General features: G+C 35.2%; 6 protein-coding genes and 1 long non-coding RNA gene across 10 annotated transcripts; 3 read left to right on the forward strand and 4 right to left on the reverse strand.

Annotated features, from left to right (window-relative positions):
* The first annotated feature begins 25,841 nt into the window (after window positions 1-25,841).
* LOC121258206 (G-type lectin S-receptor-like serine/threonine-protein kinase B120) lies at window positions 25,842-28,067 on the forward strand. Its single transcript, XM_041159609.1, has 7 exons — window positions 25,842-26,300; window positions 26,416-26,523; window positions 26,668-26,882; window positions 26,994-27,204; window positions 27,335-27,572; window positions 27,676-27,823; window positions 27,931-28,067. Exons 1-7 carry the CDS (start codon window positions 26,144-26,146, stop codon window positions 28,039-28,041), a joined length of 1,188 nt encoding a protein of 395 aa, XP_041015543.1. The 5' UTR covers window positions 25,842-26,143; the 3' UTR covers window positions 28,042-28,067.
* Window positions 28,068-29,321: 1,254 nt separating this feature from the next.
* LOC121258272 (phytolongin Phyl2.2-like) lies at window positions 29,322-54,060 on the reverse strand. Its single transcript, XM_041159736.1, has 3 exons — window positions 53,257-54,060; window positions 48,770-48,779; window positions 29,322-29,338 (listed from the first exon to the last, which is right to left on the reverse strand). Exon 1 carries the CDS (start codon window positions 54,031-54,033, stop codon window positions 53,263-53,265), a length of 771 nt encoding a protein of 256 aa, XP_041015670.1. The 5' UTR covers window positions 54,034-54,060; the 3' UTR covers window positions 29,322-29,338; window positions 48,770-48,779; window positions 53,257-53,262.
* Window positions 33,445-35,082, reverse strand: LOC121258273 (uncharacterized protein At4g00950-like). Its single transcript, XM_041159738.1, has 2 exons — window positions 34,359-35,082; window positions 33,445-33,736 (listed from the first exon to the last, which is right to left on the reverse strand). The coding sequence occupies exons 1-2, from the start codon at window positions 34,938-34,940 to the stop codon at window positions 33,644-33,646; spliced, it is 675 nt and encodes a 224-aa protein (XP_041015672.1). The 5' UTR covers window positions 34,941-35,082; the 3' UTR covers window positions 33,445-33,643.
* On the forward strand, window positions 45,580-50,925 carry LOC121258271 (PP2A regulatory subunit TAP46-like). Of its 2 annotated transcripts, XM_041159734.1 has the most exons (9): window positions 45,580-45,793; window positions 45,904-46,026; window positions 46,968-47,054; window positions 47,146-47,250; window positions 47,515-47,676; window positions 49,404-49,439; window positions 49,541-49,612; window positions 49,973-50,253; window positions 50,472-50,925. In XM_041159734.1, exons 1-9 carry the CDS (start codon window positions 45,713-45,715, stop codon window positions 50,719-50,721), a joined length of 1,197 nt encoding a protein of 398 aa, XP_041015668.1. In that variant the 5' UTR covers window positions 45,580-45,712; the 3' UTR covers window positions 50,722-50,925. The 2 variants fall into 2 exon arrangements, with proteins under 2 accessions (XP_041015668.1, XP_041015669.1); XM_041159735.1 differs by lacking the exon at window positions 45,580-45,793 and having other exon boundaries at window positions 46,945-47,054.
* An 11,226-nt stretch (window positions 54,061-65,286) lies between the features above and the next one.
* Window positions 65,287-80,970, reverse strand: LOC121258268 (soluble starch synthase 1, chloroplastic/amyloplastic). Of its 2 annotated transcripts, XM_041159730.1 has the most exons (16): window positions 80,788-80,970; window positions 80,352-80,625; window positions 78,219-78,586; window positions 77,956-78,033; window positions 70,459-70,583; window positions 69,837-69,918; window positions 69,162-69,335; window positions 68,909-68,990; window positions 67,899-67,990; window positions 67,759-67,821; window positions 67,585-67,674; window positions 67,367-67,491; window positions 67,172-67,280; window positions 67,034-67,089; window positions 65,845-65,884; window positions 65,287-65,716 (listed from the first exon to the last, which is right to left on the reverse strand). In XM_041159730.1, exons 1-16 carry the CDS (start codon window positions 80,953-80,955, stop codon window positions 65,552-65,554), a joined length of 2,091 nt encoding a protein of 696 aa, XP_041015664.1. In that variant the 5' UTR covers window positions 80,956-80,970; the 3' UTR covers window positions 65,287-65,551. The 2 variants fall into 2 exon arrangements, with proteins under 2 accessions (XP_041015664.1, XP_041015665.1); XM_041159731.1 differs by lacking the exon at window positions 80,788-80,970 and having other exon boundaries at window positions 80,352-80,781.
* Window positions 66,258-66,453, forward strand: LOC121258274. Its single transcript, XR_005939375.1, has 2 exons — window positions 66,258-66,384; window positions 66,420-66,453. It is a non-coding gene; the product is annotated as an uncharacterized LOC121258274 (long non-coding RNA).
* Window positions 80,971-82,703: 1,733 nt separating the features above from the next.
* LOC121258269 (protein IQ-DOMAIN 1-like) lies at window positions 82,704-87,278 on the reverse strand. 2 transcript variants are annotated; one of them, XM_041159732.1, is made up of 5 exons: window positions 87,076-87,278; window positions 86,472-86,573; window positions 84,985-85,278; window positions 83,732-84,109; window positions 82,704-83,356 (listed from the first exon to the last, which is right to left on the reverse strand). In XM_041159732.1, exons 2-5 carry the CDS (start codon window positions 86,550-86,552, stop codon window positions 82,799-82,801), a joined length of 1,311 nt encoding a protein of 436 aa, XP_041015666.1. In that variant the 5' UTR covers window positions 86,553-86,573; window positions 87,076-87,278; the 3' UTR covers window positions 82,704-82,798. The 2 variants fall into 2 exon arrangements, with proteins under 2 accessions (XP_041015666.1, XP_041015667.1); XM_041159733.1 differs by lacking the exon at window positions 87,076-87,278 and adding an exon at window positions 86,781-87,063.
* Between the last annotated feature and the right edge of the window lie 24,183 nt (window positions 87,279-111,461).

The following is a 111,461-nucleotide window of genomic DNA, read 5'->3' on the forward strand; positions in this document are numbered from 1 at the left end:
TCGAGGGGGAGTGGGAATGTGCATGACCCCAGAGATAAAGGCAAAAAGAATGAAAACTCCTCAGCTGAAGGCTTTTCCCTTTCTTTTGTAATGTGTCATTTACTTACTTTAAATTCTTGGTATTTGATGAAAGGCGTGATTTTCCAGGATAATGCAACACATCTACTTCAAACTTTCGTGTTATCAACAAAACATAGACAAGATGATCTACAATTAACAAAATTTGCAACAAAAAAATCATCAACAAATCAATGCCTACCTTCGCTGCAATGTCAACGGGCGGGAGTGGGTCTTGTCCCAAACTACCTAAACAGCCTACCATCCGTAGGATCAAAGGGAGAACTAGGCCGAAGGCCGCTCTATCCCTCCCGTGATGGAAAGCGGCCCCAGCGGCCAGAACAACTTTCCGTAGCAAAGAGCAGACCAGCCACATCGTTATCATAATAAGTTACCTCCCTCGCAGGGCACCAAAAGGATGGGCATGCCAAAGGTTGCTTCACTCTTCCTGCAGTGGAGTGCGGGCTAGCCCTCGATGGCCCGAAGACAAAAAGACTTACCTTCCTTGCCAGTGTCAATAGGTGGGAGCGGGTCTAGTCTCAAACTGCTCGAACAATGTACCTCCCACGAGATCAAAGGGAGATCTAGGCCGAAGGTGACTCTATCTAGCCCATGATGGAGGGCAAGTCCTACCCCCTCGGTGACCCAAACAACATACCCCAACCTCTACCGCAACGAAGAGTGGGATCAGCACCAGCCTAACCTAACACTTACCTTTCATGCAATATCAACGAGAGAGATCGAGTCTAGTCTCAATCTGCCCGAACGTCGTCCATCCCGCGGGACCAGAGGGGAGAGCTAGGCCAAAGGCTGTTCTACCCATCCCACGATAGAGAGTGGGTCATGCCCCCCCCCCCCCCGACTGCCCGAACAACTTACCCCGACTCCTATTGTGGTGAATAACGGACCAGCTATATAGCTGTTCGAACTTACCCCCCTGCGGGTAACAGAGGAAAAGGTAGGTCAAAAGGTTGCCCTATCCATCCAGCAGCAAAGTGTGGGTCAATCCTCAGCTGCCCGAAAACAAAAGACTTACCTTCCTCGTAAGCGTCAACAAGCGAGAGTGGGTCCAGTTGAAAACTGCCCGAAACTTACCTCCCAGCAGAATTTAAAGGCTGTTTTACCTCCCAGCGGGATTTAAATGCTGTTTTACCCCTCCTGTAGAGGAGTGCGAATCCAACCTCCACTGTAGTCCGAATACTTACCCCGACTCGGGCTGTACAAAAAACCAGCCAACCGACCGGGACCGGGACCGACTCAGACTGGTCGCCGGAGTTCAAAACCGACCGAAACAGGCAGGGAACCGATCGGCCGTCGGTGGTAAATTATCAAAACCAGTGTCGGTCGGTTCGGTCCAGGTTTGAACCATCCAAAAACCAATAAACCGACCTCACCAATGTCCAGCAGTCCACCATCCAGCAGCGGTGCAGCCTCCATCGCTCCACGTCGGCACGTTCCTCCAGTAAACGAGGCAACCTCCAGTATATATTTTAGGTATGATTTTGTGAGATTTATGAGGATGAAAATTCTGAAATATAGTGTTAAATTTAGTGATGACTGTCGATTGATGAGTCTGATTACAGTGATTAGTGATTTTCTTGAAATTTATTTTTTGATTGTGCCGTGTGGTATTTTGGTCTAGGGTTAGGGATTGTGTTTTCTGGTTTGGGATGGTGAAATAGTGAATCGGTGATGAACGGAAAATGATTGAACACCATGTTAATTGAACACCATCTTGTGACTGTGCAATGTGCATTCACGGATTGAATATGTTTTATAGATTTTGTACAATGAACAATCGGTGATTTTTGTCATTTTGAAGATATAATTTGATGAATGTTCATAAATTTATTGACAAATGACAGTTGTGTTATAAATTTATTGACAGTTTTGTTGATTGAAAGTTTTGTTGAAAGTAAAACAATTTGCAATGTTTATTGAAAGTAAAATAATTTGTGATGTTTATTGAAAGTAAAATTTATGATGTGTTATAAATAATTTATGATGTTTATTGACAATAAATGTTCATAATTTATTGAAAGTAAAATAATTTGTGAGATTTATGAGCGATCTAAAATGTAGATTAGAATCTTAGATTTGTGATGTTTGCCACGTTGCAAACTAGCTGCTGTGTAATTGACAATTCAATTATGTTGATTTTTTTGTTCTTTATTGGTTTTACATGTTAGATGGATTCTTCATCAAGTGCAATTGATCTTGATCGAACTCTCAAATACCAAAACCCCCGGCTTCAAGTGCCCCTATTAGTAGTAATTGTCCACTTCCTAAGAAACGAAAGGGGAAGGATTCGTCAATTGTTTGGGACCATTTTACAAAAGTTGAGGGTTGTTCCATAGATGATTCTAAGGCCAAGTGAAATTATTGTGGCAAGATATACGCTTGCCACTCGAAAAGGAATGGAACTTCAACCATGCAAAACCATCTACCTTCATGTCTCAAAAATCCTCATAAACATGGACATTTAGATAAATACCAAATAACATGGTGAGGTATCCTCAGAGGGGTTTGGAGAGAGTGATAATTCTTTAAGAAATCTTGTAACACATACATATAGTGAGGAGGCTGTGAGGATGGCGCTTGCAGAGATGGTCCTCGATGAATTACCATTTAGAATTGTTGAAGGGTAAGGATTTAAGAAGATGGTTTGGTTGCTTGAACCTAGATTTAAAGTGCCATGTCGAGTGACTGTTGCAAGAGATTGTATGAAACTATTTGATCTGAAAAAGTCAAACTTAAAAAGTTATTTAAAGATGGGGGAATGAGGATTTCATTAACAACCGATACGTGGACATCGGTACAAAATCTTAATTATATGTGCCTAACTGCCCATTTCATTGATAGTGATTGGAAATTGTAAAAGAAAATTATTAATTTTTGTTTAATCCCTAATCATCGAGGGGATACCATTGGAAAATTTGTTGAATCGGGCCTCTTCATTGGGGCATTGATAAGATATTTACTATTACAGTTGATAATGTTAGCTCAAATGATACTGCAATTGCATATTTAAGACATTTTTTTACGGAGAATATGTTGGAGGGAAAGTATATGCACATGAGATGTTGTGCTCATATTCTGAATCTTGTCGTGAATGAGAGTCTTAAGGAGTGTGATGATGCCATTACAATGGTTAGAAATGCGGTTAGATATGTGCACTCCTCCCCTGCAATATTAGACAAGTTTCAGAAATGTGCAGAAAATGAGAAAACCCGATGGAATTCAACTTACATGATGTTGGAGGCTGCTGAGAAATTTGAGAAGGCTTTTAAGCGAATGGAGAGTGAGGACTACAATTTTCTTTCTTACTTTAAGGATGGAAACATTGGGCCTCCTAGAGTTTACGAGTGGGAGACAGTACGGGTTTTTGTCAAATTTTTGAAGATGTTTTATGATGCCTCTTATCGATTTTCTAGTTCTTTACATGTCACGGCAAACACAAGTTTTTTGGAGATTTGTATGCTCCAAAAAGAGTTAGTTAGACTGTGTGAGAGTGAGAATACTTGTTTGATGAGCATGACCATAAGCATGATAATGAAATTTGATAAGTATTGTGATTCATTGGATAGGATGAATTTGTTGTTGTTAATTGCAGTTGTCATTGATCCACTAGTAAGTTGGGGATTCTTACTTTTCACTTGAAAAAAATTTATGATCAGAATTGGGCTGAAGATTTGTTATCGAGGGTGAGACAATTATTATCAGACATATATGCGGAGTATAATGCTACGTTCGGTTCTTCCTCGAGTAGTAGAGAACATGTTTCCCCTCCGGCATCTGCACTTCCAAATTATGCTAAAGACAATCATGAGTCTGCACTTTTTTATGAGTGGTTGCTAGCATCGATTGCCTCTAGATTTACAGCTACCAAAACAGAGATTGACCGGTATTTATCAAATGGCTGTGAGGCATTCAGCCAATCTTTTGACTTGTTGAATTGGTGGAAAGTGAATAAGCCTAACTATCCTATACTTGCGAGGATTGCATGAGACTTGTTAATCATGCTTGTTTCCACGGTTGCATCAGAGTCAGCATTTAGTATGGGAGGTCGTGTACTCGATCCTTTTCGAAGTTCCTTGGCTCCGAGAATTGTTGAGGCACTTATTTATACTCAGAATTGGTTGCGACATCCGTCAACGGCAATTGATATTCGAGACTCCATGGATAATGTTGAGAGCTTTGTAGTAGAAACTGGTAATGTATTTTTCTCATTCAATTTCCATATTCATTTATTTGTATAATTTAATTTAATTTTTTTCATTATCCTAATTTATTAATATTGATTATTTGGTTTTTTTTTATAGAGTTAGGAGCATCATACATCACAACTATTGATGATTGAAGAGTAGAAGACTGCAGTTGAAGAATGAAGATTCTGAGTTTTATTCAAGAACAATTTTTATTTGTTGCTTACTTCTTTAAGACAATTTTGGTTTTGTTTGTAATGTGTATTAAACATCTAGTGGATTTTTTTTTATTTATCTAGTAATTAGTAATTTAGTATATAAGATAATAAGACTATAACATATAAGTAGCATATATGTAGTAGTTATTAGTTACTAATAATATATACATTGCATGATTAAAATTAAAAAGAAATTGAATAAATAAAATTAACTTTAAAAATTCTGCAAAAAAAAAGTCTAAGTGTAAATGATCTTGAATAACAAATTGAGCCCAAAAAGAGGTTGAATTGAGTCTTAAAATGGCTCAAACAGAGTGTCTCAAACCGGCCCAAAAACTGTGGCCCAAACTGGCCCAAACCAATAAACCGACCGTGAACCGGCTGGTAACCGAATAGGCCAGTTTTCGCCCCCAGATCGGTCGGTTTCGGCCAGTTTGGCCTCTCCCAAATAGCCGATCGGTCGGTTTCAGTTTGGGCCCAAAACCTAACCGATAGGGCAGTTTTTCAGCCCTAACCCCGACCTCCGCTGCGAACGAAGAGTAGGTTCAGCGCCAACTTGACCCAAATCTTACCTTTCCCTGCAATGTCAATGTGTGGGAGTGGGTTCAGTCTTAAATTGTCTGAACAAATTACCTCCTTGTGGAGTAACATGGATGAGTTAAGATAGAGGTCGCTTGGACCCTCCCGCGGAGGAGAGCAAGTCCAGCCTTTCGGCTGCCCGAACACTTACCCCAACTCCCATCGCAGTAGAAGAGCAGACCAGCCCCACGACCGTTAGAAGAAGTTACCAGCTTAGGGAATCAAACATGCGGGTTTGACTTGCGGCATCCCGACCTCTCCCTAATGGAGTGCGAGCCTAGTGTTTTGACTACCCGACGTGAAAAAAGTCTCCAAAGATGAAAGGCCGAGACAATGGGTGCACCACTTCGAAGGCCGGATAACAGGCCAACACGATGTCAACAAACGAGAATGGGTTCAGTCTCAAACTGCTCGAAAAAATTACCTCCGAGCGGGGTAGCAGGAGCGAGTCAAGCTGGAAGTCGCTTAGACCCTCTGCGGAGGAGAGCAGGTTCAGCCTTCTGGCTGCCGGAATACTTACCCCGACTCCCATCACAATAAACAACGAACCAGCCCCACGACCACAACGCTACTGACGCGGGTTAGCGAAACACTACTTGGCCTATCCCCTAAGGAGGCAACCAGAATTGCCCTGGCACGACTTAACTCTTAGGGGAGGATTTCCATCCCCTCAGGTCGGCAACAGTGGGCGAGGGCCAGCAAACACTGACAATAACTTCTATTCTTTCTTTCAGTTACATGCGAAAGTAAAGAACATCAACATAAATGGAAAAACTAAAGGACTAGATAGGGTGAAGCACATTCAGAAGATGGACAGAAAAAATAGGAAATCGGTGTAAGGGAAAGGCGGAGAGACATTGGCCTCTTCAAACAAAGGTTCTAAGGACCTCAAGAGAACGACTACCTAACAAAGGCAAACGAAAATAGTATGGGCAGGAGAGAGCTGTTGGCCTGCAGGGTCGTCAGGAATAGGTTGGTCACAGGTGGGGTGAACCATAAAGCTTTTGACGACAGCCATTTTCCCCCGCTTAACGCCAAACCCATAATTTCCTATGATGGAACCCTTAAGATCAGCCATTTAAAAAAAAAAAAGGGAAAAGAAAAAGAAGAAGGGAAGAGCGTAAAAGGAAGCATCAAAGAAGAGAAAAACAACAAAAGGGAAACATCGGTAATACAAGCAGCTTGTCACGACGAAATATGAAGCAATACTTTTAATGATAAAAAATTACATACAAGTCACATGGAGACGACACACAGGTACATAGATTTACCAAAAAGAAAAGAAAGGGAACGAAGAGCCAAAAAAAAAAAAAAAGAACCAGCAGCAACACCAAGAAGCTAGGGCATGGCAATGTCAGGAATCCTGACCGGAGACCTCGACATTGGTAGCACCAACTCCAGGAACATTGGGATCAAGATCACGGGGCTCAGGCACCGCTAGGAAGACAAGACCCGTAAAAGCGTCGGGTATCTCTTTCCTCCACAACTTGCGGCAAAACACAAAAGCCTTTTCCTCAACGACAATCTCTCCAAGGTTAAGGTCCTGCATATATTTCTCGAGAGTCCGCGAACATAGCTGCGGTCTCTCAAGGATATGGTCTCGCATCGACCTAAGACCCCCAGCACACTCGTGCCCCCATACGACATCGTGAATGCTTGGGATCGACTTCAACTGCCTGTCCAGAGGGGAGGCGACCTCTTGTACCCGAGACAGGTCGCCTCAAATATTTGTAGCAAGTCGCTCCGTCCACTGGTAGTCTTCCCTCGCTTTCTTCTTGAGCCTCTTCCAATGGCTGTTAAGCTTTACATTTTTTCGACGCTCCTCCTCCAAGGCAAGTCGTACCCTCCTCAGCTCTTGCTTTAGCTCATCCCTTTCTTCCCTCTCACCGCGTGCACATGGAAGGGTGGTCTGGGTCATCGCGTGAAGGTCCAGGTTTTCCTGCTCGATAGCCTCTTGGTAGTCCACAATAAAGGCCACTAGCTGAGAGGAACCCTTACAACAAGAAAGGCCGACATGCAACAGTCAATAAAGAGAATCTAGAAAATAGCAACAAAAAGGAAAGAGATGGGAAAAGAAATCGCCGAACCTCATGGAAAAAGCCAGACAAACACTTAGCGACCTGGCTGATAGCTTCTGCACCACACCCTCATGTTTCCAGTTGGGCCAAAGGGGGGGATAACTTTTACTAAATCCTCAACATTAGACGCTTGTGCAGCCTGCTCAGTCTGTTGAGCCCCGTCAACAACCTATTCGACATGCATTCCCGCCTGGGCGGGCATATCTACACCAGGACCCACGAACTTGAGCCGACTACAACATTCAGAAGCGGGTCACCATCAGCTGGGTGCTCCACCTACATAGGCAGATCTTCACACAGACCCCCCAAACCTGTGCCCACTACAATATCCTTAAAGAGATCACCTTTCGCTTGGTGCTTCACCTCCGCAACACGGATACTAGAAGTAGTGGCCGCCACCCTCTCAATGACGGCTTCCAAGCCACCAAGCAACTCAAGATCCTCCCCACCTACCACAGAGCTAGGATCCCCAACTCAAACCTCGACCTCACCTTCAAAAGAGCGACTGCCGAGAGCAAAACGTGCTGAAGAAGGGGAGGAGACCCCCAGAAAATGTTGTCCCATGATAGCCCTCCTGGGAATCTCGACAGCAAAAACTCCCTGGCCTAAGGCGTTAATTTCTCCCATTTTTGAGAGCACATCACAAGCATCAATTGATGGGGGGTAGCACTATAGGAACCTCAACCGAAGGGCCTCTCGACGATGTGTCCAAGGACTCTGCAGAAAAATGTCTTACCTGCACCTCCATGCCAACAGGACACTTCCATCAGTATAACCAGGTAGATGGGACGATGGACCTCAGGCGCTGCCGACGCCCTTCCTTCAAGAATAGGGACACCAGAAGGAGGTCTGCTGATGGCCCCAGTCCCCTCCAAGCGAGTTTTCTTCCCCTTGCCAAGTAGAGAAGGATCCATGGGGTGCTTTCAGACAAGAGTAACCTGAGGCCGAGCAACGGTCACCCTGTCATCAAAAGGAAAGTAACTGAGAGGAGGCAAAGAAACCCTTAGGCTCTCCTCAGAAACAAAGGCTTCCAAAAAGACATTGTCGGAGTTCTTCTTCACCCACTCCCTAACAATGGCGATACGCTACGACTCAGCAGGGCTAGCCGTTGGACGCACCACCTTATCCTTAAGAACCTTTCCCAGTCACTTGCAATGGTTCACCTGACCAAACACGTAAAAGAACTTCAGTGACCAGTCATTCACCTTACGGTATAGCGATTCCAAGTTGACAAGGGCATGCATCACCCTCAAGCTGCAAACGTTCCCCTACTGCCGCAACACCTTGTGAGAGAGGAGGAACTCACGTCCAATAAGGTTAGCATGCTCCGGGTCTGACTCTAGTAAGGCACGTCGCCAAATGATGTTGCAGCAAATTAGGAGCCTCCAAGCATTTGGGTGAAGCTTAGACGGGACTAGACCAAGAAAATCCAGCAAATCGCGAATGGGGCGAGGAAATGGAAGCCTCAAGCCACATGTAAACATGGAAGGAAAGGGGGCCACTAGAGAAGAGTGACCCTCAGCGTCAACGATACCGTCGTGTGGGCCGGGACCTCAAAGAGCACCGATTCCAGCACCTAGTAAGTAAGGGCCAGTGATGCCCCAGAAAGACGGCCCAACATCGCCAACCTTTGGAGCGTCTCCCCCACCGAAAGCCATGGGTTGAGCAGATTTCGTAAAGGCCATCAACAAAGAAGTAGAATATAGTAAAGAAAGGATAATAAGTGAAAAGGAGGGAGAGTTGGGAGAATAGGGATGACAGGAAAACTACAATGCAATGAAAGGAAAGAAAATGCTAATCCAAATCGCATTTATATAGAAGGAAGGCAACGATTAATCTCCCACATCCCGTGACAAAAGGGAGATTTATGAGATGCTTTAAGTCCCAGAAAATACGCACCATAAAGCAACGTGAAGACCAAGTGCCGCCTGTCGCCCTTGACATTGATACAACTGAAAGGACGACATAATATTTATCGAAAAACATGCCAACAAAAGTGGAAAGGAAACAATATCTGGGTAGCTAAGCTAGGGGGAACCACCTCAAACTTTGAAGCCATGTGCATGTCAGTAGAGGGACCCCGACCTCAATGACAAGGCAGGTTTAAGATTAATAATAATTTCCATCGTACGAGTCTGGTTAGAATTAGCGGGATAACTGTAAGGGACTTTTCCCCCCTCTGTCTTAGCGGGCCTGAGAAGGGCAACTAAAGAGATAAGAAGCAAAGGCCCAACCCAGAAAAAGTAAACTCTTTGGCCCGGCCCACGAGTAGGCTCCTCTAGACACTACTTCCATAAGAAAACTTGTTGCAGAAGGATGGGACTTGGTGACCTAGAAACTCCTCAAACAGTGTCCAGCTCTTGAGTGCTTGTCCGCATAATGGTAAGAAGTACGGGGGACCCTCGATCCTCTGACTTGGAAGGCAACGACAGACCAACAAGGACATCAGCGGGGTGAGGCAAATCAGGGAACCACGCCGTATTAATGGCACCACTACCCGAACTACACGCCACATTAATGACGACGTCATAAAGTCACTTCGCATTAAATGACTCTGACAAAAGGAATAGTACGAAGGACACGGACTCTACGGGGGCAGACACGATCTGTCCTCACAGACTCCTAGTATAAATAGCAACTCTAAGGATACGAGAAACTCTCTCTAATCCCTAAACTCTCTTACATATTTACAAACTTTCAAGAGACTTTACAGACTTTGGCATCGGAGACTCCCTAGACCCATGGCCACCCTCTCCTAGTTGCTTTCTTCTCTCATTTTGCAGGCCTAGTTTTGAAGACCTGAATTGCTAGAACTTGGCTCAAAAGCGTATGAAACACGATGTTAACACATACCGTAATAAATATTGTAAGATTTATGTTATTTGTCTATTTTTTTCTCACTCGAAAAATTCATATTCAAATAAGATTTGCAAAAGTCTTTTTTGAGTGGTCTCTCGCGTTCCAAGAAAAGATAATCCAAGTAAGAACATAAAAAAGAATATTCATAGTAGAAATTAAGAATATATGGACAATGAGAGCTAATCCTTTTCCGTCATATCAAGAGAAAAGAAAAAAGAATCCCATATATTAAAATCAGAAAGTCCATCATAAACCATAACGTAACAAGTATATGAAGAAAAAAGATCGAACTTGAATTAAGAAAGAAACCAATCTATAGAAAATTAATAATAATAAAGTAATATATTTCTTGGTCGTATCACGATTATGATACTATCTTCAATGCCGGAAATTTTCAGAGTTTAACGTCCTGGACGAGATTTTTGAGGTTTGTCCTAACAGTTGGTGCATTAACATACAAACAAACTTTTCGGAGTTTTCATAATCTCAAGTTTTTGTTCAATTGATCATCATTTGATTCTTATGGCCGGCGTGTTGTTATACATCTTCAGTGTACCAAACCCTGAAAATTGGGCTGATTTTCATAGCCATCGTCAGGATACCTAATTGGGCTGATTTCGTTGCGGTGTTGCTTGTTTTGTAAAGGACATGGCTATTGGTACAAACGAGGGTTTCCTCTTGATCTTGGTTCTACTTCTAGTCCTCAGACAATGCTCTCTGTTGCAGATGATACTCATTCGATGGGTGAGTATCTCTCAGCCACTACAACAAAAAGGCATTTTTCTCACAAGAATTTTTGTCCGAAATAGTCAGCATTATTGCCAGAAATGCCTTTTTCCCGTCATTTCAACTCGTAGGAGACTCACTGGAAATAACTGGCAATGATAATGATGTTTAAGAAACACTATCTCACGAGTTGAGATAGAGAGTGTGTCTTCATTCATAGAAATAGTAGCATGTACAACTGAAATCTATCCATGGAAAGTGTACAGGAAATGGAAAGAATTTTAACCAAATATACACGGCTAAATAGAAGCTATATACATCTAACACAAGAGATTTACTTTCTAAGAATATACACTAGTTGACTTAAGAAGATTGTTGAGATATCTTGGGAGGATGGCTGTGATCATGGGCTAATGTTCTTGATTTATGTACAGTTGAGTGATTCTTGATTTCATCCCTTTTAAATGGATGTTGCCAATAGCTGCAGATTTAATTGTTGTCCCAAATATTATTATTTCTGGCATATGATAGTCGTTAGAAATATAGAGTTTTTTTTTTTTGGGAAATGTCACACACGAGTGGAGCTTGCTCGAGAGAAAAGTTTATTGTGGCGAATGATGTTGCCAGAAATGCCTATTGCTGACAATTTAATATGGTAGGAAATTCATTTTTCCCGCATGACAAAAATATTTCTGGCAATTTATTCTCATCGGAAATAGTCTTTTACAAAATAAAAAAAAATACTAGCAAAATAGTATCATAGGCTCACAGCCTTATACCTAAAATACATAAAGAATGTGAATAATATATTACAAAAAAGAAAATATTGGAATACAAATAACAATTTCTAAGTAGTTTTAAAAGAAAGGAAAAAAACAAGCACAAGTGCTAAACATTCAAAAATGCAGTGAAGTCCAACACCACAACTTTAATCAAAAACTAATTCATTGTGAGTATTTGTGCAAAAGTGAGTATTTGTGAATCAATTACATTACTATTATTATTTTTGGCCATATTAGAAGATTCATGGACTGGTTGCTGCCCTGGTCGTAGCACATACTGAATCAAAGAACCCAAAAAAAAAAAAAAAAATGAAGATTAAGGTCTCATGAAATGATGCAATAACTATCATCACCTGACTACCCTTTTTTAGTTTACTTATCTCCTAGAAACAATTCAGTCACTCTGGACCCAATACAATTCAGAATAGTGTGTTCTAATGATCGATTCAGAGTATGATCAATTTAAACAACCAAGAAACACAAGACTACTAGCCAATCACTTCCATCTCAAAGTCAACAACCAGACTCCATCCAACAACACAAATCAGACTCAACAAAATCTGATTAATTTTCCAGTCACTCCACAATACAAGTCAGCCACTGTCTTAACAAATAAATGCATAAAGAAAGAAAGTAAGTATAACACTAAGTAGTGAACATACCATTATTATAAACATGATTCACAATTATATAATTTATAAAATCTAAAAGACCAAACATCATTTAAACTTCATACATTTAATCTAATCTGATATCTAGTTTTGATATCTAATTTGTTCTTCTTCTTCTTCTTCTTTTTTTTTTTTGTGTTGTTATTCATTTCCGTATTTATTTACTTGCCTTTAATTTGCTGTTAATGGAGTACAAATTTATAATTCTTTTTTTCTCAATTAGACTTTTTTCAGCAATTTCTCCAAAACTTAGGGTAAATGATTTGTATAGTTCTGCTATGTGTAAGTCTTGCACATTTTATTTTTTAATAGTAGTTCCACATTTTTTTAATAGACGTACTCCGCATAATTTATCCACCCTAAGCTTCAACACAATCGATCATTAACTCCACTACAATTGCAACATTTAATCCCAACACTTCAAGACAACATACAACAAACTCTACATATAACAAACTAACACAATCACATAGCTTTACAATCTCAACCATGGCCTCCCTTGATCCATGAAGTCCAACACCACAACACAACTACACACTTAATCCTCATCACTTCACAAATACTATTCACAATCAATAAGCCTATCAACAATGAATAGAACACATGTTCAATCCATCATCCAATTAAACTCAATGTACAACAAAGCCAAATAATCATATAGCTTCACAAATTAATAATCGATACTATAATCATGATTCACAATTTCAAAACCTCCACAATCCCAACCAAGCATACATACATACCATACCCTTTATCACTTGACATAAGCTAAACCAACGCAATCATATAGCTCCAAAAAATTCCAACATTCGCATCATTATTCTTAGTTCGTTGAAACTAATACATTCAATATATAAATATGCTCATATCAGTTAGACACCAATCTTAAATACAATCATAAAGACTTTTAAGCTTTAGTCATGGCTCAATACAATTCCAACCAAGCATAACACAACTTGCCTATGTCCAAGCATTAAAATACAACACAATTTAATCAAGTGTAATTATTAATCTAGGAGACAGGGAAACAGGAGTTATACCAAATTTTAGGGGTGGAACCAGAGGCTGCGTGAGCGAGGAGAGAAAACGGTGCTATTGAAACAAGAGGGCCTCTCATCCGTGGAAGAGAGGGGGTGAAATGGCATGGCACAAGGCGGCTGGTGGTGGCTTCCACTGGTGGGTCCGAGTTACAGAGGGAGGGGCTCTGCCTTGGGGCATCTCCGTGAGGGATCACGGCTTCGTGGTTTGTGGATGAAGGAGACGTTGGGGCTAGGCGCAGCTAGGTGGTCCTGTGCGACAGACAACGGCTGGGTACAAAGGAGATGGAAGCTTTGGTGAGGAAAGGTGCGTACGATGGTGGCTTGTGGGTGGTGTTCGACGCGAAAGGGCTTGGTTGTGGTGTTGTCTAGTGGTGTTTGGCCATGGCTACCGTACGATGGGTGGTCAGAGACTTACCAGCAAGATGAAACTACTACCTGCAACAGCAGGGACTGCAGCGACACAAAGGCAGAGAGAGAGAGAGAGAGAGAGAGAGAGAGACGTGGGGGGGGTTTCAGAACATATAGGTATTGGGGGAGAAGAAAGTAAAGAGGGAATATTATTTAGTGCGTTTTGAATTTTCCCACTTTTTTCATTTCAATGACCTTTTGCGGCGATTTAATCTCGCCGCTAATAACTCTATGGTCACTGCAAATAATTAGATATACTCAAAATACTTAGCGCAAAACTACTTGCAGTGATATCCTTTCACCGCAAAAAGTAAGAATTAGCTGCACTATCTTATTAGTCGAATATGAATCATAAAAACTAACTTTTTGCGACAAAATTTCTTCCGGTGCACATAATTCTTCACAAAAGGTCACTATTTGCTACCAAATAAAACTCGCGAGAAACAATTATGTCCTAAAAACCACTATAATTGATGAAACTATTTGCGGCAATATCATTTTCACGGCAAAAAGTAAGAATTAGCAGCACTTTCCTATTAGTCAGAAATGAGTCATAAAGATTGAGTTTTTGTGACAAAACTTCTTTCGTTGCAAACAGTTTGTCTCAAAAAGTCACTATTTACTACTAAATAAAACTCGAAAGAAAAAATTCTATCCCAAAAACTACTATTTGTTGTAGTGAGGGTATCCTACCAACAGTAAGGGTGATACCCGCATATGAGGGGGCTGGGTCACCCCTTCCCTGCAACCCGCCCCCGCATATGCGGGGGGGTGATGTTTGCACCCCATAGTAGGCAGGGGCAGGGGCGAACATCCCATCTGCCCCGCCCCCCTCCCACTTCAGTCCCATTCGATATAAAAATTATTTTACGATCCAAAAAAATATTGTTGGACCCAAACTCAAATTATTATATAATTTAAATATTAAATTAAAATATATAATAATAGTTTAAAAACTGATAACATAAAAACTAGTTATCAATTTTTAAATTTGTTAGACTTGTTCATAAGTGTATTAACTTGTTTACAATATTGCATTGGAATGGCTCCCTAGGCCAACCATTATATAGGATACCAAGGCAATACAAGAATCTTACTTGAGCAAGAGTTTTATATTGCTCAAGTAAGACTCTTGGATTGCCTTGGCCTCCTATATAATGGTTGCCCTAGGTGGCCAATGCAATACATGTACATCTTGTAAGCAAGTTTTACACTCTTGTGAACAAGTTTAATAAATTGTATTATATATTTTTATATATACAATCTGTAAAATATAAATATATACAAATATATAAATATATATTTCTATCTATAAATATTAAATATTTAAGTGGGGACAGAGCGGGGCCCCGCCCCACACCCTGCCCCCGCTAGTAGCTTTTATGCCGAGCGGGGAACCCCGCCCCTGCATGGGCGGTGTGGGGTAGCCAGCCCGCCCATGCGGGGCTGGGGCGGACGGGGGCGAGGTAGCGGGGGCAGACCCCCGCTGCCCACCCCCAAACGATAGCCTATCTTCTCTTAATAACAAATTTGAACTCGCGCAGATATTTCAAACGAGGTAATTCCTCAAAAATCTACCTGGGGATTTGGTACAAAGTGTTAAAAGACCAGATGATTGTTTGGGTAGCAAATAGAGAAAACTATTTGTCTGACCCATATACTTCAAGACTCGAATTCTCGAATGACGGGAATCGAGTCCTTCTGCAAGCTCCCTTTGAGATACCATTTTGGTCCACAAATTTGAGGCATCTCCCGTCAAATTCAACTGCAGCAACACTTCTTGATGATGGGAACTTTGTTTTAAGAGATAGGTCGAATCTTTCTACTATATTTTGGGAGAATTTCGATCATCCAACTTATACATGGCTGCCAGGTGCAAAGCTTGGAATCGATAAGGTAGGAAAAATACCAAAGCAACTTATTTCATGGAAAAATTCAGAAGATCCATCACCGGGTGTGTTCTCGTTCGGTCTAGACCCAAATGGAGTCATTCAATTTATCTTAGAGTGGAACAACTCCCATGTTTATTGGAGTAGTGGAGACTGGAACAATTCATCTTTGTTCTCTAGTATTTACATGAGTTTGGTGTCAAATGAAAATGAAACCTACTTAACTTATTCATTTCATTATAACGTTTTTCTTGATCCACATCTTTCGATTACTTCTACTGGACAGATTAAGGAAATTGGGCAGCATTAGGTGAACGAGCCGTTGATTGTACTTCCGGTATCACTATCAAATGTCTATGCATTGTGTGGTGCATTCGGTATTTATAACAATAATTCATCTAACCCTTGTGATTGTCCCAAATGGTTTGAAACATTTTCAGATACCAAGACCGGACTAAACGATTGGTCAGGTGGTTGTCTGAGGAAACACCCTTTGCAATGTGAAAACCGTAATGGCCAAAAAGATTGGTTTCTGAAAATATCAAACGCCATATTGCCTGTTAACTCGAAAGCATATTCGCCACAGAGTGCTAGGAGATCATGTGAATTAACTTGCATGAATAATTGTTCTTGCACGGCTTATGCTCTTTACAGCGGCGGGTGTATGGTATGGGAAGGAGCTCTTTCGAACTTACAGCGATCCTCAGATAATGGTGAGGCAGGACAAGATATATATCTCAGACTTGCTGCCGAAGAGCGAGAAAATACCAAAGGCAGGATCAATACGATGATGTCCACATAAGTTTATATTATCTTCTTACTAAATGAATACGTAATTAGGTTCTAGTTCTAGAGTTAATTTATAGTCATTCTTATCAGCATAACAAGGCAAAAATTTGGAAGTATGGGTGATTGTGGCGGTGCTGGTCCATGCAATGGCGTTAATCTTATACCTATCAGTTTGTTTGTCAAGCAAGGGAAAGCTCAAAAGCAAAGGTAAGTAATTTATCTGACCAAGTTTTCGGGAGAACTCCAGCAAGCCTCACCAGCATATTCCAAACTCCTTTAATTGATTTTGTTAGAGAAAATACAGGATTTTCTATTAAAATGACAAAAGTTGCTTCATTCTATATCAAACAGGGGATGTGGTTTCAAGCAATGATCTACTGTTATTTGGGAATCAATGATGAAACAAACATTAAAGACAATGTGACGAAAAGTGGAGAGAAAGATGTTGAGTTACCGCTATTTTGTTACGAGTGTATCAGCTGCATCCAATAATTGTTAAATATTTTAATATGAACATTAGTAATTGGATTTTTTATTTTCGATGATCCACAATAATAAAACAATGATAATTAAGCACGTACATTTCTCCATCTGTTTGATGAAGAATTTGATCTGAATATGAGAGAATGATCATCCTAGCAACTTAGCCTCCTAAGTGTCTCCTGATGGCTAGAAGTACTCTGATGTTGTAAGTGAGAATCATTTAAACCCTCAGTGCTATTTATAGACTTCTGACCATCAAGAAATCTAAGACTTTGTGTGACTTTAACTAAAGATATAGAATTAATCTTATCTCTTATGAGTTTTCTTATTCCATTATAACTCATCTATTAACTGATAAGTTTTGAATTATTCTAAACTTTATTAAGATGGACATGTGTGATATTGATTTTAAATAAAACTCTTACAATAATTTCTCAAATGCAAATAAGCATGGAGAAGGAGGTTTTAGACCTGTTTACAAGGCATGTATGTTTCATTCTCCTAAATGAATGCCCTGCTAAAAATAATGAGACAATCAATTGTTACAAACTCTGCAGAAGGTTAAAGACCTCGTGGTTCCGTTTCACAGGGGAAGGAGTTGTTCTACGTAGAGTCCTTAGAACCAGCTGGCCCCGCGTACTCCATTGTTTGTCCTATTCTTCATGTCAGCCTAGGTCAAATGACCAAAAAGCCCTGCTCCTACAATGCCCAAAATCCTTCCGGAAATTGTATGCAGACATTGAGATTTGATTTTGTTTTACAGCTGCCAAGCCCGCACGACATTTCTCTACGCCATTCGAAATCTGGCATCGTGCTCAGCTCCTCCACCACTGGCATTTTGTTAATAATAACCTCCCTATTATACTTTAGACAAGTAATCACTTTCCCAACAAGTGGCTTTCCGCAACCACCTGTTACCGAGGATCACGTTGTCAACTGCATAAAGGAGCTGCATTTCAGCAGCTTTTGAAATAACACTGGGTATTCCAGGATTACCCATCTTATCCAGCACTTCTTGAACCTGTTAATATGTTTTGTTTTTGGTAAGATGAGATTTTACTTGGACAACATCAAGATACACAGGGAGTATACAGCTTCCAATACACCTATTAATAGAGGGAAAAAAGCTCGAGAAACTCCTGAATCCTAAAGTTAGGAATACAAAGGTGGCTAGTATCCAATGGAAGTATATTAGAAGTGTAGCTGATTATTGTTCAACACTTTTTTTCTCTCTTTCCTTTTATATCTTTATTCATTCAGATGTTTAGCTCCTCTTCGTGCCTAGGGGTGGGTCATTTTTGTAAAGCATGTCAAAAGCATTCAAAACCCAAATACAAACTTATATACAATACTGAGGCTCGGTTTGGATAGTGAGATGAGATGAGATAGTTTTAGATAAAGTTAAAAATTGAATAAAATATTATTAAAATATTATTTTTAATATTATTATTATTTTGAAATTTTTAAAAATTAAATTCGAATTTAAAAAAATTGAATTGTTTATTATATTTTGTGTAAGAATCTGAGAAAGTGATAATCATCAGATGAGTTGACATGCATGATTTCTCAATTCAAACGGAATGATATTAAATATTGTGATGACTGCAAATAGTCGTGCCAGAAAGTTCCTGAACCAAAAAAGTAATAGAATGAACCCGGAATTTCTCGATCCAATCTTCCAATATGATATTACTACAGATTCTTGATGTCTGATGCTACTACAAATTATTTCATGAGTAAAACAAGTTCAAATTTAAAATCAGGCTAATAGATTTCATACCACGGGAGGCTCCCATAAGCTATCACCAATCTCTTCAATTACTTCTGCCCCCATGATGTTATCAATAACATCTCGTCAACGTTGCATATGCCGAATTTGAATTAAAGAATGGAAGTGTTGGTCAACAGATTCTTCAAGAATATTATCAAGGATGTTTTTTTCAAAGAAGTATGGATTATACCTGATGGAATAAACAGTAACAATATGAGTATCAGAGGACTACGCTTATACCCGTTGGCACAAAGGAAGGGGATGGCACATAAGGGGGTGAAGTTAGGACTCAGTACCAAGGACGAATGACGAAGCTCAAGAGGAAGGGGAAGGGGGAGTTCAGTCTCGAGAGGAAGGGGAGCAGTCTCTCATGAGGAAGCGGAAAGGGGGAGGAAGGTTTTCAGCTCTTCATAGTGAGACGGCGTCTTATTGAACCTAAATGAAACAGTTCGTTTTTGCCACATTGGGCTTGCACTTGCAATCTCCGACTGCATACCCGTCCTATAATTTGAACTTTATTAGCCACTCACAAAATCTAGCTCTTTCATTTCTTAACAATGTATACCAACCAATTGGCATGTAGATAGACAAACCACTTTGTTATAAGTGCATTTTTTGTCTCATTCTCATCTGTTCAGATCCTTCTGTGAGTTTAATATATCATTCATTTTGCCTTCAATTGACATCAACGGACTCGCATAAAGTTTTCTCAATAGACATAACATTGAGACTATGCCACAATTTTAACATCGACCAGTATAGAAGTTCGAAAAATATGCTATTATTTGTCCAATTCAGCTCATTCACAATTCGCTTTCTCTTTCGTTGTTTTTACCAAAATTATTACTACCGACATTTACCAATTACGCAAGTACATCTTGACCAAAAAAATATGGTGGAGGGTGCTCCTATTCAACAGTGCCGTCAAACATTCTAGAGTTTCCATGTCATCTATGGTCACAAGGTAAAAATCGACAAGGATCCATGAAGAATTGTTCTCTCATACTTAAGCCACTCAGATTAGGTGTGCTTGTTACAGGTCAGACATGCCATTTTCCCCTTAGTACTCTAACCTGAAAATTTTCCATAGACGAGAAAATCATTTATTGTTCATAACACAGCAACATGCATCTTGAACGAATTGTCTGTTAATGAGTCAACGCTACTGAGTGCGATCTAAAAACCGTTCGAACGATGGTTTATGTGTTTGAAAGAATGAAAGTCACGCCTTGAACGATGGAGAAACTGTTCGAACAGTTGTTAAACTTTGCTTTTGACCGCATATTCTTTCCGTTCAAACAATATGTGCCATTCTATACTGTTTGAATGCGTAATTATTTGATCGAATGGTATAACACAAAACAATTTCTCATTGTTTTAATCAACATATAATTTTGTGAAGGTTCATGCGCATAGTTTTTAAATTTCAGGTTGATAATGGCTTATAGGGGAAGAAAGCATGGTAGATCAGGGCAACCCTCTAGCGAAGAAGTTCGAGAGAGGACTATTTTATTGGAGCGTCAAGTGAAGATCTCCGACTTTCAGGATCTTTTTTGGGAGGCTTATTCCTTGGCAGTTGTCTTCCTCAAGCATGATTGGATAGCAATCTTCGACCAGAAGGACGAAGGCGGGGACAATATTTCCTATATCGACACCGTATCCAAATTTTATAGAGCACTCGATGGTGCCAGTCGAGATGACAAGGCATACACGATCTTGGTCTGGGGAGCCTCAGTTACATTTTCAGTGGACACACTCGCCGATTTTATTGGTATCCCTCGATTGCCAACTGCATATCTGAACGTGGTGTCTAGGGAGTCTACAGATGCAGGTGATGGGGAGACGGCTGAGGACGAGGGCACTGATGTAGATTGACTCGATGGCCTCGTTGATCATGAGGTTCGGGAGTTAGTTGTTGATCCAGATGCTACTCCCTAAGATGGGACAAAGAGCATCAAACATGCCGATTTATCTGGTTTCTTCTAGATTTTGAATATAATCATCCATAACAACATTGATCCTTGGTAGCACAAGATTGAGGTTAGCATTGATTGGGCAAGGTTTATGATACGCATCACTCATGGGGTGTCTATCGATCTAGTGAGTTATATATTCCCTAGGATTCATTCAGAGGCGCACTACATCATGACGAATATATTGTCATTTGGGATCCTGATCACACGATTTCTATTAGCTGCAGGGATCCTACCAAATATTCCTGAGAGTGTTTGGAAATCGATTGGATCGATCAACTCCTCGACGTTGTCACCCAGCACGGGACACTCTAGATTTTGTCTTTGTGCTCCCGTTACAAAGTCGGTTGAGACTCAAGGAGATGCACTCCCAAGAGATCATGGCGTATCGACTGATGAGACATCTACGCAGGAAGCATCATGCACTGCTATTCATGAGGAGATTTCATATATAGTGCATGCAAAGATCCGCACACAGACATTAGAGGTGATTAATGCAGTGCGTATGGAGATCTGAAGTTCCATCTCTGACTTACGTATAGAAATTGCTAGCATCTCTGCAATTCAGGTGACGATCAGTACTTGGCTAACACAACTAGAGGCACGCCTAGCTGGAGTCAAGGATGTGGTAAAAGACTTGGGCAGGTAGTAGTGTGTATCTTTTATTTGCATTTTTTTTATTTTTTCTATGGACAATATTTTATGTTTTGTAAAATTAAATTAATTCTGAATCTTCTTTTTTTTTTTCTAAGTTAATTATTGACTTCCATAATATATATATATATATTCTTTAACTACTAATTTTTATATAAATTAAATATTTGTCCATACTTAAATAAGGTATTGTGTTTCTATCAAAAGTTGTAAGAATTCTGTTACCATTCGAACGTAATGTATCAGCCTTCGAACATCTTTCCATTCCCACCAAATATTTCTGCATTTAATTTTCATTCAAACCCTTCATTTTGCATTTGAATAGAGATGAACCTTGACGTCCAAACATTTTTATAAGTTATTAGAACGGTAAGTCAATTTCCTGCTAAATTTAGTCACTTAACCCGCCAATTTCTCGTTCAATCCTATATAATATCCGTTAGAAAGTTTATTTTATTATATTCGAAAGGTTTAGTAAATGTTCAAATGGATATTTTATTAGGGACAAGATTTCTCGTCCCTACATATACTATTAGAACTAAAAATTGAATGTTCGAATAGTTGACGACTTTCGTCAGTTTTTAGAAATTCAAATTTTATCCCCAAAACTCATTTTTTTGAGATGATTTTATTTCGTCACAAAAAAAATCATCCCAAAATCAAATTTTTGTTGTAGTGATAGCATGAATATTTCTAAAATGGCAATGCCATAAAGAAGTGAGATATAGCACATTATGTGATATTGTGCATAAAATTGTACGTATAATAAAATGGGACTAACACTCAATATGCATAATATTATGCGTAAAATTGTACATATATGTAGAAATTTTTAATTAGATGCGAGATATAGACGTAATACTTTTCTCTTATTAAATTTTAATATTAAATATTATAGTGTTAATCTGTTGTCTTTTATATATTTTGTAAACATAAAATAAATGGACGCTCTATTCAAAGGAAAACTTTGATGCTAATCCCTTAACATGCACATTCGGCAATAATTTCTTAGGGGTCAAATCAACAGCCTATAACTTAGTCTCGAGATAAGACCGAACAACTCAACTGATGTATGCCACAACTTGAACCGGCTCTCTCTCTCGAAAAATCATCTTCCTTCTCTCTAAACTCTCTCAAACTTCAGATCAAACAAAAGGGGGTGGGAGCTTCGGCTCCTCCCCCCTCTTTCTCCCTCCCCTCCTTTTTCCTCTGTCCATTTTATTTCTTGTGTAGTGTTTTTTTATTTTGTTTTTGTATTTTTCAGGTCAAATAAGGGATGATCATCGTTTGGGTTTTTCCAGCTGTCGCCCTTCTACACGCGCCCCACTGGGGTGATGCCCAGCCGCAGATCTCATCGATGCGTGCCCATCACGCGCCATCGCGGAACCCTCTACTGACACCACGCTCGGCTTCTCTAGACTCCCTGTCTCCGGAGCTTCCAAGATTGATCGTCGACTTTCCTCCCTGAGTGACTAGTGTTGACGCATCGTGCACTTTCATCCGTTTTTGTTTTTCTGTATCTTTGTTGTTCTATTTTAGTGTTTTTGTTGCTGTTTGTTTTTTTGTTCTTCTGTTCTTTTGTTGACCCAAGTGAGGTCTTGAGCCTTTGGATCGGACACAATCTGGGGCGAGAGCTATTCGAGAGTGGTGGGCGATGTTACGGCTAGTGATACCGTATGGCCAGTGCTCGCGCGTAAGTGCTACCTGTGTAGTGGAGACTGTTTGTGTCCGTGCGTGAGCTAGGTACTCGTGCCGTCAGGGCTCGAGATGCCGATGCTTGCGGTAGGCGTGATGTCGAAGTCACACCGGTGCCTGTAGTTCTGTAGTTTAGTTGTTAGTTAGTAGTTGTAAGTTGTTAATGTGTTTTATTTGTATTTTTTTATTATTTTAGTGTTTAATAAAATAGAAATTGGTTATTGGATTTATTGTCCATAGCAAGGTCCCGTACTTTTCCTTCCTAGGAGGACAGAGAGGCCTTCAAGTTCTGTTTACAGAGCGCTTTCTCTATTAGGAGAGAGTTTGTTAAAAAGTTATGACAATGTCCACCACAAAGGAATTTGTGTGTGGGGAAGCCCCAGAGCTGATGCGTAGTTTGGCTTATAGTCTGGATTTTTCAATGTATTGATAAGTCACAGTTGTAACTTCGGTTCATTAATGAAATGAGTCTGTTTCCATTATAAAAAAAAAAAAAAAAGATAAGACCGAAAATCAAGTTAGGAGATAAAATAATAAGAGATAGGACAAGTTGATTCAAACTCTTAAAAGAAAGTGGACATAGACTCCTAAGAGAAAAGACACACAGACTCCTAAAAGGAAAGGGATGTAGACACCTAAAAGGAAAGTGACTCAAACTTAGGAAAATACTTCACAAAGCAAGTTGAACCTCTATATATATGAGGGGATCCTCCACAAATCACATGAACTCTACACAAGCTCTCTACAGAAGCTCCTCACACGAAACTCCACTACACGGCCAAATGATCTTCACTAAATTTTTCGATTGTATTGTGAGAGATATGAGGCCATAAGAGATTGTGAAAACACCCATTATAGTGAATTTCGCCTCCAAACAACCCGTGGACGTAGACATCATGCCGAACCACTTAAATCCATGTGTTTCTCTTTATTTACTTTTATTCGATTATTTGCTATTTACTTTATGGATGAACGCGAAAAGTATCGTATTAAAGCTCGAATTGTCTCATGCATGGACCGGGATAATTTTTTTCTCCTTTCCAGTCTATTGTGTAATTTTTGGCATTAACAATTGCAATTGAAATAAAGAATTTATATGCACTTAATGTATACATATGAACGTATGTGTATTTGCACGCGCACTTGTAATTTGAACCTAATAGATTTAAAAGGGATCGAACGGGTGAATCTCATTTGGTTGCAAATGTTCTCGAGCTGATCTACCCCCAACTTGTCTTTGACTAAGGAACTTGGTCAGATCTGAAAATAAGGTTAAATGTTTTTTTTTTATCAAAAAAAAAAAATTAATATCCTCCAGTCTTATTAGAAAAAACCTCACTTTTAACGGAAGAATACCTTATACATAAACCATGCTCATTACAAACTTACTCCATAAAAATGAAATAAAGACCATAATAAACAAAACAAGACCAAGGCTTAGCCGTGTAAAAATAACAGGAAACCGAAGCCATGACCAACACTCAGACAATTCTCAAATACGGCAACCCACTACGATTAGTGCACAATATGCCCCTAAGTGGATCAGGAATATTTCCTTGCGAAAACTCCTTGTTGCAGCCCCTACGTCCCAATCCCGCTAGCCAATCTGCTGCAGAATTTGCGAAGTTCTTTTCTTTCTTTTTTTGTTGGTCTCTCGTGTTCCGAGAAAAGATAATCCAAGGAAGAACATAAAAAAGAATATTCATAGCAAAAATTAAGAATATATGGACGATGACAGCTAATCTTTTCCCGTCTTATATATCAAGAAAAAAGAAAAAAGAATCCCATATATTAAAATCAGAAAGTTCATAAACCATAGCGTAACAACTATATGAAGAAAAAAGAACTTGAATTAAGAAAGAAACCAATCTATAGAAAATTAATAATAATAAAGTAATATATTTCTTGGTTGTATCACGATGATGATACTATCTGTGATGCCAGAAACTTTTCAGAGTTTAACCTCATCGACGAGGTTTTTGAGGTTTGTCCTAACAGTTGGTGCATGTTAATACAAAAAAAACTTCTCGGGGTTTCATAATCTCAAGTTTCATGATCAATCGATCATCATTTGATTCTTATGGCCGGCGTGTTGTTGTACCTACAACTTGCGGTGCTGCTGGTTTTGTGAAGGACATGGCTATTGATACAAACGAGGCATTCCTCTTGATCTTGGTTCTGCTTCTACTCCAAAGAGAATGCTTCTCCGTTGCGGATGATACCCTTTCGATGGGTGAGTCACTCTCAGCGTATAATTACGACAGCCTATTATCTCATAATAACAAATTTGAACTCGGATATTTCAAAGGAGGCACTTCTTCAAAAATCTACCTGGGATTTGGTACAAAATGTTAGAAGACCAGAAGATTGTTTGGGTAGCAAATAGAGAAAACCATATGTCTAACCCATATACTGCGAGACTCGAAATCTCGAATGACGGCAATCTAGTCCTTCTGCAAGCTTCCTCCGAGATACCACTGTGGTCCACAAATTTGAGGCATCTCCCGTCAAATTCAACTGAAGCAGCACTTCTTGGTGATGGGAATTTTGTTTTAAGAGATAGGTCGAACCTTTCTACTATATTTTGGGAGAGTTTCGATCATCCAACTGATACATGGCTGCCAGGTGCAAAGCTTGGAATCGATAAGGTAGGAAAAGTACCGAAGCAGCTTATTTCATGGAGAAATTCAGAAGATCCATCACCGGGTGTGTTCTCGTTCGGTCTAGACCCAAATGGAGTCATTCAATTTATTTTAGAGTCGAACAACTCCAATGTTTATTGGACTAGTGGAGTCTGGAACAATTCATCTTCGTTCTCCAGCATTAACATGAGTTTGGTGTCAAATGAAAATGAAACCTACTTTACTTATTCTGATCATTCGTACTCTTTTCTTGCTACACATCTTTCGATTACTTCTACCGGACAGATCATGGAAATTGGGTCTAATTCGCTGAGCCTCCCATGGACTGTACTATGGGCTCGACCGAGATCACTATCAAATGTCTATGCATTGTGTGGTGTATTCGGTATTTATAACAATAATTCATCTACCCCTTGTGGTTGTCCAAAAGGGTTTGAACCATTTTCAGATACCGAGACCAGACTAAACGATTGGTCAAATGGTTGTCTGAGGAAACACCCTTTGCAATGTGAAAACCGTAATGGCCAAAAAGATTGGTTCCTGAAAATATCAAACGCGATATTGCCTGTTAACTCGAAAACATATTCGCCACAGAGTGCTAGGAGATCATGTGAATTAACTTGCATGAATAATTGTTCTTGCACGGCTTATGCTCTTAACAGCAGCGGGTGTATGATATGGGAAGGAGCTCTTTCGAACTTACAGCGATCCTCATATAATGGTGAGGCAGGACAGGATATATATCTCAGACTCTCTGCCGAAGAGCCTCAAAATACCAAAGGTAGGATCAATATGATGATGTCCACATAAGTTTATATTATCTTCTTACTTAATGGATACGTAATTCGGTTCTAGTTCTAGAGCTAATTTATAGTCATTCTAATCATCATAACCAGGCAAGAAATGGGAAGTATGGGTGATTGTGGCCTTGCCGATCCTTGTAATGGTGCTAATCTTATGCCTCTCAGTTGGTTTCTCAAGCAAGGGAAAGCTCAAATGCAAAGGTAAGTAATTTATCTGACCAAGTTTTCGGGAGAACTCCAACAAGCCTCACCATTATATTCCAAACTCCTTTAATTGATTTTGTTAGAGAAAGTACAGGATTTTCTATTAAAATGACAAAAGTTGCTTTATTCTATATCAAACAGGAGAAGTGGTTTCAAGCTATGATCTACTGTTATTTGATTTTAGTACTGAACTTCTTGCAATCAATGATAAAACAAACACAAAAGATAATGCGACGAAAAGTGGTAAGAAAGATGTTGGGTTACCGCAATTTAGTTATGAGAGTGTATCAGCTGCAACCAATAATTTCTCAAATGTGAATAAGCTTGGAGAAGGAGGGTTTGGACCTGTTTACAAGGTATGTATATCTGTTTCATTCTCCTAAATGAATGCGCTTCTAAAAATATTGAGACAATCAACTATTATAAACTTTGCAGAAAGTTAAAGGCCTTGTGGTTCCCTTTCACAGGGGAAGTCACTTAATGGGCAAGAAATTGCAGTTAAAATTCTTTCAAAAAGATCTACACAAGGGCTTGACGAATTCATGAATGAGACAACACTAATCGCAAAGCTCCAGCACAGAAACCTTGTCAGACTCTTGGGTTCCTGTATGGAAGGAGAGGAAAAAATTCTAATATACGAGTACATGCCGAACAAAAGTTTGGATTTCTACCTTTTTGGTGTGTCATTTGTTTCGTCATCTTGATGCTCATGTATCTCATTACATATACACGTATATACACAAACATATGTGCCTACGTAATATCATGTTCTTGAGAGCTAATTTGCTTTGTTGCACCATATAAACAGATCCAACCAAGAAAACGATGCTAGATTGGAAGACACGCATACACATTATTAATGGGATTGCTCAAGGACTGCTTTATCTTCATCAGTATTCAAGGTTAAGAATCATACATAGAGATATGAAGCCCAATAACATTCTCTTGGATGGTGAAATGAACCCGAAAATATCAGATTTTGGCATGGCTCGACTAGTTGGGGATAACGATGCACAAGCAAATACAAACAGGATTGTTGGAACTTAGTGAGTATGCTATCTACTTGTTATATATATGATACGTGGAATTGCTTGCGGAATTCATTGACAAAGATACTTAAAAAGTTATGTACTAAATTTTGAAATGCAGTGGCTACATGTCGCCCGAATATGTTATGGAGGGTCTATACTCGATAAAGTCTGATGTGTTTAGCTTTGGAGTATTGCTACTAGAGATTGTGAGTGGCGAGAAGAATACAGGCTTCTATAACAGAGAGTCACTCAACCTTCTAAGCCATGTGTGTGGCTTTTGTAACCTCTCAAGTTCTTCTTGTCTTTTATTTCAGTATAGACTAAAGTGCACTAACATTTTAACAAAAATTACCTTGATTTGAAATGAAAATAGGCTTGGGAGTTGTGGAAAGATGAACGAAGTTTGGAGTTGATGGATTCAATGATAGGACGTCCTTCTTCCGAGTCTACCATAGTGAGATTAATTAACATCGGGCTACTTTGAGTTGAAGAATCCCCATCTGATCGACCTACCATGTTTGATGTGGTTTCAATGATGAGCAATGAACATGCACCTCTACCTATACCCAAGCAACCTGCCTTTACCACAAGTCAGAATTCAATGCACTCGAATCCAAAAATTAATTATGCAGAAAATTGCTCAATAAATAGTGTAACTATTTCAGTGCTGGAAGCTAGATCATGAGTCTACTCTTTTGCTTAACGGAGTTTTTTTGTCTGTTTTTTTCCAAGAGCTATTGTTTTTATTTAAAATTTATGAACTGATTAACGACCCTTATCCTAATAAATCCCAACGTGTGTTTTCTGTCATCGATGGCAAAATTTAAGTAAAAGGACTGGATGCTAAGCCAATGAGGATATTGCTTTAGAAAAAAGATGGAGGATTGAGAAGGCAAATGTAGCCATTGTTGAAATTTCGAGAATTCCAATGAATCAAGATGACATGTCAAATTATTGTAGAAAATTGATAGAGAGGGGCACCATTGAGGAAGACAGTTCCTTTTTTCAGTGTTCCAAATCATTCTTAAACTTGAAGGATTCAGCCTATTCCCTAAGGATCAGGAGATCTAGCTTGGAGCCATGCTGGGCATGCAGTTTGGAAATGGAGAGATGTTTGTGGGCGTCTTTTGAGTTGCCCGGCCATGAGTCAAATCTGCAATTTCAAAAGCAGCCTTTTTCGAATCGGAATCTAAGGTGGCGTTCAAACAAACTTTCTTCGTAAGATTTACTTTTCCTCGTGCGCTTAGTCAAGCTCCCGCCAGCATTCAAGGTGCAGAGAGCTTAATATCAAGCTAGCGGTGGCCTCATGATCAAGACCTTGAAGTCCCTCTACGGTTTTTTTCTTTTTTTTTTTTTTTTGCTGCATATGTGACTGAATTAGATGTAAATTGATCGATGAAGTCCAAGGCATAGGGATGAAAAAAAACCAATGAGCGGAAAACCGGACCGACAAACCAAACCGAACTAGTGAGTTCAGTCCAGTTTAAAACCGGTTCAGTCTGGCACCAATTTTATTTTTTTCAAAACCGGTTGAAACCAGTCTAGTTCTAGTTTTTATTTTTCTAATACCAGATCGAACCAGTTCATATATATATATATTATATTATATATTATATTTTTTATTTAATTTTGTATATATAATATATATGATTATATATAAAATAACTTTATATTATATGCTAAATTGCTAATTAATATATCATTAAATTCTAAAATCCTATTATTCATGTATAATAATAATCTAATAATATAAAATTAATCATTACAAGAAAAACGAGCTTTTGTGGCTATTTAATTGCGGCAAAAAGATTATTTGTAACAAAAAAAAACTCATTTTAGCTGTAAATAGTCATTTCGCTAGAATTAACTGGCCACAAATAAGCAGTTTTCTTGTAGTGAATATAACATTTTATATAATATTATCATTAAAAAATTTAATTTTATAACATAAAATTTTAATCTTAAACATCATTATTTGATCATATGTTATTAATATAAACTATATATATATATATATTAAGGATAAATACATTTTATGGCATGATAAATTATAATATATATTCTTTTTGATAAATATATTTCTATACATTTGATCATATACACTCATATAAAAGGTGTATGTAACTATCATATTATCACTAATATATATGTAACTAAGCATATTATCACTAACATGTATAATCAAATATATAAATAAGTTAGATATTAGCATATTATCACTAAAATACATAATCAAATCAGAAAAGCTACTTACAACCGGCCTTGCGCAACCTTATGCAACCGGCGCTTCTTTTGATGAGAAATTACCTCAAACAGACTTCACGTGAATTATTCTAAGATTCGAACCGTGCGAAAAAGTCCCCAAGTCAACTCCTTCACGACTTCTAGATTTCGTATATTAAGTAATCACTGCGAAAAATCAAAGCCCATCGCACCTCTCTTGGTGCATGGTAGCTCTTGTTTAAGTCGCTCGCTGCATTCTTACTCGACCCAGCGCCATGGATCCTACCCGAGCTTTTGTCGAGGATGTGAAGCGTCTGATAGTCAAGGTTACGCGTAACAAGATACAGTCTTCCGATTCACTGCAGAACTTCGACTGCTTTTCGTTTCTTTTTTGTTCGTTTGTTTCTTTTCGCTTATTTGGGGTCGTGCTGCAACAAACATAACGTTTGCTTTGCAAACCCTAGCGCGCGTCTGTTTATGCTCTTTCATTCTTCTTTTATTCTGTAAATACTAATGATAATGAATGAAGATGCAAGGCTTTCATGTGGATATTACGTATACTGTGGGCTGCTTCTGTGACTTAGAGATGAAGTGCACTTATACATAATGCAACTAAAATGAAAAAATAAACCACAGGAGGTTCTAATTGTGATTGCCAGCGCAAGTTTCATGCACCAGACTCGCACTTAGAACATATTTGAAGCGCTTTTATGTCTTATACGTATTATATAAAAAACAAATTAAGCCCATGAAATAATTCAAGTGTTTTGTGCGAAGATGGAATGCGTTTGCTGAATTTGGCTGGGTACCTCCTTGCTCGATTGGTTCATGATTGGATGTATATGAATAGTTTCATGCATTTGCTGAATTTGGCTGGGTACCTCATGCTCGTTTTAATGGGCTCCCCCTCAGTAAGTATACTTATTGTGTCATTGTGCTGATAAAAATTATTCCTTGATCACTACTACTGAGAATATAGAGTTTGGAAAGAACAAAATAAAACAGAGGGTGATAGAGTGGTGGTGTTGCCGTGTGTGGAGTAGTGTAGCATTTGGCAGTGGCTTGGGCTGCGCAAATTCAAACGGTGGTGGTGTTGGTTAACACCGAGAGGACGTGCGGTGCTTTGAGTGGTTCTCGGCTTCGTGTGGATGCAGGTGCACGATTGTGGAGTTGGGTGCACTGCATGGGGCTGCTCACGGCTTTGGCGGCAGCGTGGAGTTGCGCTGTGCAGAGGTGAACGGGTGGAAGTGTTGGGCTTACAGAGGAGTTGACTTGGGAACTTTTTTGCACGGTTCGAATCTTAGAATAATTCACGTGAAGTCTATTTGGGGTAATTTCTCATCAAAAGGAGCGCCGGTTGCATAAGGTTGCGCAAGGCCGGTTGTAAGTAACTTTTCTGTAATCAAATACTATATCACCAGAAAAATCGAAAAAATTAGACTGAATTAGATTGAAACCGGAAGTATCTGTTTAGGAATGTAAACAGTGCGGTATCGGTTTTTCAAATCTCAAAATTAATATATATTGATTTAATTTTAAAATATATGTCTAAAATCAAAAGGAACCAAATCAATTACATCTTTACTGAGACATGCAAAAACAAAATATTATTTTGTTGGCAACTCAACCGATATGTCGTGCACTTCATTCAACATTTATTGTACAATTACGAGCTTAATTATTTGACTGCCATAACGCGTGCATGCATGGAGATTCTGACTTTTGTGATGGTTTTGGCAACGAAATTAATGCCACTTGGTCAATTGTAAAATTAGTTAACTCCCAAGTTTTGCTTGTTCTCAAATTCCTGAGGGAAGAAAAAAAAAACATAATAAAAGTATATTCTATGTTGCAGTTGTGGTTATTATAATAAAATTATAATAAATTATATTATTGTCGATCAATCTTATTCATTGCCGAATTATCTGGAGATGGTTGGCGTAGTGTCGGCATTGAGTTTGACAAAAGAGGTAGAGACGTTGGACGAGTACAAGAGAATTCTAGAGAAACTGCCAGATGTGGAGCTGACAGAGAGGCCAAGAAGAGCTAGGAGGCCGTCTGTTAGTATTTCGGCTTGACTACTTTTCATACATGTCACATTGCTACGTTACGAGGTGTTTGTGAATATTTATGAATAGTAATAAAAAAATAATAATAGAATATTAAATAAAAATAAAAAGTAAGTGAAAAATAATTAATAGTAATAAAAAATAAGTGAAAAATAATAATAAATTAAAAAATAGTAATGAGAGTGTTTGAGAATACTTGAGGTACTCTCATTTTGTGTAAGATTCAGCTGAGTTCAGTTTAATTTTATACTGAGTCTAATATCTAAACACTCAACTCTTAAATTACTAATCATATCAACTCAAAATCTCATTATACATGGGACTCACAATATTTTTTCAACTTAACACATTTTTATACGTGGGACCCACAACTTTTTTCAACTCTCCATAAAAAAGTATTAAACTTATCTTAACATCCAAATATACTTTAAACTTAATTTAGATGGATTTCACATAACTCCATCTACTACTCAACTCACTATTAATATGCATAAAGAATTAAGCTCAGTTAGGATCGATCCCACTTGTTTGATTGAATTAATTTTGTGAAGAAATTGAATTGGGTATTATGAATTTGTTTGGAGGTTTAAACCATTAAAGGATGGACACAAGGTTGTATTTGGTTATTGAATCAAACTTAACTCATTTCAAACAAATCATTGATAGCCCACTACTTTTTCAACTTCTCATAAAAATACTAAACTTATATTAACTTACTTCATACATTTTAACCTAATAAGTTATACCATCTCAACATAAAAAAGTTAAATTTATCTCAATGGAAGCAACAAATATTACTATTCACAACTCAACTCACCTCAATATCTAAACGTAGCAGTCTCTACAGCTACATATTTCAAATTCTTAGAAAAAAGATGGACCATAATATATATAGAGAGTCTATATATTATTAATGTTTTTTCTTGAATTAAGTCTTAAACATTGTTTGGTTAACATGCCACTACCATAATTCTAAAAGAGAGATAAACGCATAATACTTCTTGTGTTAAATGTTAATATTAAATGTATACAGCATTTATCTCTTTACTAACTAAAAAAAAAAGGAAGTAATGATATATACCCGCAATTTTTTTTATAACTTTTTATACAATTATATTTTAAAATGTAGGTATTTATATGAAGTGATTTATATGTTATTTTATAAAAATAATTCTCATTTAAAGCATAATTGGGTAAAGGTTGTACATATATTATTTTCCCAAAAAAATATTTGAGATAATTATGCTCAAAGTCAAAGCAAAACTCCAATGCTAAAGAACAATTACTTCTCAAATTCTGTAATATATATACAAATAGAATTTAGAAATGAGATGTTGACTAGTCAATTCAAAGCCAAATTTAAACAGAAGAGTCAATAATAACACTAGTTTTCAAGGTTTCCACACCCCTATAAGGAGCCGTCCTAACCCACGACAACCAAAACCTAGTTGAAATAATCGTAGCCGCTCTTGATGAATTTTTGCAACCACTTCCAGGAAAAAATAAAAGAAATAATTAATAACTTGGTCGCATGGAATTTCCACATTTTTACGTTAAACATCACAATAAACGTATATAGACTCCTACTACACGTCTAAAGTAAACATGCTATTGATTTTACTTTCTGAGCTATACATGATCGCATGATTTTCGAAAGTAAGCAGAAATTATTACAGCACTGTGCAGGTTTGAAAAACTGAAATTATTAGAGCATGAGCATGAGCATGAGCATGATGATGAGGAGGTAGATCATCATGAGAGATCAGGGGCTGCAATAAATCAGGCTGGAGCTAACTAGCTAGTTAGCCCATCATCTTTCTGAGTATTCTTTCTTGCTGATGAACGCCTCCATGGGACCACCTGCTTAAAGCTTTCATAAACGCTTGCCTGCAATTGGATCATCACACACACATCAATTGTTACAGAAATTAATCAAACCACCATTTACAGATCATAAGATTTCAATTTTCCTTTTCTTGTGGAGCCAGAAGGTTTCCTCAGCTAAGCTAATGCTCCAAAATCAATTTCAAGGAATATGAAAAACACAATGATCTGTTGATGTTTAGGGGGGTGGGGTTCAAACTTCAATCTCTGTTTATGTGAATTGAAAACAAGAAGCACGACGGAAAAAAGTTGCCAACAAATAATTCCCAATCTCTGTTCTGGTTCAAATGATTGAAAAGTTTGAGCCTTAAAGGAAAAAGTAAAAAGAAAAATGGATGTTCCAAGAGACTTGGATAGCCCATGATCATCACTTGGTTGCAACATTAACAAAGAGTTCAAAGTGGATTTTTTAGTTAAAAACTCGTGATTTTGTATAAATTTAATTCAATACCTTCACACAATATCTAAATATTGGTTCCTGATCTTCGTTAAAGTCATGATAATCAAAATGACTCCAAATCATGCATAATCTTTCTTTGTTAAAGATGAACTTAATAAAAAGGAGATCAATATTAATGGAATAGAATGGGTCTTTCAAACATTTTTTGTGAATTTTGGAACTTACCAACAAATGAGAGCTTGTGTTTGCAAGACTCAGAAAGCTCCCTTTCCTGCTAACTCTCGTGATCTTCCCCTTAGTATTATTGCCACCGCCATGATCACCGTCGATCACCGAAGAAGAGGAGAAGTCAAAACTACCCTGGAAAACCTGCTTATTCTTCCTGAAACTACCCCACCTCATTGACCGGAAATGGCCTCCCCTCTCCTTTGACGTTAATCTCCTGCCCACATCCTGATCTGGGCTTCTGAAAGAAAACCTGTGGCTGTGAGACACAGTCCGCCCCAGTACGTAAGGCCCGTCCAAGACCGTGGTAGGGGACGGCATGTTGATGGATTTACTCTCACTTAGCAGCAATCTCGGAGGCAGTTCCAAGATTCTTGCGGCAGTCTCTGGTTTGGAATTGGCGGCGCATGGCTGCCTAGGCTTCCCTGGTGCTTCCTCCCAGTGAAATGGAACAGACGCTGTGGCTCGGAGCGGTGGTGTTAGCATTCCTGTTGACTCCTGATCCGACAGCTTGTTTGGAAGTGAGAACAACGAGAGCTTTGGTGTGGAGCTTGCTTCATAGTCTGGCTCAGACGACCCCATCTCTCTGATCTCTACCTCTCTCTGAAGGCGTTCTTCTTTTTCTTAAAAACTCACCAACCCAATTCTCACTGTTGAAAAACATGCATACCCATCAGACTTCTTGGTCACTTTTTGAGGTTGGATTGTGAATTTTTTATAGAGAGAGAACCATATATGGGTCAGTGAGTCCTTTTAGAGAGAGAAAGGGTGGTGGTGAATGTGAACTGTGAGGGTCGGTCACAGAAAACGCTCCCGGCGCTTCTTCTTCACGAGAAATTGCCATTTTTCTTTCTTTTATCCTAGCACGCCTTTGTTAGGAAAGAAACCCTGGGTCCCACCTTAGAAATCCTGCCTTTTTATTGGTGGGTAACGACCAGCAACGGTCATTTACCATTACCATTTTGTTCATTTGAAAAGTCATATCTGGGGAGAGCTTTCTGCATTAAGGTGAATTACATCTAAACAATTTAAGAGCAAGTGTGAGCAGAGAATGTGTAACGGTTTGGTCTTATAATGGATAGAACTGATCATGCTATATTTATGGGCAATGAGTGTACGAAATGCCAATTGCCAACTACAAGTCTACATATATATATATATATATATATATATAAATCAAACCATAAATCTATAACCATTCACTTGATTTGTAAGATATTTAATTTTAAACTTTTACTTATAAATCAAATCATATTTGGTGATAAAAATAAAATAAATGCTTTAATTACAAAGAAATTTTATAAAATAAACTCACAAACTGATGTGTTTTGGTGTGGTACGTTAAATAACAAAACTACTTTTATTATAAAGTAGATATATCGTATCATATAAAAACATGTTAGTTTGTGAATTTATTTTTATAAAATTTCTTTATTATTGTAATACCTTACTAAAAATAATTGTAAAAAAGATTATACGCGTGTTGCTGCTCTAATAGAATATTAGTTTATAGAAGATAAACTTTGATATTGATAGATTTGTAAAAGGGTACAAGAGTAATGACCAACCACATTTTCTTGTTCTGTTCCTTTCTTTGGGTCAAATTGTTGCATTAATAATAATGAAGAAATCTATACAATAATAATATGTATAGGGACTCAAAAGGCCACTAATAAAAGGCTTGGATGCCATCCATGTCATCTAGTTAGGTGCCATTTTTTTATTGTCATAAGATACCCTAAATTTCTAAAAAGTCCTTTAATTTATTTTGAATTTGGTGAAACGATGTTAATTTAATATGTTTAAGGTCATGTCAGATTAAGGACACATCGCTATCTTGATTGACATAAACTTTCAACTTCCAAAACAGAGGTCTTAAGTTCGGAACCCTCCAGATGTATCCAAAAAAAAAAAAAAATTAAGGACACGTCATGACCAATCTAACATAAGCTATGTTTGCCGTTTGGTGTGTTTTGATTATTTAAGTACAATTAGCTCAGAAAAATATGCAGAAAGTATGTGTGTATAGAGGGAAAAGGCCTGTAAATTGAAATACCATATTGCTACATGGGCTGTAAAGTTGAAAGTGAAGGATATTTGGTGACCATGATGATCTTCCCATTCAGTTTCCATTCTTTGCTAGGTTTTCTTTTTAGTATTTTAAGGACTTTTGGGATATATTAATCTATCTACTAATTAAATCAAAGAGCAATGAATAGGCATGCAGTAGTGTCTTTCCCTAGCTGGGAAAGAGGTCATAATTTCATATAAGATTTTCCAGCTCAAACAAGCCTAGACAACATATATGTTTATGTACCCTAAAGGGTCTCTTTTCACAAAGTCAAACTAGAACTTCTGTGCAATATTATATATGCATTAGTGTATCTGTGTGTATATAAAGTATAGAAAATGCTACTTGAACCGATAAAACTTATTGATAAAAGTGACCGATTAAATTTTTTATTTTTTTATTTTTTTACTTAACGATTAAAGAAGTGACTATTAGTGAATTGATATTTTTTTTTAAAAATGTTTACAAATATATAAAAAATAATTGAAATAAAAAGGTAAAAAAAATGCATATACACTTATCGGTCAAATTTAATCCGTTCATCATCTGTATGTAGCATTACAGTATATATAGTTATATAGAAGGATGATTTCCCTTGAGGATCCGACCTTTTGAGGTCAAACAGAAACCAGACAAGTCTTGTACATGAGTTAGTGGTTCAATCATTCACACCCACTTGAATCATTGGGCCCATGAAAAACACAGCAATAACATGGTCAAACCATCTGTTTTTCCTTAGAATTACCAAGAAAAAAAAAAAGCTGTTTTTCTTAAGAAAAACAAGATTTTCTGCAGAAGGCCTTAGCTATACAAAAGATAGAAAATATTTTTTTGAAACATTAAAAGACACAAGTAGAATCCACCAAAAGTTTTATTCACTTTGCGACGATCTTAAATGCCAAAACCTAACACAAGCACGTCCAATTGAAACATGTAGTGGAAAGAGGGAGCACCTGCAGAATTGCAGATGTTGAGCATCGAAACATCGAAACATTATTGGAAGTAGATAGAGACCTATGAACTACCTCTCCCACTCATGATTTGCTACAAGAAAAGACAAAGACAAGTGAGAGGGGTAAAATACACCAAATCCAAAATGATTCTCAAAGGCCTAACTCATCAAAGAGTCATCACTAAAAGATAAAATAAAAGAGAAGGAGAAAAAACAAGAAGGGGCTATGGGGTGAGAGTGTCAGGAGGCAGGGAGGTGTCAGGAAAGAGTAAGAAATGGAGAGAATGTCAGACATGCAAGATAGATATTCCTCACTACTACCAAGGAACACGCATGAAAAATATCAAATAAAAGGGACGAACACATACAACTCCAAGGACTTTTTAAAGGGGGTTTCTTCAATTTCTTCTTCAACTTCTAGACAGAGAGCTCCAAAGAGAACATCTTCTCCAGCAAGTAAATCTCCAGTTCTCATTGTACAGTGAGAAATGAGAGGCAATGAGAGAATATAAACAAACATATTATAGTAATCTCCCCTCCCCAAATCCTGTAGACATAAGTCTAGTGCTGAACCACATAAATTTGTGTGTTCATATTTTCTTATTTTCTCTATATTTAAATATTGTTCACCGTCATGGACGTACGCATGGACACCGTACAACCACACCAGATCACCATCGGGGGCTCTGCACCTCACCGATCAAGGCACACAGGTCACCTTAGCGCGTCCAAGAATTGATCTTTCTCCATTTCCGGGTTGCACCATTTTTAGGAGTTAACAACAAGCATAGCTTATTTAGCAAATTATTGCACAATTTGGATCCATATTCCTTTGTGCCTTTTTCCTCTTTAATTGAAAATCAAAGGGCCACGGTAGGCATTGCATTTCAAGAATGCAAATCACTTTTGGTGTCGGGCGGAATTCTAAAGTTTAATTTAGAGGTTAAAATTAAGGGGCAAAAAAAAAAAAAGGAAAAAGTTTTTATTTATTTATAAATATACCTTATAAAAATGATTTTAAAATTAATTTTAAATGATTTGTTCTATTCAATCGCTTAGGGGAGTGAAATCAAATATGAAACAGAGTAGGTTGGATTTTACGTGGCCTCTGATGTTAGAGAATTATCCAAAATCGATCCATCCCTAAGAGTGGCGTGGTCATGTGAATGTTCTGAACATGCAAGATTCGAAAAACCAAGATGCAGGTACAACAGGCTTTAGGGTTAAATAGAATGTGTGAAATGGATGGCCAATATTATTTATGAGACGATAGTACTGTTGCTATTTATGCAAGAGTACGTACTTTCAATATCAAGTTTTCTGAAATCATCAAGTTAGTCCAGTTAGTACGAATTGGTATTTCATGACTTCGAGGTTAGAAGTTCAAGTCAGGACATAAGTTAAAACAACTTGTAGTAGTAAAGTCGGGCCTTTGGACTATGAAATGGGCTTTAGACTAGCTGGATACTTTGAGAGTAGTATGGTGACGAGCTCACCCTTAGAGCAGTAGCTATGGCTAGGGAGTTTAACAGGTCCGGTTTTGGACAAATTTTGAGACCGAACCGGTATACACTGATTTTGTATTTTCAATAATTAATACCGTACCCGTTGCCCTCCTAAACCGATACTTTTGATTTTACCTGTTCCGGTCCGATTTTCAATTTTAATCAAGTGCCAATTTATCATTAAAAAAAATATGTTAAAAAAAATTGCTATAAAAAAATTTGTTGTATGAAAAAATCTGTTGTAAATAAAATCTGTTGTATAAAAAAAAAAAAATCTGTTGTATAAAAAATCTGCTATAAAAAAACTACTATAGAAACAGAAAATGAAAATTTGCTATTAAAAGAAATCTGCTATAAATAAAACTGTTATAGAAACAGAAATGAAAATCTGCAATATGTTAATGAAGATTTATACATACATATATATATATATATACACACACACAATATACATACTAAAATTTATAGAATATTATAATATATATTTATATATATTTATATATATATATTAGTAATACACTAATACTACTAGTATTAGTAATAATACCATATTGGTAACATATATGCTACTAATAATATATTAAATGATGGTTAGACACAGTTTTTTACATGAGTGTATATGATCAAATGTATAGAAATGTATTTATCAAAATTTATATATATATATATATATATATATATTATAATACTCAATAACTATTTCAATACTAATTGTAATGGTAATACTTTTTTCTATTTTTATACATTTGGGCATGGGGGTTTTGAACCCAATACCTCCATTTTGGTAGCTGAGAGTTTATGTCAATCAGGTAATAGTAATATTAATACTAAATACTATATTATAGTGATATTAATATTCTATATAGTTATAATGATAATAATACTAACATATTAAGTTAACTATACTATTATACATATATTATATTATAACTCTTGTAATATATTAATATATACTAGTACTATATATTATACTATAAATTATTATAGTGTTACTACTACATATATATATATATATTATAGTGATATTAATACTATATATAGTTATAGTGATTTAGTATAAGTATAACTATATTAGACTATTAGTATTAGTATAAATAATAATATTAGTTATAATGATTTAGTTACGGTGATTAGCATAACTATATATTAGTATTTGTTATAGTGATTTTAATTTAGTATAATTATATAATAGTATTAGTATAAATATTAGTATAACTATATCAATGATAATATTAGTATACTAATACTAATAGTATTAGTATAGTATATCACTATAGTTAACAATAACTAATACTATAGTGATTTATATAGTAATTTCTATATAGACTTAAAGTGGATTACTAATAGTATTAGTATTAAGCCATAAAATTTAATTAATATACTAATGTATATTAGTATTACTAATGTATTTATCAAAATGAACATGTTGAGAATTTATTAGGCCAAAAAGTATAATTAATATATTTTATATTTAAAACACATGATCAAATAAATTTTCATGCTTAAGATTAAAATTTTATATTATAAATTATAATATAACATTATTTCATATATAATTATTTAGTATAACTAATACTATAGTGATTTATATAATAATTTTTATATAGACTTAAAGTGTATTACTAATAGTAATATGATATTAGTATTAGGCCATAAAATGTAATTAATATACTAATGGGTAATGTTAAACATCACACTATCATCCTATTTTTATCCCATTATGTAAGATGTGTCATATTTATCACCATTGGATGATAAAGAATAATCTAATAAATGATCATTTAATGATGATAAATGTGTCACATCATGTATAGTGAGATGAAAGTAGAATCGTGGTATGGTGTATAGAATTTTCTTATACTAATGTATATTAGTATTATTAATGTATTTATCAAAATGAATATGTTGAGAATTTAGTAAGTCATAAAACATAATTAATATATATTTTATATTTAAAATATATGATCAAATAAATGTTCGTGTTTAAGATTAAGATTTTATGTTATAAATTATAATATAACATTATTTTATATATAATTATAATTTATATATATTATATATAAAAATTATATATAATATAAAAAATATTACATATATTATTAACAATTAATTAAAAATATATAAATATGCAAACTGGTCCAATCCAAACCGATTCTCCAATTTTCTAGTTATTTTTACAATCCTAGCTACAGCTTAAATCGGACATTCCGTAGCAAAGAGGGGCTCCAATAGTCATGTTCAGAGAGGGTTGTTACCCTGGTTGCCCCCGCCTCCCTTTTTGAAAGAAAAAAAAATATCAAGTTTTCTGAAGATGGAAGTTTTATCATTGTAAAGTTATGTTATTGTTGTGTATGGGTTAATTTCTTAGTGAGTTTGATAATTCACCTCCTCTCCTGCTCACTTGAGGGGATAAATCATACTGTTAATCAGGAGTTTATCTTTAAGTAGATGGATTGCTATGTTTACCATAATCGTATTCTTGAGAAATGTTAGATCTATAAAGAGATCTTACAAAACGATATTTACAAATTGATGTATTTTTAATGTTATATTTTAGATCTACTTTATATAAAAAAAAAAAAAATTACAATTTAACATATCATATATCCAATACTCACGTCATTTTGTAAACTTATTTTTGTAAAATATTTTTATGGATCGAGCATTAATTCTCTTATTGAAAAATCTATTAACAAAGATTAAAAACAACCCACTATGGATCAACAGTATAAGGATCTACGAACGCATATAGGGTGAATTATAATCTGACCTCAATCTCATAAAAAGAAGAAAAATAATAGAAAACTCGTACCTAAATGGGTTGATGACTCGATCTTTAATAATAATAATTGCATATTGATGATCCCTAATTAAGTAATAACAATCTACATAGAGATATGAGTTTTGGTAATAATAAAAGCATATCAATTTCTTATGAGTTTGCTTTTGCAAAAGCATAGATGAACTCAAAGCAATTAAGCTCATGACGACTCACATGTTATTCAAGAACAAAGTGTTCAAAAGATCAATCGAATGATAGTTTGTTGTATGGGGAGAGAGAACTATTTGACTTTATGACTCGACATCTCAACACAAATTTTCTCTCACAAGGATCAAATAATTAGGATTTTTGAACTAGCCAAGTTTGTCCTAGTAAATGAAGTTATGTGAACTAATTAATTGAAAAGTGCTAAAAAAATAAAAATATTTCACAAAAATAAACTTAAAAACTTATGTGCTTTCATTTGATAAGTTACATTTATTTTAGAATAAAGTAACATTACAATTTGATGTCCAACATCAAATAATTCTCTAATTTTATTAATTTAGCTTCTATGCTAATCATATAAATTATATAAGAAAGGACAATGCTAGGGTCAGCTAGAAACGGTGACCCTTGTATTGTATCGATAGTACAAATTACATTTTTTTCAAATATTTTTTAAAGTGTTTTAAATATTTTGAAAAAGAAATCATAAACTCATTAAAAAATATTTTCTTAATCATTAAGTAAAAAATAAATCTGTATTTTCCAATGAGAAATATACTAACCTAACAGTACAATCATGTTGGACAAGATTATCTTAGGCATAGTTTGGATAGAGATATGATTCTATCTCATCTCACCACATCTCATCTTAATAACAAACATTATAAACATAAATATTTTCAATTTCAAATCTTCAACTTCTTTATCTAATTATTACAAATTTCTCAAACTTTCAAATAAAATACAAAAAATAATTCAACTTTTTCAAATTCCAGAACAAAAATTATATTAAAAAATTATATTATAATAATATTTTAATTTTATAATATTTTTATTCAACTTTTTTTCTCTTATTTTTCAAAACCCCATAAAACATTTTTAACTCAAACAATTTCTAACTCATCTCATATCAACTCAAGCATCTCACTATTATTTACAAACCATCATAACTCTTCTCATCTCAACTCACTATCCAAACCAGATCTTAATCATACTACAATATAAGTTGGTCTATAGTTTATATTATATTTTTAGAAAATTTTACATAAAATTTTTACACTACACACCTCCACTTAATCAATATGTGAATTGTCATTTTTTCATTCTATCTAATAAGTGATTTGGATTTAGAGATGAGTTGAGATGGGTTGAGATGGTTTGTGAATAGTAGAATAAAAGTTGAATTATTTATTATATTTTGTGTGGAAATTTGAAAAAGTTGTTTTGAGATTTGAAAAAGTTGAATTTTTTATTATATTTTGTATGAAAATTTGATAAAGTTGTAATAATGAGATGAGATGAGTTGAGGTGAGTTTTGAATGCAAACATTATATTTAATGTTTAAAGGGTGTTGCTACTCGGTCTCATATATTTGCCCTCTCAAAGTTACCACTAGTGCAAATTACACTTTTTTTTTTCTTTCAAACATTTTTTAAGTATCCTTAACCATTAAGAAAAAAAATCTCAATTTCACTGATATTCACTTATTTAACCGTTAAGAAAAAAATTAAAAGATTTGAGCAGTAACTTTGAGAGGGCAAAAACATGGGGCTAAGTATTATTTTCCTTGCTTAAATATGTGTGTGTCTAAATATAGAAGAATAAAAAGGACAAATCACATATTGATTAGATAGAAAGTGTGTGACGTAAGACTTCCTTATAACATTTCTCATATTTTGACTCTACTCGTGTTATTAACTGTCTTTAATTTTCAATGTTATAATATTTCGCTGATTTTGATAAGACAATATCATATTGGAATGCTAATAGATTAATGAAGTATTTATATGATATAAAGTCTCTTGTATTACTATTATTGTTGTTATTATTATTTTCTATTCTTTTATCCGAGTGTAAAGACTTAAAAGTTAGAATAATGTATTAATTAGTTACTAAATTTGAGAAAACAACTAGATTATAAAACAATGTTAGGATTTTCTATAAATCCTATCCCAACTTTAGACATAGAGTGATAAAAATATAAACATATCATTTACTACAATTTTAGTGTGAGTTAGACAATAAGCCCGTACGTATTTTTTGAGTTAATTATAAAATTAGTACTTACACTTCATTCATTTTTATAAAATTTTTTTATCTCATCTCATCTCATCTAATCATTATAATTTTTTTAAATTTCTACACAAAATAAAATAAATAATTTAACTTTTTCAATCTCAAAATAAAAATAATATTAAAAAATATATTCTAACAATAGTTTATTTAATTTTTAACTTTTATCTTAACTCATCTCATCTCATCTGTAAAAATAAAAGAGATCTTGAGTGTTCATATTTTGCAATTCGAAATCTTAATTTTCAACTTTTGCAAAATTGATACATAAATTTTAAAAAATTTACAATTCAATACCTACATTAATTTGACTGTTGGAAAATTAATGTCCCGATTGAAGCACACATCCATATGATACATACTAGTAATTTCTGATTGGCTAACTTGGATATGGACGCCACGTGCCAGCCAATAAACATGGTCTATCGTTATTTTTCTAACGAAAATTTGACCGAGCTGTGTATTCAAGTTTCTTAAAAGAGAAATTTTATGACCATTGATGAATAAAAATAGAAAGAAAAAAAAAATTATTTAAAAAAAATTATTATAATTTTAAAATTTTTTAAACATAACTATATAAATTTACATGAGCCGTTTTTATTTAGAGATTGTATGTAGACTAACTCTTTCTTAAAAGTAAAATGATTTACACAAATTTTAAATATATAAATTTTACACAAGTCTTTATAAAAAAAGTAAAATTTATCTTGAAAAAGTATAAAAAAAAATTATTTTTTAGTGGTATGACCTACTTTTTCACAAATGAATTCTACAAAATTTATCTATTTAAAATTTCTACCTATGATTACTATTCTTAAAATTTAGTTATCAGTATTGCATAGATTAAAAAACTAAGGACTTGAATAGTAAAAACAATGAAAATTCTGAAACCTTGGATTTCAAATAAGAGTAATGTTATTCTAGGATTTGTATGTCACACATCATTCACGTGACATAATTTAATTTATAAATTTAAATTTTAAAATTTTATTATTCAAATCAAATTATATCGTGTGAATTATTTACAATATAAAAGCCTTAGAATAGAGTTATTCTTCCAGATAAAACTTAATCACGGAAGCTTTAATAAATTCTAATGTGAATATTATATAATTCATTTTTCTGATATTTTCGTGGCACGACCAGAAATACTAAAATAAAGATTTACACCATACATCTCTCAATCTAATAAATATATGATTTGTTATTTTTGTTAATTAATTTAAATAAATATACATTTAAGTATTAAAATAAAATGATAAAAATAATAAATTACATATTAATTAAATGAATATAAAGCCGAGAAAAAATAAATTAAATGAATGTAAATGGAGTAAAATTTTTATGTAAAACTTCTGGTGGTATAAATCATCATCTTTTTCATTTCCGATCTCATGGATCAAAAGACATTGTAGTACGATTTCACTTGTGACTTATGTTTATTTGTTACGTGGCCATATTTTATCGGGAGAGAGTTAAAATAAAAATTGAATAAAATATTAATTTTTAATATTATTATTGGTTTAAAATTAAAAAAAAATAAATTATTTTTTCTATTTTATATAAAAATCTTAACAAATTATAATAATAAAATGAAAGAAAACGAAACATTTTGACTATCTTCTTCAACTCTTCCACTATAAATAACCCGCTCTCTCGTAATTCCTCCCCACGATTTCCTGTAATTCTAATTTCACCCCGCCACCCTCTTGATTCATCGCTTTTGTAGGGTTTCGATAAGCTGACCGGTGTGTGATTTTCAAAATGGAGGACGTCCCTCTCCCGGTCCTCTTCGAACAAGCCCGTAAGATCCATTCAACTGCGACAGAGTCCGGCGTCGACCAAGTATGTTTGTCCACGCTTTTAATTCCATTCGTTCTTTCCTCTGGGATTTTAAATTTAGGGTTCTTTTTATTTGATTTTTTGGGGGGACGGGAAAATTAAAAACAAAATAGGAGCTGGTGCGGAAAGGTTGCGAGGCTCTGAAGATATGCGAGGACATGGTAAGCAAGCTGGGGCTTTTCTCAGCGAATGAGACAAAGGACGATATCAGCACCACCAATCTTAAGTATCTCTTGGTAAGTTTTGGTTTCCGTTTTATAATTTTTTTTTTTAATTTATTCGTCCGATGAACTGGGTTGCCACCAGTGGTATGTTTGGTTACTAGGAAAGAAAAGGGGAGGAGAAGAAAGAAGAGGGAAAAATCTGTCTGCCTGCCAATAAAAGAGAATAAATGTGTGTTCTTTTAGGAAGGTTAGTATTAGGGCTCTGTATGGAGAAATATGTTTTACTTAAATGTAGAATTATACTGCTACTGCCGTCTCATGGAAAGGTTGGGTAGCTCTGTGTTCATAACGCTGAATTCAGAGGAAGAAGTATATTGCATCATCAGGTGGTCATTTAGTAAATGGTGGCTTAATTCCAATCATGGTCACCCTTAAGGAACCTGCACGCGTTCCTGTACGACTGCTTGAAATTATTGCTCTGGGCTTCACTATGAATTTATCTTTCTGTCTGAAATCAAACATAAAAGCACAAAGGGCTCATGCTTATTTTAAGGATTTACCTAAGTGTGCCCTTTGTCCATAGCTATTTGAAGCATTTTGAATGGACGAGACCTTTGCTCGAGAACTTTAGATGTGATGAACTAAGGCGTCTTAGATTTTTGAGGTTTAATAATACATTCGAAGAGAGTCTGGGAGACAAGCTGAATGATAATGGATTGGAATAGCTTTGCATCTTGGTGCATTATAGCAATCATATATCGTTTGCAATTGGATTAAGATTATGAATTTCGTTTTACAAATGTTGTAACTACCTATAAAAAAAAAATTGTAACTGTGGAGGATGGAAATTAATTTTTTTGGGGTTTAGTTGGACTGTAAATAATCTTTGAATGCTCTTCATCACATTGTTCATGGTGGTTAGAATTACTGCTGATATCATTGCAAACTCAATAGTTCTTAATGAATTTTGTTCCATTCTATTATTGGCAGATTTAATGAACTCTTGCCTACAGGTTCCTTTTTACATTGCTGAGTTGACTGAAAAGATTGCACAAAGTGACAGGATACTGATTCTTAAGGCTTCCCAGGCAAAATTAAAGGTGAGTGCTCTTAATTACCTAGAGAATGGTTCGAATCTCTGTTAAGTTGAGGTTTACTGTTGAAACTTATTCAAAGAGTGTACGTTTCTAGGAATTTATATCATTTTGTGAGGCAATGGAACTTGTACCGGAGGAGGAACTGGAAACATCTATACAAGGAGGTTCAAATTCTCTTGTTGATCGCAGGGCCCAGAAGGTAGTATTATTTTTCATTTAATACTGTTTAATCTATGAGAAACATGAATTCCAATGCTCAACCCCCTAAAGGTTCAAACCCGATATGATTGTGCTGTTAAAACTTTTATATTTTCTCTAACATCAAACTTGCATGCACAATTCAAGGTGGAGATTAAAATGTGAAATGAAAGCTTCTCTTTGTGACATAGTGCTTAATCTTCTTCCTTATAAAATAATAAATAAATAAAGATATGGTGCTTAATCTCATTGTGCCTGTATCTAGATTGCTCGATTCAAACGCCAAAGAGCTGCAGAATCGAAGTTGCTGGAAATAAAGGAGCGAAAGGAGCGACGTGGGCGTTCTAGTAAAGCAGCTGCCTTATCAACTCCTGTCGAGGCAGGAGAGGAAGATGTGCTGGATGATGATGTAGAGGAAGAACGAGAGGTTAGCTGATTGGTGATTTCAGTTGTATAGGGTTGTGTTACTTGCACTCCGTGTTATATGTTTCTTCATATCGTGAGTGCGTGGACATCCCTAGCATAAATGGAACTAATGAAATCTTCAATTTGATGACATTTTTTTTTCCTTTATTGGCTCTGGATGTCTAGAAAGTCCCAACTAATCCTGAGGGTGCACAGGCTCTCAACAAGGAGTTTCCACAAGTGCGCCTTGGGTAATTCAAGAGGAAAATTTTTAATCCAATGGGCCCTAGAAATTATTTGCACCTAAGAGTTCAAACCTTAGATCTAGAGGGAGCATACCACCAACACCAAGGCTGCCACCACTTGAGCAAACTCCTAGGGGTTAATTTGACGACACTTACTTTTAGTTGACCTTTTACTAAGTCATAATCTCCCCTGCCACAAGATAACAAAAATGGTGAAAAACACATTTCACCCTGAAACCTGCACTTTGCACCACAAATTACTAAAACCGACACATTGTGCCCATCAACTACTGCAGATTTGATGGAGTGTTTTACATTTTATACTCTAAACGACCAAAACTAAAACATGCACTCACTAACTATTGTCAACTGTTCAATAGCACCTCCATCAAATCTGACCATTAAGATGGCGAAAAGTAGGCGTGGTTTTGAGGGAAGGAAATGTGTAGCTGCTAGATGGAAAATGATTCCTTTGTGTTTAATGTGGTGTCTTTGGCTGGAAAGGAATGGGAGATGTTTTGAAGACATAGCGTTCTTTCGGAGATCTTCAGAATTTTTTCTTTTCTACTTTGTGTTTGTGGGCTAATATTTTTGTAAGGAATGATGATAATGTACTGAATCTGTATGTCTTTTTCCCTGCTTTCTAGAGTGTAGTAGGTATTTCATTTGTATACATCCTGTGTACTTGGGCTGTGCCTATTCTTGGTAATAAGATTTCTTATTAATTATAAAAAAAAAAAAAAAAAAGATGGTGAAAAGTAGGCGACATGGCATAATATCGACCATCGTACCTCCTTAATGGAGGGCGCTATTCGACTGTTGAGAGCAGAAATAACTGGTAGGTAAAGAGTGAAAAGTGTGTTTTAACAAAAAAAAAAACCTTCATTTTTGTTGTATTGGTTCTAATTTTTGGCAAAAAAGCCCCCACCCGATGTTCCCCAAGTGGGTGAACTACCAATAGCAAATGAAACTCGTTATGCGCAGTTCCCTTTTTCCCTAAAAGCAAAAACAATTTAGCTGCTAGTCCTGAAAAAAAGGTTCTAATTGTTAGCTCAAATTCTGAATTGTTTTAGTGTGCTTTGTAATTCTGCCTGATTGGATCTTGTCCCATAATTGTCACATCATGCCTTGTTGGTTATTTTTCTAGATTCTTGTGCTATCTGATGTACATATTTTATCTGAACATATTCCTGGTGCAGTCAATAAGATTGCAAGGTTTTTTTCTTGAATGATTGTATTTTAATTTTTCGATTAAGTCGAGATGGTTTAAGAAATTGCTTTTTCTCCCAGAGTACAGAAAGTCACTTTGTTTTCTCTACCTAGCAGTTCCACAAGTAGCCTGATTTGCATGTTAAGTAATCAAATGCTGTAAACATTAAAAACTTTATTGGACATATGATACAATATGCCTGGGACATTTTGTAAATGCCGATGACGTAGTTTTCTTGATTTAGGTTTCAAAGCTATTATATTTCACTGAATTGATCTTATTCTCCTTGTGCAGGCCTGGTTTACTGCCATCTCTTTGGCAATCTGTAAGGTTGGTTTTTTTCTTGGATTTTTTGTCCTCTATAATCTGCCCAGTTCAAGGCTTTGCTTTTTTGGTTCTTATTAGTCTCTATTTCATGTGGCAATTTTCAGGCTTTTGATCTGCTGGAAATGCTCAAGAAGGAGGAAGAGATTCTCTCTGCTATAAAGGAAAAACAATCAAAGGTATTCATGTGGTTGATGATAGTTAGCTACTCTGCGATTACTCATAATCTAATGAGTTCTGCTTTTCATTCAAATACCGGAAATTGTTTAGTGTGTTTGTTATCCGTGATGGAGACAGAATTGTGGTCTGATTATATGGATATCTAGATAGATATGTATCTGTTCATATAGTCTTTTTTTCTTTTCTCTTTCCTCCTTTATTATTAATTCTTTTTTTGGTGGGGGGAATTTTGCAGTGTAGTTGGTCAAATTAATAGATTATCAGCTTTATGCAGTTTACAGTTACACATAGGACCCCCGTTTTGTATGTTGTTTGTTGGTTTCTGCACATATTTCTCACATGAACTTCATGGAATTCAGGATGGTGACAAGGAGTTCTCTCAAGATGTTCTTGACGATCGCACCAAGAGAGCAGAAGCTTGGCATCGTGATGCTGCAGTTCGAGCTCGGTATACCAAACCTGCAGAACCTATCACATGCGCTACATTTGCACAAGATGTTCTAGAAGGGAGAGTAAAGGTGTCACAGGCACATGACCACAAACACCAGCCAATGATATTTGGACCAGCAAGTCTTGTGGGTAGAAGCCTGACGAGTGAGAGGGAAAGGATGGCAGCTCAGGTTTTCCAACCTTCTTTTAGGTATGTTTTTATTACCTGATGAAAATTCATTTGCAAGGAAAGATAGCCTGGGTGTACTCTCTGCTTATGTTTTGTTTGGGAGGGAGGAATGATTGCTGAGATTTCCTCATCTCACTATTATAATTTATGGAAATACTCGACCTCTGCTTAGCAATGATTTTTTTTTTTTCATTTCAAAGATGTCATATTCGAATGCTAAATTAAATGTTTTGTTGTAGGTTGCCAACCATGAGCATAGAGGAAGCGGGTCTGAAAGAGATGGAGATGATGAACAAATGGCAAGAGCGGAATGCAAAAATGATGGAGGAATCCAATTCCTCGTGGTACAAGGACAATTCGAAGCAGAGGCCAAGTGAGGAGGATGATGAAGATGATGATGCTGCCCAAGATAAGGCAAGAGCTTGGGATGACTGGAAAGACGATAATCCTCGTGGTGCTGGCAATAAGAAGCTAACCCCTTGTGGGTAAATGTGGCCGGCTGTCACCTGTAATGTAATTTTTGTTCACAGCTAATAACTTTAATACTGTTTTACAAAACATTTCTCAAATTTTGGCTGATTGCTAGTACGAGTTTTGTAGTTGTTGTGGTACTGTTTGGTCATTGGTGAATAGATTTATTGATGTATAAAAATCTAGATGATCATGAGAATATAAAGTGACCACTTTCTGCAAGTTTTCGTTGTTGGATAACACCTGGTTAGCATTTCTCAAAGACGGACATGGGTCTAACAGGATCGCAAGTATCGTTGCTTCAGTTCATCTCTCTTGTTTGGCAATTTTTTTGACATGTTGTAGCGAGAACTGTTACAAACACAAAGAGATTCCATAAAGTAAACTTACAAACTGATATGGTTTTATAGAATCCTTTAGATTTACTTTATAGTAAAAGTAAATTTACAATCTGACGTACTACATCAAGCCATAACAATTTGTAGATTTATTTTTGTATAATCACTTTATGGTTAAAACATTTTCCTGTGCAAAAATACATTAACCATAGAAAAATATCAATTAAATAGTTTTTTAAGCGGATGAACATACATAATGATTGTGCCAAAACACATGAATTATATAAACCATTTGAAGTTTATCTTCTTTTTGTTGAAGTCCTCTCGCCTTAAGTTCAATTTCCCTTCATTTGAAGTTTATCCTCTTTTTTGTGAAGTTCTCTCTCCTTCAGCAATTGGTTCGCCTTCTCTTGCAGTAGTACTAAATCCTCAGCCTCCATCTTGCGCTTCGCATGGTTTTTGTCGATGTAAAGGTTTGAAATGAACATGTACATGTGCATTTTTCATGAACACTTTTACTACTATTGAGTTGTACTTTGGACATGCATAGAATTATTTTCTGGGATTTTTTGGGGTTTGAGAGAATTTGAGCGGTGCTTTAGACCACACCAGAGCATTGTTTGGAGTCTTTCGCGCAACACATAGATTATGAATGTGTTGATGCCATTACAGAGCTACAAAGCACAACATTACATTTACTGTATTGCTCTGAGAATATAGAACAATGCCACCAATTAACAAGAACAACAACACGAGGGCTTAAATAACAACTTCATCAAGAGGATTATAAAAGTCACATCAACATCCAGTATCAAAAGAAGGAAAATGATAGACATTAAACCTTTTTCACAACTTTTTATACAACTATATTTTAAATGAGTGGTATTTTTATAAAATAACTTATAAAAGTAATATCACTTTACATAAATATCCTCATTTTAATGAATATTTTTTCTCATTAGTCACTATTCACTACACACGCCTCACATCCTATGAAAAAAAAAATTGTCAGGCGTGGAGTGTGGGAGTAAATAGTGACTGATGTATAACAAATTTCCATTTTAAAACATGATTGTAGAAATAATTGTAAAAAAGTAGGAAGGGAAAAAAACAAAGGGTGAAAGTAGAGGGACAAGGGAAGAATATAAAGGTTTAGTATGAACCAAAAGAGTTTTTATTTATTTATTTATTTATTTATTTATTATTTGAGGGAGGGGGTTTCGAACTTCAAACCTCCATTTTGGAAGTTAGGGGTATGTCAACCAGAAAGAAGAGTTGCTAAAAAGGGAAACGAACAAAAAAAAACATAAGCCAGATAAATGAGTTGCTTGGCTTTGTGACAATTTAAAAAGTAAAGAAACCTCTCCTGCACAAGAGAATGCACCTACAATCTTGAAGTTAGCTTGTTTGCCATTTTCTGTGTCGTAAATATGCATTCAAGTTTCATGGCAAGAGGGTTTATACATCCAATTAGTGGATGAGAGGTCATGGGTTTTAATCTCCATAGACACAATGTTGAGGAAATGAGACTCATATTCATTGTCCCTGTCCATCTACTTAAACAAGTCTGTTACAGATTAGGGAATGCTTGTGATTCTCCGTCGTCTAGTTCCTCTCGAGGGACTCTCAAATGATTATAATCACCTCCATGCAAAGCATACCAACTAATGTTCATCCCCTCCTAGCCCATTTTTTTGCCAAAGGAAAACAATGTCCTAATTCTTATCATCCTTAAAGGAAAGTGCTACAAACACAAAGGAATTACATAAAAGTAAACTCACAAATTGATGTGACTTCATGTGATCTGTTAGATCTACTTTACGATAAAAGTAACTTTACAATCTGATTTATCATGTCAAGCCACATCATTTTGAGATATTACAGTTGTGTAATCTCTTTGTGATTAAAGTATTTCTCATCCTTTAAATCAAAAGGCATATTTTCTACTCATATTGCCGGAAGGCAAGACTTCAAATGAAATCCATCATAAACAAAAGCATGCAATAGAAAGAGACACCCGTATAAATGCAATTCCTGCACAAGTAATATCTACAGCTATACACACAGTTGACACATTACAAGAGAGCAGCTAACATTAATGAGCAGTATAACGAGTCCTATATAACGTGCCTTGAAATTCATCAAAGATTTCATGAAGAAAACCAAAGCAAAATTAATAGATGCAATCAACAACACTTGCTTATACGTCCCCCACCCTAGTTCAACCTTCAATGCACTTGAACCCTTGGCATACCCACAACCATATCACGAACAAAACCGAGCACACAAACAAGTCCAGCAACAACACAAACCAAACATGTTTTCTCCAAAGTTGTTTTGCCTTTTGCCGATCATTTGCGAAGCCCTTTTGAACTGGCAACGAAAAATCCTTGTACACACCATTAATATCATGAGCGACATACACCATATTCTGCAATACATCGTCACCTTTAGCATCTCCATTCATCTTCTTCTTCTTCTTCTTTTTCTTCAAGCTTTTGCATGGATTTGAGCCAAGCAGCGTTGTAATGACCATCTTCATCTCTTTGACAGAGTCCAAGCTCGTATTCCGACTAACCTTGGGTTCAGTCCCGGGAGAAACATTCACCATGCTCAAATTCAACGTCGTTGTTCCGCGAAATATGGAATCGCATTGCCTTTGAAGGCAAAGAGAGTTAATATTATCCAATCCTTTTAAAGCCCCGCCTTCGACAATCTCCTCGAAAGAGCCTTTTAGGTGCTTTAGGAACCAGAGACCATCTGATTGTGCCAAATCCTCATCGAATACAGCAAAATACACAAAAGGGTCTTGGATCAAGAACGTGTAGGTTCGGCTTCTAATGGTATGAAAGAACATGGAGTGGTGAGGTGGAGATTTCTCAATGCATTTTATAGCTAAAGGTTCGAGATCGGGTTCTCTGGTGAATCTGGCGAGTATCGTGGTCCCTCTGGCAATGCAGGTGTAGAGGATGAGGTTCGGATCGCAAACCATTTTTATGGGTACTCAAGGAATTAACTCAACGATTATTATCTGGTGAAATCGAAAGAAAGAATGGAATTTGGGAAATGGGATTGAATTAAATTCGGGTAAATTTGCATTGCAAATCTGAGCTTCTTCTAATTGGGATTTCCCTGATCAATCAAAATTGAATTTGTTTCAGTGGACTCCAATTCTAGCGCAAAAGGAAAAATCTTGAATCTTCCCGTCTCAAAAAGAAGAGTACGTAGTCCTCTCTTTCTCTGTCTCGGTCAATTCTAGGGGGAGTCGTTGAAAAGAGGAGTTGGATCCATTGAAGAACACTGCTGAGGAAGGAAAAAAGAAACAGAATAACTAACTGCCTAGGTGGAATTGACCCCTTCTAAGTATCTGAACCTCAACCTATAATTCTAGGTTTAGTCCAATCCAACATTTATTCCTTTACGTATATATATTCTGGAATAGTAATATAATATATATATGTATTTTATTATAATAAGCGGCTATCTAACTGTAAATAATAACTTTTGTTATTTTTCTATTAACTTTTCTTATTTTTTCGTTAAGTCCGTTAAGTTCTGTTTTACTAAAAGACCCTTAAAACCCTTAACCATTTGACGTGTAGTTCCCTTATAGAATTTAATGAAGAATCTTGTTTTACCAAAATGTCCTTAAGACCCTTTACTATTTGACGTGTAGTTTCATTGTAGAATTTGTAGAATTTAATGAATGATCATGTTTTACCAAAAAGCTCTTAATAGTCTCGTGGCGCATATAAATTGATGTCTCTTTTTCATGTCCTTTTTATTCTAATAGTGTATTCATTTTCCTTTCTTTTTGTTTCAATTTTTTTAAAATAAAAAATTAATAATATTTTATTATTATATAGAGAGTAAATAGATAATCCAATATGGATACAAATTATTGCTCATACTTTGTTGAAGTTTAGATTTTTTTTTTTAATCTTGATTTTTTGTTTTTCTTTAACCTTTTATTTTCTTTTCCCAGACAAATAAGCTACTGATTTTTTTACTTTTTTTTTTATTTAAATCATTATATTAGATGCACCACAAGGTTAACGCACCCGGAGCCGTTCTCTAATGTATGTATATATATATATATATATATATATATCAATATCTCATTTTTTTTAAAACAAGCAATTGTTTTGTTAGACAGAATTGGAAGCAAAGATACATGAGGAGTGTGTGGGAGTCTCCAACAACCACCCCATTACAATTAGAGTAATGCTACATACAGTCGTGAAGTGTGCAAGGGTTGTGCAGTCGTTTTGAAAAATAGTGAGGTCCACTATTAAAAAATTATTATTTTTTACGTGGGTTCCATATTTATTCATTTTTTTCAAAGCGATTGCGTGGCACTTGCACACTCATGAGTGTAACTATCATTTCTCTTACAATTAATACAACACTTAAGCAACAAAAAAAAAAGTAAAGAAAGAAGGGTCTTGAGATTTGATCTCTACTTGTCCTCGTGTTTCTTGAAAAACCTAATAGAGGAGCTATTTTTTTTTTTTTTTTTTTTTTTTTTACAATCTGACTGACCAATTGTGATAAGTTGTGCAGTATTGATCAGGTGATGGAGAATCTCGCATCATCTTCCCCAAGGTCTTCGGTAAGGGAAAATAATAAGAACAGTCGACCCAAATTGACGGTGGCCAAAATAGCTCTTTTACAATTGCGCTAGCATGTGGAACGCAAGCACAGTAGGTGTTAGGGTGGGGTGAGTTAGCTTCGGAGATGTTGAATTTGCCAGTACTGTGCATGTTGTCTTTAGAGGAGTGGTAGCGCAACAAGCACACTGCAGACTATGTTCAACGCGAGCCGTATGTGTTAAGGCAGTAGATCAAACTGATGTCGAGCTATGTAGAAAGAAAACCAGAGGTTTGAATTCCATTCTGTTTCGATCGAAATGGCAAAAATGTTCCATTTCGGTATAATACCCGATATAATATACATCCTCATTAGGGGTAAACAACAAGACACCACACTTCGTTTGCCCTTCGTCCAACACTAAGCCTTGTCTGGGCGGCGCGAGCTACCCCACCCGTCAAATGTAAGGGCGAGGGTGCCCTGCCTTCATCCCACACAAGCTACAGGGTCCTGAGCCCAACCCAATATATATAACTATTTATATATATATATATAATCGTTAATAAAATGACGTCGTTTTGAGGTTAGGTTTAAATTAAACCTAATCTCTCATCCCCCCGTAGTCTCTCTTTCCCCCTCTCTCTTTCCTCTCTGGTTCTTCTCTCAAAGCCTCTCTCTTTCTCGCCACGTCCTCTCCTCCCGCCACATCCTCTCCTCCTCCTCTTGCATCCGGGTGGTTATCCACCCGGATTACACCCAAGCAGTTGAGAGAAATCCCAATCCGGTTATGGATCTAGTTTTATGGCCCGGTTATCCGTAATCGGGTAAAAAAAAGTGCTATAAAAGTATTTTTTTGAGTTTAAATAGTTTTTCTTTTAAAAAAAAATATTAAAAAATCCGGATTAAATCCGGTTACAATCCAGATATCCGGATTTGGATTCTGGTTACAATCCAGATATCCAGATTTATAGCCAAAAAATGAAAAAAAATCTGGATATCCGAATTGAATATGATTATCTGCCGGGATTATTTCTGGATTAATCCAGATCTGGTTACGGCCAGATATATGGATCCGGTTGCATATCCCTATTCTTTTTTAATTTTTTATGGAATATAAAAATTCTTTATTTTTATCTACAGATAGTTAGCCTCATTTGGAAAATGAGATGAGATTAGGGCTGTGCAAAAAAACCAAGAAACCGAAAGACCCGATTAAAATCACCCGACCCGACCCGACCCGACTTTATCAGGTTGTTATATGGTCGTGTCTCAACCGGACCAGAAATGGGTTTTTATCTTCGGTGTCGACCCGTCCGTATAAATACAAACTTCTCCTCAAGCTCAAACCCTAGCCGCCCAAATATTTTGTAAATTTCTCAATTTGTGATACTCTGCAAATTTCTCACCTCCACTTGCTTTCATCAATGCAGAATAAAGCAAATTTCATTTCACTACAACCATCAATGTAGCAAATTTCTCACCGCCAATGCAGCCATTTCCTCGGGCTGGAGTGGTTGCTTCAACTTCCTCAATGGCAAAGCAAAATAAAACAGAGCAGGTTGAACTTTGAAGCTGTTCGTCTTCGTTCACCATGGATATGACGTCGTCGAAGTCCATCTCTTCGAGTAAACTTGGGGTTCTTTTGCAGAACATAAGAAACCTTAGCAATTGAAGCAGACTGTCTTGTAATTAGATGAGCTTGGTCGTGGTGACATTCGTCAAACAAGACGAACTACAAATAACCATTTGTGTTGTGCCAACTGCCAACCGGATCCGATTCCAACGAGTCAGGAAAAAAAAAACTAGACGATTGAAGTGGGCGATGAAGGAGATTGAGGATGTAGTTTGGGAAAGGAGAAATTATGGAGATCGAATGTTGTGTAACACTTCAGTACTACAGGTTGGGATTTAAAAGGGGGTTTCTCACTTCAAACCAGACTTCTTCGTCTTGTTCCTTCCTGAGACCTCCAAGATTCTGCCTTTCTTACCTCTCAAACCGCTGACTGTAACATGTTGGAACCCTAGATTTGGGAACAGAAGACTCGAGTTGAAGATGAAGTCGAGAAGGCAACTGGGCTGAGGTCGTGGGCTTTGTTGCAGCGTCTGTTGAAGGCTTGGGCTGGGAACTGTGGGTTTTTTCAGTAAATGTCAGGTCATACGCGTTCGACCCGATTCCATTTTTATCGGGTCAGATCGGATCGGTTTGGCGCCTTAAATAATTGCTTTCGGGTCGGATCGGGTACAACCTCGGCTATTTCATGTCGGGTTGCAGGCCTAGATGAGATGATAAATCTGTGAATAGTTGTGAAATAGTTTATGAATGGTAGTGAAATTGTTTGAATTAAGATGTTTTATTAGGTTTTTGAAAATGATAGAGAAAAAGTTTAATAAAAATACTATAAAATTAAAATATTATTAGAATATTATTTTTTAATATTATTTTTGTTTTGAAATTTAAAAAGGTTGAATTATTTTTTATATTTTGTTTAGAAGTTTAAGAAAATTTTTATGATTAGATGAAAAATTTTAAAAATTAAAATTGAAAAATGTTTGTGTTTAAATATATTTGAGAAATAAATTTTGAGATGAGATAAGATGTTTTGTGTTTCCAAATGAAGCCTTAAACAAAAAGTAGCATTAATAAAAATCCAACAGCCTGATTATTCTTGTATAACTTTAACAATATCATATTAAAAAAATAAAATACTTTTTTTTATAAGTAAGATAAATATTATATATATGAATGAAATAGGCATAGCCCATATAAATATTTTTTTATTTTTAAAAAATAAAATACTAGCATCAAAAGGTTAAAAATTGAATAAATGATAAGTACTGACATTTTTGTTAATTTAGTAAAAAAAAAAAAAAAGTTTCCACCTCCCTGAAAGTAAATTCATATGAATTATTCTATTCTCAAGTCGGTGTGTAGAACACACCATCCACATTACTTAAATGGTAAAATTTGATTTGTAAGATTCAAATTTTAAAATTTATCTTTCAAATCAAATTATGCTATATAAGAACTTTACTAGGTGTGCTCTACATTCCGGCTTGATAATAAAAATTTTCAATCCACATTCCTAACTGTTAGAATTGTATTAATCAATTATGTATATAAATTGTGCTACACAAGATGGCCTATATATAGAAGGCCAAAGGCTATACAAGAGCCTTACTTAACCAATGTGAGACTCATATAACACATATACACTAACACTAACTTATACACTAACAGCCCCCTCAAACTCAAGGTGGATGAGAAACCACCTTGAGGTTGTCAACTAAGTAACGAAATCGAGCCATAGGATTTGAGACTTTGTAAAGATGATGGCAAGCTAATCTTGAGAAGAGACAGAGAGCAACTGAAGAGAACCCTGAAGCAAATGATGATGAACGATATGACAATCAATCTTGATGTGCTTGGTCCGCTCATGGAAAACATCATTATGAGCAATCTGAATGGCAGTGCGATTATCACAATAAAGAGGAGTGGCAAAGGTGAGAGGTACACCTAAATCCTATAATAACCATCGAAGAAGTCAAAGGAGTTCAGCGGTGGTGTCTGCTAGGGCACGATATTCAGCCTCAGTGTTGGATCGAGAGACAACAGTCTGTTTCTTGCTACGCTAAGAGATCAATGAGGAACCGAGAAGGAAGCAGTAACTTATGGTGGAACAGCGATTAGTGGGATCACCTGCCCAGTTAGCATCAGAGTATGCTCGAAGAAATAGTGGAGACTGAGCAAAGAAGTATAGACCATGGACGAGAGTGCCCTTAAGATACCAAAGGATGTGTAGGACAACAGAGTCATGAACTAGGGCACCTGATGAACAACATAAGAAATGTCTAGACGAGTGACTGTAAGGTAAACCAGGCTGCCAACCAACTGTCGATAAAGTGTGAAGTCAAACATTTATTCCCCACACGAGGGGGTCAGATGTGTATGAAGCTCAATGGGTGTATCAACAACCTTACTGTTAGTAAGGTCAACTCGAGATAGAAGATTAGAGACATACTTGGCTTGGGTGAGGTAGAATCCATCTGTTGAGGAAGTGATCTCCAAGCCGAGAAAATAACTAAGTTGACCAAGACCTTTCATCTCAAATTTCCTAATGGGTAAGTCCTTAAGTTCCTAAACGTCATTAAGATCATCACCAATAATAATCATGTCATCCACATATGGTAGTAGCAAAATGAGACCTTTGTCAGAATGGCGAATGAAAAGGGCTGAGTCATAGGAACTAAAGGAGTAGCCTAAGCGGGAAATCGTAGAGGTGAATTTTGCAAACCAGGCGCGAGGGGCTTGCTTAAAGCCATATAGAGCACGACGAAGGCGATAGACCTTGGCTGGTGGATGAAAGAGACCAGGCGAATGTTGCATATAGACCTCTTCACACAAATTGCCATCCAATAAGACATTTTTGACATCCATCTGAAAAAGCTTCCACTGGCAAGAGGCCTCAAAAACCAAGAGAGTGCGAACAAATGAGAGACGGGCAACTGGGGCAAGAGTCTCCTCATAGTCAATGCCATATTCCTATGTGAAACATTTGGCAACAAGTCGAGCTTTATACCTCTCAATAGAACCATCTGAGCGAGTCTTGATCTTATAGATCCACTTACAACCAATCGCAAACTTTTCATAAGGCAAATCAACTAGACCCCATCTATGGTTCTTAGATAATTCATCAAGTTCCTTAGTAATTGCATCCTGTCATAAAGGATTAGTGGAGGCCTGACGATAAGAGTGAGGCTCGTGCAAAATATCAAGGACAGTATAACAATGGAAATCATACAGATGAGTAGGAAGAGATCTTAACTGAGAAGAACGGTGAAGGGAAAGGTTGGTTATGTGATCTGCAGGCAAGGCAGGAACAAGGACTGCAGCTGGAGAGGGAGCCAGCTCAAGAGACACAGATCCTAGCCTAGGAGTGTCAAAAGAGTGAGTAGGTGGAATGCATGGAACATCGAATATGGACACATGTAAAGAATGAATGGATTGCTCATCTAGAAAAATCTCGGTAGATGATTGAGAAATAGAGGGACTAAAAGTTGATACCTCAGTAAACAGGCAATGTTCCTAGAACAAAACATAATAGGAAATGCGGAGGCAATGAGCAATAGGATCATAACATCGATAGCCCTTCTGAGTCTCACCGTAGCCAAAAAAGCAACAAATGAAAGAACGTGACTCCAACTTTGTATGTTCATGAGACAGAAGAACGACAAAACAAGCAGAACCAAATGAACGAATGTGTTAATAGTTAGGGGGAGATCCAAACAGGCACTCATATGAAGATTGATTTGAGATGACTGAACTTGGAAGGTGGTTAATGGTATGAACTACAGTAAGGGTAGCTTCACCCCAGAATGGGGCTGAGACTTTAGCAGAGAGGAGAAGAGTCCGAACTATTTCAAGCATATTATGAAGTTTTTGTTCGGCTCGTCCATTCTGCTAAGAGGTGCCTGGACAAGAATTTTGATGGATAGTGCCATATGTTTGCCAGATACTTTGAAAAGCAGATTGTTTGTATTCAAGTGTATTGTCAGATTGAAAAATTTTGATACATTTAGAAAATTGAGTTTCAATCATTTTTGCAAAGTTATAGTAAACATGCAATAGTTCAAAATGAGAGTGTATAAGATAAATCTAACTATAATCTAACCGACAAAAAACACAATCAAATGTATCTTGGGACACAGAACCTAAAAGATCTCGAGAAACTAATTGTTGTATCTGGGGAGATGATGCATGACCAAGTATAGAGTGCCAGAGGGCGAATGAAGGAGAAACATATGTGACAGCAGAAACACTAGTGGGTGGACCAGAGGGAAGATGAAAAGTACTCATTGGAAACATACGCTCCACTCTAGGGCCTATCCCAAGTGCCTGTCCCTTCCGTGAATCCTGCACAGTCTAACCAGAGTAGTCAAAAATAACATAGTAGCCAAGTTGAGCCAATTGCCCCACAGACACCAAGTTATAAGAGAGTTTAAGAACATGAAACACTTCAAAAATGGAAATGTTGGATATAGAGATAAGAGTTTATATTAGGAGCAAGCATAATGGATCCATTGGTAGTGTGTATAGCAAGTGATGGATGTGCAGATTGCATTTTAGAGAACAAGGATGAGGAGGGTGTCATACGATTGTGACAAGCAGAATATATAAGCCAAGAGAGTGACTTATAGGGCAGAATAAAAAGAGTAGAGGAAGATGATGCATTACCAAACCGACCAAGACCTGATTCAAGAGGTTCTTTAAGTCAGCTGTAGAGAGAGTAAAGGTGGATCCAGAAGACTTATATGCATCTCTAATGGTTTTAGAGACCTGAGGAGTGTCTGAACTAGCAACAACAACAATAGGAGCTCCTTTCTTGTTATAACAGTAACAGGTCTAGATGACATGGGCAGAATGTTTACAATAATGACAAAACAACCTATTGGAGTGGAGTTTGCCAAGATCATGCTTTCCAGAACCAAACTGTTGAGGTTAGTTAGAGGAGGAAACTAATGGATTGGTAGCCAAGACACTAAGCTTGTTTTGAGTTTGTAATGTCTATAGACGAATTTCCTTACATATCATCTCATTGACAGCAATATCTAGGGAAGGAGTCAAAGTGCGATTAAGCAGTTGACCACGGATTCGCTCAAAGTCATCTTGTAGGGCCATGAGAAACTAATAGAGACGATGTTGTTCACAACGAATGGCATACATGTTAGCACTGGTGGGATCCTTCCAGAGTAGGTTGGAGAGATCAATCTGATTCCAAATGTGACAAAGACGATCAAAGAAGTCATTAATGAATTGGTTAGGCTCTTGTCTAAGCTGATACAACTTGACCATAAGTTGGTACTCTCTGGACCCATAAGGAGTAGCATAACGCCTGACTAACATGTCCAAGCAGATAGAGCATCATCATAGCTACCAAGTAGGTTAGAGATAGTCGAAATGGAGGTGTTGCGTATCCAAGTAAAGATCCGGTGATTATGGCTATCCCATTTGAAAAGGCGCTATTAAAATTTTTCTGCTTTTTCATTTCCTTTTGCACTGCCTTTGTCCAATCACCGGTGCAATAGAACCAAAGTTCACGACTTTTAACAAAGTTGTGAAAAGACTGAGACCACACCAAATAGTTTCTACCATCTAATATCACATGAATAAGATGAAGAATCTCATTTTTTTGAGCCATTATGAGATCAGATATACAAAAATAGACTACAAAAACGAGATCAACACGTAAAAATATGCATAAAACACATGGATCGAAAAAGTCAACGTACAAAGTCAACAATAAAAAATGCTGATGTGGTAGTGTGGTGAGATGGCTGGATGACATGGCTACTGACAAGACTAAGGCTGACGTCAGCGATGAGTCGTGCGCATGTGGCACGTGGATGTGAAGCTTTAAAGCATGTAAGGTGCATGGGCGACACGATGGAAACTTTGATGGCAAGTGGAGGCGTATGTGAGCTCTGATCTGACTATTTTGACGACATTAAGTCGATTTCAATGAGATTTCTCAATGGTATGCCGCGTGATCAAAACAAAGCTTCAACCACAATGATTCCGAAATTTTGTAGTAGTCTTTATAGCAATTACAACTATTTGACGACACTGAGCAACACTTGCATGCCTCAATCGTAGAAGACAAAGACAACAGAAGAATGATGAGAAGGATGAAAACTACTAGTACTTAAAAGGATCATAGTAGTGACTTTGATGCTATGTTAGAATTATATTAATCAATTCTGTGTGTCAATTGTGCTATACAAGGTGGCCTATATATAGGAGGTCAAAGGCTAAACAAGAGCCTTACTCAACCAATGTAGGACTCACATAACAACATATACACTAACACTAACAAAAATAGGATGGCGAGAAATCAAGATACTCATCACATGTAAATGAATCTCTTTACTTTTCGTCTCAAAATTCTCCCAAATAAGATAATCTTGCGATTGAACTCCAAGTAAAGGTAATTTTGGAGGAAAATTAGTAAGAGAATGGATGGTTTATTTTTATCAATAGCAAAATGGAATTGTTTGGGTTTTTTCTTTACCTTCATTCTGGGCAATAGGAGTTGTGGTTTTGAGCAGAGTGTACAATAAACCCATATGGCTGACCAGACCCAAAATAATGACATGATAGGAAACGGTTACGAAATTGAAAATTTTTACTATATTTCAAGTTATTGGGCTGACCCAAAATAACCGGACCAATAAGAAACGAGTTAAAAAGTTTCAATTATATTTCAAAAAGATATTATCTGAAAAATGTGTTGAACGACGTCGTTAAATTTTGATTAAGATAAAAACAAATACAAAAATAAAATCAGAAGGTCGAGTCAGAGAATGCCGATTTTTTTTAAACAATAGTCGGACTGGAGATTCGGCCGGACCTTTTCGATTCGGAAAATAAAAAGAATTTGAGTCGGATGAACAGTCCGAATTTCGAGGGTAGTATACTCGTATCGATATCCCACTCATGAGAGAGACAATGTCATTATTAGGCTGAAAGGTTTCTTTGTGCTAAATTTCTTTAGTCAAAGAATCATATCAACGGATCCTCACATAAACAATGAAATCACTTCTCACAAAGGAGTTATATCCCATGCAATTTAGCTCGTTAAAGAGTAATGATTTGTACGTGGACAAGTTTCATGCAACTCTTTGTAAAAAACAAAATAATAATAATAATAATAATAATTGTGCCGCCTAATGAGCGTGCCCACTAGTAAAAATTTCACTTTTTATTTTTTTCTTCTTTTTTTCTTTACATTTTTTAACATATTTAAATATTTTTAAAAAATAAAAAAATATATACTAATATACTAATAGTCACTTCCTTAATCAGTAAATAAAAATAAAAAAATAAAAAAAGTAAATACATCAACCGTTAAAATGAGGTGACATAATAACATTATTTAAAAAAAATAAAAAAAGAGACCTCATCATAAAAAAGTGAAAAAAAAAATACAAATTTTGTCCAAGTGAAATCCATTTTTTTTTTTTTTTACAAAAGACTTACGCAAGGCTTGCATACTTTAAACTCGTGCCTAACATTACTCGTTAAAATGATTCAATCTGGGAGCGCAGCAATGCTGCCTACAGCCTCTCTCTCTCTCTCTCTCTCTCTCTCTATATATATATATATATATCAAACTTGAACGTTGGATGCCTCTGTGAAATGCCTTTGAGACGTTATCACTGATCGCCACAGTATCCCTACGAGCTGCAGATGATCCGCCCTGCGCAACCTATATTCGCAAGTCGACCCATCACAAATGGCGTCAAGAGGGCACAACAGTATTTATTGAAATTTTGAAATTGTCTAAACAATTGCTTAGGACAACATAAAGATTATAGGCATTAGGCACTACCCTTTTCCAAATATACTCTTTTACCAAATCCCTTTTCTTTTCCGAATAGAAAACCACAATAAATGTCTTTCACAGATAGAAATGAATAACCTTTCAAAAAGAGAGAAATGAATAACCTATCTTCCAAAGAAACGCACTTCCATAACCAAAAAAAGAAACCTTACTTGCCTCACCTTAGATAATAGATTCTCTGGAAAGAAGGAAACCGGTTCGATCTTCTACAACTTCTGGACAGAAACCAAGCTAAAACTCTCAAGAACACAAAAGCCTTCAACATAAAACATCCATCCATCTTATACTATCTAGAAGAATAAAGTGCACTTTTAATACAAGTACCACCTTCTCAACCAAAAGAATGACCAAAATTATTGTAGATATATATACCACCTTGAAGTGGGAATGGAAAAAGAACGTGTAGTTTCCAAGCTGGTATGACAATGAATAGCTCTCATGTAAGACTGGAACCAAGGAAAAAGCTGGAGGTTTGTTTGTTTCTTCTTTTTTCTGGCACCCTTCTTAGTTCTATCTGCTCTTTTAATCTGAGCTGACATAAGGTGGATCAATGAATGCCCATTCAAACACCTGTTCATATTGAATGGCCGCATTTTCCCATGTGCAGTCCCTCTGCATCCCTCTTCTCATCAATCCCTCCCAAGAAGACTTGTGCTCTCTATAAGTCCGAACGGCAATTTTTAAAGCCTGCAGATAATCATCCAGTGGAAGTAAAAAAGCTGGTGAGTAAACACCACCCCCACCTGCACTGTCCACACACAACCACATACTAACTATAAAGGAAGTAAGAAAACATAAACAATCAATTTGCTTACCGCCAACATGCTCTCTTTTGTCAGAGGAGAGAAAGTCCATCTGCAACACATTCCATAACGGTGTCATAATTTAGCTTTAGCTCCTTTAAAAGAAAATCATTATTCATGCAAAACTCATTATAAGCATTTTTTTTATTGGCACCAGGTGTTCAGGAACAGCTTCCCGACTAATTCCAGTGGTGCACAGGCCCTCGGCAAGGAGTTTCCCGCAAGTGCACCTCGGGTAATTCAAGGGAAAAATCTTCCAATCCAATGGCCCCTAGAGATTGTTTGCACCCGAGGAGATTTAAACCTTAGACTTGGGGGGAGCATACCCCCAAGCCCAAGGCCTTTACCACTTGAGCCAACCCCTACGGGTTAAAAGTTAAAACTCCTAATGAGCATTATTGATAACAAAATCATAATGAGATCCAGAGGAGCTGATCATTATCCAGAAAATGTTGTAGAAATACAAGTAAGGTAGTGAAATAATTACCACAAAAAGTGGTGAAAAGTAAGGCTACCAAAATGAAAAGCTAACCAACATAATCGATAAAGAAGGTTATCATAAAAGTCACTTATAAAAAAAAAAGAAGGTTATCATAAAAGTCAGGATGCTACGTCATAAGGCACAATCACAGCATCATTGATAGTGTAAATCGGCATATATGAGTCACGGGTGAATTGTTCAATCTTTTTATACACATCGCCCTTGGAATTTGGAATGAATTACCACCTTCCTGGTCGTTTGTTTGATTCTTTTCTGTCCATGTTAGAAGTGAACTAGAAATGCATGACTTGATTATTCTGTGCAATAGTTTCAGCCATCTGCAAGATTTATATATGTTCCAATTGCCCAGTTTTTTTATGAACAAAACAGTACCATCTTTAAACAACCAATCCTCAGCTTATTGAATATAACCAAGAAAAGGAAAAATATTTGAACAAGTGGCTTGCTTCAAGGATGCAGACCTCATGGTTAGACTTATATTACAGGATAAAGTGCCCAAGACCCATCAGCGTGCTGGTGTCACGTGATATATCTCATGAAGTCTGAGTGTGAAGTTGAGATAGTCTACATTTCCTTTTTCTCTCATTGTCAAAAAAAATCATTTAGCCAAGAGCTCAAAAGAGGCATAGTCTACATTTCCTTTCTCTCTCATTGTCAAAAAAAATCATTTAGCCAAGAGCTCAAAAGAGGCATACATACCCTGTACCTTCACCTTTGCCTTCTTGAGCATATGGATTGAAATTTTTTACAGTATCCTGAGAGAAATAGAAGAGGATTGAGTAGAAATAATCCATATAAAAAACAACTGCAATCAATTTCTTGGTTGTTTAGACTTACTCTGAGTCCCCCAGTGTCATGAACCACGGGCACAGTTCCATATCTCATTGCATACAATTGATTTAGCCCACAGGGCTCAAACCTTGAGGGCATCAACAGTATGTCACAGCTGATATTCCAAAACCACAGTGAGTGAGTTGGTGCCATCATTTCTTGAAGGAACATATAAACCATGAAAAAGAAATTCTGAAATACCCTGCAGTTATCTTATGAGAAATTGGGACATTAAATCCAACCCAACCCCGGAATTTTTCTTTATAAGCGAACTCTGTTGCTCTCATCCAATCTTCAAACATCGGATCCCCAGAGCCAAGCATAATCTGAAGAATATAGAAAGCAGGAGCAATGTAAAGGGAGCATGACTTCAATGTGGAGCCAAATTATTTGAAAATCTTCATCAAAGATTCACTTACAAATTGTACATCGTCTTCCATTATCTCTGGAATTGCCGACCGGATCAAGTCGATGCCTTTCTGGTAGTCCAGTCTCCCGATAAACCCAATCTACACAGTTCAATTCAAACAAATAAGAGGGATAATAGAAGTTATGCTATGAAGACTGAGTCTAAGCAGACATTAACATATTACCAATGGGCAATCAGGCCTAATGGGAAGACCCAGTTCTTTCTGTAAAGCAGTCTTGCATTGAACCTGCACCTTAAATATAGTTGAGGCAAGAGAACTATGCTTTTATGCACTGCCTAATATAAAACAAAATACTTGGATACCTTCTCAGAAATATTTTCAACAGAATAATGGTAAGGGATATACTCGTCTGAAGATGGGTCCCATTCAGCAACATCAATCCCATTTGTGATCCCTGGTTTGTATGTAACATTAATTAGTTTGAAAAGTTAACAATTGAATTAAATAATTTAAATGGAACGTTACATTCTTCTAATCATCAATTTTTATCTATTAGCTGACACATTCATGTATATAAGAGAGAAATGATGAAATCGGAACATCCCTTAAACAAAGATTGAGGCGAGAGTAACGACATTCACATTTTTTCAGGGTTATGTGATAGACTGATTAGAAAATAGTTAAAAAGTAAATAAGGGAACTCAATATTATGAGAAAGGTGATTAGTCGCAACTGGTTTCAACCATGTTGCTTAACCTACATATATACTCATTTCCATGTATCAAAGTACACCACTCTTTCAATATGAATGTTACATATCAAATACATTATTTACTTGCTATATCTCAATAAATGGAATAAAATGTTGACTTGTCCAACTAAATGGTTACTTCCTAGATGAAGCAGACTCAAAAGTTAGTTTGATAACTATTTACCTATATTCAAAGCTTTCAAACGGGAAAAGAAATCTATTATAAAGATGATTTATATAATATGATTCAATCTGCTGAAGAATTAATGTTTTAGTATTATTGATTGCTTAAGAAGGAAGATCTTGGTTATCTATGAGAACGTAATGTATTAGAATTAAAAATTACCGTCAACTGTAAACATACATGACCTTGAAACAATAGCACATATTAAGTTGTAATTAGACCCTTCACTAGAGCAATATTAACTACCATTCCAGAGGATAAAGATAAGTTAAGTTGATAACTATTAGAATTGATCGAAAGGAAAAAGATGCCCAAAGATTTGCAATGTCATTCTAGATTCTAAAACTGAGTGTCTAAGAAAAAAACTACTCCCCACGTTTACAAAAATAGCCCAGAATTTACAAAGGATGACATGAAGATAACTAGCCCACACATACCATTAATAATACTCTTTCGATCACTTAGCAACTCATGTAGACCATATCCGCCTTCAGCTGTTGTTATTTCCCAGGAATAGCCCTGCAATTAGAAGGCATTGTTTAACAGGAAAAGTACCATAACATGATGAGATATGATGTATTCGGTCTTCCTTTTTGGATTAAATTCTCTCCAACATAGGGTCCAATAAAATATAGTTTTTAACCCTAAATCCCCAAATAACTATTAAGTATGCTGTGTAGCATTTATAACCTGGCTAACAGTCAATATACGATCAGCTGTCACAACTGCACCCTTCAGAAGATTGACTGCTTGACCTGGGTCAAGAGCATGTGTCCTTGCCCATGTTGGAAAAACCCATTCCAGGGCTCCATACCACTCCGAAGGAAGTCCCAAATTCTTGTATGTTGCTGCTGATTCCACTCCCTTGTATATGAAACACAATTAGTTTATAATAGTGTTGATTGTAAGATCCAAAGGACATATTAACAAGAAATAAGACATTCCTCATCAATATTAATCTATAAGTAATGATTGAATTGCTTATCACCTCTTCAAGGTGCATGCCCTTCTAGAAGGAACACTCAAATGTGGAAAGATGTATTAATATTCCTTACAGATTCAAAAGCAACAATATTACACCCATCAAGAGTGAACTAGCCAACATATAGGAATCTCTGGGATATATCCTAAGGGTGTTCCAGAATGTAAATATGATAAAGCTTCCATGTGCTCAGAGCAAGCACTTTCATCCCAATAACAAAGTTTAATTTCAGAAGTTCATTTTCATCCCAACACAAGGACTAGAAATTTTCCTACAAAAAAATACGAGAATTATTATTATTATTATTATTTGGCACACTTGTGCCCATTACGGTAAGAAGTAACATACAATCCCATGAATGAATCCAGGAAAAAAGTATCTACCTGATGTGAAAGGTTGTGGATTACAAGAATACTTCGAGCATCTTTATAGACTCCATATGGACGATACTTGGCTGCCAATAGTCTGCATTAGTATATTTCAAGAGATCAATCAATCCCATAGCAATTTACACCTCAATAAAGCATAACCTGTGAAAAGGAAATGAAAAAATAATAACCTACCCAAGTCATATCAGCATACGTCAGGTGCAAATTGCTAACATATGGTCCAAATAGGATGCATATGTCTGCATTAAACCTGTTTCTCTTTCACACTATCCCATACATTATAATTACTTGTCCTCTACCAACTACCTCCCACACAGCAAGGTATCAGGTTCTCCTATTTCTCAAAAGAATTTGTCGGCTTTTCTACTTAAAAAGGCTTAAAAAAGGGTAGACTAATCTATAAAGCTACAACGGAAAGGGCAAAAAACAGAGAGATAAAATAAAGCTGCAAATAAATAAACAGAAGAATATAAATCCTAGAAGACAAAAAATTATATAAGGTAAGTATAAGAACATCATTAGTCCTATTCCTACTAGTCAGTAAATAGGAAAATGGGGCAAATAAAAAAGTAAACAATCAGCAAAACATATTCAGCAATTAGCAAAGACCCCTTACACTGGCACAAGGCTTGCATGCCAATCATTGGCAAGGAACACACATTTCTCGCCATAAGTGAACCCTCCCAATGGAAGCACTAGTGGAGCTTCACATGCTGCATGGCAAAGTAAAGTGAACCGAAACTGTAAACCAAATAAAAAAATATTTTGTCATTATTTGTAGGCAAAGCATATAACTCTATCAATCCAACCTTATAACTAGAGTAAGGGTAAAATCTACTAACACCTCCTGTCCTTTGATGGTGTTTTATTGATATCCCTTAGGTTCCTAATTTTGAAATCATACTCTTTACAGTACTTTTATTCTATTCAACTCCTTCCCACATGCATGCAAGTGATTTATTCAGCAATTGCACCATGCCATATGGACAATAAATTTCAGATTTTCTTTCACATCATTTTAGAAAAATTACTGCCATTAAAAAAAAAAAAAAAAATGCTTATAATATAAAGGGGGAAAATAAGAAGAAAAACAAATTCAGATTTCCTTTTGCATCATTAGACTTATTAATACTGTAGCCGAACATAGAGAGAGAATACTACGTGTTATTCATTGATGTTCAACAGCATATACATACTACACACAAATGACAATTATACCCTCATAAGTTATACTAATTACAACTATGTACTCTTAACACTCCCCTCAAGCTGGGACATATATATCATATAAACCTAGCTTGGAACAAATAAGCTTAGACTAACTATAACACTGTGGTTTGGTAAACATATTTGCAAATTGACTAGCAGACTTCACAAAGGGTCTAGAAATGTCACCACTTAATATCTTATCCCGAATGAAGTGACAATCAATCTCAATGTGTTTAGTCCTCTCATGGGACACAGGATTAGATGCAATATGCACTACAGTTTGATTATCACAAAATAACTGGAGGGATAGGAGCTGGAAACCCAATCTCTTTAAGAAAGTGTTGCAACCATGTCAGCACACTAGTAGTGTGAGCCATTGCTCTATATTCAGCTTTTGCACTAGACTAAGCAACTACTGTTTGCTTCTCTCTTCCATGTAACCAAGTTACCTCCCACAAAGGTACAACATCCAGTAGTCGATCTTCTATCTGAAGGAGATCTTACCCAATCAGCATTTGAAAAAGCTTCAGTTCTAAGATGTCCATTGGGTCTATACAACAATCCAAGGCCAAGAACTCGTTTAAGATAACAAAGAATATGGATTACAACATCCCAATGTGAGACCCTAGACATTTGTAGAAATTGGCTCACTACACTCATTGCATAAGAGATCAGATCTAGTGATAGTAAGATAATTCAATTTCCCAACAAGTCTTTGATACCGACCTGGTTCTCCAAACAACTTCCCTTCCTCTTTCAAGACTTTACGATTTGGGTCCATAGGAGTGTCAATAGGCCGTGCACCCAACATACCAGTTTCTTCCAAAAGGTCAAGTACATATTTTCTCTGAGATAGGTTAATACCTTTTTTAGATCTACCGACTTCAATTCCTAGAAAGTATCCAAGTCTGTCCAAGTCTTTTGTCTGAAACTGATCATGTAAAAATTATCTCAGCCTAGTAATTTCAGTTGAGTCACTCCTAGTAATTACAATGTCATCCACATATACAACCAATAAAATATGACCTGCATCACTATGTAGGTGAAATACCGAACGGTCTGTTTGGCATCTATAAAGACCAAATGCCAATACAGTATTAGAGAACCTCCCAAACCATGCTCGAGGAGATTGTTTCAAATCATATAGTGTCTTTTTTAACTTGCACACAATACCTCAACACTCCCCCTGAGCAACAAACCCAAGTGGTTGCTCCATATGAACTTCCTCATTTAAGTCACCATGTAGGAATGCATTTTTTAACATCCAACTAAAATAGGGGTCAATCCAAATTAGCAGCAAGAGAGATCAATACTTGAACACAAGAAATTTTGGCAATTGGGGAGAAAGTCTCGTCATAATCAATGTCATAAGTTTGAGTGAAACCCTTTGCAACCAAGAGGGCTTTCAGACGTTCATCAGAACCACTATGATGGAATTTGATTGTATATACCCATCTGCAGCCAACAGGTTGTTTACCAGGTGGTAGAGGAACAAGATCTCATGTCCCATTATGGTGAAAAGTGTCCATTTCATTTTTCATAGATGTCATTCATCCCAAATCAGATAAAGCATCATGAAGTATCTTAGGAACATAAAGTTTTGAAAGTTTAGAAGTAAAATATGAAAATGATGGAGATAAGGCATGACAAGAGACATATTGGCAAATCGGATGTTGAGTAACACAAGAACGAGTACCTTCTCGAAGAGCAATATGTGGAGAGTCTGGAGCACTAGGTAGCTCAAGATCTAAAAATGGAGATAAAGTTGGTAGAGACATGGGAGCGGGGGGTCACAAGCGATGCGAGTACTACCTGTAAAGGAACAAGGGAAGGCACTGAGGAGGGTTGGGTAAAAGTGGGTGAGTGTGCAGGAGAAAGGGCAAGAGTAGGTAATAGTAGAGGATCACACTCAACAACCGAAGATGTGTCCGAGAAATAGGGTATGAATTCAAATAGGGCTAAGAAAAAATCCGAAAATCCGACTCTTTCTCCAGCTCCACTCCGGCTCTGCTCCAACTCCGACTTAACTCCGATAAGTCGGAGTCGGAGTTGGAGGTGGCAATGTACCGACTCCAAATCCAATATTGTACATATTTTATAAAAGTATATGTATTATTTATATATTACTCATATATATTTTATATAACTATAACTTATATTGTTAATTAAATTCAATAATATACTAGTATGAGCAAATTCTTATAATATAATATAAATAGAATAAATTGACTAATAATAGTTTAGTATATGTAAACACCATACTATTAACTATTAATATCATGCAATACTAATCAATAATAACAACTAATGTATAAACACTAATGTATAATAATATGTAATACTAATTATATAATAACTAATGTATAGTAACATTTAATACTAATGTATTATGCATAAACACAAATATATAAATTAATAATAACATGTAATACTAATATATAACTAAATTATAATAACATATACTAGTAATGTATAATAATCAATGTATAATAACATGTAATACTAATGTATAAACATAAACATATAATACTAATGTATAATAACATTAATTTGTACAATGATTTATTTTTTCAGTTTTGGTTATGTTTTAATAAAATTGAAATTGAAAAAATATTTTAAAAAAAAATGAAATCTAGAAGCCCAAATCCGATTAGTGAGAGCCCAAGATTGTCAAATTGAAATTTCAAATAGGCTAAGAAAAAAAGCCCAATATAAAAGTCCAAATCCGACTCCACTCTGACAAGTCAGAGTCGGAGGTAGGGCACTCATTGTCAGTGCTCAACCCTAGACTCAAAGAAGGTGACATCAGCACTCGTGAAGTAATGTCTAAGAGCAAGACTACAGCAGCAATATCCTTTTTGAGTACGGGAATAACCAACAAAGAAATACTTGGTAGCACGTGGATCAAGCTTATCAAGGTCTAGGCCAAGGTTATGAACATAGCAAACACACCCAAAGATTTTTTGAGGGAGAGAAAAAGATGGAGAGGAAGGAAACAAGATGGAGAAGGGAGAGAATCCATCGAGAACTGGTGAAGGCATACAGTTAATAAGGTGACACGCAGTATGAACACCATCACTCCAAAAATGTTTAGGAGCATGCATGTGCAGTAAAAGTGCTTGAGTTACATCTAACAAATGACGATTTTTGCGTTCAGCCACCCCATTCTGTTGGAGTGTATAAGAGCATGAAGTTTGATGAACAATTCCTTTATTACTTAAGTAGCAAAGGCATTAGATTGATATTCTTTAGCATTGTCAGAACACAAAACTTGAACTTTTTGTCTAAATTAAGTTTTAATTTTTTCTCGAAAGACATTGAATATGGAAAGAAGTTCAGATCGTGCCTTCATCAAAAACAACCATGTCATATGAGAATATTCATCAACAAACGTAACAAAATATTGAAACTTGTTTGATATAATGTTGATTGGTCCCCATATAACAGAGTGAACCAATTCAAAAGGACTAGATGCTCGATCATCAACTCGAGGTACAAAAGACACACGATGGTGTTTACTAAGCTGACATGATTCACGAGGAAAGGAAGACACATTTCCAAGATTCCTAACTTGACATTTCAAAAGAGAGAGATGGATGTCTAAGGCGGCAATGTCATTCAAAAGCAAATGATGATGAGGATGTGAGGGCTCGAGTGGGTGACTGTTTGACATCAAGGTAATGCAGACCACCAGCTTCATGCCCCGTACCAATCTTCTTCCCCGTATTAAGATCTTGAAAGATACATACAGAGGGATAAAAGGTCACAAAACATTGAAGAGTTTGAGTAATTTTACTAATGGACAGCAAACTAAAGAGAAAACTAGAGCGTATAAAACAAATGACAAGGATATAGAATCAGTGAGCTTAGTGGATCCAATGCCTGTAACTTTAGTAAGAGAACCATTGGCAAGAGTAACACTCTTTGGAAATTTCATAGCATCTAGTTTAGATAAGGAATAAGAAGGTCTCATTAGCTCTTTGAATCGATGATACATGGATCTTGAGTAGATGAGACAAGACATGCGGACCTTGTACCTAAATGGGCAAGAGTAGCTATGGAAGATGAAGCCACCCATGTGCGACCAAAACTGATCATACTCATCCTTCAATATGTTAATCATCTTTGGAGTCAGGTTGGAGCTCGTTGACGGTGATGTAGCATCTTAGCAAATGGCCTAATTAGCAGACCTAGATGGTCTACCATGTAGATCCCAACAATAATCCACCGAGTGGTTAGCGGGACCACAATGGGTGCACTTACAAGATTCACGACCTCGAGTGCGATTACCTCTGGCATCACACCCCCTACGTGCACCTCTACCACCCCAGACTCCAGCCTACCAAGAGCAACATAGGAGGCAACTAAAGTAGATCTCTCATTACTCTGATCATGATCAAAAGACAACTGAGATCTTTGTCCAGATAATATGGCTCGCTGAAGTCGGGAGAACACATCAGGAAATGAGGGAAGCTGTGGACTTGCCAAAATCTGAGAATGCACCGACTCATACTCAAGTTTTAAGCCAACAAGAAACCGAACAACATTAAACTCTTCACGTTGTTGTAGCATACTTAAAACATCAGAAGTGATAAATTGATACATTTTGAGTTCTTCACATATGCTCATCACTGGATAATAATACTCTTCCAAGCCCAAAGCACCTTGTTTCAACCCAAAGAATTGCTTACACAACTCATAAATATGGGTTATGTTCCTAGCACCTGAATACATCTATTTGAGATGCCCCCGTATACCACTTGAGCGGTGTCAAAATGTATTAAGCTAGTGCAAAAATTAGGCTCAATACTGGTCAACATCAGTGACAAGATTTGAGCACCTTCTTGCTCCCATTGAGCAAATGTAGAACTAGTTGACTCGGGCATTAGATCAACCAAGTGGGTACAAAGAAGACCCTTGTCTTTCAAAAACATTTCAACAGATTTTGACCACAATATATAGTTTTTTCCAATCAACTTCACAAAGTCATAGGCATATTAAAATTTGGTGCAAGAGACACTGACTCAAATTTAGTTTCCATGGAGAAAAGAATCATAACAATTCAACTTGGAGACAGAATCCACACAGAATATGAGATATGGATGAAAAGCTAAGAAAGACAATCTGGAAATGTAGAAACCCATCTTAAGAACCCAAATTTCAGATCTGTATCGGGTGGAATCAGCCTGTATCGGGATTGAACCAGCCTGTATCGGATTATATTGGGTATGTTTCGGGTATTGCTAGTACGGCTTTAAAACGGAATAAGTTATCCTAAAAGAGGATAAGTGAAGCTGGGTTTATCATATTCTTGTTAGCAAACGGGTATTATTCCGGATAGGAATAAGCTCTTACTCCAGGTTGGGGGCATACGCAGCAAGGATTGGATAGTTGAGACTTGCAACCAAACACCCCAAGACTTCAACATCTTGAGACTTGCAACCAAACACCCCGAGACTTCAACGTCGCCGGCGATAAACAGACCTTCCAACAGCCAATGACGACAGAAAACTCACCAGAGTGCACAAACAATGTTGGTGAGCTCAATTCTGGTGCCCAGTACCGGAGACAACATCTGAGGTCACCGGAAACACCTTAAAAAAAGTTGTTGGCCACCAACGACGAAGAGGACAAACAAAAAACCACACTAACCACTACAGACAACGGCGGTGATACCACACTAACCACCCCTAACCACTCTGCGCCACTAACCACCACTAGCTCTGTCGCACAACCACCACCAACCGACTACTCAACTCTCTAATACCATGTAGCCGAACATAGAGAGAGAATACTACGTGTTATTCATTGATGTTAAACAGCATATACATACTACATACAAATGACAATTATACCCTCATAAGTTACACTAATTACAAGTATGTACTCTTAACAAATACCATAAAAAAAAAAGGGGTCACCCTTATCATATAGAGAGAGAGAGGGGGGGGGGGGGGGAAGAAGAAGAGAAAAGAAAACTAAGGCACTAGATCATCCTCCACATCCAATTGGAGTGAGTGTCAGCAAGTTGGGGCAAGATATCACTGAGTTGATGATATAGGGTATTGTTAATTTGTCAGTGCACATGATGTGGGGCTTGAAGCGAAAGGACAACTGCAGGAGGTGGACAAGGTGGAGACAATAAATTTCCTAGTGGGACGGCTTCTTCAGGTTAAAGAGAAACCCAACATGGGATCCAACAAAAAAGATACAAATCTGCTTATTGGCTAATCTACTACAAGGGGTGCATATACCCATCTTAGAACATCTTGTTCCCTAGTTGCAGAATCACAAGACAAAGAAACTGACATCAGAAACCTTCTCAGTACCTTCAACAAACCAAAGTTCATGATCAAATATTGATTTTATCATGAAACTCACTAAACTGTCCCTTAGCTTCTAATAAGAAGCGACTAGTCAAAATAAGCCAAAAGTCTCATGTTCTCCATAAAGAACCAGGAGTGTTGTCCTTCTTCAACCTCTACACTCAGTCCCACCCAAACTCTCTCCAAATTACCTACCTCCTCTAGTCCTCCCCACACCCCGAGTCACCATCATCTCTTCCAACCCCGTCCTCTACCAACTCGATGATATCTGGCCTCTACTTGTCAACTCCACTCACTCCTCTTGGATAGGAAGGATGTCCTAAAACCTCAATTTTTCTTCTTTTTTAAATCTATTTTGCATATTACCATAAGCTTTTTAATGATGATGATGATGATGATAAAAATAACAATGACTATGATAATAGAATGATCTAAAGGAAAGTTTAAAATTTATTACCCACATGGCATTATATAATTAGTCAAGAAATCACATGCAAGAGAGAAGGAATTGATCTTTGATAAAACACCATCAAAACCATTCAGGGTTCTAATGCATTTTATCCTAATAGAAAACATACCTGATTATCACCGAAAGCACCACGAGTATCCCCATATAGAGTTCCAGGTCTATGGTATGAGGGGTGGTCAACAAATACCTAAAAGGACAAGGGAAAGAGCTCTTTAATATCATAAACATGGTCCCAGGATCAAGTAATAGTGACAAATGAATGGGAGTTAATAGTTTTGCATAACAAATGAGGCACTTCTTTAGTTCACGCATGTAGATGATTCAAACACCTTAGAGCTTAATATATAAACCAGAAGCCTATAGAATTCATACCCAATCAACACCGTCCCTATACTCATGGAAGAAGTCAACTTCTTGCACCCCTCCAAAGCAATATACTTTAATGCGGCTATCCAAATCAACAGCACTAGCAAAGTTCTTATCTGCAGTAGAACCATTCAAATATCTAGGAGAGACAACCATAACACGGTGTCCACGAGCTGCTAATGCTATAGGCAAAGAACCACAAACATCTCCCAAGCCCCCTGTCTTTGAATATGGGGCCACTTCAGCAGTAACGAAAACAATATTGTAGGTTACTCCTGTCTGGGCCTTCCCTTCTCCTTCTATCTCCTCAGCTTCTTCCAAGTTATTAATATTTATGTCTTTGACAGAGTTGACTTCATTGACTTCAACTTCACCTGCAGTTCAAGAATATAAGATTTGCAGTAAGCTCTTATCCATCTTGATAATCAGATTGATTAAAAGTTGATGAATATGGGATAGGGAGTTATCTAAAATTCACACTTCAATATATAGCATTAAAAATTAAATTAATATTATAATTCTTGAAAGGCCCATGAAAATGGCCAAATAAGCACAACAATCACCAAGGACAATCAAAATGGGTTCGTATGAAGTATGCATTACTTTAATAATAAAAAATGAAAGAATGAATGAATTAATTTAATCTAGGATTGCTTATCACTATCATTACATCTTCCAAGATTAACCGTCAAAATGGATTCGTATAAAGTATCCTTACACTTCTCAGAAGCATAAACCATTTAACACCCTCACACTCTTAAATTTTCAATTTACCAAGTATAATATTTTCCTTTGACTCGTACTATTTCCCCACAAAACAAATGAAAATCAACTCTTTCAGCCGAAAGAAACAAAGCCTTATGGGAACATTTTTAATTGTGCAATAATTAATTAAAGATTTTGGTATGATAAGTGATAACGTGAAGGTAGGTAGTAAATACAATTAAAGGTGGAGTTTTCCATAAATATACTAGGTCCTATATTAGTCAACACAATAGTCCTGCATGTACTTTTGAACCAGATTCGGAGCCAGATTTAGATGGTGGTGTTACTAAGGTGGATACCACATTGATTTGCAAGTACATTAATCAAGGGTTCATATGGACCTGGAAAGGCCAAAAGTAGAGCTACCCCGAGGAAAATTCAGTAGTAAATGAACAATCTGAGCTTCAGACGACATGTAGCCCGAGCGTTGAATCAAGCACATTATCGTCTAAATTTTTTTCAAGACCCATCAATTAAATACCAGTCTCTTGTAAACATTCTAGCCCTCAGAATTAGTTTGAAATTTTCTCCTAATAGATCTCGCCACCTCAATATGTCTTTCCCATATGGCTAGGATCTTCTCAAAGGGCCAAACGTTGACATGCAACAAAAATCTACAAGTACAAGGAGTTTAGAAGAGATTCCGATCAGGGGATCAACATCTCTTATCATGTTATAGGTTAGAGTTTTGCTATATACAAGCAAGTTTGCGTACCAATCTGTATACTAATGTTGTTGTCTTCATATTTTAAATTTAAATTAGCATTGTTTTCAATAAAATCTACTTTTTCACTAATCATATTAAATAGGTACGCGTATTAGTGCGCAGAATCGCTTGCAATTAAATTTTTCCTATAGGTTAAGAGAGAGAGAGAGATGGTCCCTTTAATTATAAAGGTCTCCTATTAATTAAACACCATCTGTTAATTAATTAATTAGAATTGTCCTTTGGGTAAATGTTAAAAAAAAAAAATGGTTAAACGCATCTTAAAAAAAATTATATTCTCTCTGTTAGGGTCTCGTATGATTTTTTAAATAAGATGAATTGATATAAAAATTGAATAAAATATTATTAAAATATATTTTTTAATATTATTTTTATTTTAAAATTTGAAAAAGTTAAATTGTTTATTATATTTTATGTAAAAATTTGAAAAAATTATAATAATTAGATTAGATGAATTGAGATTGAAAACAAACTAGGCATTAGTATAAAGTTTCATTGATAATCATCAAACAATCGATGAAAAAATTTAAAAATCATAGAAGTTGAAAACTGACCGACAATTGAAAATAAACACGGATTCCAAAATGAAAAACTATAACAGCTGTAAATATGGTATTCCACAAGATATAATGATATATGCGGTATACCAGATTGAGGAATCAAGTGAAACCCAATAACAGCGCCAGAGCCATCCCTCTCTGTGCCCAGAAAGAGACCCTTTTCCTGTTTTTCCTCTTCGACAGCATCTTGCGAACCACCAACCCCACCAGCAGAAATTGATGCTCTAAGCCTCAAATACCCACTTCTACTTCTGCTGCTCCACAAAGGAGCAAAACCAACTTGCCCAATCACTCTGAAGTTATTAAATTTAGCTTGTAATGGATTTGAGAAGGATTTGCATGAAGAAACTTTGGTTGTCATCAGAACAGACTCCATGAAGGAGTGAGAGTGACAAGTAGTCCAATGGAGTACGAAAGGAATCGTCTATGGCATTAGAAAAAACAAAGAAAATCTAGCAAACGCAGAGAGAGAGAGAGAGACACATGAGACAAAAGTAGACAAAAGAACAAAGTACACATACACCTGTTGAGATGGTGCAGACTGCAGAGAGAGAGAGAGAGTGTGTGGGGTTTGCGAAATCAGATCCAGAAACCACGAAAACGGAAAATAAATCCTCGGTGAAGAATTCCTCGGTCCGTAAGTAGCGCAATCTCTAAACAAATATCGCCACGTCACCGTTATCATCGACATATGGCGGTTTTGTGTGACGTGGCAAAATCAGGACCGTGTTCATATGATGTAAAAGCTTCGTTGTTTGATAGTTAAAGCTTGTGGACCAACTTTCATTTTAGTACCGTCGGCACTCTGTCAACGCGCCACGTTTAAAGTTTTAGATACCGTTTGATATAGACACGGTTATCTCATTTTATTATTATAATTTTTAAAAATTTTTATATAAAATATAATAAATAATTTAATTTTTTTAATTTTAAAATAAAAATAATATTAAAAAATAATATTTTATTTAATTTTTATCTAAAATCAATCTTCTTTTATCTCATTATCTAAACATAATCTTATAGAACTCCAATGAATTAGCCAAAATTAAAGGATATTTTTTATAAATATAAAAAAATTTTAATTTTTAATTATTTTATTCACATAAATCTCTACATTAAAATAGTTACTTTTTCATTATATAATAATAAAATAATATAAGATAAATTTAGTTTTAGTTATAAATTTAATTTTAATTATTCACATCAAATCTTCACATTAGATTATTCATTTATTCATTATATAGTAATGAATAATTAATAATTTCTAACATATTTAATTTTTTAATTATTAATTTATTTTATTTTATCATATTTTATTATTCTACCTATTAAATATTAATTAATAATCATATTCTTATTAAATTAATATATCACTAACTCAAATTAAATACTAATTGTGATAAAATATGTGATAGAAAGAAATAGAAAAAGAAATAATTAATAAAATATATATTTGATGTATGTATAATAAGCTTTAAATTTAAAAAAAAATTGAAAGTCACTATATATTTAGAATTTAGCTAATATATTGTGAATATATTTTACTCTCTATTAATTAAATACTCAATAAATTTAAGTTTTAATTAATTCATTATGGACGCTCGGAACATTTTGCCTTCCCAAGGAGAAATCACACTCACATGAAGCCCGCGGTGTCTTGACTTTCTTTTTTTCTTTTTTTCTGACTTCAAAACTTTTTCATTTATGAAGTTAACGAATTTGACAAAATTAAATTATTTTCTGTTCTTGGTACTTTCTACTTGATTTTAAGAAAACTTTTCTTGTTTCCTCGTTGATCCTTCGCATAATGTCATATACTTCATATTTAGGGATGTAATCGATCCGATTCGATGAGTCTTAAAGAAAAATTTTAGATTGAATTGATTTTTTTCGTCCACCAAAAATACAAACAAGACCGCTTTGATTCGGTTCATCAGTTTTACCAGGATATTTCAAGTGAAAAATATAATCTCAATTGTTTAATTAAATATATACTTAACTAATTAATTATTTTAATTAGTTAGAAGAAAATTAAATAATTACTTGCTTTAAATTTATATAAATACTTAAAAAAAATTACAAATATCATATAAAAAATTATTTAAAATTTTATATATTAAATTCGATTCAATCTGGGGTGAAATACCCTATCCTAAGACTGGATTGAAAACGTAATTTCTTTAGGTTCTTGGACCAGACCGATTAAGAGATTAGTCAGTCGTGTCATTAAGGGACTAGAATCAGTCTGGTCCAACTCGAAACCAGTCGGTCCGGTCAATTTTCTAGATTTGAAAGGAAAACTTTTATGCCTCTATTCATAACATGAATTAAATTACATAAAACAATACTAAATACATTGAATTCAAATATATATATATATATAATCACAAGTCTCCCAGGAATATTGTTTATAACATCAATAAGATAAGTAAGTAATAAAAAAAAACAATGACAATTTATTCACAAAATTAAAGATCTTATCCCACACCATAGGTAATAAATAAATATTCGATCACCAATAGACCAAAATCATGTCACCAAAGATTACCAACCCCCCCGGTAGAATTAGGGTAGTAGCCCATGGACCGTCTAGCATGTGGGTGCATTGTATTATTGTTTGGGCTTGGGCTTCTTGGAGTCTGATAGGTTGCTGTACCTCCAACTGAGCTGGCGTCGCAGCCCGACTCGACAACCAAGCTTCGCCTCGTTGATGGGTTCCATTGTGGCAAACTTGGGCCATTCTGTTTGATCGAGCCTTGACTCCGTGCCTTGGCCTTTGCAGACTGGGTTTGGGCCATGTAGCTGGGGATATTGTTCGATCGATATTGTCGTTGCTTAATCGAGTCTGCAAAAATGTCCATTTCTACCGTTTTCTCTGACATGTCGTCGGGGACGGTGGAGGTAGCGGCAGTGGTGGTGGTGGTGGGAAGTTCCATATAAGAGGCTTCATAGTGCCCCGTGTCAAGGGTACCGTGCGGCTGCGATGACATCCATCTCTCGAGCCAATTCCATCCCCATTGGGCCTTTTCATGCTCGTTAGAACATGGTCCAACATCTTTGTTGTTGAGATCGGATTGAAAGAGTTGTGGTTGCTGTTGCCATCGCAATTAGGTAAGAGTGAGTCAGGACAATGTAAGTGGGACCTTCATAGGAAGAACATGTTTTAGGCCCTTCTGGCAAACAAAACTACTGTCCATTGCTTTAATTAGTTTAGTGGACGTCAAAATTCAGTTGTTCCTTCAAGAGTGATAAAAGAGTAATGTTGCATGTAGTTATAGAGTGTACAAGTACAATCACTTTGAAAAAGAGTAGAGATCCACTATTAAAAAATTATTTTTTTTTCATGTAGGTACCGTATATATTCATTTTTTTTCAAATTGATTGCGAGGCGCTTGCACACTCTGCAACTATCATTTCTCATCATAAAAACTCCTTTAAAATGTCAATCAAAATGGCCATGCACCAACCTGGTAGGTAATAGGAGAAGACAGAGCTCTCTCCCTTTTCTTGGCAGCGTCATGTTTCCTCGAGGCATTTTCCTTAATTTTCTCTGGACTTGGACGCCTACCATGCCTAGCTTCCATTCCATAACTTCTAAAGGGGCTCTTTGGCTTTTGTTCTTCTTCCTCTAGTCTCCTTTGTTCTTCTTCTTCTTCTTCTTCTTCTACTTTATTCTGAAGTTTCTCATGTGCCAATTGGAGTCTACGAGCACGTACTCTTGCCTGGACTCGTACCAGTGCTTGCATGCAACGCATTGTCATTTGTGATTGCTTGCGTACATTATGCCCTCTCACCAGTGCTTGCAGCCTCACTAAGCCCTTCAAAGCTCGCAAAGCCCGCCGAGCCTACATTATTGCACCCATTTTCCAGGTTTTAAATGGCAGCATATAAACATCAAAAGTATAATATCCAATACCTTGTGATAAGCCGATTGGCCTCCCACTTCAATGAAATTGATAGTGTCTAACTCTAAGTAGTGTAAAAAATGAGGTATTTTGGTCATTTCCAATTATGTTGGCAAGTGAAATTACAAAAATTCTTCGTATTTTATACTAAATGGATGCTATCGATAATCCATTTCACTCGATATGGAGTATCAGACAATGCCAATGACCACTGGACTTGGTACAAGTTGCTTATCCTTTAATGGGAATAAGAACCTGAAATAAATGTGTGGTAGACATGTACCTGGAACTTGGAGAAAGGTATCAGGGCCAAACAATGAATGTTCCAACACATGCGACAATTTTATATTCACCCTCGTGCACAAAAAAAGACAAAAAATTATTTTAGGAAAAGTCTTCTTGCAAGCAAGTTCGCGCACCAAACCGCACATCGATATTGACATGTAAGACATCAGTTTAATGAAACGGTACAAATTGAGACGGAAATGATTTTCGTGAGACAGAAGACCTTCTTCTTCTCTCAAAATTTTCCTTCTTCTATTTTTTTTCAATAAAAAAAATCATGTCAGCATCGGTACGCGGTTTGATGCGCAAAATCGTTTTTACCTAGCAAAGCTCCTGCAAATACTTTATATGTATATCTTACAATGCCTAGGTGTTCCAGAGCCATTGAGAGTTTCTTAAGTTGAAATAAACTCTTGAGTCTTATACGACTTAAAAAACCATATCAACCGTATCTCATTGTTTTTAATCAGTTTTAATTAGACCAACTCAAAAACTCTTGAGTGTGTAATAAAGAAGGATAAGGAGATTACTAGGTAGCCTCTATAGCAAGATTGTATAAAAGTTGCAGCCCTTTCTTCCTTAGAGTGGCGTCCATAACCAGCCAGCCGAACAACTTTGGCTGCTGCTTGAGCTGCTGCAACTGCAGCTTCTGCCGCTGCAGCGGTTGCCACAGCAACAGCAATGGCATGGTTTCTATCTTCGGTCACAGGACTCGATGCAGTACTCTCATCATTTGTTACATCTGCTGAACTCTCAGCGGGAAAATGTTCAAATGACACAACCTCTGGAGCATCTGCATGATGCCATTTCTCCACATTGTTCTTCTGAAAATCATCAGAATTTCTTAGAAGTAGCACCTAACACTTGTATGATATGCATCATAAATGCTAGAAATTATCATTAATCTAAATAAAAAAAAATAAAAAAAACAAAAAAGATATCACTTTTTCATTAAAATCAAGCTTATATTTTGGGGATGATGGAGATCTAACTTAGCAAGCACATCTTGATCAAGATGGGTGATGTATAGCTTAGGCTGCAAGATAACTAATATCATGAGCCGTACATTATCTGGTCATGTTGTTAGGGGACCATATGCACCTCTTTAACATTGCATGGTCTCACGGTAAAACGGAGATAGACAACCTCTTTAACATGTGGCTCAACCACCTCTACATTGATGAATTTCTACAACGTCGTTAGGGGACCATATGCACTTCTTATTAATTTCTACGATCTCAAGGAAAAAAATCTATACTTGCCCTATCTGTGAAGCAGATATACATACAGTTTACTGGTCAACTCCAATTTATGAATCAAACCAAACCCCTTGGATGGTTTGGTTCTTAGAATCTTAACTTCTTATATATATGTCTCTTTCTCATTTATACACAAAAAAAAAAAAATTGTTTGTACAGAACCAATATTTCAATTAGCATGATCAGATATTTGGAAAGAGAGACCGTTTTAGGTATTATATCATTAACATAACTCTGCCGAAATAACAATATTTTAAGTGAAAAACAAAAAGATTGTGACAACGGTTTAGCTGCCTGATATAACAACTCCTTCGACTCATATCATTAATCATTACAACTTTTTTAAATTTTCATATAAAATAAAATAAATAATTCAATTTTTTTAAATCTCAAAACAAAAATAATATTAAAAAAATATATTCTTACAATATGTTCTTTAACTTTTAACTTTAATCCTATCTCTTTTTATCTCATTGAGAAAACAAATAAGTCCTATACTCTCTCACGAGGATTGTCCAAAATCTGAGTTTCATACTCTAACCCTTGTAAATAAATGATGGTAAAATCCAAGTTTTGGATTATGCGAATGAAGAAAATATCAAAATAAAAATTTTTTTGATCGGAAAATAAAAATAAAAATTGAAAAAGTAATATTAAAGGTCTCTAATTTTATCCCACTAAAATCAATTATTAGTTTTTTTTTTCTTTTTCTTTTATGGGTCACTCAAATAAATTATTTACAAATTATAGAAAGTGACCTTTTTCTCTGGCGAGTCCTTAGGTGATAGCTTGAAAGCTTTTTTCACCAACGAGATCCAGCTGCGTCCTTTCTTCCCCATCTCTGGCTAATTGAACGGATTCTGATCGCCGGCGTCATATTGACAAAATACCCATGTCAGAACTTGGAAACTAAAGTTTCAGTCAACCAAAAACAAAAACAAGAAGATCATCAACACAGCGTTAGAACATTGAAGACCCATGTACAAAAATCACAGAGATCTAAAACAAATTTGGGAGAAAAAAAAAAAAAAAAACACGCATTTAGCCATGAAAAGTACGACACGTACAATCTCATTCATCTTAACCTCTAGTCAACACAAAAGGGAGGAAAGGAACTTCAACCCAGAAATGTCAGTTCATCGAGTAATCAAAAAGATCAGAAGTCCATAAAATCCTTGAGTTATGAACAGAAGAAGAAAAAGGATATAACTTTACAAAACAAATAAAACAGGAAATATTGAGCCTCGGCTGTCTAAAAAGAAACATTTGGAGTGATCATTTATGGTAACTGATATCGATCACAAAACACAAAACAGTCCTCGAGCACAAAAGCAGACGATGGATTGAAAATGGAAACCAAACCTGAGGTGTTCGATAATAAAACTAAAGGATTTTGGGGTCACTTGTCTTGGGCTTTCACATCTTCTTACATTACACGCATCTCACAGAAAGGTTTGGTGATCGACACTCTTGGAAAGAAAGGTAAACAAAGCTCTTTATCACACACACAGTAGAGAGAGGTAGGAGAGAGAGACAGAAAGACAGAGACAGAGTAGTAACTACGGCCCAGCCCGCGCGATCGCGGTTGGTATTTATCAAATTCACGGGGGTGTACTACCTCGAAATACAACTTTGTTATACGGATGGGGACTGGGCCCAATTGTGTTATGACACGTAACTCCTATCCTCTCTTGGTGCAATTTGAGCTCCACTTTTTCAATAAATAATTATAATCATCGTATAGGAATGATAATTAAAATAATTCAATTAATTTAATAACAATAAAATATAAAAATAATAAAAATAAAAATAAAACAAGTGTGATATAGATGGCGGGATAGCAAAGCTCTTTTAAATAACCTTGAAAATAAAATTGTGAGTTAATCGCATAATTTTTAAAAAATTGAGACCTAGATTTTAATAAATTGGCAACTACGTAATCGCCAATATTTCCTTATAAATTTAATTGAAGGTCACGTATCAGCATTTGATTGGCTAATGTGGATATTAATGTCGCGTATTAGTCAATTAAAAAGTGACATGTGTTCTCCGATTAAGTTTAAAATAAAAGATTTGTGAGATACTTAATTGTAAATTTTTTGAAGTTCAGATATCATTACATAAAAATTAAAAATTAAGGACTCGAATGGTAAAAATGTGAAACTTTGATTTTGTAAAAACGTGAAACTTTGATTTTATAATTAATTCTAATTATAATAGAAGACTGATGGGATACCTAATGCAAATGTTTTGAAGTTCATGTATCAATTTTATAAAAATTAAAAATTGAGGACTCAATTATAAAAACGTGAAACTTTGATTTTGTAATTAATTCTAATTTAAAAAAACACAAAATTTATATATTTCTTTTATTATACACCACACCCTCATCTTATTTTTATCATATTAAATAGTATATGGTATATTTATAATCATTAAATGATAAAAAAGTATGTAATAAATAATTATTTAATAGTAATAAATATATTATATTATATTTAATAGAATAAAAGTGAGATAATAATACGGTGATTAAAATTTTTTTTAGGTTTAAAATTCATTATTATTGCATGAACCTTTGTCTTTTGGAGTCTTCTTTTTTATCCCACACTACACTACACTAACCTATGATCGTGAGACTCACTACAACTACTTCCAACTAGTACCATAGCAATAATTGTTGCAACTGTACCACTAAATGCAAATCACACTCGTGTCACTCTATCCTTAAAGCCGTTTTAGCAAAAACATTTAATCCATTTAGCCCATAAAAAGTTGCGACTTGTGGGATTGGGGCTATGATCTGAGAGAGCTAGCATTTTCGTTCTAACATTCCACTACAGCAGGAGAAAATAAGTAAATCCCGTTTGGAGAGTCAGATTAAATGCGATAAATTTAGATACAAATTAAATAAAATATTATTATTATTATTTAAAAATTTTAAAAAATTAAATTATTTATTATATTTTGTATAAAATTTTAAAAAAATTATAATGATGATATGAGATAAAATGAAATCGTTTATGTATCCAAAAAGACCTTAAGGCTTCGTTCACTTTCATAAAAACTTCCATCACATCTCATCTAATCATTACATTTTTCTCAAATTTTCATACAAAATAAAATAAATAATTTAATTTTTTCAAATTCTAAAACAAAAATAATATAAAAAATATATATTCTAAACAATATTTTATTTAACTTTCAATTTTTATCTCAACTCATCTTATCTCATCTCATCTGTAAAAACAAACGAAGACTAAGAAGTGGTTTGGATTCAGAGATGAGTTGAGATGATTTGTGAATAGTAAAATAAAAGTTAAATTATTTATTATATTTTGTATAAGAATTTGGAAAAGTTGTTTTGGTATTTGAAAAAGTTGAATTGCTTATTATATTTTATATGAAAATTTAAAAAAATTGTAATGATAAAATTAAATGAATTGAGATAGATTTTGAATTTAAACAAAACCTAAATCTCGTGCAGTTCCTTTGTGAAAATGTGACCGATTCCACCATAAAAAGTGTAAACAGTATTTTTTTTTTCCTTCTAATTTGACCCACTTTTTATAAAAGGCTTGCTCTAAAGTACTTAGCAATATTACTCTTATATAAATAATCTTAGTTTTACTAGATTTTAAATGGGTTAAACTGGTTGGTGGTACAATGTATCCTAGACTTCTTGTATTTTACTATTCAGGTTCCCATCCCCGCCCCGTGGGGCGAAAGAAACGGAACTTAAAAAGACAACATAAGCAAATGATTCCAAAAATGCGACTTTTGTATGTTTAGAAAGACAAACTCTCCCTTTCCTATAGAAAACTTATCTCTTCGAATGTCTTCGGCAGAGAGGGTGAGTGTGTGGCTCTCACCTTCATCTCTTCTCCTTTTTCATTACCACATTGTATATACACCTTTATGGTAGTATTTTTTTTCCCCTCCACTGGTTCGATTTTTGGTCAGATTTATTGCACTTTGACCACCATCAGTCGACACGCACCCCACCATACCATTCTACAGCAGCTGATCTACTGGGATGAAGCAAAAGCGTGCTAAAAAGCTCGGCGTGCCACGACGCCTCCATCGGTTACACGTGTTGTATCAACAGATTCCCCACGTCAATATCTTCCAAATCTACCCAGCCTCGCCTCCATACCACTAGCCCATGGTTGCCACGCACCATCATAGATGCACGGGAAGACAGATAATTGGCCACAAATCAATCTAAAAAATGATGGTAACAAATGTTGGTCGTAGGGACTTCTCAAAAGCTCAACAGAAGAAGTCAAAAGAAAAAACAAAAGTTAGCTAATAGATCATTTTGTTTCATTTTGAACGTCAAAAAGTTGAATGATAGAATAGTATTAAATATAGGCTTAGAATATGCAAATATTTGTACAAATTTTTTGAAAAATAATGAAACTCAAGTTGGAAAAAGTATAATTTTTCATAGGATCCCTTTTTTTAGTTGGCAAAGATCTTGATATATAAATCATTTGAGATGGTAGAATGAGTTATGTGAGATCCATCTAAGATGAGTTTAAATATATTTTGATGTTAAGATGAATTAGATATATTTATGAGAAATTAAAAAAGATTATTAGTCCGGCAGGTAAAGAGGTGTTGAGTTGAAAAATATTATCTGTCTCACGTATAAAGAGATTTTAAGTTGAGATAAGTTTAATGATTTGATAGTTAAGTATTTAGATATTAAAAAAGATATAAATCTAAATCGAATTCAGTTGAATTAAGCGCATTCAATAAACTAAATGAGCCAGTTTGATGGAGGCTGGTGAAGAACTACCCATTACCAGTTCAATGCCAAAACAAATCATTCGCATTTGTTTTTTCTTTAATTTTCTCTTTGTTAGCTGAGCAGCATGAACATCGTGATCTCAATTCGATTTCAATTAGCATCACTTGTATGGTTTCTTTTTCTTTAGTCTGTACGTAGTCTAATCTCTCTCTCTCTCTATATATCATTGTTTCAAAGACCTAAGATAGAGGGCAGGACAGAACAGTGGAGGCCACCACATAAATAGGTGTGAAAGTGAAACTCTTAATTTATGTCACCCACATTTTATAGACCTAAGTAACCTTGAGGTTGAGACCTGGAAATGAAAATAAAAGAGTTCAGCTAATTATTGGGTAGATGGCCTGTAACTACTTTATACCCCAAAAAAAACATAGAAGAAAAATGATACAAGGCAGCCAGCTTATCTTGCTTGCTTGCATTTAAAGGGCGGAGACTGAGCATTTGGGAATTAGGAGAGTGGTCTTAATTAGTTGTGTACGGACCAGCATTGCTTTGATTTTTCTACTAATTTCGGTGAAAAGCCCTTTTCAACGTAATCATGTTTTCGTGCTTTATGGCTGCCATTTACCGATGATCAAAGCCGCATTATTCGCACGTGCATATTTATGAATGTAAGTAGTAATTATTGGAATCGACGTACCTTTTAATTCTATTTAATTTAATCTTCTCCCATCTCATCTCATCTCATTCTATTTCATTATTATAATTTTTTAAATTTTTTATATAAAATATAATAAAAAATTTAACTTTTCAAATTTCAAAATAATAATAATATTAAAAAATAATATTATAATAATATTTTATTTAACTTTTATTTCAATTCATCTTATATCAACTCTCAATCCAAACGGAACCTAATAATAATATCATACCATACATTTTATAATATATTTTACAACATATATTTAAAAAAAATTTATAAAATGATGTTATTTTTATAAAGTATTTAATAAAAATATTTTTAATTTTAAAATATGATTGTATAATATATTATGAAAAGTGACTATGTTTATCATTTTTCTTTTACTAATGACATAATAAAAATCCATGCACTTTTAAGACTTTTACAAGGGATTGAGGATTAAAGAACTTCTTTTGTATTTCATTCCAAATGATTCCCTTCCTATTTATTTTTTGAGTTATTTATTTAAGTCGGTGTGTAAAATAGAACATTCTCATCATTTTAATAGTATATAAGATTTTATTTATAAGATTTAAAATTTCTCTTTAAAATTAAATTATTCCGTGTAAACATTTTCCTATGTATGTTATGATAAATACCAACTTATAAATATAATTTGCATTATTCTTTTAATATATCTGGAGGTTTTTTCTTAAAGGTTTTAAGCTCTTATTTATACGGGGTTTTCATATTTTTCTTTGAAATGGTCTATTTATGAAATTAAATTAATTTAAAAAGGAAGTCAAATATTTGGATTTGGTGTTTCAACTTCCAAAGTGAAGACACTCCCACCTCACCAATATTAGGCCCAGTTTGTATATAAGAGTAATCTCAATTCATATAAACACGTTTCATCTAATTATTATAATTTTTTTAAATTCTTATAAAAATATAATTATAAACAATTCAATTTTTTTAAATTTCAAAACAATAATAATATTAAAAAAATAATATTTTATTTAACTTTCAACTTTTATCGCAATTCATCTCATCTCAACTTACTATCAAAACCGCACTTTAATGCTTTTCACATCTAGCTAGTCAATTTCCTTGTATGTATGGAAGCAAGATCCTCAAAGTATTTTGTAATTGGCCTCCTCACTTGAAGAAATCGAATAATTCTATTTGGCCTCCTCAAAGTATTTTATTTGTAATTGTTCATTTCTTTTTTCTCACCCACATTTTTTAGTAGAATATTGCAAGAATTTTTCTTTGGTGTAAAATTCGTTTTTTTTTTCAGTACTAATCATGAGATAATTTGGGTTTATTTGATTTTTTTTTTTTTTTTTTTTTTTTTGCCACTACTTTTAGGAAATTTAGACAGAAAAAAACGATGTTTGTCGATACAATTAACCTCAATCGTAACCAAGGCATTTGAAAATCAGTTTATAAATGTGGAGTATGGGCAAAGAATGAATGAGGAGGTTTTGAATTGTGGTTCAACTATACCTAAAACGAAGATATCTCAACTACATGTAATGATTAAACATAACTCATATACATTCCTTTACATTTTGTTAAAGTTTGGTACAACTAATCTATATTAATATGCCTACATAATCGTTTTAGTTTTCTTTGTTTTTATTTTTGGGTTAGGTTTAGTTCTTAATATTTACTTTGGGTAGAAAGGATAAATTATTGGTTGATATTGCATTTATTTGAAAAATGATATTTATAGTCTTAAAATATGTAAATCTCGCACATTTCTTCAAGAAAATAGATAAATATGATATTTATATAAAAATATTAATTTTTAATAGTAAATTTCACTATTTTTCAAAAGAAGTACTGAGACTTACACTATTTTTAATATGTATGATGTATCTAGCATTACTCTATTTATTTAATGATTGCTAATTTTCTTTGCATTTATTTATCTTTGACAACTTCTATCTAGGCCGACAAGACATTGGTTTGCTTCAATTTGAATGGGAAAATGATCTCTTATTCTAAGGCCTAATTTGGATGGTGAAATAATTTTAACTCATCATATTTAATCGTTATAATTTTTTAAACTTTCAAATAAAAATAATATTTTAATAATATTTTTTTTAATTTTTAATTTTTATCCTATATCAATTTACCATCCAAGAACTTATTGTGGACCTTGTCAACAAGGTTGGATTTGCGAAGGCAACCACCCTTGTGTTCCCCTAACCCAACTAGGGAATGAACTACAGTTAACCATAACATCGGGATGTTCGCGTCTCAACGTAAGGCTCATTTTGAATCGTGGGTCAAAGGACGGGCAACTTTATTCGGATTAAAGGCCGGGGCATAAGTCTTGGTACTATCTAGATGCTTTCAATCATGTTGTTTGGACTCCCAGAATATGGCACCCTTGAGGCTTTATATTTGATCGTATTTGTTGAATTCGTGTTTCGTATCTCGGGTAACTCGGCATTTCCTCCCTGCAGGACTTGCAAGACCCAAGGAGACGACGGCTCAGGGTGATAAGGGTCACCTCCGATGTCGGTTTGTTTAGAGAATAAAATGAGATGAAAATTTTATGAATAATAATAAGATAGTTTGTGAATAATAGTAAGATAGTTTAAGTTGAGTATTTTTTAGATTTTAAAAAATAAGAGAGAAAATGTTGAATAAAAAATATTATTAAATTAAAATATTTCAATCATATAGTTTTATAATATTATTTTTATTTAAAAATTTGAAAAAATATGAATTATTTTTTATTTGAAATATTGAAAAAGTTATAAAGATTAGTTTGAAAAAGTTGTAATGATTAGTTTGAAAATTTTATATTTGAATTATGTTTGGGAATAAAATGAGATGATATGAAATGAGATCAAATCTGAATTTTGTGTCTCATCTAAGGTCCCAAACCTTGAATTTCTTTGTGTGGGAATGATAAGGAGAAAAAATGTTTCAAGAGCTTTACCTGAGTCCAGGACGTGTTTATATACACGATTGTGTTGGTCCCCACTCTCTGCTGGCAGATTGTGGAGGGGTGTACGAGGCACTATGCTCGTGGTAGGTTTTCTCTCCTGTCATGTCAGTTGTCTTCCTGCCACATTGTGTGTGGGTCGCCAGTCTATCCCATACGGCAGGTATGCGATGAGAGGCGCGCACACTACCTTATCCATAAAGGTGAGAGGACGCTTGGCCCTATCGTTGCGTGCTGACTTTCCAGATCATTTAATATAGCGTACTCGTTGTCCGACGATGTGGATTGTAGTCTGAGCAAGTGACTTGACCAATCATTGTATTTAAAGGGCCTCCTCGGGCTTAGCCCATCCCTCTTCCCTTTATCGGTTTCGTATTGGGCAAATCTTCTTCTCAATATCAAAAAGTTAAATGAATTATATCTGATTTTCCTGTTGGACTAGGCCTTTCGAGACAAGCCGATCATTTACAACAAGGAAGATAAGAGTGAAGAGAATAATTTGGATTTCTATGACAAGTGTCTTATTTAATGAAGAATTGGGCACAAAAGAAACCTTTTAATTATATTTAGAGAAGTTCTATAGTTATAAATATATTTCATAAAAATTAATTCACAAACTGACATTATTTGATGTAGTATATTAGATCTATTTTATAATAAAAATAGTATTACAATTTAATGTACTATGTTAAGCCATATTAATTTATAAATTTATTTTTGTGAGATGTTTTTGTAGCTAAAGTATTTCTCTTATACTTATACTTATATATGAAATGAGAAATTTTATAGGGTCTTTATGTCAACATCAATGCATCTCTTGGCCTCCAATATCTACCTCTTTAACCAAAAATTATTTGCATTTTAAAAATAACAAACACTACTACAAAATTTTTTACTTATTTAATTTACTTGAAAAAAAAAAAAAAAATATATATATATATATATATATATATATATATATATATATATGTGTGTGTGTGTGTGTGTGTGTGTGAACCCATATGAATTAGAATCCAGGTAAACACTTCAACGAAATAGGCAAATGCCAAAAACAGAAAAAAGAAAAAAAGAAATAGAACATAAAAACAAGCGGCATTAGATTAGGCAAAATGATGTAATAGTGTGTTTTAGCTACAGTATGTGCAAAATCAAAGTCATATTTGCTTGGAAAAATATTGGGATCAACTACTGTTGGGAACAGCCACTTTTGCACACCTTACGTGATATCATCTAAACCACATATTTTTCAAATTCAAAATTACTACCGAATTGAGAGAGAGACGATGAGAGAGAGCTAATGAGAGAAAGCGGAGATGAGAGAGAAAGACTGAGATGAGAGAAAGATCAAAATGAGAGAGAGAGCAGACATGAGAGAAATCGAGATGAGAGAGAGAGTCAATGAGGGATGATGTCACGGTTCTGTACCTGCACTGCAATGAACCAAAGGCATTGGGGCTTAATGGGATCAGTTAGGCTGGGCTTGTTGGCTAGTGGACATTTATGATATTTACAAGTGAGTGTTGATATTAGTGTTGATTTGGGTCATGGCCCATATAGAGATATTAGGATTATATGTGTTGTTCTTATTTGAGTGTTTGGTCAAGATTGGCCTTGGGCCCATTAGTTAGTAAGAGCAGATGAGTATTTGTAATGGTGTTGGATTCATTGGGAAGGGCATCCAGAACGTTAATGAGAATATTTCCCTATTTTGCTTTCTCTTTCTTTTTTCTTGGAGGCTAGGTCAACCTCGAATGTGACCTATTTTTTCGTATTTTTTCTTATATTTTCTAGTCATCCAATCACCCACCATCAGGCATGTTACAAGTGGTATCCAGAGCCAGTCTTTTCTTGGCATAAGTTTAATCAATTCCTGAGAATGGAAAACATCATCTCATCTTTACTCAATATCAAAGAGCTAATGGAACACAATCTTCAACGCTTCGATATTATTCAACAACATTTGAAGGATTTTTGGGAGAGTCACTACAAAATGCATCAAGTATTTCAACAGTCCCTTGACGATTTTGCTAGCAACTTTCAAGAAAGTTTCAATCAATTTGAAGATCAAATATGTGACGTACAAGAGGAAGATGCAGTTGTTGTAGAAGAAAAAGATGAAATCAAGCCTGCTCAGCTTATTCTTTCTTATGTTCCCAAAAATCTCGAACCATTTCTACCATTCTATGATCCTTCCCTAAGAATCTCGTGTCCTTCTCTTCATCTCAGAAATTATTTTCCTTTTTTTGTTTGTTCGGTCATACCTAGCACCATCTACTCACTAATAGTCAGATGGGAGTTTGATCTCGGTGGAATCGCTTCTCAGATTCCTAAAGCCTCACCCTCAACTAGAAAAACCAGCCAAACAATATTTCCATACCGACTGATCTACACCCTCCCTCTGCAGGCAAACCATTCTTCATTTCGGCATAAGTTTTTGGACCCAAGACACTCTAGATTTCCTTATCTTTCGGCCTTTTTTGGTCCTACAATGGCCACCGAAGAGCAATCCATTGGCGAGAGTTCGTACGAGCTCCCATCTCCAAAGTTAACTGCAGCAACAGTCAAGAAGAAGAAACTAATGACGGCTATGAAATCGAAGCCGAAAGCTAGGGAGGTACGTACAAAGGGAGCTCTTGTTGCTGCTATAACTGAAGTTTCAAAGTTTCAGCAGAAAGTTGGGAGGAACAAACAAGTTGGTAATAGCAAAACAAAAGATGTCACAACAAAGTGCCTTACCTGTCATGGAAAGGGCTGCTTATTGTGCACAAAAATGCAGGAGGCAGTTAATGGAGGAACTGCTAAGGACACTGTCCTTGATGTTGGGGTTCTTAAGGTGGTGGGGCCGCAGCTACTGCTGGTGGACATCCAAATCGAGATCAAGGAAAAGGTCATGGTAACCACGAAGCACAACAACGAGGAGCAATATCTCTATGTAATTTCTGGTTCCCCAACTACTTCCTTCAGACCAAACACAAAACTATGTGCCAAACAAGTTGTTCCAATTTTGAGAGGTAAAAAGTATGTCGCTCCCTTTGTGCCTGATGTATTGCTACTGAGAGGTGTGTTTGAGCCGTTTGATAGAGGAAGGGGGCCCTTTGATATATTGCTTGGTTTTATTTGTTCACGAACTTCTCAGTTAACTCTAGACATGAAGGGGGTTTTGAGTCGTAATGGTAGTTATTTGGCAAGCATGTACAGTGCTCTAGCCATACTAAAAATGGATGGCGAGGTTCGCTATGAGAGTTCAAATAATTCTACTGAGAAGCAATTGATTGAGAATGATGGTCAATGGCTACACGAGCTTGCTTTGAACAATTTGGTTCTTGAGGCTTTGAATTTTTATACAACTGATCTTGTCAAAAGCAGCTTTGGGGACCTTGAACTCATAGCCAGAAATTGTCGCTCCTTACTGCAGTTCATGAAAAATTATCTTACTATATATGGGTTAAGACTTTGTGGGCACGGGGCTGCAAACCCTTTATGTGATAGAAATTTGATGTCTGCTTGTTTTGATATTGTTTCTAAGATCACAAAATTGATAGGGTTTTCTAAGAACCAGATTACCAAAATTGATAGCAAGATTTTCTAATTTATCGATTTCTCAGCTGGTAGAGCTTAATTTTTTTTTCACCTTTTCTCCAAATACTAGGATTCTACTAAATACTAGGATTCTACCTAATTCCTACACAACCAATTTTTCTAACAGTTATAAATTATTATTGGATTGAAAGTCATCAATCATAGACAATAAAATAAATGCATATTTGGCTAATATGTAAACTCTATTGCGATACTTTGTTTTAGCTTAACCCAAGAGTGGAACTCAAAATCCAACCACTCCCCTACACTTGCTGCTTGTCCTTTGGCAGCATGGTAGAATCCCATTGACATGTTTATGTACTTCTTCATTATACTAGATGTGGCACAAACATTATGAGATATGTTAGGAATGATAGGGTTACTACCCCCTACTACCTATTTACTACTCTTTTTGTATTTGATTTTTTTTTAATTTTTTATTTTACTTAATGGTTAAGAAAGTGACTATTAGTAAAATTATATATATTTTAAATTTTTTCTTAAAGATTAAGGATATCAAAAAAATACTTAAAAGAAAATGATAAAAAAATAAATACACTATAAGTAGTAAATGGGTTGTAATCCTATCACTACCCGATATGTTATAAGGGATTGGAACCAGGCTATGAACAGATACACATTACAACAAATTTGAGATTTTGAGATGAAATTATTTAGGGACGAAAAAAATTTCACCTCTAAAAGTCATTTTTTGGGACGAAATTTAAAGTTCGTCCCAAAAAATTGATGACTTTACAAAACCATTCGAACGTTACAATAAATGTTCGATCAGAATTTTCCGTGATGAATTAAATCGTCTCAAAAATTTTTTCCCGTTCAAACATAAAAAAATACATTCGAATAGTAAAATTTGGCGAAGAATTAATTTATTATGGCGGGGAAAGTTTACAAACGTTCGAACAATTATTTGTTACGTTCGAACGGAAAATATTTGGTGGCAAATCCTAGCGGGAAAGTTTCTAAATCGTTCGAACGGAATATATTTAGTTAGAACATATTCAAGCACCACATTTATACATTCGAAGGTATAATATTAATCTCGGTACGAAACTCAAAATATAAAAAATATATATCATATATACAAATTCATTAATTAATTTTATGTAATTAATTTAAAAATATTTTAATGATTTCTTTTATGTTAAATAAGATTTTTAGTTAAATAAATATTATCAACCATACACCACATAATATAAATCAATAATTATTCCAGAAAAGATTTTATATTTAATTTACAAATAAAGTAAATTATCAAAGCATCATATATATTGTTCATAACTATAACAAAAGAAAATATAAATAAAAAATAGAAACTACTGTGATGTGAGATCTCTACACACATCCTCGACTGCAGTTAATTATGTCTCTACTTGTGTCAGTCGAGTACTGAGCGTAACCTGAGTTGCATTATTGGCATTAATCGCTGTACATAACTCATTAACCTCTGTACGTAACCCAGAGACGACAGCCATAATCTTTGTACGCAACTCAGACATGACAGTATGCACTGCATCAATCACTGCTAATGTGTGTACGCCGAGCTCAGCACTCAATATGTCAACCATCTCCTCGCAAATAGATGTGCGTGATGCCTCAGCCTTTGTAGATGTCTCACCAGCCGATACTCCAGTATCTCACAGCTGTGCATCTCTTTGAATCTCAGCCCTGTCAGGAACAGCCCCACGAAAATGAAATCTTGACTGTCTCGTGCTCCATGACAGGGTGGTGCTGTTGATCGGTGCCATCGGAAATCGGGAACGCTCGGCAGGTTTGGACACGACCCCGGCATGTAGCAAAAATCGAGTGATGAGGATCCCAAATGGCAATATATCTGTCGTAATGAACCGTGCCTCTGATCGGATCCTCTCAAATATATAACCAACGAGGTTGATCGGGATGCCACGAGCGACCCGTATCATAAATTTCGCTCGATCCATGCCGACCTCGGTCTTGTGCTGCCGTGTGTCAATATTGTTGGCAATGATCAAATTCATGATCTTAAAGAAAGAAGATAAATCTGCCTACCTAATACTCTTTGTCCCATCGTACACTGGTGCATCTGGACAAACAATCAAGTCTCTGAACTCATGATCAGCAAGTGTATCGATCTCATCTGTGTAATCTGGTCCCTCATCCTGAGACATAGCTGCATCACCTGAAGGATCAGATTCTCTAGGCGGCAGGTTTGGATAGGCATCAAGAAGCCTAAGAATACCCAGATGTGCAGCGAGTCCGTCCGCTGAAAATATAATAGGAGCTCCTCGGACACGGATCCTGTATGCCCCTCCATCGTTTGGGCTGGCAGCACCGAGCTCTTTATAGAACTCAGTAACGATCTCAATGAAGGAAACGAGCTCCATTCATTCTTCTCACTAATCTAAGATTGGTGCCCAACCACGATCATTGAATACTGAGGGGAGGGAATGACCCTCTCATATAAGAGCTACAAAATCAGATAGATTTACCTGTCGCTCAAGGAAAACAGTTCACTCTCGAACTGTTTGGATGGAAGGTTCTCCTGATCTACCACCTTTACAGTTCCGATAAGACATTATTATGAACCTGAAATTTTAAAAATAAAATATATATTAAACATTAGTGATAAAATCTAATTACGATGAGAAGATTTACAAAATGATATACTTTAATAAATTAATTGATAGAACAATTCAATAAAACGATGAAAACAATTTAATAATCTAATATAAACAAAATGGTTCGAATTTAATATAAAACGTTCGAACGAATATAATATATGGTCGAACGGCACCTGAAAACCGTTCGAACGCTTAATATATGGTTCAAACGTAAAGGTTAAATCGTTCGAACGCGTTCGAACGGAAACCAGATCTAACTCAGCCATGGTTGAGTCAACTCAGCGACCATGAAAACACATAAAATAGCATCGATTCCGTGGTTTCTTCGACAAAATATATAGTACTCTTCATTTCTAAATATCCTACGGTAGATTTATAGTGTTCTACAGTAACTATTGATGAAAAAATATAATTTAAAAAAAAAACGAATAAAACCATAAAATTATAAAATAAACGGTAAAATGAATTTGAAAATGCATACGTTCACTTGGGAGGAAGAGTGTTTGACGTAGGTGCTGATTACGGCGGCAGACGGCTGCGATTGTAGTGCGTTCAAGCGTTTTCTCACTTTTTCAAACGGTGGGAACGATGGCGTGAGAGAAAGCTCTGCCCGCGATAACTTATATGTGCATAACCGTTCGAACGTTAAATATTAACGTTCGAACTATAATATAAAACCTAATATTTTACGTTCGAACAGTAATATAAAACCATTCGACCGTTAATATTTCACGTTCAAACGTAATTTGTTTTAAGTTTAGTAAAAATTATATTAAATATATATTATATTTATAATCCTATAAATTAATATAATATATATACTATTATAGTAGATTATATATACTGTAATATATATGTAATATTATAATATATTATAATTTATATTATGATAGTAGAATACTTTAAATGAAAACATAATAACTTATATGTATTTTTTTATAGTATAATAGTAATATATCATAATACTTTACTATCAAAGTGTTATATATGAGATTGTAATATATATATACACACACACATATATATATATATATATATATATATATGATAGCATATAGAACTATATGGTATGAGTTTATACTTAACTAATATATATCATACTATATATTCTATTATACTTTACTATATAAGTTATATATGATACTATACAACATGTATATATAGAGTATAGATTACTAATATACTATTATCTTATAAATTTCTCTATACTTTATTATGTGACCTTAGCATATTTGAGGCTATATATATGCTCTCCGGATATATTACTAATACATATGATCTTATATTTTTCACTATATTTTAGTATAGGATAATATATATGATACGATATACATCATATATAGTATAAATTATTATATATGATATCATAATCATTACTAATATATTTTCCTTTATACTAATTTAGTATAGTATAATATATATGATACTATATATATGATATATAGTATATATTACTAATATATGTCATAGTATATATTACTAATAGATATCATCTTACTAGTATCCTCTAGTATACTATACTACATCAGAAGATATTTAGTATAGATTACTATATATATGATAGTATATATAACTAATAAATATGATCTTATAGTACATTTCATTTAATGATAAAAAAATTATATTTAAACATAAAGGTGATGTGTTCGAACGTTACTCGTAAACCGTTCGAACACATATTTGGCGTTTGAACGTATAAAAAAATATTCGAATGGATTATTGCTATGGTGGGAAAATATCCCGCCAATTAAAGACTGCTGGACTACCGTTCGAATGTAATTTGTTATAGTTCGAACGGATTATTACAGTGGTGGAAAAATATCCTGCCAATTAAAGACTGCTGGATTACCGTTCGAACGGAATTTTTAGCCGATCGAACAGTAATGCAGAAATTTGTGCGGGCGGAAAATTGGCGCGCTGAAAAATTTCACGTTCGACCAAACTTTATTTACGTTCGAACGGTTGGTCAGAACTTATATTCTTCCGCACGCTGTCAGTCCCTCATTTTTCTCTCCTCTCTTTCACTCTTCTACATTTTCTCTCGAAAATCTTACATTTTCTTCACAAACTCCTTCATTCTATCATCATTCAAAGATGATTGCTTAGTATATTTTGCTTAAAGGTTTGATTTTCTTTATCATTTTACTTCTAAATTTATCATTTTTTATTATTGATTTTGTGGGGTATATATATATATATATTGTGTAGGTGTTTCTTAGTTTAAACACAAAATATATTTGTTAGAGGATTGCTATTGGACGTTCAACGGTTGTATGTTTGTTAGAGGGGTGCCATTCGAAGTATATATGTTGTATATTTATAGTGTTTTCTGAATATAAGTTTGTGAGATACTAATACTCATCTGAACTGGTTGGAGTTTGTAATCTGGGTTGAGACCGTTCAAACATGGTTATATACCGTTCGAACGGTATAAACATGTTCGAACAGGATATTACCTTGTTCAAACGGTTGTAAAAACTATCTTAAGAACTATCTTACATATCATATAAATATGTAATATTGTAGTAGATTATATATAGTATATATATGTAAGAATTAATAATATTTGAACTTATATTAATAGTTGTAAAAATTATTTTACAACTAATTACTTAATATGTCTTAAAATTATATTATAATTACATAAGGATTAATAATACTTAAACTCATATTAATATTTAAAAGAGAATAGTTGTAAAAATTATCTTACAACTAATTATTTAATATGTCTTAAAATTATATTATAAAAACATAAGGATTATTAATACTTAAACTCATATTAATAGTTAAACTCATTAATAATTGTAAAAACTATCTTACAACACACTTAAAATCGATAGGATTATATTAGAAAATATAATTAAACTATGAGTACTAACTTAATAAATAATAGCTGGGTGCATTAATATTAAACTATGAGGCTTAACTTAACAAATAATAAAAGAGAATTAATATTAAATTATGAGGACTAACTTAACAAATATTAAAAATAAATTGCTGTGTTTTAATATATGTTAGGATACTGAATATATATTGTATGTTTGTTGTGTTTTAATATCGTATCTTCTACTTGGTATTGAAATAAACCTTAGACCCGTTCGAGAGTTATCAATCATGTTGAACGATTGATTGATAACTCTTGAATTGTCCAGAGTAGACAGTTTGGGATTGTAAGATCATTCTCGCAAACTATGAAACTATATCTGTTGCATCTGACATTATGAATTTGGTAGAGTCATCTCTTATTGTTCTCCGGATATGCAGTTTCAGTGAATGTGCATCGATGTATTACTCGTCGGTGTGCACGACCAAACGAGCATATTTGGAGAACTATGGGGAGATGCTGCCGAAATCTTGTTGGAAGTGACAGATAATAATTGGTAGGTTGGAGATTATGATCTTACAATTCTGAATGGGATAGGACCAACTACCCGGTGAAACGAAGAAATTGCACTACATGTTAGATAATTGATTGTTTGTTTATTCACGTGATTGTTTGCAATAGGATATTAGACATGGATAAGAGTTGGATGCGAGTAAGAGATCGGTTAGGTGAGGATTACAATGTATATGTTGAAGGAATTAAGAAATTTTTAGAGTTCGCATCCTGTACAATTGGCAGTGACGGTCGTATTAGATGCCCATGTCGACTTTGCAAGAATTTACGTTCTCATAAGATAGAGTTAGTGAGAGAGCATCTATTTGTCAAAGGTATTGACCAAGGTTATACCGATTGGGTCTTACATGGAGAACTGTATCCAACTTTTACGGAACTTCAAGGTGAAAAAGAAAATATCGATGAAGATGTACATCCTAAGGTTGTTAGTGACGAGGCCGAAGAGGATATGGAACAAATGTTGTGTGACATTGGTGCAAGAATGTTTATAGACGAAAGTGGAACAGATCCATCAAATTCAAATGATTTGTGCCATGACACTTTTACGCGCTTGTGGAATGATTCACAGCGTGAGTTATATCCAGGGTATAGAAGGTACAGTAAGTTGTCATTTACAGTTAGACTACTTCATATAAAATCTATGTGCTGAATATCTATTAAGGCTGTTAATATGTTGCTCGAGCTGTTTAAAGAGGCACTTCCATCGGACAATATTTTACCTCGCAACTTTTACGAAGCAAAACAGTTGAAAAAAAGACTAGGGTTTGATTACAATGTAATACATGCATGTAAGAATGATTGTGTGTTATTTTGGCTAAAGAATGAGTAGTTGAACGAGTGTCCCATTTGCCATGAATCAAGATGGACAACTGAGAAGCAGAATGTGTCGCGAAAGGTTGTGCGTCACTTTCCATTGATACCTAAATTACAACGGTTATTTATGTCACGATCAACGGCTGTGGATATGACATGACACTCATCTTCTAGAGTCAAGAATGATAATGTTTTGTCACATCCTGCAGACTCACAAGTTTGGAAGGAATTTGACTTGGAACACCCATGATTTGCTGAAGAACCTCGTAATGTTCGACTTGGGTTAGCAACAGATGGATTTAATCTGTTTGGGAACATGAGTACTAGTCATAGTACTTGGCCAGTTGTACTTATGCCATACAATCTACCATCGTGGCATATATTCTATTCTAAATACTTTAATGGCGTTGACACAAGGTTTGATCGGCCGGAAAGAAACTTTGATGTTGACCAAGCAAGACAAGGAAACGGATTTTCTGTATTTTTCCAACAAGTACGTCCACTTGGTGCTCAGTGTGGTTATGATTTGTGTGAAGGGGAGTTCAAGAAAGCTCAGTGGTACGTGCTAAATAATTGCCCAGAGATAGAGAGCCACTTGAAGTAAGTTCAAATTAATTGTTATTTAATCATTGAATTTACTTATTAAACAAACATACCGAATATGCTTATTGTTGATAATTTTTAATTTCAATGATCAAATTAACGTGCTAAAAGAACTGTGAGTAAATGATATAGACCAGAGACATGAACAGGAGTTCCCGAAATGGTTCGAACAACGGGTAATGAATATAATACAGATGGAATTTTGCACTAACATATTTTAAATACAAAGGATTGTTAACGATTGAATGTTTATACTTTATTTAATATGTAGGTTATACAAATGCATGCGAGTAATCCAAATGATATATCAGACGAACTATATGCACTGACGCGTGGCCCTTCTAGGCGCGCTGCTCGATATTCTGCATGTATTTCTCGAGAAAGTAGATATCACACAATTAATCGAGAATTTTATAGGAAAATACAAAATAATGGTGTCCTTGTCGAAGGGAGTCATGATAGAGAGAATGTTGATTTCTAAGAAGTTATCATAGATATAATTGGAATGAGATATGTGAGGGAGCTTGTGGTTTATATATTTAAGTGTGATTGGTGGGATTTAAGCAATCCTCGAATGGGAAAATGCCAGGATGAATATTTTCTGAGTATTAATACATCAAAAAAATGGTATGAAGATGATCATTTTATTTTGGCTTCCCAAGCATCTCAAGTATTTTATTTAGACGATTCTCAGTTAGGAAATCAATGGCAAGTAGTACAAAAGTTTTCTTTTAGAAATATTTTTGACGTTATTCCTGAGGCGGAGGGACAAGATGAAGAAGAAGATGATCCCTCTACTTAAGAAGCATACCAAGAGAGTCAACCTACCATTAACTTATTTGTGGATTTGAGCCAGTATGAGATGACCCCATTACATAGGGAAGATATTGAGACTGAAATTGTTGAAGCGACAGTTGATCAAAGTGTTGACTCATCTGAAGTATCTACAGATGATGAGAGTGAATTTATAGATGAAACTGATACAGATGATTGATCAGTTTTGTGTTCACATGATACAATATCTCGCAATTATGCCACCAAAGAGGAAGGAAGTTTGTATCCCATCCCCACCTGTTCCTAACTCTCTGTCTGACTCACTATTAGAGACTGACTCTACGGAACAAGGTAAATAGCTAATACTCATTTTTTTAATTAAGATATATGATAATTGATACAAGGTAAATAACTAATATTATTTTATAGAGATAACAGTACAATCTCGTCACGGACGAGGCACTACTAGAGGCATGACGTTGGAGAAATATCGTAAAGTATGTAAGATTAAGGTTAACATTCCTGACGAACATACCAGAGGTGAGGGACAACAAGTAGCTTGGCTTGCTTCGCATGTGGGTGCTCTTACACGGACTTATGCACATTTGGCTACGAGTTCATAGCATAAAGTCCCGCATGATGTGAAAGAGCTTATAAAGAAGCATTGTTTGGTACATAATATTTAAATAAAAATATTTTTTTTCATATTATTTAATATTCTAGATGATCTTTATGTATATACTTTTTCAAGGATGACTTCGAACTAAATTTTGGTCGGAGAAAGGAGCGTAGGACTGTCGAAGAGCTTATGTCTAATGCATTCCGCAAGTATAAGGCAAGATGTCACGAGTATTACAAGAAGTACGAGAACAAGGAAGATGCACGCCAGCATCATTTTTAGGATGTTTGAGCTGAAGAATGAGGAAAACTTTGCGACATGTTTGAGGATCCATCATGTAAGGTAAATTAAATGAATTCTTTATGTATCATATTTGTAATTTTTCACTTACTAACTTTTACAATTTATATGCAGGAGCGAAGTTCTATAAATAAAACGAATAGATCAAAGTGAAAGATTCATCGTCATGAGGGCTCAAGATCTTTCCATCGATTATCTCAGAAATTGGTAATGTACTTTTTATTTTTTATTTTTTTTATTCTATGTAGTTTGTTTTTAATATAGACTTTATATCTTAACAATGCCTCTTGTAGCAAGAGTCAGACACCAATTATGATCTGACAAAATTATATGCTGCATCACACACTAATAGTAATGGAGAGTGGACTCATTCCGATGCTCGTGAGAATTATGTAAGTATTATAATTCCTTTTAATTAATCATATTTAAATTATTTTGTCAATATTAATTTTATATATTGTGTGTAGGATAAAATGATTGTCATTCGTGCTGAAGCTGCATCAGATCATAATTCATCAACAAGTGATGTTGAAATTTTTACACAAGTTCTGGGTCAACGTTCGGGCTACTTGAGTGGTTTGGGTCGTTGTGTAAAGCATTCAGGCTCTTTATCAACATCAAGCACTACTGTCATTGCGTTAGAAAATGCAAATTCTAGGATCGAAGAATTGATGGCAAAACAGCAGGAGTTAGAGGCTCAATTGACGAAACAAGTAGACATGGAAATGTGCATAAAACAGCAAGAAGATCAACAAAGAGAGATGCAACTCTAAATGCAAGAACAACAAAGACAGATGCAGCTTCAAATGCAGATGCTTATGCAACAATTCAGGCCTCCAAACAATTGAATTTCATTATAAGTGTTTTTGCATATTGAACAATTATGTATAATATACTAATAATTTTATTATTATTTTATTTATTTAGTTCTGAATTATTAGATTAGTTTTATCTATATTGAATAATTTGTAATGTATTTTTGAAATATAAATATCTATTTAGTTTTAAATTCGTATTATTGTCCAAGAAAATAATAACCGTTCGAACTCTCATCAAACGTTCGAACATATAAAAATGGACACAACCGTTCGAACATTGAAAGTTAGAGTTCGAACGGTAAAAATTATGCGCCGTTCGAACATGAAATTCACTATTTGCGTTCGATCGATAATTTTTTTGTTCGAACGTTTCTTCATGTGTATTTGGTCGAACGGATTTGTATTAATCGAACGGCCATGAAATACTCGTTCGAACAATTACTCATGGTTCAAACGTTATTTAAGGCGTTCGAACGAATTTTTGAGATGAATTTAAATCGTCCCAGAAAAAAATTCCGTTCGAACGCGATTGAACAGTCCAGCATAATTTCGTCCCAAAATACCTTTTGGGACAGTTTTATAGGACAAACTTGGGACGGTTTTTTTCGTCCCAAAAAATATTTTGGGATGAAATACCAGTCTTTTGGGATGAAAATTTTCATTCCAAAAGACCTAATTTGCTGTAGTGACATTTTATGATTATTTTTTGAGGGGAGATGTTATTTTGTCTGATGACCATTAGCAAAGTATATGCTTCTTTTGTAACGAGTCATGAAATTCCTTTCATGTATGGCTTAAGAGTCTATCCTTAATCTCCTCTGCAGGTACTACTCATAACACTCAAAGTGGTTGGCCGATATTGTTGAAGCTCTTTGATAACTATGTTTTGTGTTGTTGTTATGTGTTGTTGGAAGTGTGTAACCTTGTAACTTAGTACATGGATGTAACTTAGTATATGTTGTTGGAAGTGTAAATTTATGTGGACGTTGTGTGTAACTTAGTATGTTGTTGTAATGGTAGACTTTTTAGGGTTGTTTTTTGTAACTTAGTATGGTGCAAAATAATGTCAAACCGATTGTTGTTGTGTCTATTTCTTTGGGCTGTCTTTTTGTAACTTAGAATTTGACATGATTTAAACATTTGTGGTTATTAGCATAAATGACCATTGAAAATATAATTTTTTAAACAATAATTTAATTAGAATGTGATTATTAAGTAACATATAATCGGTAGAAATATAAAAGATGACAAAAATAAACTAAATAAAAAATTATTAAAAATAATAAAATAATAAAATTTTATTATTATAAAGAGGGTAAAATATTTTATATAATTTTTAACTTTCACTTCATCTCATCTCAATTCACTATCCAAACCACCCCGAATCACAAAAAGTCTATAATTGGTAGCAGTTATATAATGTTTATATCTCTCTCAAAAATTCGAATGTGAAATAGCAATTTTTAATTTATTTGAAAGCATTAACTTGAGTAAAAGATCTTAGATCGAGTTGAAACTATATGTGAATCACAAAAAGTCTATAATTGGTAGCATCCATTTAACGTGTCTATCTCTCTTTACAATTAGACTATTTAATTTGATTAGGTAATTAGAGAGAATCTATATTTTTTTAATCACAATGCTTCATAGTGAAAGAATCAAGCAATACCTTTCTTTTGTCTTTTGTGAACATATATTTTGGAGAGATAAAATATTTCAGACTCATAATGAGTTTTAGGCTCAATGCAAGGGGAGGGCCTCTTGAAGTGGGAAAAAATAAAGAATGAAGGAGGAGGCGACAAATGTTGAGGAAGGAAAAGAGTCTCACGAGAAAAAGTAGAAATATGAAGTAAATGAGAGAAGATGAGACATAAAGCAATGGAGGAGCAGATGATAAAAGAGACTTCCAAATAACTTTTTGGAGGAGGGACGAACTTCAACTTTTTTAGCCTTTTCAACCTCACGATAGAGACTCAAGTTATGAGATATTTACTAGAAGATAGAGTTTAGATCTCTATTGTACAATAAGGATGAAGACTGCAAAATAATAATATTATAGTAGATTCTCCTCTCCCAAAATCCGATATACGTAGGCATTATGCCGAACTATGTAAATCTATATATTCACGTCTCTTTATTTTTCTTACATTTATTTACTGCTCACGCCATAGACGTACGTGCGGATGCTGTAAAGCCGCACCGGTCCACCGTCGGGGGTTCTACACAGCACTAATCAAAGCCTGAATAGCCTCAGCGGGCCGAGAATGACTCTTTTTTTCTTTCCGACCTGTTGCGCTATTTTTAGGCGTTAACATATTTAATATATGGTAGAATCCAACCAAGTGAAAAGGGAAACCAAACAAATAATTCCATTATGAACGTATATTTAAAAGTCCCCAATCTGATTAAAAAAAAAAAAAACCTTGATGGGTAGTAGGAATTCCATTAGGTCATTAATTTCATTGAATTTAATAGCGATATGGAAATAAAAATAAACTCATACTAATTTGCTCATTTGATAAGGCTAATGTGATTAAAGAGCCCGCCAACAAATAATAACTTTCGATGATTGAAGTGAAAATACAACATTTATAAAATCACTAATATGAAAATATATTATAAGATTATGAGTAATGTTAAATACAATTTTAGAGATATAAATTTCGCATATTTTCTTTGAAGATCCATTATCAAAAAGTAGTTTTTTTTAATATAAATTTAAAATTTATCTATTTTTTAAAAAGAAAGTCCACACGACCGGAACTTAATGCACTAAGCAATACAAATCATTTCCATAAGACTTGTCACATAGTTTCAACTTTCGTTTGGCTTGTTTGGAAGATGGGATGGGTTTTCATTCCATCTTATATCATCTTATTTAATTTCTTTTTCAAATATTATTTACATATAAAATCTTTTCAATTGCAAATTTTTAATTTTTTCATCTAATCAATACAAATTTTCTAAACTTTCAAACAAAACATAAAAAATAATTCAATTTTTTCAAATTCTAAAATAAAAATTATATTAAAAAATTATATTCTAACAATATTATAATTTTATAATATTTTTATTCAATTTTTTTTTCTCATTTTCTAAAATTCCATAAAACATCATAACTCAAAAGCTTTCATTACTATTTACAAACTATTTCACTATTATTCATAATTTTTTTTTATCTCATCTCATTCTTAAACATCTTACCCTCTGTTTGGAACTAGGATTGAATTGAAATAAACTCAGTTCAGTCTAATTTTAAGCCGAATCTAATATCTAAACACCTAACTCTCAAATTACTAAACTCATCTCAACTTAAAACTTATTTATATGTGGCATAACTTTTTTCAACTCAACATTTCTTTACACGCGGGACTCACAACATTTTTCAACTTCCCATAAATATAAATTTATTTTAACATCAAAATACATTTAAACTCATCTTAAGTGGGTTCTACAAAACTTACTTTACCATCTTAACTCACTACTATTCATATAAAACTCAATATATCTCAACTAAACTCAACATCCAAACAGTTTGGTTTTGGTAATGAGAATACCTGATAAGTGTTGAGAATGTTTGTAAATAATAGTAAAAAAGTAATGAAAAAGTAATAATAAAATATTGAATAGTAGTAAAAAGTAGATAAAAAATAATAGATAATAGAAAAATAGGTAAAAAATAATAATAAAGTAAAGAATAGTAATGAGAGTATTTGAGATACTCTCACTTGCCAAACACACATACCTCATATATTCTCAGAGTACTCTATTACTATTCATTACTTTATTATTTCTTTTTACATACTTTTTATTAATATTAATTA

This window comes from Juglans microcarpa x Juglans regia, chromosome 3S (genome assembly GCF_004785595.1).
Source record: "Juglans microcarpa x Juglans regia isolate MS1-56 chromosome 3S, Jm3101_v1.0, whole genome shotgun sequence".
Taxonomy (NCBI): Eukaryota; Viridiplantae; Streptophyta; class Magnoliopsida; order Fagales; family Juglandaceae; genus Juglans; species Juglans microcarpa x Juglans regia.

Coding starts and splice junctions, on each gene's coding strand:
- LOC121258269 (XM_041159732.1), bottom strand. CDS start 86,552: ATGGGGAAGAAAGGACGCAGCTGGATCTCGTTGGTGAAAAAAGCTTTC. Junction 85,279..86,471: donor AGGACTCGCCAGAGAAAAAG/GTCACTTTCTAT, acceptor GATGATTTTCAG/AAGAACAATGTGGAGAAATG. Junction 83,357..83,731: donor CTTCTCCTATTACCTACCAG/GTTGGTGCATGG, acceptor CGATGGCAACAG/CAACCACAACTCTTTCAATC.
- LOC121258268 (XM_041159730.1), bottom strand. CDS start 80,955: ATGTCGATGATAACGGTGACGTGGCGATATTTGTTTAGAGATTGCGCT. Junction 67,492..67,584: donor TGGAAGACGATGTACAATTT/GTAAGTGAATCT, acceptor TATATTCTTCAG/ATTATGCTTGGCTCTGGGGA. Junction 67,281..67,366: donor TCTCATAAGATAACTGCAGG/GTATTTCAGAAT, acceptor TTGGAATATCAG/CTGTGACATACTGTTGATGC.
- LOC121258271 (XM_041159734.1), top strand. CDS start 45,713: ATGGAGGACGTCCCTCTCCCGGTCCTCTTCGAACAAGCCCGTAAGATC. Junction 46,027..46,967: donor CCAATCTTAAGTATCTCTTG/GTAAGTTTTGGT, acceptor TCTTGCCTACAG/GTTCCTTTTTACATTGCTGA. Junction 49,613..49,972: donor TAAAGGAAAAACAATCAAAG/GTATTCATGTGG, acceptor CATGGAATTCAG/GATGGTGACAAGGAGTTCTC.
- LOC121258272 (XM_041159736.1), bottom strand. CDS start 54,033: ATGGTTTGCGATCCGAACCTCATCCTCTACACCTGCATTGCCAGAGGG.
- LOC121258206 (XM_041159609.1), top strand. CDS start 26,144: ATGAATAATTGTTCTTGCACGGCTTATGCTCTTAACAGCAGCGGGTGT. Junction 27,205..27,334: donor TTTGGATTTCTACCTTTTTG/GTGTGTCATTTG, acceptor CCATATAAACAG/ATCCAACCAAGAAAACGATG. Junction 27,824..27,930: donor CACTCAACCTTCTAAGCCAT/GTGTGTGGCTTT, acceptor AAATGAAAATAG/GCTTGGGAGTTGTGGAAAGA.
- LOC121258273 (XM_041159738.1), bottom strand. CDS start 34,940: ATGGGGTCGTCTGAGCCAGACTATGAAGCAAGCTCCACACCAAAGCTC. Junction 33,737..34,358: donor ACACAAGCTCTCATTTGTTG/GTAAGTTCCAAA, acceptor ATCCAATTGCAG/GCAAGCGTTTATGAAAGCTT.